The 139,180-nt window shown below is 38.0% G+C and overlaps 11 protein-coding genes and 1 pseudogene across 32 annotated transcripts; 5 read left to right on the forward strand and 7 right to left on the reverse strand.

Annotated features, from left to right (window-relative positions):
* Positions 1-12,141: 12,141 nt before the first annotated feature.
* Positions 12,142-13,236, forward strand: LOC103715017 (uncharacterized; annotated as a pseudogene).
* A 10,011-nt stretch (positions 13,237-23,247) lies between these two features.
* LOC103715016 (putative WRKY transcription factor 31) lies at positions 23,248-26,227 on the reverse strand. The gene is made up of 6 exons (XM_088704671.2): positions 25,840-26,227; positions 25,638-25,733; positions 25,319-25,480; positions 24,814-25,230; positions 24,605-24,718; positions 23,248-24,499 (listed from the first exon to the last, which is right to left on the reverse strand). Exons 1-6 carry the CDS (start codon positions 26,146-26,148, stop codon positions 23,852-23,854), a joined length of 1,746 nt encoding a protein of 581 aa, XP_088560797.1. The 5' UTR covers positions 26,149-26,227; the 3' UTR covers positions 23,248-23,851.
* Positions 26,228-28,536: 2,309 nt separating this feature from the next.
* Positions 28,537-36,912, reverse strand: LOC103714982 (aspartic proteinase oryzasin-1-like). Of its 2 annotated transcripts, none has more exons than XM_008802477.6 (14): positions 36,719-36,912; positions 35,990-36,361; positions 35,808-35,868; positions 34,816-34,910; positions 34,619-34,731; positions 32,648-32,816; positions 32,475-32,514; positions 32,325-32,389; positions 31,012-31,125; positions 30,833-30,897; positions 30,563-30,719; positions 30,360-30,479; positions 28,855-28,943; positions 28,537-28,776 (listed from the first exon to the last, which is right to left on the reverse strand). In XM_008802477.6, the coding sequence occupies exons 1-14, from the start codon at positions 36,815-36,817 to the stop codon at positions 28,692-28,694; spliced, it is 1,644 nt and encodes a 547-aa protein (XP_008800699.4). In that variant the 5' UTR covers positions 36,818-36,912; the 3' UTR covers positions 28,537-28,691. The 2 variants fall into 2 exon arrangements, with proteins under 2 accessions (XP_008800699.4, XP_008800700.3); XM_008802478.6 differs by having other exon boundaries at positions 36,618-36,748.
* Positions 36,913-45,173: 8,261 nt separating this feature from the next.
* LOC103714981 (Transcriptional coactivator/pterin dehydratase) lies at positions 45,174-53,981 on the forward strand. 2 transcript variants are annotated; one of them, XM_008802473.6, is made up of 7 exons: positions 45,174-45,357; positions 45,455-45,489; positions 47,249-47,346; positions 50,040-50,125; positions 50,204-50,327; positions 52,499-52,567; positions 53,654-53,981. In XM_008802473.6, the coding sequence occupies exons 1-7, from the start codon at positions 45,307-45,309 to the stop codon at positions 53,740-53,742; spliced, it is 552 nt and encodes a 183-aa protein (XP_008800695.3). In that variant the 5' UTR covers positions 45,174-45,306; the 3' UTR covers positions 53,743-53,981. The 2 variants fall into 2 exon arrangements, with proteins under 2 accessions (XP_008800695.3, XP_088560800.1); XM_088704674.2 differs by having other exon boundaries at positions 45,224-45,361.
* Positions 53,982-58,027: 4,046 nt separating this feature from the next.
* Positions 58,028-74,887, forward strand: LOC103714980 (uncharacterized). 2 transcript variants are annotated; one of them, XM_008802471.5, is made up of 10 exons: positions 58,028-58,638; positions 61,446-61,489; positions 61,982-62,093; positions 62,195-62,321; positions 64,518-65,221; positions 67,326-67,602; positions 67,673-67,952; positions 72,818-72,976; positions 73,733-74,212; positions 74,284-74,887. In XM_008802471.5, the coding sequence occupies exons 1-10, from the start codon at positions 58,443-58,445 to the stop codon at positions 74,560-74,562; spliced, it is 2,658 nt and encodes an 885-aa protein (XP_008800693.4). In that variant the 5' UTR covers positions 58,028-58,442; the 3' UTR covers positions 74,563-74,887. The 2 variants fall into 2 exon arrangements, with proteins under 2 accessions (XP_008800693.4, XP_038987496.2); XM_039131568.2 differs by having other exon boundaries at positions 58,297-58,638; positions 67,344-67,602.
* A 299-nt stretch (positions 74,888-75,186) lies between these two features.
* Positions 75,187-87,308, forward strand: LOC103714979 (uncharacterized). 3 transcript variants are annotated; one of them, XM_008802470.5, is made up of 9 exons: positions 75,187-75,747; positions 78,529-78,789; positions 78,877-79,241; positions 80,617-80,805; positions 80,946-81,037; positions 84,066-84,125; positions 84,253-84,322; positions 86,424-86,627; positions 86,764-87,308. In XM_008802470.5, exons 2-9 carry the CDS (start codon positions 78,540-78,542, stop codon positions 87,145-87,147), a joined length of 1,614 nt encoding a protein of 537 aa, XP_008800692.3. In that variant the 5' UTR covers positions 75,187-75,747; positions 78,529-78,539; the 3' UTR covers positions 87,148-87,308. The 3 variants fall into 3 exon arrangements, with proteins under 3 accessions (XP_008800692.3, XP_008800691.3, XP_088560798.1); XM_008802469.5 differs by having other exon boundaries at positions 75,317-75,747; positions 78,529-79,241; XM_088704672.1 differs by lacking the exons at positions 75,187-75,747; positions 78,529-78,789; positions 78,877-79,241 and adding exons at positions 77,803-77,988; positions 78,145-78,176.
* A 3,027-nt stretch (positions 87,309-90,335) lies between these two features.
* LOC120112590 (chlorophyll a-b binding protein, chloroplastic-like) lies at positions 90,336-90,623 on the reverse strand. The gene has a single exon (XM_088705244.1). It carries the CDS (start codon positions 90,621-90,623, stop codon positions 90,336-90,338), a length of 288 nt encoding a protein of 95 aa, XP_088561370.1.
* Positions 90,624-96,167: 5,544 nt separating this feature from the next.
* Positions 96,168-97,175, reverse strand: LOC103714976 (chlorophyll a-b binding protein 21, chloroplastic). Its single transcript, XM_008802467.6, has one exon. It carries the CDS (start codon positions 97,088-97,090, stop codon positions 96,296-96,298), a length of 795 nt encoding a protein of 264 aa, XP_008800689.3. The 5' UTR covers positions 97,091-97,175; the 3' UTR covers positions 96,168-96,295.
* A 5,771-nt stretch (positions 97,176-102,946) lies between these two features.
* LOC103714977 (putative receptor-like protein kinase At2g42960) lies at positions 102,947-108,578 on the reverse strand. Of its 2 annotated transcripts, none has more exons than XM_008802468.4 (8): positions 108,022-108,578; positions 106,639-107,311; positions 106,415-106,519; positions 104,545-104,667; positions 104,216-104,386; positions 103,983-104,112; positions 103,496-103,705; positions 102,947-103,392 (listed from the first exon to the last, which is right to left on the reverse strand). In XM_008802468.4, exons 2-8 carry the CDS (start codon positions 107,301-107,303, stop codon positions 103,261-103,263), a joined length of 1,536 nt encoding a protein of 511 aa, XP_008800690.1. In that variant the 5' UTR covers positions 107,304-107,311; positions 108,022-108,578; the 3' UTR covers positions 102,947-103,260. The 2 variants fall into 2 exon arrangements, with proteins under 2 accessions (XP_008800690.1, XP_088560799.1); XM_088704673.1 differs by having other exon boundaries at positions 106,639-107,505; positions 108,022-108,523.
* A 5,836-nt stretch (positions 108,579-114,414) lies between these two features.
* LOC103714975 (cold-regulated 413 inner membrane protein 1, chloroplastic-like) lies at positions 114,415-119,706 on the forward strand. 2 transcript variants are annotated; one of them, XM_088704684.2, is made up of 7 exons: positions 114,415-114,708; positions 114,813-114,929; positions 118,242-118,337; positions 118,585-118,649; positions 118,901-118,970; positions 119,081-119,161; positions 119,268-119,651. In XM_088704684.2, the coding sequence occupies exons 1-7, from the start codon at positions 114,563-114,565 to the stop codon at positions 119,431-119,433; spliced, it is 741 nt and encodes a 246-aa protein (XP_088560810.1). In that variant the 5' UTR covers positions 114,415-114,562; the 3' UTR covers positions 119,434-119,651. The 2 variants fall into 2 exon arrangements, with proteins under 2 accessions (XP_088560810.1, XP_008800688.3); XM_008802466.6 differs by lacking the exon at positions 119,081-119,161 and having other exon boundaries at positions 119,268-119,706.
* Positions 119,707-120,127: 421 nt separating this feature from the next.
* LOC120112383 (uncharacterized) lies at positions 120,128-124,209 on the reverse strand. The gene is made up of 5 exons (XM_089925513.1): positions 124,133-124,209; positions 123,865-123,989; positions 121,638-122,336; positions 120,728-120,758; positions 120,128-120,621 (listed from the first exon to the last, which is right to left on the reverse strand). Exons 2-5 carry the CDS (start codon positions 123,920-123,922, stop codon positions 120,456-120,458), a joined length of 954 nt encoding a protein of 317 aa, XP_089781639.1. The 5' UTR covers positions 123,923-123,989; positions 124,133-124,209; the 3' UTR covers positions 120,128-120,455.
* Positions 124,210-127,654: 3,445 nt separating this feature from the next.
* LOC103714973 (protein MEI2-like 2) lies at positions 127,655-134,939 on the reverse strand. Of its 15 annotated transcripts, none has more exons than XR_015968936.1 (10): positions 134,560-134,939; positions 133,262-133,303; positions 133,024-133,173; positions 132,461-132,930; positions 130,468-130,626; positions 130,263-130,379; positions 129,993-130,144; positions 129,351-129,442; positions 128,218-129,176; positions 127,655-128,120 (listed from the first exon to the last, which is right to left on the reverse strand). XR_015968936.1 is itself a non-coding variant. In XM_088704681.1 (9 exons), exons 2-9 carry the CDS (start codon positions 133,293-133,295, stop codon positions 128,305-128,307), a joined length of 2,046 nt encoding a protein of 681 aa, XP_088560807.1. In that variant the 5' UTR covers positions 133,296-133,303; positions 134,560-134,939; the 3' UTR covers positions 127,655-128,304. The 15 variants fall into 15 exon arrangements, 7 of the variants coding, with proteins under 7 accessions (XP_088560807.1, XP_088560805.1, XP_088560809.1 ...); XR_015968934.1 differs by having other exon boundaries at positions 128,218-129,179; positions 134,560-134,847; XR_015968939.1 differs by lacking the exon at positions 130,468-130,626 and having other exon boundaries at positions 134,560-134,847.
* Between the last annotated feature and the right edge of the window lie 4,241 nt (positions 134,940-139,180).

Genomic DNA, 139,180 nt, shown 5'->3' on the forward strand with positions numbered 1-139,180 from the left:
AATGTTCGATGTGGGTAGAAATGACCGTGTGTTGGGCATTCCGTTTGGTTTTCCAGTTTTACTCATATCTTCCCCATCCGTAGGCCCGGCTCAGTTACTCCTCTAGGCTCCGACATGAATCCTCCGTGTGAGTACGTCACACGTGGCACCACTAAGGTGGTCAGCAAACCAACACGCCCTTTCAAACTCTGTGTCCGAGCAGGAAGCATCCGGTTTTCGTAATTTAATCGACACCCGCGCATTTCGAACTTAGAATCACTTGGTTGAAAGTAAGGTCATGCTATCACTGAGCTACCACCTCAGTGGCAATTGAATTCACTTTGAAATGCATAAATCATTGAGGACAGGCAAGCTCAAAATTTCGATCTACCATCGGGCTATATTCACGATAGATGATAAGAATTCACTTTTCTATGGATCCATACCAGCAGTATGCTTATAAAGAAAATTATAGAAATGTTACACACCAATATTGTAATGTTTTAATTTTATATATGTTTAGCTTTTGGAGTTGCTTACTAAGAAAACAAAAATATATGAGGAATACTACGTGATACGTATTTTTTGGTTTTTGCTACACCAGATGACTCATATCAGTTTAGTATGAATACATCTAAAAGAGTTAAAATATAATAAATCACAAAGTGCTCGAGGTAGCTTCTCTTTGTCTGTTCAAAAAACTCTCCTAAAGTAATTTATAATAAAGATTGCCACTCAGTCTGTAGCTTCGTCGATCTCTCTAAAAATATAGTCTATTGATATTGAGCAGATGCTCTGAAGCTTTTTTAGGATGCGTATAGCAGCAAATATAGGGTGCACATACTTGTTTGGGGTATTGTTTACCAGCCAATTTAGGAGGAGGAGCTGGGTGTTTAGCCTCTGCTCCAGTGGAGAGAGGCATTGACCGTCGGACATATGGTGAGGCTGTTTCTTCGCGTGATTCGCACCTTCAAGAACACTCCAGCATGCACGTTTCTACAAGCATTGGGTCCCAAAGGATAGGTCCCTATGTATTAGCGGCACCAGGTTGGGGTAGCACATAGGCCGAGTCTGATTATTTACCACGGGGTCTTTCATGCTATGATTGAGTGCATGCTATGATTGATGGTATACGCAATCATGTAGTGCACGGAATGACGGAATACAGGGAATCATTTCTCGTCGTAATATTAGCAGGGCACTAAAGTTCGACTCAGACTAGACCCAAGGCAAATACGGAGCCTTAATTAACGGTACCAATTAAAGCTTGTCTCCTAAAGATTTTATCAGCATGAATCCGGAGCAAACTGGGATCAATTGTCCTGACCTATTTCATAATCCAGTATAACACACCTAGATTTACGTCCGTCATTTCGAGAAGAGCCCAAGGGGATCCCACGTGACGGAGGACCCCACAGCTTGTCGTGCCGCGCGCCAATGTACATGTACCAGAGGTGGCTGATTTCGTCCACGGGACGTGTCGCTAGCCCCAATCTGCGGAGCATTATGGACCGAACGCGTGGCAGAATCACAACGGTTGGCACGATGTACGTCTACCTAATCTGGCGGTCCCGTCAGCCTGATGGTACGGCAGGAGACACGTGCTAGCAAAACAGAATGAAGCAATCAATGCACAATATGTCGTTTTAGTAATGGCCTCGTTCAGGGAACGTCGGAGTACACACCGAAATTCTGTGGTTTAGCACGCTTCCATGGACTCAATTGGATTCACCTTAAAGGGCATAGATCATCAAGTACGACGCAAATTTCAAAGGAATGCTCAAAATTTCGGTCTATCATGGAGCCATATTCAGAATAGATGATAAGAATTCACTTTTCTATGGATCCATGCCCACATGCTGCTTGTAAAGATAATTATTGAAATGTTACACGTCAACATCATAATGTTATAATTTTGTATACGTTCAGCTTTTGTCATTACCCACCAAAAAAAAAAAAAAAACAAGGAATATCATGTGACACGCGACAATATTCCAGCACGCGCGCTCCTACAAGCATGTGGTCCTGAAGAATAGGATCCGTACGTAGCCGCATCAAGTTAGGATAGCACGTAGGTCTGATTATTTATCACATGGTCATGCATGCGGCATGCCACCAAACATAACTATTTATTTGTATGACGGTGCACCAAAATGCATATTTGATGAATGAGACCTACATAAATAAACAGCTATGATTGATGATATATATATAGCCATGTAGTGCACATAATGCAAAGAATAATTTCTCATCATAATATGATAGGGCTCCAACATTCGACTCAAACTATACCCAAGTTTAACCATATACCAATTAAACATTGTCTCCTAAAGATTTTAGCAGCATGAACACGGTGAAACTGGGATCAATATTTGTCCTGAACTATTTCATAATCTAATAATATAACACAAACAACTAATTACATATGTAAATGCATGAAAAAATAAGGTTTTTCTTGAGATGTATGTCTTTAAAAAAAAGGCAAAATCTTTCTCTCTCTTTTTCATGCGTTTCAGCATGCGATCCATGAGGCATGCTACATTGGACCATCAAGTGGTTCCTCAAGCATTGAACCCAACTCCTGCACCCTCGAGCAAGCTATTTCTTAAGGATCCACTCAAGCTTATGTTTGGTCTTGCATGCATCATTTGAGCCATAAATTAAATATACAAACTGAATTATTAAAATGCAGCCGGTGCTAGACTTTAAAACGAGAACAATTTTTCTAGCTAAGTTGATCAGCATATTGATGGACTGCTTAATTCATTTGCAAGCCTACTAAACGATATTAGAATAACTGAGCAAGATGTACTCGTGTTATCTTATCTCAGCAGGAGATCTTTTTATTTCCAATATATATGAGATCAACTTAATCTCGCAAAAGCATATTCACTTCCTTAAAAAAGCATATTCAAGACTCTTCTATCTCACGGCAATTCAGGGCAAGTGTTTTCGGAACAACTTTGACGTTGTTAGTGTAAGCTAAACTTCACTTCCTTAAATAAGCTAGTACGTACTACATCCCCATTTATTTTTCGTATAACAGATAGAAGTCAAGTGATCAACGTTCATAGTATTACTTCTTAATCCGATAAAGTTATTACGTACTGCTTAAGTAATATATTTACTTTTATCACACTGAGCCAACGTATCAGGGTGACGGAAATTATAATCAGCATCAACATTATTTATGTGTTTTTTTCGTAAGTATATTATTTTTATGTTTGAAATCTCTTCTCCCGGACAACTCCTTCCAAACTACAAGGGGATATTCAGCGAGAAACTCCAGTTAGCATATCGACTTGTTTGTTGACATCATTTTTATTCTCTTTAATTTTCATGCCAGACTTGTTCTATCTAATTGCAACAACCTTCAAAGACTTAACAGAGATGCAACCAAAAAACAAAAGGAAAAAAGACTTAAAAAAGACGTTTCGCTTGAGTAGATTAATCATTCTTGTTGCCGCTTAAATTGGCGTGAAATTAGTATTGTGAACTTAACAGTCTTGAAGATTTTCTCTGTAAAGGTTTTTAATAAGATGAAGAAAACTTAGCTATGTAAGCCCCATGTTTTGAGTAACTCGTTGAAAATATTCTCTAAAATTTCATCCAACTTCGAGATATTTCTAGCGCCATCAATACAGTCCAACTCTTGGTGCTTACGATCGAAAATCATAATGACCTAGTCCCAACGTAGATCCGGGGTGCCAATTATTGAAGCCAGCATCATTATCTTTGAAAGCTTTTTATTGCTAAAGAGTCATCCAAAACTTTCAGCCAAAAAAAAGAGTCATCCAAGACATAGCTACATACAAAGTCTCTCGGGTAAACAGCTCATCATCTCTTGGTGGGCCCAATCCAAGATGAATGCCATTGTCATTACGATGGATACGATCGACTGAACATTAGGGTGGTGTTTGATTGCAGAATAGGTTTTGGAAAGGGCATCCTATTGAAGGGACACACAGACATGGCATGATAGGCATGTCTTGATGATTGGTGGAGGAAAAAACACAGAAAATAAATGCAGAGACTAAGATGTATTTAATATACATTGAAACTCATTATCAGTTAGGTTTTATCATAAAAATCAACCTCCCCTCCCACTCTTTATTATTTATAGAGTGGATAAGGAAAAATGGTAATGGAAGGAATTAGGGAGAAGTCCATTCTGCCATATAATTTATTTCACTAAGGTCCGTTCGGTTTAAGATAAACTGGTATGAAAAAATAAATTCCATATCAAATTACCATATTTAGTATCAAAAGTGGATGAGAAAGATGATAATATAAATGATGGATCCTATATATGTCTCTTTTTTTGAGAGATAATATAAAACAAATACCACTAGGGGTAGTATTTATTTTTTCATACTAGATTACCGAGTGGAGATAATATTAAAATACCATTTCTTGATAGAGAAACCCTCACCTATATTATTTTAGTACTATATTAGTTATATAAGTTATATTAATTAATAATATTTATCAATAATAATACATTTAATATATTGATATTTTTATTAAAAAAATTAATTATTAATAAATAATTAACAAATATTTATTAATTATTAATAAATCTAGCATAGGATTTATTAATAATTAATATATTTATTCATATACCAAAACATACTAAAATTTATTTTTAATAAAAAATATATTTTCTAACATAAATATTTATAATTAACTTAAAAATATTTATTAACTCATGTAAATATTTAAAATTTAAAAATGTTATTACTTGAATTGTTTATTCAAGAGTATTGTTGGAGATGTGACGATATTTTAATGTAAGATTATCTCTAACCAAATATAGTTATCTTTTTTCGATGCTATTTTTTAGAGTAATTTTTTCACTAACCAAATATGGTAAAACTTATTTTCTACTGTAATCATTTTTTTAGATAAATCATTTCCAAGAGCCATCAGAGTATCCCGTAATCTGACATACCGCAAAACCTAACAAACCCTAGTTGCAATAAACTAATACCCTGTGGGGGCATATTCCTAAGTTGGTATATGCTCTAATTTCACGATTCATTTTGGTGTTTAGTAAGGATATCCTCCACTTGGAGGGGGTGTCCTCCACTCATTCTGCAACCAAACACCATTTAGGACAGATATAGATCCATGGTTGCGACGATAAACTAGCCACTATTGAATGGAATTCTACAAATTGTCTCCAATAAATGGATGAGTGGATCAAGAGTTGAATAGTCCTCTCTCTCTCTCTCTCTCTCTCTCTCTCTCTCTCTCTCTCTCTCTCTCTCTCTCTCTCTCTATATATATATATATATATATATATATATATATATATATATATATATATAGTTCTTCTCAATGTTGTGAATAAAGAAGCATCTAAACAACAATGTTTCCCAGGTTCATATGGTTACTGGCCATGAACTTTCATTATGTAAATTTTTCTCAAATTACTAAGCGAACCACATCGCTAGTTCCTCATTTGCCGGCTGTCTATAAAACTAATACGCTCGTCTCCGCCGTCCAGAAGCGTCCACTTGAAAGGCATGCGTCGCATTCGCGTTCCCAGCCAAAGTCTTGGTGGGGATCTAAAATTTAACAAGCCCTCATTAATTATTATTTAAGCTTGTAAAATGACTTTTTACCAAGCTCCTCGAGATTCCTTGACAGCAGTATTAATTCCAACTCTACTCCTATTCATAATAGGAAGCAAACGATCACGTATTGTGAAAACCATTAGATACAAGACCATCTTCCATCACACGTAGGCTCCACAAATGTCCTCAACTAATGAAGGTACGGTGCTCGAACGGCCATCCATCAACATCATATCTCAATGATGTGCTTGTGGAAACGAAACCTTTCCAGAAGAACGCAGGTAGACGCATCTTTTCTGAACAAAGTCTCCATCTACGACGATGATGCAAGTGGACTTTGGATTTTTTCCTCCAAGGCTAAATGAATGAGGTCGGTCCATATGCGCTACTGTTTGGGAGACAAATGCCTTCTCGTAGGCTTTCATAGCGACGTCCGTCTCTTTCAGAGTATCACCTATATTTTAAGTGCTATTTGTCTTCAGATGCAAGCATTTGAAATCTATATATTTTTGTTTTTTTTTGGCAAATAAATCTATGTTTACTCCATCCGAACTAAAGTCCGCGGTGGTATTTGAAATTTGTGAAAGACAAATCTGTTGTGCTTAAATGATATAATGGGAGATGGCCTTCAAGAAATTACTTACCGAAGACCTCGGTAAACAATAGTAATGGCGGATCAGTACCCTTAGATTATTCAAGCTCTTATTCACGGTCCACGTTTTAGTGTGAGGACTAAGCTTTGTTACGTGGTCACTTCATCTCCTCATCTTGACGAGAGGTTTGAGTCCAATCTCTACTAAAGGCAGACCAACCACCTTCCTCTCTTTTAATTAATGAAATCCGGGTGGGTATTCATACCCTCCCTTTACAACACACACACACAAAAAAAAAATGGCTATGATGGTTATTAATGTATGACAATAATTATCTACTCTTTCTGTGTGACCTCTGTCAACTTATATTCCATATATCTCCTTCAGCATCTAGAGAGCATATTTCCAATCCACCAGAACTTTATCTGTAAGGAGTTTTAAATAGAAGAATTAGAAATGTAATTTGAAGCCCTTGTTTCTCTTAAATTATGTCGTCATAGACATATATAAACGAGTTGATGATTGGCTGAGCCAACTTAACTAGATAATTTTAGAGGTGTTTCTCGGGCGTTAGATCCCAGAGAAAGAAAAGGTTCTAACTTCCAAGTTCCTGCCTTTAAGGTGAAATCAAATCCTGCCTTTAAGGTTGATGATGTTAGGAGTATCAAGAAAGTTTTTTTGGCCATTGTGTAGCCCAAAATTGTCAACAGGCCGTGTCTACTAAGAATAGTTGACAACCAATGGATTTGAGCCAACTCTGGACTTGAGTTTTGGATTATAACCTGGACTCCATTCCATGTTTCTGTTGTTGACAAGGAAACATTTCGATAGATTTTAACTTTTTTTTCTTCAATTCTGTACGAGAAGTTCTTTGATCAAATTTCGTGCAACATAAACATAATAGGAAAATTGAAAAAGAAATTAAAAGATTGGATATGTTCATATATTTCCATTCCATCATAAGGTTAAAATTTTTTGTTGATTCTATTACAATTATACGCAAAATGAAGATTTTTTTAAATGTGATGAGAAGTTCAAATCTTCATTGGATTTTAGTTATTTTCGTAAAACTGCATAAAATATTGGAATACCTTCAAAAATACTAGACTTTTTTTTTTTTTTGGTGATACCGGAATTTCGAAAAAAACATTGAAAGGATGTAATTTCAAAGCAAGTCAGAACCTAGGCCTAATAGGCCTAATATCCAATGGTTTACTCGAAGAATGGCCCACCACTTGAGCCCTGCGGTTAGCACTCCCGGATCAAGACCGTGGTGTCATCCAAGGTCTGGCCTAATGTAGCCCATTACCACATCACACCTTCACGTATGACAAATGGCTCATCCAAGATAAATTACCTCTAAATATTCAAAACTTGGGAATTCACCATCAAGATCCAAACCCAAAACATTTATACATCATCAACCAGGAGTCCTCCTCAAGTCCCAGGTTGATGCCATGTCTACTTCCTTTCTTAGACCGTAATCAGTCTTAAGGTTTCATTTATGTCAAGTGTACGCAGCCTTAGCCTACATTGCATGCTGGTTCAAAATTGACTGCAACGTAAGACATCATGCCCAAAATTTATAATATAGGATAACATTTAATTTTTAGGACAAAGTAATGACATCCAGACCTAATCAACAAGCCAAGTTTTTATACATTGTAATATCTAATATCTTAGATATATTTTAGTCTATAATATAACTATAGTATTATAATAGTATTTTATATTATTATTATATCTTGTATATTACTATATTTGAAATAGAATTACAAATATATTTTCTTATTATGCATGATATAATTTATTATCCATTATAGCATTAATATATGTTCTGTATTAACATTACATGCGTGCATACGCATATGTATGTCTGTGTGTGCATACCCATATATCACGGGAGGGTAAGAGGATAAGGGATGGGTGGGAAAGAGTTTGCAACTTGAGTTGCAATCTGTATCGTATTCATTTTGAGTGCAATACAAAGTGTAGGTCTTAATTAAATTGCTGTTGATCAAACAACTGCAAAAACTTACAACTCCAACTGCCATAATCGGATTTATGGCTTGCCCAATTGAAGGCAACTACTGAACAACCCCTTAGTGCACCATCTTTTATCATACTACTGGTAGTCACAAATATGAACTGTTGATTCCAATTTAAGAGTTGATATATCAGGCTCTTCATCATAAGCCAAAAAAAAGACCACAAAGAGTGGGCCCTCGCAAAATCCCTCCTCCTAGTTTTCTATACACACAGTATCACAGATTTGCTGGAGATCATGACTTCAAATCCCTTCATATTAATTATTTATTTAATCATCTTTATAATTATATATACTTATTTCGGTCATTATCATCGCTTCATATGCATAATCCGAGAAGGGAGCTGTCAAGCATGATATGTTATGAATCTTTTTCCTGCCAGCTTAAACTTTTAAGCTCAATAGCTTTTTATGGCCGTGATGCCTTTGCGTGTCGCAATTTCTCTTGGCGTGGGAGATGTGTCCACGAGGGGGGGTGAAAGTATGCGAAAGCCGAGGGACGAGGAGTACTCGGAGCGGGGAAGGCTGAGGAGGTGTCAACCGTCCGTGCACGTCACATGTTCTCGCGAGAGAAAAAGACCGCTTTGTAAGCTGTGGGCCCGCTCACCTTGCGTGCCGCTCCCACTCCACGAAACCCGATGCCGCCGCAGCTGCTCCAAAACACTAGGACGAGCACATAAGAAAAATCGTACACGCACAAGAAAAACTGCCCACTTGCACGCCCTTTCGTTGACAAGCCCCCCACCATGCCTCAGCGTTCGAGCTGATCATATGTCGAACCTCGAGCCCGCACTATATACTTTTTTTTTTTTATAGCATTCCTATAGATTTACAGCTCAATTGTACGAGCATAAATATTTTTTTTATAATATACGGTGCAAATACAGCCAATAAAATCACAGACATGTGGTCTTCTCATATGTAGGATCCATAATGGTGAGCCACGAAGAAAACCATACAATCAGCAGTGCTATTTGCCTCTATATAGATAGGTATGGCCCGATAGAGATCGCACTTGCCTAAAAACCTGTAGATGTCATGAAGCAGCGATCTGTAGCCAGCACTGTGTCCATGTCTCTCCTCTATCTAAACTTGCTTATAGACTTCATAGATTCAAAAGATCTTACTTTAGAATTCAATCTATATTGGGTATGATATTTGTTTTGAAAAGTAGAGTTGGCCGACCCTCTACCATTGCATGTTACTTTGAGACAATATATAATACCATGCCACTAAGTGGGTTCATGCTACTTTGATCTAAACTCTTACAAGTATAATGTTGTGTTATCTCTTCCTAGTATTAAGTAACTATAAGAGATGCAATTTATTTGAGTTTTCTATATTTTTATAAAAAATTAAGTAATATGACCGGCAAAACTTAAGAAGATATCTCAAATAAGTTGCTATCCAAGTGCTCATAACCCACCTTAATGGTGCAGTTTTTTAGTTGGGTTGGGATAGGTTCTAGCTTCAATACATGAATGGTGAAAGTAAAAGATATGGAGCTATGTTATATAAATGTGTGAGCCCGTACAATTTAATAGAGGAATGGAGAGGTGATCATGCTCCAACCGGCCTAATCTCAATTTACGAAAGATATATGTTATTTAGAATAGGATGCTTAATTAATTTCTTATAGGCTAAGGATAAAAAAAAAAAAAAGAAGATGGTTTAGCTATAAATTCTTTTTCTTAGAAAAGCTTAAGTGATAGTGCTCAAATTTATTATTATTTTTAATTTTAATAATTATTTATTAACAAAAAAAATATTTCCTTGGGTCCCACAAATGCATCACTTGCAAGACTTAATTTCTACGCGAGGAAAGCACCAAATAAAACTAATAAATATGCATCATATCTGGCAGAATTAACCATGCCAATACAAGCTGTTCCAAAGCCTTATCAGCAATTCTGCCCTTAACGAGTTTTTTTTAATCATAAATAATATTTAACAATTTTATTTGTCTTTTGAAGACATGAAGCATGACTGGAATACGAAGGATGGCAGAGCAACAAGTGTATGGTTGAATCCTACGACATCATTCCATGAGTGCTTAACTTCGCTTGAGTTGGTGACCTTGAGTTCCGAGCCACAGAACTTTAATAAACTCTGCTACTTCAGTGCTTGTACTTTGGTAGTATTTATATTTTAAAGAACTGTTAGCGGAGTAAGCTGCTTTGTCTAATGAAATCATCCTTGAAGTTTTAAAGAATGTTCTCAAAAAGAAACATCAATAATATTAGTTGGCGAGCCTTCCAGATTTTTTTTAATTACCTTAGCAGTTTCTTGCTAATAAGCCAACGATTGGAAGAGAGGCTGGAAATTAACCCTAGGTTTGATCGTACAAATCAGATGGCCAAGTTGACGATACAATGACCATATAAAAATTAGTAATATTTATTGTCCATATCACATCCATGTATTTAATATGTTCTCTTTGTTCACAAGTTTATATGAAACACTCCACATCCAAGTATGGGATACAGGTTGAGATTATATAAAGAGTATCCATACCATTTGATTTACAAATTCAATTGCCACTCCTTAGCTTATTGTATAAAATGATTGGATAATCTAAGAATTTGGATAATTGTTGGTTAATGACATTTTGGAATTCATTAGAGAGATGTAATCAAGTGAGGAAAATGAAGTTGGTAGATTTCAAAAACCAAAAGGAAAGTTAGCTATATTTTGACTCCTGGGAAGCATTTCCTAAGTATTTGACACACATAATTCCTGCTTTATTTCTGCACTCCCGCTATTGTTCTCACAAAGATGAAAGGGGGAGAGAGACAAATCAATAGAAAGATATGTGGGGAGAAAGAGAGAGGGAGAACCGAAGACAAACTAAAGCACAAGCACACCATTATCATCAACAAAATCCATAAGCGTTTCTTTGAACTAGTCAATTTGTTCTTTAGTAAGTCATACAAGTCATAATAATTGAAATAATTTTTGATCAATTTGATTACCTAGGAGTAACTTGAGAAAAATTCAGGAATGATTTAAGAATTTTTCATACGAGAGCATGGGCTTGTGACTCAACCCAACCCCGACATGATAGATTATTTATCCACGCCAACTAAAATACCTATGTTTTGACAAAGATTCCATGATTGAAATATGAAATCGAGTGGCTCATGATAAAAGCTTAGGTTATCAGAAAATTTTTAACTCATTCAGGATACTTGAAACTAGTTTTTGAAGAAAATACCCAAAATGCATAGGGAACTTCCATTTTATAGATGGCTTGCATGGCACGGACGCTACCCATTTGAGACCATCAATACCTGTATAAGTGGACCCTAGTGAAGGCATGGGAACAACGTAGTCAGTGAACCTTACAACCTCACAAGCACACCACTAGCTTCCATAGCATCGTCCTGGAGCATAAATCTTGTCCCATAAAGCAAGAGCGCCATGGTACCAGACATGCATGCTAAACTAACAAACAACCCTCACAAATAACTCCATAGATGTCCAAACAAAGTATAGCATCGTTCACTTTTGAATTGTTTCCCTCCACCAGGCCTACCGAACGAGCATATACCCCCCCATCCACATATTAGACTAAACACGATTACTCGAGACTAACCAGGCTTCGCATTAGTCGCTGTGTGCTATTAATCACAAAATGTAAAATTTGATGTGCTAGTTTCATGCCGGATCTTCTCAAATCGTTCTCGTAAACCCTAACAAGAAACCACATCAGGTTAAGCTATGTAACATTGTGTGAAATCTTTGAATTACTTAAGCCATCCTCTTTGTATGTTAATTAGGGGTTGTTGGGTGTTGTGGGGACTTGATCACTTCAGTTAGTGAATTAATAAATAAAATCAATTGGAAATAAAGAGGTAAGCTCACCAGAGGTGCCTACATCTCTGAATTTTCAGGTGAAAAAGAGTGCAACTTATTCCTATCATAAAAGGAAGAGCTACACACTCCCAAGGAGCTTACTCTTGCTTCCCGCTTCCCACGCTCTTCTCCTCTCCTCCATCTCCTGTGCGATATCTCCAGCTCCACACGGTCACCGCGGATAGCTCGACCTCGCCATACTCCCTCTTGATCTTCGCTCTACCGTCCGATCCGGTCATGGACCCCGTGAAGGCGGAGAAGGAGACCGCGATGCGGCGCTACCGCCGCCTCCGGAAGATCGCGAAGCTCTTCCGCCTCCTCGAGGCCTTCGCCGCCCTCCTCTTCCTCTCCTGGTCCTCTGCCCGCCTACCCGCCGCCGCCCGCTTCTCCGGCTACTTCCTCCGCCGCCTCGCCGCCGTCATCCTCAGCCCCCGCTTCGTCTTCCTCCTTGGCAACGCCATCGTCCTCGTCCTCTTCGCCAAGTCCCGCCAACTCTCTTCCTCCGCCGACGACAGCGATGGCGGCCTCTACGACCAGTTCCTCGAGTCCCGCCGCCGCATCGGCTTCTCCCCACCGCCGCCGAGGACGACGCCGGCTTCGCCGGAGGAGGTCGTGTTCGAGGACAAGGCGGTGTGCATGGAGACCCGCCCGTGCCGGAGGAGCGGATCGGAGAGGATCGTGCGCCGTCGGAAATCGCTGGAGCGCCGGCGGAAATCGCTGGAGCTCCGGCGTGCGGAATCGGATGTGGGGCCGAAGGGAGAGAAGCCTCCGCAGCCGCCGCCCACGGCGGCGAAGGCAGCGGTGAAGGAGGAATGGGAGACGAGCACCGACGACGCGGAGGAGTTCCGGCGCACGATAGAGGCGTTCATCGCGAAGCAGACGAGGTTTCATCGCGAGGAGTCGATGGCGATCGTCTGGGCCGAAGGACCATCTCCTCCGCAGGATCACCAGAACCTAATATTTTAAAATAGCATTGTATAAAATAATCTGAGAAAAAAAATGGAATTTTTAATTTTTTTTCTCTGTTTTCCTTTTTTTTTCCTTGATAAATCTGTACCTTAGTCTGTACAGACCGTACTGGAGTGCAGAAATGGACGAAATTGCCCTTGTTTATTTGTACCAATCTTGGTTAGTGGAAGGACATGTTCGTAAATTAATGAGCATTTTATAATTAAAAGTGATATATTAGGCTATAAAATTTTATTATTTGTATTTTTTTCTAAAATGAAAGGTACATACCATGAATACATCCAAAACAATCAACATATAACATATCTCAGAATGCATTCACTCTTTCCAACTCAAAAGGTGTACCCAAATAGTTGATGATCTGAAAGACCACCTTATCTCTGACCAAAATTTGTATTCAAATTTTTGCCATCCACCTGACCACCTCCCATGCATGAGGTTATGGCATCGAGTCTCCTCGGAAATTTTGGCTCCCACCTATGCAAGCTTGACATTTGACGGCCCTATGATCCATATCAAAGGGACTGGCGGTTTAACATGTACTTATCATAATTATTGTTATAACTAATGATTTGTGATTATTAATTATGAAATTGTTAAGAATGGGAATGACTTGTGGCACACGTATTCGGATTATTGGGTGAGCGAGTGAGTGTGAGAGAGAGAGAGAGAGCGTTTAAAGGAAGAGGAAGAAAGAGGAATAGATTCTAAAATTCCTTTCGGCTTTGTTCATATATTCTCTGCTAATCTCAGATGCCCTTTTGTTTCCCACCACTGATTCTTCTTTTGATTAACAGAGTTGATGGATATGGGAGCATGTAAGCTACGCTTGTGTCCCTCACTCCATGGGTCCATTCCTTGCCTTGTTTCCATGAGCTCTAGAACTGTCCCTTTTCTTGTCTACTTCTACAGTCCAACACCTCAATGATTCCTCTAATAGTAATAGAAGATAAATTATAGAAACTAGAACAAGGAGCTAACTGCATTTCAAGGGAGAAGAAGAAGTCATAATGTATCATTTAACAATGATAGTTCATTCAATTTTGCTCAAAAAACATGACATTAACTTAGCCCGGCTGGTCATCCTTATGAAAGATCTCAATTTTATCATTATTGTAATGATGGAATATATTATACTTTAGTACTTGCTGAAGTGTACAATTAATTGATGTCAAGTTGGCACGTTTTTTATTTTTTTTTGCTTGGTGCTTGTTCACCTTAGCCGTTTATCTATTTGGGCAATCATGATGTATTACTATGATAATTCACTAATCACTAAGATAAAAGCTACTTTTCATGTTCAAAAAAAAAAAAGAAGCCTAATTCTATTCTTTTTGCTGCACTACTTGGAATCACATTATTATCTCCACTGAGAGACAGGATAATGAGGTGTCTGAGAAAAAGCTCTCAGCCACGCATGCTATCTTCTTTACTAGCAAATTAAATTACCACCACCTTTTTTTCTCCAAAATATGATTCCTAAAAGATCACTAAAATAATCAATCCAATTTCTGGCATCAACTTGTTTGCTAACTTCCTTTCTCCCTTCCCTTCTGAATAGATATGCCCTTTGGATATTGAGGGGTCCGTGAGAAATAAAGTAAAGACCTTTGACATGTTCTATAGTGCTCTTTTAGTGATGGGTACCAACGGATAACGCCTTTGCAGAGTGGTAAGCTTCTGTGTGGGCTCCATTAGTTGTTTCTTGATGACACATGGAGGTCCATTCGAGTCATTAATTTATGCCTTGGAATATATAACTGTGACGCACTTATGCAGATTATTCTAGGGGCCAAGCTTACTTGAATGAAGGGTGTCCTTAGCTAGTGGCTGGTGGATAAAGGTAAAATCCCACCATATCCTCCTTTTAACACATCGCTTTATTGTTCCTCAATACTACAAGAAGATCAGCTTCCCAATCTCATAAAATGCACCCCCCTCTCCTCCATTGCATTGGTGTAGGTTGATCCAGATCTTGCCCATCTTTTAAGATCCATGAAGGCTCCTATCTTGTTCAAAGTCCCTTTGGTAGGAAATTGACACCAATTAATAGAGTGCAGCACAACACTGGTTGTCGAAGTGTCTTAGATTTTAGATTTAGTTAAATCGCACTTTAACGCATGCTAACCGAAACAAGGGTTGTCGGCTTAAGGTTAAAGCAATCATTTGACCAGCAGATTGTCCAAATTGGAACATTTGACTAGCTAGTACATGAAATCTAGCAACCTCTACTAATTAAAAGCACATTTGTCTCCTTGTTGTTCCACGAGAAGTCAATTTTCAGCATACTTTCTGGCATGTAGCCTAGATATCTTCCTGATTCCTAGGGCCAAATCAAAATCGCCAAGATTTGGTTATTCACTTGCTGTGTCACCAATGTCATTATTTGCCATCAACTAACAATTTTTTTCAGTACAACACTATAGAAAAACATTTTGAGCCCTGCAAGCATGAGAACATTTGGCATATCTTCCCAAAGCAATGGCACCTCTAATCTCCAAGACTTCGTCTTCACCTCCTACCTCTGTGTTGATAAGCTGCCATGGCCTCAAACGGCTCCCTTGCAACATTGAAGAAATTTTCTACTAGATCAGAATGAAGAACCTTATCCTGCATACAGTCTTGTGATTTATTATTTTGACTGCTTATCCATCTCTTGAATTAAACGATGCTGGAATATAATAAATTCATGTCGAGCTTGCTTTTAAATGTTTTCCTGAGAGATGCATGACCCTTTATCTTTATATATATATAATTCAATTAGCCTGTACGAGTGAGTCCAGACCTGATACACCAATATATTTAAATAACTGGCCAATCTTGGCACATATGTGGGTTCTTATCACAAGTACAAAGTCTATTCTCACTTTTGCTCATGCACTGAACCATGTACACTTCGAGAGGCAGTCATGGATCAATTTGTATGGTGGGTATCCAAGAATCCTTAATTTGGTTAACAAGCGGAACATGTGCTTATTAAGAAATATTAAAGCTTGATGATTTAGACAAGCCCACATTGCGATCATAAACTTTGTTTGCAAATTCAGCAGTTGTATGTCGTCACAAGGCCGTTTACATGTTTTTTTTCTAATTGGCATAAAAAGGGGAAACTAATGTCCGGAACCAAGGAATATATTGCCTTGATATCTTACTTAAAACAAACAATACTCTTACTGGAGAATCTCTTACACATTGTCTCAGACATCCAGTCATCAGTGGCATATCCCCCACTTTAATCCCATTGTTTTGACGAGTCAATCGACATCATATGTCCCGATACATCACGCAAGAATTTGTTCTTCTTCTCAGTGCAAAACAACCATCAGCATGAATCGCCTTGCTGGAGCTCACTGTGGTCCCTTTAGGTAGAATCCTTTAGTTAGATATTTTCAATAGATGGGTTCAGGTTGATCTTCTTTGGCGATGTCAGCCATTGGATCGCGTTTTGCATACCTCTCAAAGCAGTTATTGCACAGTCGTGATGTCGTGAAAAAAGATAAATCATTCTTTTGCGCAAAAGATATTGCCCGAACCTTAATAGATTCCCTATGTTGTAATTATATCCCTATGCTTCGTTATCCACTAGGAATCATACAGGTATTTTTGGTGTACTATTACTGGTATTGCCACAAAGCATTACTTCTTCCTCCTTTCCTACCATTAATAACCAAAATTTTGGGACATTGCATTAAAAGAAGACATGGTAGTAGAAGAACTTTTCTTTCTTGTAAAATAACCAAGATGCGAACATTGGTGATCTATCAACAATAAGAACAAGTGGAGGGGGAATGAAGCTATATAGATCAAAATCATAAGTTTTTGTATTATCGTTATGCTTCTCCAATTACACCTCGATGTAAATACCCCCAATGTCTCAATAGTTACACCACCTTCATGTAGATGACTTATGTTACATATTTGAAGTTATATTTTCTGTAACACTCATGGTCTTGGTTAATGAAAACTTTCCTGATAGCTTTCCTGGACTTGATTGGCCATGTGTGCAAACTTACGAGGCCACTCGCCCTTACTAAATCAAAATCCACGATCAAAACCCTCGATCTTTATCCCGATTAGGTGATTTTGGTTTTTTGAAGCTTTCTTCATGCATCACAAAGTCCAGAGTCCCCATGAAGTCACCTAGTTTATAAGAAGGTAAGAAAAGGTTACCACCCAAGCAATCAGGATCACAATTAACTGTTGATCACTCAAATACATTTATAAAATGGGTATAAAACTGGTAATTTATTTGTTCCAGATTTTTGGTATACAAAACAGCAACACATGAAGGGTTGCGTATAATAAGCATTTGTTGTAGTTGAACAAATAAGATTTAATTATAATGTAAATTCCAAACATTATCATGATATAAGAGTTAATAATGCAAGTAAAGAGATTTTAATAAAGCTTTTTTTTTTCTAGAGATGGTACTATAGAAGTATGAATACCTTTTTTCATATGAGCAATCTCAAATCATATGAATCATCTTGGATGATGCAACAACCTAAGACTTTACCCCAAATGGCTACCCAAAAAGTATGATTTGAGTTCTTTGGTTTTGAATAAGTACACAAAATCTACCAGTGCATAGCTGATGTCGGATTAAACACACGCCCATATGTAACCTCATATACTTTCTTCATTTAAGTTCTGATGTCATCATCAAGCTAAAAGTCTAAATATATTCAAATAAAATCACAAATATAATGATTGGCCCGTGGTCAGTCCCAATAGGCCCATACTGCAATGTTTCCTAGTTCACAAGAATAATAGACTAGGTCCGCTCTGATACTATTTATAATAACCTATAATTTTATCCAAAAAAGCTTGTTGGAAGGTATTATTTGAGTTTTTGGTCCTTTATAAGCATCCAAAATCTATCCATTACACAGCCGATGTGAGACTAAATGTACGCTCGCATGGTCCTCACAAAAAGCTTCATCAATTGAAATTGCACATAAGCTGCCCTACAAAACTTAAGACAATAATAGTTTGAGCTATGCTGAAGTTGGGGAATGATAGGTCGAGCTCGTCGAGCCGAGCTTGTGTCAAGCAACCCTTATCGAGGACTGATCCCAAAATTTCCTGCGGCATGACCGAACTCATGCAACACTCCTAGGGACAAGATAGCTGGAAAGAAATCACGCAAATTGCTATTTGGACCGATCGGCCAGCCAGAATTACAAAGGCATGTAAGATGGGCTGGGATGCAAATTATGGTCATCAATCTTTGTCAGAGCCCATTGTAGCACACCCTTTGCCCCACAAATAGCACTTGAAAAGCCTGAGCTGCATTCATCCAGCGACGGCAGCCAATGGCTCCAGTGATGTTCTTCAAGTAGGGATGCAAATGGGACAAGCCAAAGCCGAGAAAATTCAAAACTTTCCACAGGTCGGTCGGTCTAAATTTTATTTCCCTGACCCGCTTATTTGCAACCTAATCTTCAAGCCGATATCTTATTTATTTGATGATATAGATTTTTTTTTTCTTTCGATTGGACTAATCATGTGTGTGTATAGTATAATTACAAGTAAGTAATGATCTGAAAAACAAGAATCCTGATTTATCAGAAAAAGATGTCCTGTTGAAGTATACAAGACTATGTTTAGGATGAAGATATGTATTATCAAAGCTCTACAGACAAAACAACAGCAAATATATGCATATATAAGTGAAAGTTCTTAATATGTTGCATGGAGATAGGATGTTTGGAGATGTTCCTCTTTGCGAGAAGGAAGTCGAGGCCCTCTGAGGCAGGACAGACTGTGGTCGTAGATGCTCGTTGTACCCGTTTGAACTGAGAGGACGTTTTATAAGGACTTTTGTTGAGCTGGTAAATCATTGACAGGCCGCTGTCCTGAGGATCAAAATAGAATCTGAGCCATAGCTAGATTCATTAAATCTCTCACTAAAAGCAACAATAGGCTTGATAACCAAGAAAAATACATATTCATTAGAATATATAAATATATACATATATCCACACATATACATACATACATACATATATATATACCCACACACACACACACACAAACACACGCACACACATACACACGCACATACATACATACATACATACATACATACACATATATACACACACACACACATGCACATGCACACGTACATATATATATATACATGTATATTCACACACACACACACATCATATATATATATATATATATATATATATATATATATATATATATATATATATATATATATATATATATATATATATATATATATATATATATATATATATATATATATATATATATATATATATATAATAGAGCTAATTGATTGCCACCCACAAATTTGGGAATTCAATAGAGCTAATTGCTAAGGATCTAGACAAGGAGGTGTTGGTATTTTAGCCTGAGTTAATTATTCGCTTGGGGGGGGGGGGGGCGGTTACGTAAGGAACTCCGTCCGGGTGCAACACCCTGACCGGCATTGGTGATTTCAGCAAAAAACAAGAAAAAGAAGAAGGAAAACTACTGTCACCAAGGAAAAAGACATTTCCTTGGCATCTTCCAGGCCCGGGCGTTTAGGCTTTTGAAGATCATCATTAACCTTTATAATAAATAACAACTTAAAGGGGGACGTCCCAATCCTCCTTTTCTGTAAAAAAAAAAAGAAATCACCTAAGTCAATCTGCCATCTCTACATTCTTATCTTTTTCTGAATTTTTCTCATTTATTAGGTTTCAGTTCCCATCTCTTGATCTGTATTTTTTGACTGAGAAAGAGAGAGAGAGAGAGAGAGAGAGAGAGAGAGAGAGAGAGAGAGAGAGAGAGAGAGTCAAGCGGTTTACCAAAAAGAATTATGAGTACAAATCACGGTTTACCAAAAGAATAATAAGTATGAATCTCAACGCTAGCGAAAATAATACGTGATCATGGAAGCTACACGTCACCATTGTTAAACAGTTTTTACGTACGTAGCTCCGTTATTTTATCAAATACTTCAAAACCCTATTTTTAGTGAAAAGTATGCAGCAGCTAAAATTTATAACATATGTTACTCAGCACATTATGTCCATTACAGCTGTCATCATTGTAAATTGCCATGCCGGCCATTATTTGACATTTTTAATCATTTATTCATTATTATTAAGATGTAAGTTTTAAATTAAATATTTATATTCTCAAAATGTTAAAATTTCATTTCGGCTTTATTTGGCATTTTTAGAATATTTTACATGATCATTTTTATCTTTTTTTTAAATCACAAAAAAACCCTATCTTTTAGAATATTGCAACATTATTCTTGTGGCTCCTAAAGAGTGTTCAAATTAGTTTTTTTGCTTTTTTTCTATGACAATGTGCATTAATACTGGTCCTATATACATAAGTTTTGCATTAATTTTGATACCATACACCGTAATATTGGCTTAAAGTGTACTAGCATAAAAAAATTTGGCAAAATAATTAGATATTAGATAATTATATTGCCATAACTAGAAAGATTATGATCCTTATGCTAAAAAAACATAGCAAGGATTATACAAGGAGCCCTAAAATGATACGTGATTGTATCAAACCAAACCTAATCGGGTTCAAAGTCTTTTACCATTAGGTGCTGATAGCAAGTAATAGGACAGTTTCAAAAAACTTCTTTTATTTACTGAAAAACAACATCCTTTGAACTCATCAGCCAAATTTAATAACAATTCAATCTAATAGTGGATTCCTCCTTCCCTTACGAGTAAAAATTCTAGCATTTTGTTGGTCGATAACAATTAAGAAGCATCATAAAGCAAGCTAGAAAGAAAAATGACAACATAAGAAGGTGATCAGGGGGGTTGCATTATCTTCTTCGACGTAGGTAGATCAGCTGCACTACCGCTTTTCCCTTGTGTACTTTTGACAATTTATTGGCTGCATATCATCTACATCTCTAGTCAGAGAAATTTCATCCTATGAGGTGATAGAGAAATTTTCTACGATGTAGTCAATGTTGTTGAATTTTTGTTTGGACATGATCGATCTGCATGTCAAAAAAGAATGCAGTCTGAACTTTTATAAAGAAAAATAGCTCAAAATGGGTCAAATATGTTCATATTTATGATGGCCGAAATGCCATTTTAAATCCACTACCCCATTTACAATGGAGGCAAAAGTAGTCGCTTCCACCAAACCTTGTCATTTTTTTCTCTTACAAGGTGATAATTTGCTGCACCGTGGCAGGGGTCAAAAAGCTCAGGGTATTAGATTCTACATTCAGGTCATCCAACTCCATCTATTAAGTAACCATTCTGATCACATATTTAATAAATGTGATAGTTTGGAAATTGAGTATAAAAAGTCAGGTTGCGCCACTTTTTGCCAAGGTTGTAGATTAATTGACGAAACACGCAATCAAGAATGTACTATAATTAAAGACAAACTTACATATAAACAATGTTTTTCTAAGTTCTAACAACCCATCACATGATAGGTGTGTTAAGAAAGTCTCATATGTTATTTTACAAGAAAAGATGCAAGCATATGCTGCCATTTCCAAGTCCTTGGTTCAACCTAAACTAGGTCAACAATTTGTCCTGTTGTTGCAAAGAATACATGCAGATTCCAAAGGAATTAAAGAACATGATTCTAGATCATAGATATCTTGAAGGTGTGGTCGTCAAGAGCAAGCAGTTCAAAGAATTTAAGATTGATGCACCAAAGACATTTGGTGCAGTCATTAATGGCTTCGATTTATATGGCCCTAGGTAGGAGGTTGGATGCTCGACAGCATCTAACTCTTTCCAATTTTTTTTTTAAAAAAAAGCCCACAATATTGGGTGTCAGAATGGGATGATCTAATAATAATCATCAAGCTATCTTACAAGGAGGTAACAATTCCATGGCCCTTCGAATCTAATTAAATATCGGCAAGCAAAGTTACTAAAATCTGGAGTGAAAATCCTTAAATGTAATTACAAGATAATATCGATCCTCAACCTGACTTATATATGCTTCAAATTGTAAAATCAATGCCAACACAGTTAAGTAGCACTATGTGACAAAAGCTGCCTGATTATTAGCAAATATATTTTTAGAATCAGACTACATACAAATATTGAATAGTGAATCTAACTACTGATTTTTTAAGAATAGATCATATATTTTCAAGGAATTGTACCCATTTAGAAGTTATCAGATGATTTTGTCATTGGATCTAAATATAAGACAGAAAAATATATTTGCTAAACTCCTAAAATACATATTTTGAATATTTAGCACGTTTGTTTAGCCTACCATCTTTCTCGTACTTAGATTTTGGATAATGCAAAAAAAAATTCAATCTTTTCTTACAAATTAATAATTAAGTAATTTTTTATGCCCAACAATTTGCTATTGAATATATATATATATATATATATATATATATATATATATATATATATATATATATATATATATATATATATATATATATATATATATATATAATTCTGAACTTGTTTGTGTTTTCTATGTGGCCTTGAGTTCAACATTGGCAATGTTCATAAGCCACTGACCCTTGCTTATAAATGTCTCGCAAGTCATTAATTTAATCAATTATCAAATAGATGTGTGAAACTTAGAATTTCTAATTGTCAGCAGTCGCAAATTTAACTAATTAGCAAATAAAAGTATGAAGCTTAGAACTTTTAATTGTGAGCAGTGACAATAGGACACCAAGTTGACAAAGTCCCCGTCCCCTCACCTGCTTGCCGTGGCAATGCACGTTATGGTCAGACTCCCACCCCACGCGGCTCCTCCGCGCGGTTTACGTGCATGGGACGACTCCCCCAACTCTCTGACTCTAGCACCATGGCTTTCCAGGGTCTTCACCCTGAGATCGAGCAGTTCAATCTAAATTTTGCCACTCAAATATGTTAGCTCCACACCAGAGACACAAGAGACGTACGTCCATTTCCACGGTTCCCCCATCTTTATGTCACTGGTCCCTCGACTCTCCAAGCCTTCACCTCAGTTTGCACTTCAAACTCGGATGTTGCATCTTTTCTCTGCACAGCATACACATCATAGTACCTCAGTCCATTTACCCAGCTCTACTTGTTAAGAGATCCTAGTCCCTCAAGATGCTCTGCCTTGCAATTCTGCATGCAGCCCAAGTGCTTCAGCATTCATGAGCACTCTTCATCCTGAGTTTCTTTCCTCAGCCACAAACTGATAGACTTTCATCTTCACAAGCTCCCATCTACTTGTGCCATATCAATGAGCAACCTTAATTAGTCATTCATCACCATTTAATTAGTCATTCATCACCAAGCACATTATCTCTGCAACATGCTACTCCACTCGTAAGTTGTTAACACCCACAAAGACTCAAACATCCAGCTCCTCTGACACTGGACTTCAATATCTATGGGTCATTTTATTGCTTCGGATGTCCCGTATTTGCAACCAAATACATATAACCGGATACCAGATGTACTAGAAGATCCAGACCTCAGAAACATCTCCCTTAGGTTTTCATTTTTTTCACTCTCATCAAAAAGGAGAAGTCCTCATTTTTGTAGATTTCCACCACAAAAAAGAATGCAATTTTGTCTTTGTCCCACCTTCCAAAATAATAATCAAAATAAAACCTGTAATCGTATATTCTTTTTTCCACAATATAAAAGAATGACGAGAAAATACTTTTAAGAAAACGAAATATGGCCTTTTGCGTCAATGCATCCAGGATGACAAATTAAACCATGAGAAAACTGCTTATATACATATAATTTCACTTTCCTTTCTCCATGGAACAAAAGAATCACGCTAAAAGAAGAAACTCCCAGAAGAAAAGGAAAGGATGTCCAATTCTATATTAGTTAATTTCATATCTTGTTTTCACTACTGTTGTTATTGTTGCTGTTGCCTGTTTGGGCAGCCCTGCTACTGCCGCCACCGCCGATGATGGAGGTGATGGCAGCTGCGAGCACGGCGGTGAAGCTTGGATCTGCCGTGATGGCTGCCGTCGCAGCGCTCACCGTGTCAGCCAGAGATGAGGGCTGGACGGATTGCACCTTTGGATGTGAAAGTTGGGATCCATCGCTGCCCGGTGACATCTGAACCCCTGAGATTAATTTTGATTGGTTGAAGAACGTCTGCCCGAAGTCCAGTAGCAAAGAAGTTGGTGGTGTCGCGCCGAGAACTGGAGCAGCTCCATTTGGAAATGGGACCTGGAATTGGGTTGATGGTCTTCGGAACGGAACATTGGGAGTGTGTGCGAGGTCTAATGTCACGGTGGGGAACGGAGCTGCGGCTGATATGGCGGCCACGCTCGACGAGCACGGCAGTTCAGTTTTCGCAAGGAAACTAGAGTTCATTAGCCCATCAGTGCTTGACATGGATCCAGATAAGAGCATGTTTGCCGCCGCTGAAGTGGTCGATGCCGTTGCCATGGCCGCGGGGGGGAGTGGGTGGTTGTGCTTCCCTTCGTAGGTTGTTATCAAGACCGATCGATCCTCAGCACACCTTTGAACCTGTCAGGGCGGCAACAACATAGCTTAAACTTAATTAGTCTTGGTGCGCTTGTTTCATCGTTGTAAGATCTAAAGGAATTGGACTGAATGCTAAGTTATAGTTACTTGTTTGCGGACTGGGCAGCCGGCAGCCATGGTGCACCGGTAGTAAGCCCGGGGGCAAGGATTTCCCTTCGCCATCTTCTGCCCATACTTCCTCCATTGGCATCCATCTGTGATCTAGGAGAATACGTACAACGGTGATCAAATTAGTCTAAACTAACTAAAAACTATTTGCTCGTAAGTATATTACAAAGTTCTTTATATAGTTTTACCATGGGTGCTTCGGACCGTGCTCGGACTGACACGCGAGCCTTCCTGATGGTGGCTTCCTGGGATTGTTGGTCGGAACTCTTTGAAGGGGATGAATTGGCTGCTTTGTTGGGGATCCAGCTTTGAGACACTTTACCAGGGCTCTCCTCTCTAAACGTAACCCTAACATCCCTGCCATCCGATCTCTCGCCATCGATAGGGACTGCTTCTTTGCTGTTGTAATTCTCCTCTACGTTGTAATCCATGGACATCACTTCCACATTGTTAGGCGGGGATATGGATCGATCCTGGCTTCCGCCTTCGGTTGGAGAGTGGGAAGCCTCATCAGCCAACGGAGCCAGTCCAAGATTCAGAAACCGTCTTGGCACAATTGCATCTTCATGTTCGTTTCGCTTATCGCCCATTTTCTCATGCATGGCCTAATGAAAGATCTGGCAATTAACTTCTTGTTCTCCAATTTTTATGCTTAGTGAGGTAATATGAGTGTATTATCGTATAAAGGCCTACCTCATGCCATTGCAAGCTTCCATTTCTTTGGTTCCTCTCCTGCATCAGTGCGATGAAATGCATCTGGAGGGAGTTAAAGTTGTTGGTCGCATGGCTTAGCATGCTCTTTAGCCTCTGGTTCTCTTGGTTCATGCGCCCAAGCTCGGCTTGCACTGCTGCCAACTAATTTTTTTCCAAAAAAGGAAGAAAAAATCATTATTCTTCAAAAAAAAAAATCACATGAATTAGAACAAGCAGTTGTTCTTAAAATTTTTAAAAATTAGTACAGTTATTCATGTTAAAAAAAATAGAAGATGCATGTATAGAGAGAGATCCTAACATCATTCTTGCTCTCTTTATCCTCATTGAGTGACAACCCGTTAACCACCGTTGATTGATCGCTTCCAGTGTTGGTTGTAAGAAGGTGCAAACCCATCTATGATATTAGAAAAGAAAGAATTAGTCCAACAAATGAATACAAAATCCATTATCAAATATTGCATGGGGGAAAAAATTCAAAAAATCAGCAATGGTTCACTAACGTTAATGGTGAGATCTTCTTTCTTGATACTAATGTCAGGCACGTCGGGATCCGGGTCCGGTGGCGCCCTTTCCTTCCTGAGCTCATCTGAGAAGAAATCCATCTCACACACCACCCTCCGCTTCTCCTCACCCTCGGCCGGCTCATCGTGGCAGCGGAGACTCATCGGAAAGTGATCCTCAGACTCCCTTGATCCACTTTTCTGCTTCAAACCTCCACCACCAAGGAACGAGTCCATCGCACCACCAGTCTTGAACCCAGCCGAGTCACTAGAAGTGCCCAAGCTCAGTCCCCCACCACCTTTTTCCATTCTTTCTATGTAGAGGAACAGCGGAGAAGAAAGAGAAGAGTAGAAGGGATCGAATGGAGGTGAGGAGACTGAAGTCTTTTACTGGTGCAATGAGGATCTCGATAAAAAGAGATGAGGGGAGCCAAGGAGGAGGACTTTCGGACCTTGTAGCAGTGACGCCAGACGGTGCGTCAGGGAAACGTGGCAGGATCCGGGAGGGGTAGGACACACGGCGGAAGGATGGCAAGTTGGATGCGGGCGGTGACCCGTGAGTGCACTGACCGGCGAGCCCCACAAGGCATAACCCGTCGGTCGGTTTGACCGGTCCGACCGGTGATCGGAACCGAGAGCGGAGGACAGGAGCGGGAGGTGACTGGACCGCGCTGGCCGCTACTCTCACCGTTTTGACTTTTGACCGGTTGCGGGACCTCCGTTAACGGCTCCCCGTCGGACGGGGTTGCGGAGTTCGGAGCGCCAGGCGCGGCAGTTAGGTGGGTTTCAGAGAGCGCCACGTGTGCCTGTATTTTCGTGATTTTTTTTTGACCCTTTCCCGGGTGGTCAGCTGGGTAACGAGAACCGGGGGAGGGGAAAAGAATCTAACAGCCGGAATTATTCCCTCCCCCGTTCAGACCCTGGTCTAACTGGGCCGTTCGGAGGTCAACGATACCCATTGAATTTGGGGACCCCGGAATCTGCAGGAATTGTAGCTGCGGTGGATCTAATAAAGGTTCGGAGTTTTCAGAAAAAAAAAATAAATAAAATAAAGGTTTCAGAGTTGTGTAGGTCTCGGAGCTATCTTGACTATTAGACGAGAGATTAATTGTCAAAATAAAGCAATTTAAAAATATTATCAGCATTGAAGAAATTGGAGAAATCGTGTTATGTAACCATAACTATTAAGCCTTATAACAATTATATAGAAAAATATCATATTATCTGAGAGAGTCAATTAATGAGCTAATTTGGCTAATGCATTCTTAAAAATCATTAATTGAGCGTCTTGTTGCAATCAAGAGAATCAGCTAAACACCCGAGTTTATGCATTCATGTTCGCTTGCAACTGGTAATGCCAGAGAAAGCAGTGAAAAAATTAAAGAAAAGTCCCACAATCCTTAGAATTTATGCTTTTCTTTTTTGTTTGAGAGTGAGAATTTAAGCAAAACTTTCACACGTTTTTCAATTTTAGTTTCAATAGTAATTCAAATGCTAGACTAGTGGAGGTAATCTTACCATGTCGGGATGATCACATCCTTTCCTCATTAAATAAATGAATACAGCATCTGCAATTGCAATTTTCAGATGCAAGCAAGTCAAGCAGTCAAGCAGACACTTGCATATACAAATATAACGTTCCTAGTCGTAACTGCACTTAGAAATGCAAGCATCTAGAATGCAGGTATCCAAACAGCCGCTTCTTTAAGCAGCAGGCCTAAGAAATTTCATATATAATGGGTATACTTAGACTTGTTTCAATACCCTAGCTTAAACCTCCCATCTACAAAAGAAACATGCGGTTTTGGCCTGTGAATATCATCAGAAAGATGGTCAAGGAGTACCAATTTATCTGAGTGGAATTTCCAATTCACTAAGCATTTATGTATGAACTTTTAACAATCCTTCCAGGGCTTGTTGAATATTTTTTTATAAATTTACCTATTTCACCCATTCATACTAATTAACGGGCTAATGAATATCCTTCTTTTTGCCATTGAAAATTGATTGCATCTTATCCGTGCAATCAGAAATTTCAAGAAAAAAAAATTTGGTTCATCCAATGACTGGAACTCAAATTTTGCTTTTCTACCGTAAATTAGCAAGAATGGTCAAGAATTTTTTTCGCGGTACGGCATGCTGTCGGTAACCCTTATATTCCATCCTATCCAAAGTTCGCACCGCTAGTGATGGGACTTCGTCAAAGGTTTTAGGTGGAAGCCAATTTGGAAGGGAACGGAGTTCCTTTAGTTCTTTCCAAAACGTCCTCTCCATGCTTCAAACCATTAGTCTGTCCATGAGAGCCTATAAAAGTCAAGGAGGCACCACTTTTCCGAACACACGCACGCGCGCGAAAAAAAAACTGCGACCTCACCGAGTCTTACGTGCAGCTGAGAATTGTCGGACCGCACCAATTCGAATTCCACAGTTCCTGACTGCTGGAATCTACGAGGTGAAACATGGAGCCGTGCTGATTTATATAGTATCATCTCCAGCACACCATGAGGCCTTGATGACAAGAACCAGAACAGCTGCGGTAGCCCTGGACCTGAAGAACTCTGCGTACAAACAGAAGACAAACGCGAGAATATATAGGCCGCATTTGTTCGCTGTGGGAGAAGCGCCACTCTATGTTCCCACCTACGTGCGGGTTAAGAAACGAATCGAACTATAGTATAACGGGTGGAATAACATACATAGACAAAGGAGAAACCTTTATATAGTTGTCTTAAATCTCAGAAGTATCTTCATCCAGCTTATTCTCTACAAAGACAAACTCACTCTGCTTTCTTATATGAAATATGTAAAAACCCAAAGTTTTGAGATGCCAGCAGTGTATAGGCATCTGTTTCTTATGCTGCCTCTGCAAATCCAACTCTCAGGTTCTCGTAGTCAAACACGGTATGGTAGACTCCCATAAAGACATCTCCCAAAATCCTGGAGCAGTTCCATCAATCAAATAGACTTTCTAAGAAAACACGAGTAAAAAAGGACAAACGGCAACGGTCTACGTACCACAGAGGACCCCGAGGAGGAGGTACATCCAAGGCTGTGAATCCACTAATGCACTGTGCTGCAGCACCCTCACCAACCTTCAGAATGTACTGCAGAAATAAAAAACCAGGTTAAAAATATGGTACGTAGAAACAGTACGGAGCATCGTGAAGTTTCACAGAAGCAACGTCATAAAAAAAAAAAAGAACAAGAACAATTGAATCTCATTGAACAAAACATTTTCTATTATCTTCACAGAGGTACCACTCTTGACGCATGGAGGTACAAGCTGTGTGCTTGAATCACTTGTGGGTCCTTGGCCATTCATGTGGATTGCGCTAAGTGATCACAGCATTATCTATCAAATATTAGAAAGTTTATAGTCATAACAGCCCTTTAACAGTCTAACCTCAGACACAAGCAGCTACCCTCATTTTTTTAATATATATTTTCATGAGAGAGAGAGAGAGAGGGAGGGAGAAATCTGCCATTCAAGGTTGTCAGAGACTTGGAAAAGAGTTGAGGCGTGATTGTAGGAATCGGATTGTTGGACGAGTTGAAGGTCAGAAGCATGACTGGATTAACATGAGTTAAAAATAACCAGCAACACCTTGGAAGATAAAAAATAGAATTGGTAGATGATGCATCCAAAGTATGACTTGGCACTAATCAGCCCTAATAACTGGAGTTAAGGGCAGTTATATATGTAGTTATATATATATATATACATACCTACATATATATATATAATACTTATACATCTGATTCTTTCGAAAAGAAGGGGGGAATTGCATGATATCAAGAACTCCTAAGCCCTCAAGCATAAATCTTAAAGAGGTGGAGGAATGGCACGCACTCTAGCAAATTATATAAATGATACATGCCAATGAGAATGTGTGCTCCAAGAGAAGGTGGCAACCTGACACTAATGTCAGTCTAACATCATTGTGAATGCCTGGAGGATCTTAAATTAATGTGATGAGCATACATCGTTGAAGTTGACCTTTCTTAAGCAACTCAAAATTGGAGTTTGACCGGATTGAGGTTCTTAAAAACAATGTATACATACAAGAACAGATCTTGATTTCTATTTTCTTCTCATGGAGAAATCTACCATCTCATACATCTATTTTTAAAACATTGACTTTTCTTTCCCCTGACTTCTTTCTAAAAGTTTCATAACATGATCCAGATTTATGGTCAATCTGTTTGTCTGAATTGAGAACATTGAACCAGTTGTTGTCCCCTCTTATGTACCATGTAATCCTGTCCCCTCACGCCCAAGAAGACCCATTTTTCTTTGTTTTTCATGTTTTCATTTTTTTTCAAATAATTTTTGTTTACAGTTGACGGATAATGTATGACATTTGCGCATAAAATAGGACTGAAGACAATCCAAAAAAAAAAGAAAAGACAAAAACAATATAACTAACAGACCACAAGCAAACTGCACGTGCAACATGCATTTGTTTAATAAACAAACATTTGGTGTTTACTAAATAATCATGAAAAAAAATCCACCATACCTGCTCTGGTGTGAGCTCAAATGATTTACCACCGATAGTGAAAGAAACAGAAGGCATAGAAGCAAGGCTAGCACAGTCCACAGATGATTCTCCCATGGGACTAGGCAGTCGCTCGCATAGCTGCAAAGCAACCCAAGACATAACTATCATAGGATGCACAAATGTGGTCTTAAATAAGACCATAAAATTAAAAGTAAGTTCACCTCATTGATATAATTCAATATGAGTTCTTGAGTCTCATTCTGTTTCAGCTGATTCTGCATCCACACAACTGCCATCTCACAAGCAGTGCACATAGCATCACTCTGAAGACCAGCTGATAGATCCCCATTGTCATTCACCACACTCTCAATGCCCACGCTGCACGAAGAGATAAAAGGCAAAACGCCAATGTTTATTTGAGAAAAAGCAGTAAACAATATATTACTGAACTCGGCATATACACAACAAATGTGACAACATTTCTGTCTAACCTAACTCCATGGGTTCCATCAAAGGTGCATAGGCCAATATGAGAGCAAATTTTTGCTGGTTGTGTCTGCAAGATAAACCAGAATCAATGAATATTGTTCCATGTGCATAATAATCAGCATTGAGGTCATAAAATTGAAAAATCACCCAAGGGTACTTTGTAAAAAACTCTGGTACAAACCTCTGACAAGAGCATATCCAGAATCTCTTGCCCATATTGAGCAACAACAGCTTTGCACTCTTGGCTAACAACACCAGAAGCTCCAATCTTTTGATTAATTTCTGCAATAATGGTCTGCACAGAAGATGATGGTGACGTTAGTGATCACTCCATAGCCAACAAGCATTCAAGGAAAAGGTTTCAGGGAAAAAAAGGTATTTTCAGACCAAACAAGGTGCAAATTCGAATTAATTGGATGACTTGTTTTGTGGGGAAAAAATAGTGCTTGCTTGATAATTCCTCTTGTAGCAATGCAATCTTCCTAGCATTTGGAAAGAATAAAAGTAAGGCAAAATTCAAAATACTGTTAAACATCAGAGTTGTCTTCTTGCTACAAAATGATTATATGACTATTCCTCTATTAACTAACGTCACATGGTGCCAAGTGTCTCAGAGTGTCTCCAAGAAAACCCAACAAGGGAATAATAACTTATGCTGCATTTTTTGTTAGTGTCTAGTGAACCCGAATGTAATGGTGGAAACTATATTGCAAAATACATTAGATAGAATCAGCAGGCTTTGAAGGCTGTCCAAAATCAAAAACAAAACCAGGAATATCAACTACTTTGTCCTTAAGTAGGTCATACAACGAAAGAAGCTATTGCCATACCATGCTTGAATTCTCTAACCTTAATGAGATTGCCTGCCATGACCTCATATTCAATTGTGCAGGAACTTCAAATTTTTTGGAAAAAGAAATTCCTCAATAACAACCACCCACATAAAGAAAAAGTGAATAGGGAGGACTATCTGTATTATCCCCCCGTCAAGAGTGCCTGTGTTATTTGAAAAGGAAAAAAATCTTAAATAGCACAATTTTCAACTCAATGGGGCTTGGAATATTTATCTTGGCAGGATTCCAGTGATCCACAAGTGTACTGAAATTCACAACAAAGTAGGAGTGCAGAACCAATTGAATAATAGTCAGATTAGCTAACTTCATGAACCTAGGAAAATAAGATTCTTCAAGAAGTTTAGAAACAGGATATGAAACCATTTAATTATTATATTTAAATTGAATGGAGCACAGATGAGCCAAAAAATGCATCACTGGAACAATGAAAAAGATTCATTTCAGAGAACAGTTGAACACCAATATTAAAGGATATAGATTAGAAAAATGTGAAGACAAAACAGAACTAATTTTCTTTAAATGGCCGTCGCAGGAAAATAATGCGTTTGAAAATATGAAGATTCGGAAACAAAATGATTTCTCTATTAAAAAAAGAAATTCTATGCTGGAAGGGGTCGTAGAAGCTAATATCAACACATACTGTTGGACCAGCAATCAAAGAAGTTCCAGAATCAGCAATTGCTGCACAACCTCCAGAACAGAATCCTGATAAGCACATATATCATGCAGAGTTAGGGACCATAATCACTATACCAAACAGGAATTTCAAATTAAAGAACAGAACAATTACCAGTTGATTGGTTACCAATAAGGACATCTCCCATGTTAAACTGCAACAATAATTTTAGGAGAACATATTAAATTAATCAGTATAAGTGCTAAAAGATGACGTGTTGTGTGCAGAATAATAGAAGTATTTTGGTACCATTCAAATAAAAAAAGCAAACAGAATATGAGAGCCACCTGCCAGTAACCTTTCTGAGTCACAGGGACGTATGTGTGTTTACCCTTAAAATGATTTGGGTCAACTCCACCAAATACAATCTCACCTCCCTCCCCTTCATCTGCATGTCGATTAAACCAGAAAGAGAAAACTGGTTCCTTGATGAGACCTTGATTAACCATAGTGTACCTTTACATATATGCAGTTGCAGTAAGAAATTTGCACACCAAGAGCATAAAGTGCAAAATTAACTGTCAAACACTTGATAATGATCCAAGTAATTGCCCTCCAAAAATCTCCCACACTTTACATCCATGGGAAATTAAATATATACATGATAGAGCAAGTAGTTAACCACTCCATAGATAGAGTACATGACAGAGCCAGTATGAAGGCACTTGAAATTAGCACATCTTTGTTTATATTGTCAAGACTAAAAGTTTCCAAGCATCAAACTTTTAAAAATTTCAAGGATAAGTTAAAACTGTCCTGCAATTGTGGAGCAAAACTAACTCTAACAGGCCTCCCTCCTCACTAATCTAGGTCACTAGTAAATGCAACTTTTCCTTAGGAAGATCAACAACTCAACCAACAAACCTCTTTTTAATATATTTTGCTGCTATGCAAAACATGCTGATAAGTTGCACCAGGTGTTGATCCACAAAATTTTAACTAAAATCACAACTATTTATGGATGGCTTTACAATTGATTCTTGCATACTGCCATGTGCTCTTATTGACGATTATATCCACAACAAAAACAAACCTTGTGGCATCCCACATAAAGAAATGCCTCAAAATTAGGATATTTCAAATAAGATCTCAATTTACAGTTTGGCCATCATAGTAATATCTAAACAACTTAAAATAGTTTATTTGCAACTACTTAGGCATGTAATTCAATAAAGTCCTCCATTTTGAGTAATTATGATGATAGGTACTAATGCATTGTGTATAGATATAGTAGATAATATATTTTACTTAAAGTTCGCCAACAATACATCAGGACAAACAAGTTCTTGATAGTGATGTTTAGAAGAAACCTTGGTGGTTTTAGAATATTTTGTTTTCTCACAAATTGGATTGTCTCAAAAGACAGGCTGATTTAGGGTTTGTCCTTGTTAAGAAGCAGTGGCACAGATTATTTTGCTCAACATCGAAGGTGAAGGGGATTGTAATTGGAAAATCAGTTTTGCTAGACATTGTAGCTGAGGGTAAAAGAAGTCAGTGAGGTCATAAGGTAAAAGCATTCCAATGATTTCAAAGTTTAAACTAACTTTCTTGTGATTTAGTTCTATTAGCACCTACTGCATTTGCTGATCAACAAAGTTGCCAAGGAAGAAGTATTATAGATGTTTCGCGCCATTGATTATTGAAAATTATTAGTCAGTCATATCATTGCTACTAATAAAATGTAAAAAATATTGCTATATTAGCATCATAATATACCATTTTAGAGTATGCAAATTCACAACCAGCAGTTGTGTATTTATTTTCAACAATGAAGCAGCGCATAAAGCATCATATTTGACATAACATAAAGGGAAAAAAAAGGATAAATAATGCCCCATGACAGACAAAGAGCAATTTCACAAGCACATATAACTACTGGTTTACCTCCAAAAGGGTAAAAGAAATCACCCATCAAACCAAAGGTACATTATCACTTTTCCAGCATGTATCATCTTCTTTACTATGATAGTTTTGCAAGAAAAAAGACCTTCAATCAAAAAATGGTCATAACAAAAGTATCTAGGGAGAAAACCACCAACATTATCTTCATTAGACCAGCATCTTAATGAGCTTAATTATCAATAATAAAATCAAAGAAAAATATTTTCATAAAGCAAATAAATAAAATATTGTCGAACAAAAAGTTTAATTATCAGGAAAATAAAAATAGAGAAAGTAAGACTGTTTATATGCATAAGTTATAGTCTGTTACACCATGACCAATATCAAAAGATGGTGGTCAGCAGAGATTAGCATACCAGACAGGCTCTACATTCCCAACTGAGATTTCTTTAAACCCAAGTCCGAGTATGCCATCAAATTTTGCAACTAAGAAAGTGATGCTTGGCTCCCTAGTGGCTTCAATGAAGACCTGAGGCAACCTTCAATGTCAGTCCACACAGCCCAAGATAATATTTCCTGAATATAATGATAGAAATTTCTATAAACTACAAACCTGGTCTTGGACAACTAGGTCACCAACTGTAACATGGTCTTGGCTAAAGAAACCAGAAATTGATCCTGTTCCATAATGAATATCTGCAGGCTTTCCTGTTCAAGAGAGAGGAACCACAAGTTACAAGTTTTCCTTTCGAAAAATAATCCCTAAGGGCATGTTTGGTTGCAAGAAAAGTTGCACGGAAACTTGTTTTCCTTGGGAAAACTAATTTTCTTTTTGTTTGTTTGAAGAGAAAAAACTCAAAATATTATATTTCTGGGAATCTTCTCCATTTGATGGAAAAGTTTCAGTTTTCCTTCTTTGTCATAGATTCCCTTGCAACTAAAGCCTAAACAGATTACAGGAAATCACAAGCATTTCTAACAAAAGACAGATGATGAATAAAATTTTACAAGAGACTGTTTGTTCAGGTAGAAAGATGAAAGGGGTAGAAGAGAATCATTTGACCTATTCACAGGATGATGCACCTGAATGCATGATGTAGGAACTAATGATTTCATAATGGAAGACATCGTCAAGATGGGCAGGAGAAAAAGTGTGGGGTGTGTTTGCAGGTAGATGCACCAAGGATAACAATTAAGATAGAGAATTGACTAACTCATAAGCCATAGCATGACAGGAATGCCCAAAAAATACTGAGGAGAAATGCACCAAATTTTTCCCCTTATTTCAACAAGATAGGCAAGTTAACATTTAATGGCAATTGTTTTCAAGATGCACTAACACAACAAGCTTTTGACTTCACATCAGGAAGATACGAAGAAAGGATGACCAATTGTCTGTCTGGTACATGTTCAAGGTTAACTATCTTCTTACTAAGAGGAGTGCAATTATTTCACAGTGGCAAATTCTTCTAAATAACCCGGTAAAACAACCAAATTTGGACATAATCAGGTAACCCAGAAAAGGAACAAGGAAGACAAACCAACAGATCAATAAACAAAATATATACAAGTTATATTAGAAAACCTCGTAAAGTATATACAAACCATTCTTCCGATAGGTGCTTGACCGGGTTGACGTGTATCTCGAATGGAAAAGGCAAGCAATCTGCAAGCCAACACAAAACCGATAAGCAAACCTCCAAATCCAATTACTAGCTAGTAGCTATAAATGAACACCTGACTAATGTTTTGCTTCGAGCTATTTAACATGGAAGAAAATCACTCACCGAGAAATAGCACTTGGAAGATGGAACCCAAAGATTCGAGCTTCCGGTATCAAAAATCACGGTGAACTTCTGCGGCGGGGTCCCGATTGCAATCTCCCCGAAGTACTGCGCGTTCATGTAGTTCTTGAGCGATACGATGTCCGTCTCGTCCCCGTTCTCGGGACCGCCTCGAAGGCCATACTTGCCTGCCACCAGGGGCTTCCCCTCCTTCTCCACCAACCTCGCAGCCGGCCGGCTGTTCCGGTCCATCGGTTTCTTCTTCAGCCCGACTCTGATCAAGCCATCACCCTCCGCAGAAACCACCGTAGAAACCAAAACAATCGAAAACAAGATAACGATCGCAAGAACTCCACTCCCACTTCCCATGGCGACCTACCGATCAAACAGAAAAGAATAAAACCAATAATTTATCCTCGTGATCACCGATGGCGACAAAACCCTATCATTTCTCTATTCCGGTCATGATCGGATCATAAATAGCAAAAACAACGAGAAAACGAGATAGTTTACCAAAAACTACACCAACAAAGGTGAGAGGAGATTGAATCAAAAGATAAGCAAAAAAAAACCTACGAAAAACACCAAAAATAGCATCAAAAATCCCAAATCGAGGGAGAAACTAGCTCACCTATGGGGGGAAACGAGATCAAGAAGAGGAGACAGAAAGAGAGGAGAAAATTTAAAAACAAAAAAAAATCGCAGAAGAGGGCAAGAAGGAGCTGAACGAACCTTCTCCACGACTCCACGAGCTCGCCCTCTAGTCTCACCTTCCGGTCCTCGGGCATATATAAAAGAGTCAGAAGAATGGAGACCAGGAGTGTACTTCATTTTCCGTCGTCCGAACTTTCGTGCGAGAAATAGGGGACGTCGGATGAGGCGTCGTGCCGCACATCTTACTAGGTTTCACGATGGCCTGGGGGCTGGGGGCGTCAGGAGGTTCATAAGTTGGCAAGTTTTGTCGAGGGGACCCGAAAAAGGAAGATATCCGCTGGGACCCAGTGGTTTTGGGGTTGATGTCGTAAGGGGTGTGTACTTGGGGTACTCTGTTGCCTCTCAGTTAATGGTTTTCTTTTCGGGTTGTGATAAGGATTCGCAATGATACGAGATAAAGCAAATCGACAGCGTTGGAATGGGCCCGTCACCGGTATAGACGTTACGTCCGACGCGTCTTTCTGCATGTCGTGCAAATAAGGTGCATGACATAAATAAAGTATATCAACGGAGCTGGTTGGGAATATGGCGTGAGTTCGTTCGGTGCGGAGGAGGGTGGGTTCATTTAGGGTGACGATGGAGTCGACAACGTGTAAGCTAAGCGATGCTTTCCGCTTTCGGTGCTTCGCCACGTTACTCACGACCCTTCCGTTTCTAACTCCTTGGCTGGGCACGGCTTGCTTGCACGCCAAAATGCAGCGCCAGAGCGGTTATTTAGATTAGTGCCGCCGAGATTCCATCTTTATTATATTATTTTATTATTTTTGATTTGGCAGGTTATGCTTATATAAGAGCTATATAAATACCGTTTTTTAACAAAAAAAAAAATATATTCAAATGACCCTCGAACTTTGATTCGGATGGTAATATCCTTGCTCATGAGGGACAGGGGTAAAGGGGTGGTTCTATATACACCCCCCCTATTGCTCAGGACACCCCCCAAAAATTAAAAAAAAATTAAATACTCTCTACACCCCCCCATTTGCTAAGGACACCCCTAAAAAATTAAAAATACCTAAATTACCCCCCACCCTCCCCACCCCCTCACCTAAATTGCTCTCTACACCCCCCAAACCCCCCCCACCCCGCTCTTCCCCTCCAAAACACCCGTAACCCTTCCGCCCAAAAAACCAGCCTCAAGCACCTCGCCGGCGGCCAAACCCCCTCCGTCTCCCCCTTCTCCCTCTCGTCGCCGGTCGGTGCAGTGCACCTCGCCAACGCCCAAAACCCCCCCGTTCCCCCTTCTCCCTCTCGTCGCCGGCATTCTCCCGATCTCCGACCACCTCGCCGGCTTCTCCCGGAACCACCTCCCCGGCCATCTCCCGAGCAACGAGCACCTCGCCGGCGCCTCCACGACCACCTCGAGGTAGCTCCCCCCCCCCCCCCCCCCGCCTCCAGTGCTCCGTTCGGCACTGGATCGCCGAACAGAACCCTTCTGTTCGGCTGAACAGTGCCGAACAGAAGCCTTCTGTTCGGCAACCCTCAACCGAACAGAAGGCTTCTGTTCGGCTGCACGGTGCCGAACAGAAGCCTTCTGTTCGGCTGCACAGTGCCGAACAGAAGGGTTCTGTCCGGCACCGTGCAGCCGAATAGAAGCCTTCTGTCCGGCACCGTGCAGCCGAAGAGAAGCCTTCTGTTCGGCTCTGTGCAGCCGAACAGAAGCCTTCTGTTCGGCACTGTGCAGCCGAACAGAAGGCTTCTGGTGCCAAATCGCGTGCCGTGCTGAATTTTGTGCCGAACATTTATGTATGCAATTGAATTATTTTCTTTGATATAGCCTAACATTGAATTTCTATATTTTCAGACATGGATCCCCGTCCCGCCAGAGTTAGACCTACGGCGTCAGCTAGGAGACGTCGTGCTAGGATTGCTTCTCCCGAGCCTGCTCATATGCCATCGGACTCTCCTGAGTCAGAGCATGATGATATGCCCGCTAGGGGCGAAGACGATGAGTCCGTTGGACCATGTCCAGGAGGTCCAGAGGATGAGTCCGTCCTGATCAGTTTCAGGACGCATATAGCAGCTTCCATCTGGAGACAACAGGTATTGTTTATTTGTTATAGCATTATATTTTGTTTATTGATGTTTTATAAAGTAGTAGTAATTATACATTTATATTACAGGAACGAGCTCCACTAAAGTGCATGAACCATACTGCCAAGGTTGGTGAATGGAAGTGGTGGTCTTCAAACCAACCAAATACCAGGTTCAGAGCACTATTGAGGCAGTCGGGCCTCGTAGAGTTAGTACAGTGCTCTTATCGATTCATCGATAAGATTCTGATTTCGGGCTTCGTAGAGAGATGGCAGCCCGAGACGAACACCTTCCATATACCATTTGGCGAGATCACTATCACGTTGGATGATGTATCCGCCATTTTAGGGATTCCTGTCGCAGGTTCCTCAGTATCAGTTTCTCCTGAGAGGATGAGTGATCGGGATGCTGAGGAGATACTTGTGGAGTTGTTGGGGGTGTCAGCTGGAGACGCGCGTCAGGAGGTACTGTCATCGCGCGGTCAGTCTGTGAGGATGGAGTGGCTGAGGACTCAGTTTCACTCTGTATCTGATAGAGACAGGCAGCAGAGGATAGAGTGTGCAGCACGAGCCTATTTGTTATTTTTGTTAGGCTGCACACTCTTTGCTGATAAGAGTGGGACCAGGGTGCCTATAGCGTATCTGTGTTTACTGCGGGATCTGGATAGGGTGAGCACATATGCCTGGGGTACAGCTGCCTTAGCATATTTGTATCGGCAGTTGGGGATTGCGTCGAGGTCATCAGTGAGACAGATCAGTGGTTATATGACGCTTCTGCAGGCATGGATTTATGAGCATTTTCCAGCACTCAGTCCTCACCCGTCGCTCGAGTATACTGATGCCAGTCCCCGCGTGCACCGCTGGATGCCCGGTACTCCATCCCGTACCACGATGGACCATTTAGTGGTTCTACGTGAGTCATTGGACCTTTTGAGCATCGATGAGGTACGTATCATATTACCATTTGCTTGTGTTTGTCAGTACTTTTAATATGCGATATAGTATAAAACTGAAATGGACCTTTTGTTTTGCAGGTTATTTGGGATCCCCATCATCGGCTTCGGGGAGATCGCCCATATATACCCGTCGCATTTTTTAGTGGCTCCATCAAGTGCCTTGATATCGTAGAACCCTATCATCCAGAAAGGATTCTTAGACAGTTTGGTCGTATTCAGACCATCCCTCGAGCGCCACTAGCCCCTACGCGAGCCAACAGAGGTTCCACAGCAGGCTCGTACCGGATACATTACTCCTATATGGATCAGCTTTGGGAGCGGTGGGAGGACCACGTGCTGAGCCAGGTGAGCAGGAGCCACCCAGTTACCCGGCCATCAGACAGCGTACCGGGATACATGGAGTGGTATCTCCGTATCACGCACGTTGCAGTTCAGCCTCCTCATCTGTGCTCGAGTACTCATTCTGGAGCTAGGGGAGGTCATGATGATGCTGACATGCACCGGCGGCGTAATGCAGCTGCACTCGGTATCAGTACCGACATTGTACGGATGGGTCCCTCAGAGGCTACGTCACTAGGTGCTGGGCACCTATATGATGCTATTTCTCAGATGCATCAGGTACTTCTGGGTGATGAGCCTGGCCCGAGTACAGCACCCTCTCATTCGGATCCAGGACCCTCTCATTCGGACGTACAGCAGTACACGCGTCGACGATGGCGTCATAGGGATTGATGATGGAGCCTTTGTAATCTTTGTAAAGCCTTTGATATTAATGAAAAATATATATTTTTGGTACATTTACGTGTAATCTTTGTAAAGCCTGGCCCGTTCTATTTTACACAAATATAACAGTGCACATAACAATCAATCTAACAATGCGAAGACAGATATTTTTTGATTTATATTGATGATGGAGTTTCACAGTACATGACTCTAAGAGGCCAAAAAAATTTACAACTTTCAAAAATTGTACATATATAAACAATCAATCTAACTCTACTGTCTTGCCTCCACCTCCCCCTGGTATACCATGTGTGCGTCGAATAGCGCACCCACAATTTGAATCATCAAACCCAACTGAATTGGCTCGTTTCGATTGGGCGAGGACATGATTTAACGCACTTATAGATATGAAACCTCGCAACTCTTTGAATTCAGCTGGCTTGAAGTTGTGCTGCACTACCAATAAACTCTTCTCCAATGAGGCTTTAACGGAGCTGTGCTGCAACTCAATCAATCCATGTATTCTAGTCCAAGATGACTCGAAACTTCCTTGGCTTGATCCAAGCTGCTTTTTGAGCTTTGCATGTGCACTCTCGACCCTAGTAAACAAATGAAAGTTAGATATAAGAATTGAGGCAAATTAAAATTAAATGAGTCTTTATTTGTGATACCTATTTGTCGTCACATTTCCGTAGTGCCTGCATGTATCCGTCCACGCCGCAACAAATCTTTCCTTGTATTTGCTCAGCCAAGTATCTGACACATACTGTAGTGCATCTGGATAGGTACCGAACTCTCTCTGCAGTGCACTCCAGCGATCATTATACTCGTCTTCCGTGGAGGACAGCACTAGTACATTCCAACTCATAATAAATTTATCCCATTTCTCCTTCAATTCGAAAAATTTTTTGCACTTGGCCAAAACATTCCTACTAATATGCCATCTACATAATAAATGTCTAGCAGTAGGAAATACTCTATGAATTGCATTCATCAAAGCCAAGTCTCTATCTGTAACAATCAACTCAGGCAAAACATCATCAGCTATGACACTGCGCAATCTCTCTAATGCCCAAGTATAGCTTTCTTCCCCCTCAGAATTTAAGTATACAAAAGCAACTGAAAATGTCATGTCAGTAGATGTCACCCCCACAATCTCTAAGAGCGGAAGACGATACCTATTCGTCTTGTACGTGCAATCCATTATCAACACACGGGGAAATGCACGGAACAAATCAATGCTGCCAGGGTGTGCCCAAAATAAGTCATGCACAACATCCGTATTAGTACAATTCCTATGCCACTCAATATATTTAGCCTCTGATAATTTACCTAATAGATGTTGCATTTCAGACCTCCCGGCTTTCTCTGCAACCTTAAACCGTTGACGTACATTGTAGATAGTCTTGATAGTCGTAACATTGAGGGCATCTCTTTCCTTCAATGTGGATAATATGTCCTTTGGACGAACCAAACTCTTCGACATATCCACTAACAATTCCGTCTCCTGCTAAGATAATCTCCCTGCATATGAGTGCCCCTCCAGATTCTCTGCAGCGGGATGATTGTGCACTCCACATACGACCAGTAATATCCAATCATCCGCAGTATCCAATTTCTTTCCTCTTAATGCAAAAGGGCATCCACACTTCTTTGTCCCACAGGCAGTCTTTATTCGCTTTTCTTTTTTGGTTCGGTACGTCCCACCCCTCTCACAACCTAACGTAATTCTGGGTTTCTTAGAAATGGTACCTGCATCGGATGATTTGATTACAACAACAAAACCATTTCGCCTCCCAGCTTCACGACACCAATTACACAAGTCCTCTCTACTCTTGAAGATCTATACATTAAACAATTTATGTAAGTACACAGTTGTAAAAATAGCTCGCTAAACTAATACAAAATTGCACAATACATTATAATACCTCGTAAGTTGTAAATTCGCTTGTGTAATCCAGTACAAATTCTGATCCAATTATACTCGATTCGGTTGTAGCATAGCCCTACATATAAAATAATTTATCACCAAGAATTAATGAATCAGAGGATCTGTTCGGCACAAAATTCAGCACGGCACGCGATTTGGCACCAGAAGCCTTCTGTTCGGCTGCACAGTGCCGAACAGAAGGCTTCTGTTCGGCTGCACAGAGCCGGACAGAACCCTTCTGTTCGGCACTGTGCAGCCGAACAGAAGGCTTCTGTTCGGTTGAGGGTTGCCGAACAGAAGGCTTCTGTTCGGTACTGTTCAGCCGAACAGAAGCCTTTTGTTCGGCGATCCAGTGCCGAACGGAGCACGAACCGTGAAAAAAAAAAAAATTTCGAAACAAGGTGGAACACGTACCTTTGCGGCCGATTCTTCGTCCCAAATCACTAGTTGCTTGTCCATGCTTCGAATGGGGCTTAAATCTCCTTCAAAGATCGCCTAAACGATGTAAATGGATCGAGGGGTTTAAGGGGGGTTTGAGGGGGGTTTTTTTTTTCTTTTCAAAACGAAACGGAGGAGGAGGAAGGAGGGGTGTATGAGAAAATTTCAAGGGCAATATGGTAATTACACTAAAGGTTAGTTTGGGTATTTTTTTTTTGGTTTTTGGGGGGTGTCCTGAGCAATAGGGGGGGTGTATATAGAACTAGCCGGGGTAAAGGCATCGCTCCTAACTTTGTTCTGGACTATTGTGGGTCTTGTTCTATTTGTCTTTGAATCTGAGCTTCGATGCGGATGAAATAAAATAGGCATATGATAGAATGTGGGAAGTAGCCCCTCTAGTCTTAAAACAAAAAATAAACAAATAAAGTAGCCTTTTGTAGTGTTAAACCTTTGAGATGGTTAAAATAATATATAATTAGCATGTAACCCATGTGATGCACGATATATATTTTTTTTCTCGACTATTTTAGAAATCTAAAATGCAATATAGCAATATAACAAATTATAATAACAAAGTGCTCCAACAGCTAATTTTTTATTATAAATTAAGTGATTAGCACTATTGATGATCGAGAATATTAATAACATATTATTAATATATATTACATATTAAAAAATAAAATATAATAGTATGAGTGCATATTAATTACATTGTTATGGTCAATGTAGAACTTAATACTAGCAGCGCTTCCATTTTAGATATATAATGGATTTGGACTGAACCTCTTTTAAGTCCTATGTGATTTTAATTTACAAAGGAGAATGGAAAAATTTTGTTCATATTGTGTATTTTTCAGATTGCCAATGGTGATTTGCTGGGTTGTTTATCAGTATAAAAATATTTTGCAACTTGGAGATTGCAAAATAATATAATGTGCCCATTTCTATTTTAACAATGAATGCAATTGAACTTAAATGGAGGAAGGGGCTTATTGTGGCTCACTTGTTTGTAGATGGCAAAGCTGGCATGAGATCATGTGGAGAAGCAAATGGCACCTATCCGTAAAATCGAAAGTCTTTATGGAAGGAGAAATGTTGCATGGAATAATGGTAATGATAAATGCAAGCAACATGTGATTTGTTTATATGAGCGCCTAAAAATTAATTGGCAAGAGATGGAATTCACTTTTTTCTTGAGGCAATGAAGGAGTAAAGGCATGGCAAATTAATGCGATGAGAAAACATGGCAGTCATGTATTCTTCTCCACTTCACGCGTCCTGCAGGGTAGACTGTGTATTATAGGATTTTTTTAGGTTTAGTATATAGTATTAATTGACAATCTGAACTCACCCTAAAATGTTCACGAATAAATTCATATCACATGCAACTTTTTCTACACATCATTTTTTTTTTAAGTGTTACATGCATTATTGTTATTTTAATATATCAAAAGCTTGCTCTATCAATAATTTTATTTTATTCTATGTTTTTGCTTTAATTATGGGGATTTTTTTAGGTTTGGAACATTAATTGACAAACCGAGCTCACCATGGCTATGGGCTGTATCAACTCATGTGACTCCTTTTTAATTGTAAAATGCTTGAAATATGAAAAATCTAAAAAATAAAAAAATATTATATAATTATTTTAAAAAAATATCGATTTATTAGGTAACCATTTGGAGGAGGCGGATATGTAAATAGAAGATAGATGAAAAGTGATTTATGTATAATCAATTAATCCATCTATATATACCATAATAGTTTTTCCTATGCTCAGTAATCATTATGCTCCAATAAGATGTGATTGTTTGACATTTATGGTAAAATTAGCAAGTATTGTTTTAGAAGGATAAAAGGTTTTTTTTTGACGATCACATAGCCATATTTGATTGTTGCCAAGAAAGCTACAATCATTTTTATTTCTTGCAAGCAGTTGTTCATGAAAAAGATCAAACTTTGTTTCTCATAAAATTTGCTTTCAAGTTTAATGACTTGCTAGTTTTTTAACTCATGAATAACCAATTCTTCTTCGTCTCATCTGAAAATGAAGATCTGAAATGAATGAGATTGTTCAAGATCCAATTTTATATATTTCTTTCCGAAAGTATTGGATCATGTTCTTATAAAACTTATCTACCTCAAAGCATGTATAAACTCTTTTTCTTTTCCTTCTTTCTTTTTGTATACGGTCATGATCGTAAATCATGACGGTCAAATAACTCCTAAACACATCAAAAGGTCTAGGATTATAATAATGGCTCCATCACTAATATTTTCACGCAACACATACGCCTATAAATAAATAAAATAGTTTCCAAAGTCCAGGGCATCCAACGGGCCATGATTTCCACTCCACAGCCCACTCCGAAGCCCACGTTTGGACTCGGCCCGTTATCGTCACGGTTTCAGAAGCCCTAACGGAAGCACGGCCGCGCGCGCGCATCGCCGGGAGAGAGATCGTCCCTTCCCTCTCAGCGGTCCCAGCGCCGCCTCTCCTCAGCCAATCCGAAATCAAAGCCAAAGATGGCGATGATGAATCGAGTGCTTCACACGCGTCTCCTCTTTCTCCCCAAAGTCGGTTGGTTGCGCTTAATACCCTCTCCAATATTTCCAAGAACCCCTCTCTACCGCAGAAACACACTCTAATTCCTCTCTTTCGTTCCCTTCGCAGGCGCCCCTTGCAAGCCCGCTCCTAAGCCATGGCCGGTATGCGATGTTCTCTCTTTTCCTATTTCTTATCATTCTATTATCTATCTTCTTTATCTACTCGTATTAGTGCTTGACCCTTCTATCTTCTTTATCATTCTATTATCCATTACTAAAAACCTTCAGCTGGATCTTGATTGGATGTTAAAAGTTGCGAATAAAAGTGTTCTAATCTGTCGATTAAGTTTGTTTGGCGGTGGCGATGGTTGCTTTAACTTATGAAGATGTTAAATGCACCGTCCAAGTTAGTCTAATCTCTTCACTCATATTGGCTTGCTACCCTAGTGTTCTCTTTTTCTTCTTTTCTTTTCTTTTCTTTTCCTTTCTTTTTTGGTAGAATATCCAACCTTGATAAGGTTTTGTGGCAGAGTTACACCTCTCCGAACGCATGTAGTTTGCTCATACTTGGCTGAATAGGTCAGAGTTTATTTTTATTAATTTTAGGAGAGATTGTACATGTCGTTGTTGATTCTAACATTTTGCCTGGCAGCAATTTGAGAGATGTAATGCTCCTATTACGAGGCTTTGTAACCTCCTATTGGGATAGTTTCTAAAACTTTACTACAATATTCAATGCCAACTTCCTTTTGTACAAGTGAGATTCATTCAGCCTGCAGTTGATTGGCCATCATCTGTATTATATTAGGGTATTCTCGCCATTGGTGGTGACTAGACTCTTTGTACGTTATATTTACCTTGAGCTATAGCTTAATGAGTATTGTACATTTCCACATACTTGGCTTCTCTTGCTCCCATTACTCTTATCTATCAATCTGATCCATCCTTTTATTTTGCGTGTCTTTCCAAATATTATCCATCAACTCCACCCTAAAATTGCAACCCATATTTCTCCTAGTTAAAATTTAAATAGGTATAAAGATGTATCTGTGAAGTATACTTTGAGAATGGTGGCCGGTTGATCTTTACATTGCTTTGTTTTTACACAATATAGCAGTGCAGAATCCTTCACTATGAACTACATGTACTTCCCCCTCCCTGCATCCATTTAGCTTGTGTGCGTCATCAAAGTACAGGATACAATCCGCATCTCTCTCTTGGCTAGACCTTAGCAGCTGCATATGTTCATCATTCTCCTGTAAAGGTGACTTAGGTTGGAAGTGCCTAAATGTCTGCTTCTGCACTCCTGATCCTTGTTGGAAAGTTCATCAAAGGCCTCAAGGTTCTCCTTATTTTTCATGCACCCAAGGCTTTCAGCTCTCAAATTTTTTGGACTTATGTCTCTGTGCATATTGTTCCCCTTGGCTCCTGTCTCGTGAGGTCCACTAATTCCAGTTTTAGAACATTTAGTGTGACATTCTATGCAGAGTTTTTGCTGGTGCTTATTTGTCAGTGCAAACTGTCCAACTAGTAGATCCTCTGTTGTGTTGATTGCAGCTGAATGATGACATGGTTTGAACTTTGAACGTCTGATGAGATATGAGAATGGACACATATTGGATGACTGAAAATTGCAAAGTAGCTATCTATACTACTGGCCAAGTGGTTGCAAGCATACAGCCCTTGCGATTTTTCTTTCATCGTATTGCCATTTGCATTGTTGTTTGTGATTATCGACCAAACCATCTAGACTATCAGCAATTAAGTACAGCTATTAAGCCCCATGAGATGACAAGTTGGAATAGGATGCATGGTATCATTTCCACAGTATTTATTCCATTAGCAGTTTTTCTATATTCAGCAAACTTGCTTTTTATATTATCTTTCTGCATCATAAAGATGGTGTTTTATATTCCTGCAGTTCGGATTGCTGGATATCCAACATGTGTCAGGCTTGTGTTAGAGTACCACCACTTAGGAAATTTAGCGATGGATTTAGTTGTTCTTCTACATCACAAGGTGTGTGCTAACCCTTTCAACACCTGTAGGTTGCCACTGTATAGTGAATATAAAATCTAGCCTCATCGTATCTTAGGTACACAGACATATCCTTCTTCACATGGTGTAGATTTTTCAGAATATTGTTTGAGATTGCATTCCAAACTTCTAAAAAAACTCTAATGTTGTGGGTTAACTGATGTTTACTTTACATACCCATTTTGTGTTCACTCTCAACGTTGATACGTATTATATTTGGAGAGTCTAATCAATCGACATCTTTATGAAAATTAGTAATTGGTATCTTTGTGTGAAGTTAATATTATAAATTTTATATGATGCTGGTAAGATCTATAGTGCATGGCTGCATGATTAAAGACATAAGGTCCTAAGTGAAAGTGAGATTCTCCTTTCCTGCAGTACTGCATGAACTGGTCCACTCTCTTGTATCATTGTGGGTCACAAGTCCTTCTGTAAGTTCTTACTGGTACCATCTAATGGCTTTTATCAAAAACTAAAATTCATGGACGTCATCACATTAAATTTTATTATAACTCAAATAATTAAATCCAAAAATAGAAAATTCTTTTTAGAAGCTCATGCATGAAAATTCCTAGGTGTTTACTTGAAGGAAACTAGATGATGGTATATTTGGAGCCTTACTAACTAATTCCTGTGTTATCTTCTTTTGCAAGAACATCTTCCCCTTTTTTTTTTTTGAGAAATATGGTGGTGTTGCCGCCACCAGTATTTGAACCCTAGATCTCTCACATGGAGAGAGGAATGTTAACCAGCTGAACATAGGCTGATTGGTAGTTTTGTAAGAGCACTTTTAACAGTAGCAGATAAAAAAGTAATCTATAAGAAGAGGAAGAAATCAGCTGACACAGAATGGTAATATCAATATGTGCCTCGAGGAAAAGGAAGTCAACGTTATATAGAGGAACGAGATGCCCATCTAAGCATCTAGTTGGATGCATGGGGATTTAAAAATGTCAGAGCCCATTAGGCTTGCCCCCATATATCGACTACATGCATGTATTTTCATACATATCCGCATACTGAGATGGGTGTCAACACAAGAGATAATTTGGAGAGGGAGGGGCTCAACTGCTCCGAATTTGAGAAGTTGATACAAGTTATGATGCCATTCACCCTATGATGTATTCATAAGGGTGGAATACTAGTTTACACTTGTGAATATATTTATCTGAATTCTGAAAAATTACTAAGATAACTTTAAGGATGGTTTGATATATAATTACGGTATCGTATATTGATCAACAATCATTGAATATCCATAGATAACTGAACTACAAAATAAACGGTTCAAACTATAAGGGATATGAGGAGTTTTTGTACAATTTTTACGATCAGTGTCCAGGTGTTTGTGTGCTAGATACAAGGACTTCATGCATGTATAAGTTTTCAGGTATGGTAACACATAAATGGACAAATGCATCTATAGAATAAAGGGAATGACATCAGTGAGGGAGGGCATTTTGAATTCGAAAACAGAATATCTACTTAAAACTTTCAGATAATTAAATACAGTAAAAAGAAAAAGGAAAGAAAAGCTGCAAAATAGGTGTAAAAATTGTTGCTTCTATCAGAAATTGTATTATTATTAATTATCACTTAAGAGTTCTCTTTGTTGGTTAGGTTTTTAGAAAAGTTAATGCCACTCCTGGTTCCATGAATTTTGCTGGGTTGGTATGTGTTAGGGGATTGGAGCATTCAGTCTGACAACATTATGTGTTCATGATATATGTTCTTCTTTTATTTTAGATATCTGTTAGCAAGGTTTGCCGTCTTGGTACTAGAACCCAAACCAATACCATCTTATTACAGTGTCTTTATGTGGTACGGTATGGTAAGGTTCGGTATCATTACGGCATAGTACACTCGATACGGTATGGTACCAGCTGTTTTCTCTTTTTTAGGTGAAATACCGGCTAGAGACACAGTCTTGCCCCGCCTATTTGAACCCAACATCAAAAAAGTAAAAAGGTTATAAATTGCTAAAGCATCATTGCACATACATTATAGTAGGAAATTTGAGAAAAGAAAAAGGTATAGGAAATGTTAGTATAATGATTTGAGAATTAACTCAAAGTGCGGCAACAAAATTAGATTGAGCCTGTTTTTGAGTGGAGGACACAATTTCCTTGATTGTGAGTAACGCACAACACTAGTGGATACATCAAGGATTTAAAAGTTGGTGTACAGGTTCATAATGGCATTAGTATGGTATGTATCATGTTGTGTAGATACCAACACAAGAAGAGACCTTCACCCACCATTCAAATGAGCAGAAAAAGAGGATTTATCTGTCAATAAGGTGTATATCGAACAGCATGTGGTTGTGTCAAAATGATACTTAGCTGTGTGGTGCTGCGTGCTGATCCCCAAATGGTCTGGTATGTACCAGCCAGTTGTAGCTGGTAATCTCGGCCCGAATCATCTTCAGTAATAAATTATAGTTGTCCTTTTCTTCTTAGATGATACAAATTTATGAGTTTTTTTCTATATTTAAATACATCAAAAATCTTTTGTAGTGATAAGTAGCATCTACACAGTAAACTTATAATTTCCGACGTACTAGGTATCCCAAAATGCTAATTTTCCAGGTTTAAATTTCTATGCCAAATTGTAGGGAGATCTGGAATGGAGTTTTGTCTTGCTTTCTAAAAATCTTCTGATGCTGTTCACAGATTTGACATCCAAGAAATGCGTTCCATGTGACTCAAAGGATATTCGACCAATGTCTGAACAGTCAGCAAATGAACTACTTGCACAGGTTTGCTTACAACCTCTTGTTAGGCTCCTTTCTGCATTTGTTGAGTGAAGATGTTTCTGACTTGTATGTTGAAATTAGGTACAAGGTTGGAATTTGTTGAGTGAAGGTGGTGTTATGAAGTTGCATCGATCATGCAAAGTGAAGAGTTTCACAAAAGGGTTGGAGTTTTTTCAGCTCGTGGCAGATGTTGCTGAGGCAGAGGGTATATTTGGTTTCACATATTGCCAGTCATTGATATTTTTGAGATATAGATGTTTTCTTTATGCAGCATTTTCCCTCATTTCGAGTTTTCATTTTTTGCCCACAGGGTCTTTTAGTTTGCTAGGAAAAGGGCATCTAAAAATAGATTTTCCCTGGAATTTTTTTACCTGTTTTCTTGAAAATAGGAAAAAGCCTAGAATACGAAAATCATTTTCTATTTTTGCTGCAAAACTCGACTTTGTAATTTCAGAACAGGTTTAGGGAGGCAGAGTTTAACTTTTGCAGTGTCCAAGTGAAGCATTTTCTTTCCTCAAATCATCAAATCTTCTGGCAAACTGAACAATTCAGAAATTTAAATTTCCAAGGAAAAGCTTTTCTTTTCTAATTCCTTTTTCTTATATTCTCTTGCAACAAAAAAGACTCTGAGCTCAAACTTTTATTTCTTTTTGTATGTATTTAGTGTTATCTAGTAGGATTGTGATGCAAATGCAAAAAAAATGCTAAAACAGCAGGTGGCATCCATAATATATTCCAGGCACAATAGCGTTGCAAGCTAGACAATAGGGCTATCAGGCGTAGGGCAACAACTATGAAAGTTCTCTGTTTTTTTAGTTTCTTGCTTATTTTATCAGTCACATTTGGATGAATCTTTGCTAGGATTTTTTGATTAAGTTTTAATTTAGTTTAGGAACCCTATGTTAGTCACCATGTTGGTAAGTTTTTTTGAAAGTACTTAAATTGTTCTAGATTGCTCGACCGGCTGTAGCCACTGCTTGGAGATAAGAGCGGGTTTGTTATTAGCTTGTCCTTTATTAATTCTATGGAAGCTCCATATTAGCTTGTCCTTTATTTATTCTATGGAAGCTTCATATTAGCTTGTCCTTTATTAATTCTATGGAAAGCTTCATATCTTGTGCTATCTTGTGGACCACCAATAGCATTTCTTAGTGGAAAACTGTATGGTGTCAAACTTGAGATCAACACAGAATAATGCAGAACGATACTGTTCAAAAGAATTCACTATAAAAATGCATCAGTATAATCACCTTTTAAATTCTGTAATCACTTGTTGCATCTTTTCATCTGATTTTGTGCTGGTGAAATTTTCATACTGATTATGATGATAGTTCTATCTTGACATTTTCTGTAGCCATCCAATGATGTTGATCTACATAGTCCTTGGCTTCAGTAATCATCTACTCTTTTAAGAGTGAAGTGATACCTTACAGAATATGTGTGTATGTGTGATGATAGTTCTATCTCAACATTTTCCATAACTATCTAATGATCTTGAGTCTATATGGTCCTTGGGTTCCATAATTTTTAGTCTTTTAAAAATGCAGTGGTCAGGTATCAGCCTTATATGGAATATACGCATGCATGGATGTATGTATGTATGATGATAGTTCTATGTCAGCATTTTCCATAGCCATCCAATGATGCTGAATGTATATAGTACTTGGGTTAAATAATCATCTAGTCTTTTGAAAGTGAATTGATAGATATCAGCCTTATACGGAATATATGTATGTTTTTATGTAGCATGCAATTTCAAAAATTCTTCATACTGTATCAGTATCTCAATTTTCTTAATAGCTTTCATGATTTCACCTATTATCATGTATTTATTGTTTAACTCGTTCTTTAATCTGAGACCAAGAAAACCATGGGACTATGATGATGAAATGCCATATGTAAAAAAAAAGATTATATGGATCTTAAACAGATGGAAGTTAAACTATTTGGTATTATCATGTAATTATTGTTTAACTCGTTCTTTGATCTGACACCAAGAAAACCATGGGATTATTATTTTGAAATGCCATTATGTTAAAAGTGATTATATGGATCTTAAGCAGATGAAAACTAAGCTAGTTTTTATATGCACTTCTGATTAAATATCATCCTTGCTAATCAATTTGTGGTGTATCAAATAGTGTATTATTTTATATTGACCCTAAATTCAAGGGGCTATAAGCCAAAAAATAGTTCATATATTACATCTTTGATGGTCTTCTTTAGACATTTTGATTGAAATTTTTCAGATATGCTTGAAGTGTGCAAATAATTTTATTTGTATTGATCTATATAGGACGATGCTTTTCAAATTTAATGTTCAAATGTGGTTACCAATTTTTTAATATATGTGCTGGCAACATGTGTCCTTTTCAGGTCATCATCCTGACCTTCATCTAGTTGGTTGGAACAACGTTAAAATTGATATATGGACTCATTCAGTTGGTAAGAAGTTGTTAATTCACTTTAGTTTTGTCCTTTAAATGGATAAATTTTGTCCTTCTTGGATCAAGAATACTGAAGAGCTTATGCTTTCTCATTCTGATGAGGGTGCTTGTGGTGATTTACTTTTCATATTTATTTAAGAAAAAACCTTAAAAAGGAGTTGGCTCTATCTGAAAATATCTCTCTTCCATCACCATGTAATATTTCATTGACTCTAGTAAGTATCATAGTCAAGGTTTTGAAAACAAGTACCGGAGGCATATTGTTTTTTTGAAAAGCCGGTGTGGTACAAGATATCAACATGCGGTATAGGACTACATCCCGTGCTGCATTTGAAATGTTGTATATCATTTCAAATTGCAGGAAAATTGTTTTGGCTTACTTTATATTGGAGATATATCTACTTTCGAGTTTTTGGATGTAGGAAATGTCTGTGTACAAGCCAATCAGTTACCTTACTGGACTGGTTGAAGATTCACACCAAATTTCTTTTGCTGTGGCCTATAATGATGCAGTGATAGTTTATGCAGATATTTACCTGTAGTACAACCTTATTGTTAGAGCATTAAAGCCTGCCTATATTCGCACTAAAATGATAAATGGATGGGAAAAGTAGCCACAACAAATTCACGCATCCTGAAAATGTTGCACGTGTATATGCATTAACACATGTTCATACATCTTTAGGTCTCCAATGGTAAATTTATCAATGTCAGAACAACTCTCTATTTTGTCATTTACAGAATAGATGCCTCTTTTACCTTCTTGATATAGAAAAGCTAGAGGTTGCATTTATAACATTAGCAAATTCTTTCTTTTTCTCCTAGTATGTGAACAGGCCGGGGAACTTACTAATAGATACCAAGAAAAAGTCAGAATGTCATATAGACTATTCATTGTCTGAAATTAGTTATAGAACATTGCTCTTTCAACTTTTTTTTTAACTATATTAAATGCTGCAGGAATAGTGCCGAGCTACTTGTGTGACGCTACATGGCTTATATTCTATGCAATTACAATGAGGTTTTAATGAAAAATGTTTCTTTTTTCATCTCTTAAAACTGTTTTGCTTTTTGTTACATGCAGGAGGATTGACTGAAAATGATTTCATACTTGCTGCCAAGATCAATTCTCTCCATGTCGAGCATCTTCTAAGAAGGAAAGCTGTTGCTTAGGAATATCCATATGGAATTCTTGTGGTGACTTTGATATACTATCAAACTTGTGCTCTACTTGTGGAGGTTACTGGTTGCATTTTTAGCATAGCATATGTGGGTGATGATATCGTTGCGTAGGCCAAACTTTGTCATGCATGTCTTGCTTCTGTTTTAGGCAATGGCTATGTTATGGATCATTATATGAACCTACTACTTTAAGTCAAGAAATTCTACAATAGTTGATGGATTTGTGAATATGATGCAATTGTTTTATTTGGTGTTATGCGACGGGAGGCAACTAACAGTTTGCTTCTATGTGCTAAAGCTAAGATGGGAAGAGAACTGGTTCAAGAACATAAGAGTTTAAGCATAATAGATTTTATATCAAGGTTAAAGCATAATAGATATTATAGCAAGGTTAGATGTAGAAGTGCTTGGAGAGTCGATGGTCATATTGAAATGGCATTTGTCACAAGGAAAAGGCTAGAATATTTTTTTTGCAGAAAATAGAGAAATTCTAAAAATGATGTGGGGAAATGCTTGTTCGATTTCCTAATTAGTAAATCATAATTTTACTCAGTTCCTGGCCTGGCAAGGGAATGATCAGGCATGAGCAATAAACTAGAATAGAAAATCTGGCCATCCATCCTTGGTGTCTGTCAAATGTTATAGGATAGAATGAGAAAATTGAATTCCTGAATTTAATTGATGAAGAAAATTGAATGAAATCTAGTCATTAGTGACCTCTTTAGTGGGAAAAAAGTGTTATAGGATATAAATTATCAATTTGAGAAGAAAATAAAACGATGTAAAATTTGCTTAGACAAACAAATACATTCTTAGATTACCACAAGCATCACAAAAACATCCATTCCCAACAAAAGATTTCAAAAGCATAACATGTGATGCAATTAAAAAAAGAGAGAAGGGAGCACAATTTGATGCACTATAACCGAGTTATACTAGCGGATATCATTGCTCTAAGTTTAGGTGGTTCTGCTTCATTATGGCTATTGTTTGTCACGCTACTCGTCTTCGCAATCCAACCCCCATCCGTTTCCCTATCCTAGATTCTGCCGTGGAATGGCCGACTTCGCCCCCGCCCCCTCCGCTCTCGTCATGCACGGCCTCGTCCGTCACTCCCTCTTCTCTTTCCGCCTTCTTGCCGCCCGCGGCCGCGCCAACACCAGCCAGCCGAGCTCGCCTTTTCCCTCTTCCACCAAATAGTCCTCGCACGAGGGACGGGAGCGGCGCCCAAATCCATGACCTTTCCCTTCGTTCTCAAGGCTTGTTCTAGCCTCGAAGCAATCGAATAAGAGAGTCAGGTCCATGGGATGGTCTATAAACACGAGTTGCAAGCGGATCTATTCAAGCAGAATTCGTCGATTCAATTTAGTTATGGGGATCATTTTCTTGCTCGCCGGATGTTTGATAGAATGCCTCAGCGAGATGTTTGCCTCCGAATTCAGTAATTGAATTTGGGGCTCATAGGAGAGGCAGAGAAGATGTTTGACGAAATTCCGGAGAGAAATGCATTGTCTTCTAATTGTCTGATAGAATGGGTATGTGAAGTGTGTATATTTGGAGATAGCATGGGGGCTGTTTGATCAGGGCGTTTAAAGAAGCTTATCACGTGCAACGCCATGTTTGGCAGGTATTGTAGTTCTGGTTCAATGGAGAGAGCTCGCTTTTTGTCTGATCAGATGCCATCGGAGATGAAGGATCCCGCGATGAGATGCTCGTGACTCGCAAGAAAGATTGAACCCAACACGTTTGCTCTGGTGAGCATGCTATCAGCTTGCTCCTATCTCACGGCCTTGCAACAAGGTGAATGGATCCATAGTTATGTTAATAGGAAGGAAATTAGATTGGATGCTGAATTAGGAACGGCGCTCTTGGACGTGTATGCAAAGTGTGGAAGAATGGATAAGGCTCTTGTCGTGTTTACTAGCACAAAGGAGAGGGATATCAGTGCATGGGACTCTAATTGTAAACCTTGGCAGTCATGGTAATGGTAGAGAAGCTCTACAGCTATTTTCCGAGATGGCATAAGTGGTCAAGGACAGGCAGAGGTGCTTTCACATAATGAGCACAGTATACAATTTAGAACCAAAAGCTAAGCATGTCGCATGCATGGTTGATCTTGGATGCCAGGTGGGCAGCTAGATGAAGCTAAAGTGTTTGTTAAAGCAGTTGATGCGAAGGTTAGTGTTCGTGCTCGGGGAACTCTACTTGAAGCTTCAAGCAGGCATGGGAACATTGAATGCGTGAGAATATAGAAAATCATCTCCTTGAGCTTGGTCCCCATGACACTTGCCGCTATGTGGCTTTGTCGAACATGTACTTGAAAAGTGGGAGGTGGGATGATACAGAAGATGAGAGAGGATGAGTTGGCGAATATCCCTGGTTGTAGTTCTATTGTGGTGATATATAGTTCATCGTTTCAAGTGCAGAGTGGCTTGGATGAAATGGCTTAGGTTGTGTTGCTTGGAGTTGCTGCATGTCCCTACAATGTTGTCGGACCATGGCCAAAAACTTTCAGCTATTATATAGTCTAACACGATTAGGAGCTTCAGAAGGCCTCCGGAATTTGTATTTTGATGTATACAAGGTCTTGGCTTGTCAACTTCTTAGCTGAAAGAAGTTTCAGTTTCATACATGGAAGATTTACAGGCTTCTCAAGCTGACAACAGGTTATGTTTAAATCACAAGTTCTCTCAGCTGCTTTTGAAAGTCTATGATAAAGGCTTTTAAAAGGTTTGATGTGTAGAGTGCTTAAGTGATATTTTCCTATAGTTCCATTCAGAGCCAACTTTCAACATCATCAATTTTTTTGGTATATAATCACCACATTGCTGAATGCCTAGAGCTGCAGATACTGAGGAGTTCATTGGTGTGATCTATGACATTATGCCAGAAATCAAATGTTCTTGTTGGTATAAAGAGCTGAAACATTTTTTTTTTCTTTTTATTGTGTCTTTATTTAGTGAAACATGGATCTAATTCAAAAGGCAATGAAAAGTGGCAAGGGTGGTTATTTATAAATATTCATATGACATAATAGACTAGATGGCCTTGAAAGAGGAATGAGGGCTATTTTATAAATAGTTTTGGCCTTCTTATTGATCACAAACAAAAATGTATAGGGCTGCACTGAGTGTTAATTGCCATATGCCTTATTTGAGCTTAAACTATTTTCTGCTGGGAGAGTCCATTTTGCTTATTTTGGCAAACAAACCATGTCATTGATTGATTTATGTCCAGGTTTTTCAAATCTAGTTTAATTTTTTGAATTGAATCTCATGCCGGAACACCAAATTTAGTTGTATTTCATTGCAAGTTCTAGTTCCAAGACTATAAATAAAAGCATTATCCTGCAGAGATCCATTGAGCTATAACGTTTGATTTAAAATGAAAAATTACTGGTCTTGAAAACGAAATTATAAAAGTCCACTCAAAATATATGAATTTAAAAGTAAAATTACCCAAAGAATAGGTATAGCTGTGCTCGTTTTCTTTTAACATGTTAAGCCCATTAATTTGCCGTATAATCTTCTCTTGGCCAAAAAAAAGACAAAAAAACAAAAATGCCATAAAGGGTATGAGCAGTCACCAAGCACCTAGACGTAGAATGAAAGTATTTAGGCTTCATATTTGCATCAAACTCAGCTTGGATCTTTCTAAAATGTTGCAAATGACAATATCAAAATTCACCGCAAAGGTACCATCATTCCGTCTCTACTGTACGTGATGAATTCTGATCCTCTATGGTGCAAAAATTTACATTGTAAAGTTATGTACTATTGTAGATAGCCATTATATCATCCATTTTGAAGTATCACAACTCTCGCTTATCCAAAATAATATCCATATATTTCTGAGTGTGATACATAATGTTAAAGAAAAGCCACACAACTCCGAAATGAAAGGTATGGTAGTAAATGTGAAAACTATCTAATTTTTATAGGACTTGTTTGGTTCGCGAAAAAAGAAGAAAAAATATGGTCAACAGAAAAACAAAAAATACCTTTTATTTAGTTAGAATTTTCAAAGGAGAAAAATAAAAAAGTAGATTCACATGTAAATAAGATTTTCAACTTTTATGGAAAAGAAAAACTCATGAGATATAGAAAAGCATTTTTTATTAATGATATAGTAGATATTTTATATAATTTTTTCTAAAAAAAAATAGATGTGATATTTTAATTTTTTTAATATTCAGCTAAATATACAAAAATTATTATTTTTTAAATATTATATTTTATTATATATATATAGTTTTTTTTTTTTTCCCAACCAAATTGAGCCCTAGCTGATTTTTAGAACGTACATCCTGCTCGCGGCGAACACCTATAATGAATAACTACAAGTTCAGAGAATGGGCGGATGCGGCGCATCCTAATCGTCGCTATTTACTTGGGTGACAAATCTATGGATCACAATTTTAAGGCAATCGCACCTTGGTCCTTGGCAAAGGGAGCTCTCGCTGCTCGCCTAACCCAAAGGAAAAGATGACCACGGTATTATTATTTTAGAGTGAGGGTTATATATTGGGAGACAAAGAAGACGGGAGGGTTTTGGCCGCCTTCAGGGAGGAGAGACTTGAGAGATAACCCCCGATCTCTTCTTCTGGTGAGAAAAGGGAGAGCGCGAGAGTGAGAGAAGGGGAAAAGGGAGGGGACTTTGTCCTTTGGGGAGAGGGAGGGGAGGAAGGTAGGATGAGCGGTGGTGGTGGTGGTGCTGGAGGGGGGAGCAGGGGGAACGGGGCGGTGGCCGGCCCGATCCCGGCGATGTCGAGGAAGCTGGTGCAGTGCGTGAAGGAGATCGTGAACTGCCCGGAGTCGGAGATCTACTCCATGCTCAGGGAGTGTAACATGGACCCCAACGAGGCCGTCCACCGACTCCTCTCTCAAGGTGCCGCCTCCACCTCGTTCATTTTCTCTCATTTTTCCATTTTTTTATGTATATGTCCGTGCAACGACCGGGAATTGAGGGAATAGCGAGAAAAGTGGCATCTTGGAGGAGACGAAGCAGCCCTTTTAGGTTTTTTGGGCTGTTTTAGGTTTAGTTTGTTAGAAAAAGAGATAATGGGTAGAAAATCTTCCATGTTTGCTCTTTTCCTGCTTTGATCTAACAAAAGAAAAGAAAAAAAAATCCATTTTTGCTTTTGTAGATAGCTCTTACGAGGGTGGACTGCAATTTTTTTTTTCTTCCCTTGAGTTTTGTTGTTTCGATTTTTGTTAATACACTACGCTTTACTCTTTTCTCTGGTCTCGATTCCTTGAACATGTCTGTAGACCAATTAGTAGTACAAGAACTTCCAAGAAAGAGGGCATCTTTTTGGGGAAAAGGGCTGGTTTATTGGCCGGAATGAGATAAGGGGTGGGTGTCACTTTATGGTCGTCAATTTTGTGCTTCGATATAGTGAAAAATGCAGTTTCGTTGGTGGGTTTCAGTCCGTGGCATGTTTATTTTCTTGGAAGAGTCCTACTTGTGTGGACTGGGAGATTCTTTTTTCCTTCTTTGTTTTTTTAGTGTTTCTTTGTGGTTCCCACGACTAAGTTTAGTTAATGCCCCGCTTCTTATCTTGTTTGCTTATACTGATCAGGGAGGAAACATAAAAGAAAAGAAGATCCTTTGTTTTGTTTCAAACTTTGTAGAGTTGGGTCTTTTGTCGTATTTTTCTTTGATGGATGATTGGTTCTTATTGTTTGGCTATTTCAATAAATATGCTGGTGTTTAATTATATTTGCAGTTTATGTATAAGATTAAGTTTGGAGTTTATTGTTTTACAGAAGGTGCTTCCCTTTTTTGTCCCTGAGAAATCAGTGCTTTATTTTCCTTCCGTGCCTTCAATGTGCTACATGTAGTATGGCTTCACCTCTGCTATTCTTAATTGCATTAGTTTTCACCAAAACTAACTGCACTTAATGTTCCTGTGTGCCTGATATCATTGCCTTAGTCTATGCTGCATCTCTTTAACTGCCAAATACACTTATGTTTCTTTTGAGTCCAATCAATGTGCTTAAGCCTTTCAAGATATCATTCGAGGTTTTCTGTCTATCATTCATGACGAATTCTCAATCTTTGCGTACAAAATATAAGAAGGGATGTCATATAGACTACCAATGTTTAAAGTACAAAAAAGCTGGGAAAGCTTGTTTCTGGATACTTTGATTCATGTTTTTTTTCACTCTCTAGATCATTTTAATAAAGACTTTCATGCTTCATCAAAAATGATAATATTTCCTTTTGACTTCTAATTTAGATATTTATCCAACTCTTGCTCATCTTCATGATTTCCTCTCTTTTCTTTCCGATGACTTGCAAGAGGTGATGAAAAGTGATATTACAAAGGCCTTTTAGGAAGTAGCGTTATTAATCAGTGTTTTGCAATAACCTGAACAATACTTTCTTTCTTTTTGTTAGATTAGTTTTGCCTTGCAAGTGCTTAAATCTGAATTTTTCAAGTATCAGTGGTGTGTGAATGCCTCTGGTGATTTACTATGTTATGAGACCTTTGTGGAGGACTTAAATCATTTGTAAACGAAAGATGCATATAAGAAGGGCAGGCTAAATATAACGTCTGACATTGGTCGTGTGTTAGGTTTGTGGAAGATCTTATCTCTTGGAATGCTTTTTCTGATGTTTTTTGATTTTGGCTTAACGACACAAATTGCTTGAATGGGTCAGTTTTCTGTAAGCTAAATGAACATGTATAACAAAATTAAGATCCAAGAGTTTTTCAGTAAATATGTTTTTGTTGTTTGTCAAAAAGAACATTTATGTGAAATAAAAACTACTGGCTTATTGTCTTTTCCCCTCAAGATCTGGTTTTGACCACTTTTAACATTCAACTAATATGTAACTAGTCTGAAACTTCTATTATCTGATTTAGGTTTGACTGGCTTTAGATGTTTGGTCTGGACCAGTTTTCCCTTAGTGTCCGTTTATATTGTGAAAAAATTATGCACATATTTGAGAGTCCAAGGCTTTTTATACCGACTGTTATCCCCGGTCACACCGTACAAACCTGATAAGATACTGATACAGTATGGGGGCTCAATACATTACTGTACTGATATTGTCTTGCCTCTAGCTACGTACCATGTGTCGGTGCGGGGTGTATTGGTGTAACCTGTACCAGTAAAGTACCGGTATAGGGTCTAGCACAGAGACTGAAAACCCTACGAGACTCTATTTAAAACAAAATTCAATTTCCCATTGCTCTTTAGAACATGTAGGAAGTACTTACTGATTGTTTCATTCAATGTTTTTTTCTTCAGTTTGTGTTTATATTAGTAATGCAACTATTATTATTCAATTTTAATCATGATTTTCTTAATCACTTGCTTTCAAAGGATAATAAAATGTGCTTTTAAGTTGAAAAGGAAATGCTGATAACCACTTCATGCTTTTGGAGCTCTCGACATTTTCTTTTCTGTTAAGTTTGTTGTCTTTGGATTTAAAAATATTTAGTTGCATATGTGTTTTGTCTTTTTTCTCTGTTGGTTATTATCTAGTACAGCGCCTATTATTACGAGTTATTTGTTGATAACATAGTTCTGAAACTGATCAGATACATATATATTTTGATACATTATAAGCATCTTTGCTGCTGTTGCCAGCATTTTCTGTAGCATATAATTCAAGGCTATGTGCATACAGCTTTTCATGCTATTAGTAATTTATAATTAATTTAATGCTTGTTAATTGTGTAGATACTTTTCATGAGGTGAAGAGCAAACGTGACAAGAAAAAGGAGGTCAGTGTAACTATTATTTAATCATAGTTGCTGCAAATTATGCTCCAGTCATTAGGGATGATAGGCTATACTCTTTTATCTTTTATTTCTTTTTTTTAATTTTCAGTTCACAGTTCTGAACTTGGTTTGTAGTTTTGCATATATTATATGTTACACAACTATTCTTTGACAACAATGATTTTTTAATTTTATCAAGTTTTGTAAGTTGGCTTTGTAAATTCTATTTCACCATTTAATCTTTGTACCAGCTATATACTCCAGTATCTTTGTTATCAAATGTTGTTGCTTCAACAATTTATCCATACTAGTACAGCTATCACTATTAATTAGTTTTCTCTTGTTGTAATAGTTATTTCAGATGGCAATTGCTAACCTGATTTAAATTTTATATTCGAATGTTCTATCTATTAAAGCACAAGCGAATTTAGCATTTCTTGAATGCCTATATAATATTTTTTTTGGGTTTCCCACCTTTTGTCTTTTATTGTTTAGATCAAAGAACCTCCAGAATCCAGGTCTCGAGCAGTGAATAGTTCAGGCCGTGGAGCGAGGGGTGGTATTGACCGTATGGGACGTAATAGTTCGGCGCAATCCAGTTCAAGTGGTATGTGGATGTGTCATGTTGTTCTTCTTGTACACCAAAGACGTTATCTAACACTTGTAATTTTATATCTCTACCTTCTCTTTTTGGTTGCACTCTGTTAGATTATGGAGTTACTCGTGGCAAACCTGTAAACAAGAAAGAAAATGGAATTACTAGTCTTCCTACCTCATCAATCTTGGGATCTAGCATAGTTGCAAGTAATCCTAATCGAAGGTCAACAATTCCAAGGTCAGTATTTCCTAAACTTTATTGGATAGTATTTACTTGCTTCCAGACATCGAGAATTAAAATGTTCTACTTCTTGAACCAACTATATTTTTTGTTGGCGGACTATTGCCCTATCCTATTCAAGTTCCATGACCGTTAAACTTTTAATTGATGTCTAGTTACTTTCTAATTGCCTATTTGTGTTACTTAAACCTGCCATCTTATGGGGCATGTATACATCTTTACCTAAATGCTTTTATTTGCTATGTTTTGTGGATGCAATTTTATTTTCTTATTTGCCTATGTAAACCTCAATGCCATTCTTTTGAGCTTCTCTTAGTTTACATTTGGAGCAAATTGATAGATAAATAAAATGACATGGAATACAACTAAGATCTATCGTAACAACCCATATCAACCGTACCGTATCATATGGGTAAGGTATTAATTGCTGTATTGAGGTTTGGTTTGGTATATAAGTCGAACTGATCCCTACTAGTTCAAACCGAGCAAAATCACCTCTGTACCACCATGTACCGCCCCAAACCGGGATGTAGATTGTATTGTTCCAACCCGTACCACCCAGCTATCTCGGTATGTCGTGCATACCATACCCATCATACTGCACGGAACTGGTAATGTACTGGTGCAATACTCGATAATTAGATTGCAGACCTGGAATACAATATAATTCATCACAAAGTTCAAAAGCTTTGTTTTGATTTTGGCTAGGCATTTAAATGAATTTTAGTTTCAAAAGTTTTAGCTGTTTTGGAAGTTCATAACATCAGTCATGATAATTTTAGCTAAAAAAAGTTCCAAAGATAGCAAAATAGAGGAAATATCAGAAAATTGAATAAAAATCAACAAGATAAGAAAATAGAATTGGCATCATTTTAAGATATGCTATTTTTTTGTGAACTTCATATGTATCATTTTCAATGGTTTCATGCATGAGGTTTGAGCTTTAGGGTAACCAAATCTGTCAAAGAATTGACTTCTTTAAATTTCTTTGAACCCAATTTTTTTGCAAGACTTGCAAAGTTCATTCTTAGTTCTGACAAAATGTTTCTCAGAACTCATAGAAATGAAAAAAATGACTATAGAGCCACTGATATTGCCATGCATGAACTGGTGTCAGCTGAAACATCAAAACTGGTCAGGTTTTGGATTGGTTATGGTTGAAATCAGAACATCATGGTATTGGTTTCCGAGTTTGTTTGAAACGTTAAACCGTGATCTGTCCTACATACTCTAGCAAAAAGGTTATGCACACTTCAGACCAGACTTAAACCCAAAAATTTGTGTAAGTTTGTTGCTTTTGAACCAATGCTATTGACAATAGCATGTTTGGATGTCTATCATTTTATTTTATGTGATTTTTAAGTTACATAATGCCCCAGTGATTTAGCATGGTTTTCTATCTCTATGCAACTCTATTCTGAATTTTGACTTATGAGATATTCTATAGTTGTTAAAATCAGGTAATTTAGTGGTTGATGGTCTTATATGTTTGAGATATTCTGATGCTTGGAAACTTTAACAAAGATTCAGAGGAACACCATCTAAAAAATATGCAGTATGGTCTGAATTTGAAAGGCTATAATACTGCAATTCTAGTGTTTGAAGAATGATATTTAAACAAAAAACCTCCACATTAAGTGTTTGGTTCCATGTTAACACTGAAGTTTGTTGCCACTAATTGGAAGGGTATGTTTTGTACTACCTTAGATAAGTCAAAATGCTGAATTGTACATGCTACTTGGGTCCAACTTGGTCATCTTCATATTTGGTTACTCAAGCTGGTGAACATGGCCATTTCTGTTATCATAATAGAGAATTTAAGAGCAGATATTTCTATTCCACCACTATTTCATCGTGTCTAGGTCAGTTGAGCTTTTCTCAATTTTGCCTCAAGTGCCTTTTATGCAATTATACCTCCTCCTGCATTGCTGTAGTCTTGACTGGTAAGAAGATGAGTTTTGAACACGTGCTGTCAGGGGAGATTTCCAGCATGATGTTTACATTCAAAACTGATATATCTGATTATACATTACTCTCCATATTCAAAATCAAAATGATTTTTATTTATTTTTTTTACAGCTTTGACGGCTTATTTCTCTTGGCTTAGTAACATGTTGGTAATCAGTTCTGATGATCATTTAATGGAACTTTTACCTTTTTCTTTAATTAAATTTTCTTCCTTTTATGTTGCAGTGATTCTGCTTCAATGGAAAATACAATACAAGTAACAGGCTTATCTGAAGAAATGCCTACACCCTTGCAACCTTCATCTGGATTCCAACACAATTGGTTGGGGAAGCCAGGGCATGTTTCGATGGCTGATATTGTGAAGATGGGCAGACCTCAAGGCAAGCCTTGTAATGCACCTATTGTAGCCAGTGACAGGTCCTCCACAACACAAAATGCTGCCATGTCACACGTATCCCACCAAAGTGTTAAGCAATCCCCAACCACAGTTATGCCATCAGAGCCGGATCAGAAAGTACACTCTTCTCAGAATTTTTCACAGGTTACAGAGAATGCTCATGATATTGGCGTTGCTGATGGCCATCATACATCTCATGAGGATTGGTCTCTAGTTGATGAGCCGCCAGCAGGAAGCGGGTCAATTGTGCCAGAAACATCTGACACCTCAGCTGTTTATGCTGACCTATCAGCCTCTTCGACATTGCTTGTTGATGGAGTTCTGCATGTAAGTCCTCATCTAGATGAGATTGAAGTACTAAAGGGAAATGTTAGCAGCGGAGGTCTACCAGCAGAATCCATTAGATCGACAGCTGTCTCTGACAGGCATATACAACTGGATAATCCTGGAGAGAGTTCCCATTTGAATGATGGCTTATTGAAGAACATGAATTCCTACCAGACTCAAAGGCATGCATTTGAGCAACATGAAGGTACAATTGGATATTGAATTTCGGCTTTCTTCTTTTCCTTTTTATCATATACTATTGCTGTTATTAGTAGTGCACTGTTCGTCATATTTTCTGGGAGTGATTCTCGAATAATTGCAATTTTAATGAGGCAAAGTTACTTTCACGGGCATATGCTTTTAAATATAGTTGGTATATGCTTTTAATATAGTTCATGAAACAGATGATTGTCAATTTTGACATTTCATGGTAATAGTAGTAGGTGACATCTTTATGGACCTTAATTTGATATGAACCGAGTTTTCTTCCATGCAATCACAATTGTCAAGCAAAGTTAGTTTCATGCGGCACAAAATATTTTTGAGATTGATATGGAGGTCAAGTTCATTAAACATAAATAAATAAGATTAGTTATAAAATTATGCATATTAAATTCTAATAACTTTTTTCTCAGATAAACTTTTAAAGTATTCTAGACCAGCCTTTACATCAACCACAATCATTAACCACTCGTACGGGACCGGCTTTGTGGATCAAGATATGATTTACTGAGATTCAAATAACATCTAAAACCTTGTGCAGTAAATTTGTGCTGAATTCCTAGCCAGGGCAATATTGGACAATGACAGGCCTACCTTTCAAGCTAGATGCTTGCGGGTGTATATAAGATGCCCCATTCTGTTGGTTACACAGTTTAACCTCATGACATCGAGGAGCAATCTGCCAAGGTAACTCTAGTCTTAAATGGAGTCTAGATAGAAGGAAGAAGGAAGGTTTGGCATATCAGTTTGATGGGTGAGGCGCAAACTATAATCTGAAAAGCCAACTTGGACTATAATTCTTTATTAGGTGTAATAACGCACCAGACCAACACGTAGTAGTATACTGAAGCTCTGATCTTGAAAATTCCCCACTAATAACCTATTTTATTGGTGAAATCTTATTATTTTTTTCTTGAAGCATGGTTTATACTAGGAAAAAGGATAGCAAAGAGTTTCTTTAGTTGAGATTGCATATGTTTGAAGCAGAGGAATTCTGTAATCCATACCCCTCTGTTCCGCGACAATCTTAAAAGAACTTCTCGTCACATCTGGCAATGCAAACTTTGTTGGAAATTTGAAAGGATCTGTCCTACAAGGGTGATTTCTCAGCTATGTATTGGTTTGTAAAAATTTGCTTCTTGAATTCCACTTTGGTCCAAGCTTGTTTAATGCCTTGTGCTATTAAACTGTTGGTTGATACCTAGTGAACTATACTACAGTAACATGTTTGTAAAAGTTTGCCTCTTGAACTGCTTTTTGCCCAAGTCTGTTATATGCTTTCTGCTATTAAAGTGTTGATTGATACTGAAAAAACTGTATCACACTAGTGCAGAAGTGTCACAAAGTCTAGAAGTATCTCTTGAAGCATGGTTTATACTAGGAAAAAGTATAGCAAAGGGTTTCTTAGTTGAGATTGCATATGTTTGAAGCAGAGTAATCCATACATCCATAAATCTAACATCCCTATGATATAATTTGTTGCATATCTACCCCTCTGTTCCGCGACAATCTTAAAAGAACTTCTTGGCACATCTGGCAATGCAAAATTTGTTAGAAATTTGAAAGTATCTGTCCTACAAGGGTGATTTCTCAGCTATGTATTGGTTTGTAAAAGTTTGCTTCTTGAATTCCACTTTGGTCCAAGCTTGTTTAATGCCTTGTGCTATTAAACGGTTGGTTGATACCTAGTGAACTGTACTATAGTAACATGTTTGTAAAAGTTTGCCTCTTGAACTGCTTTTTGCCCAAGCTTGTTATATGCATTCTGCTATTAAAGTGTTGATTGATACCTTAAAAACTGTATCACACTAGTGCAGAAGTGTCACAAAGTCTAGAAGTATGTCTTCGGCAGAATTTTTTTGGAATCTTTTAGCATGTCTGAACCATTCAAAATTTTACCCTTCTCTTGGTTAGTTACATTTTGACACCATCATGAGTAGAAATATGCTTCATGTCATGTAAATATTATTTGCATTCGTGAGTGCACACAAGTTCTTCTTTGTTTTTAAAATGGGTTGGCTGGTCTATAATATTTAACCTGGTCATGGCATCTCCTTGCTGGTATCTTTCTCTTTTCCCTTTTACAGTTGAGGATGTCAGTGCAGAACTTTCATCAGCTGCTGCAGACCTACGGCAACTAGGTCTGCACACGGAGGAGCGAGGTGCAAAATCTGCTGAGGACAACCCTGCAGTAATTATTCCTGATCACCTGCAGGTTACAAATGCAGATTGCGCACATTTGAGCTTTGGTAGTTTTGGTTCTGGTGCGTTTTCTGGATCTTTTCCATCAAAGACCCTGAAAAGTAACTTGGAGGTGGCCCCAGTTGCAGAAACTGCTTCTTCAATCGATCAACCAGATGCTAGGTATTATTGGTGTTTTGTTATTTCTTGATACAAATTTTCAACGTATGACAATGCATACTTGTGATGACAGAAATGATGACTACTACAACAATGGGCAACTGATTTCTACATCAAATGAAGATGTAGCTGCTAAAACTGGCACAAACACAGGGAATCTTGATATGCCTTTAGCTTCACAACCTGAGGTCATCAGAAATGATACATTAGATGCCACACACGGGCTTCAATACAATTTTCCATCTGCCTCGGGTTATGCACTCTCAAGCACATCACAGCCAAATGAAGCAGCTTATACCTATCCACAAGGAAATACACAAATGCAGAATCTTTCCCCTTTCTCAAATCTAATGGTAAATCACTACTCCGCTCTTTGCTTTTTGGCCAAACCCAAAAAAGCTTCGATTTATTGTGTTTTACTTTTATGAAAAAATGTTAAATGTATCCAGTTTACATTATGTCTCCAACCTTGAATAGGTCATGTTGGTGTTTCTGACATGATAACTTTATTGAAACAATAATGTCGATAGAACTTCAGCAATGTAAGGTACAGGCTCGTGCCTGGTTTCTAAGTTCCTTACATGTAATTGTTTTGACTTGTTAGTTATTGTATAGTTTGTTTTATGGTCAATGTTGATGAAACTACAAAAGTTATGTTTAGAGATGCTACTTTTTTTTATCGTAAAGAAAATTATAGACAAGAATTCTAGGGTCTACTTTGCTATTGGTTCTTAACGAAGGAAAATATTTTGAAAGCTTAAGTGTCTTCACACACCTCCCTAGTATTCAAGTTTTCTGTCTTCCGTTTCCTTTTCCAGCTTGTCAACTCAAATCCAAGACCCTCTTCATATTGGAGATATCTTTGGCCAATGTTGCTTGTGTCCAATCCATCCATATACTTTTGCCTTCATCCTCTGATTCCTGGCTCCTAGAGCTGCTTTTACATTTCTGAGGCTATTCTTAATAGCTTTGCCACAAAATCACATGAACATCACCATCTTTGCTGGACTCTTCTTACAATGTTTAACCTGAAACCTCATTATCTTGTTAAACAAAATGATGTAGTATTACATGTAATGTTTTGACATCAAGAGTTGCTTTTTTGCACACCAGAGCATGAATTGTTTTCCTTATTAAGATTTCACCATGATCTAGTTCATTACCAATTCTACCAGAAAGCTGTAGTTTTGTTTTCAAGTTTGTATAAGACTTTAACGGGTTTTACATTTTGGAAAAATATATTATATGCAAAACGAGCTATTATATCTGTCCTCAAAAATCCATTAATTCACCTCTATTATATCTGTCCCTCTAGAAGATACAGAAGGAATAGCTGATTTTTAATGTTTTTGCCCAATTAAGTTCATCAATTGAGTGGGTATCATCCTTTGAGTTGCTTTGACATTGAAACAAGGGCAAGATCTCAATCATACATGTAAAGTCATCATTGTGTAGTTACAAAATATGGCATTTTCCTGTCTTGTATCAATTATTGGCATGCTCTGGCATGACAGGAAAGATATTCTAGTCCATGATAAGGTCAAAGGTACATGATGCATATGGGATTGTGTTCAATCCTAAGCCAGAGTATTTTTAAATGACCATGTTGTCATGATTTATCCATTCCAGTTTTTTTCTGAATGAATAGTATAAGCAGCCTTATGGGATTGTAGATAGAACAAAAAATAAAATTAGGTGCTTGCAATGAAATTATGACATCAATGTAGTATGTATTGAAGCAAAGCTTAAAAGAGCGTGAGAAGATAACTAAAGGCTCAAATGGAATAGCTAATTCTGATCATTATCAGACCTTATTTAAGGAAGTGACCAAAAATGCGAATTAGATTAACATCATGATTGAAAATCTTGAAGGGATTTTGGTCAACATATCTTCAGTTTATGAATCCAGTTGCTCGAGAATGTTTTTAGTTGACAACTATTTGCGTCCAAAGGTTTCTGGAGATCCTAATTTTTGCTTCCCTTTCTATGCTGTGTGGTTTGTGGCTGCTGAGTACAAGTCCTCACCTTCAACTTTCTGAGAATACAATCATTGCACATTTCGATGTAGTTGATTCAGATGTAACTTGTACAGTTGGCATGATGGTGATGCTAGATGATTAGTTGCATGTGCTGTTGTCTTTTGAATTTTCTGGTTTGGGGTTTGTCTCGAGATACCCAAATAATTTTAAGCATTCGTCCATTGGATGCTGTAATTAATGTCTGGGCATGCTTATATTTGAGCAATTTCATCGATGCTGAAAGTGTCGGTTGTTCTTTTTATGCTATAAATTCCTCCAAGAACAAGATGATAATTTCCATGCCCAAGTAAAATTGTCAAAGTCCTTCAAAATTCTATAGCATATGTTGCTGTTAAACCATAAATTGTTTATCTGTTTTTATACATAGGATCCCATGGTTTTATGCCTGTCTACATATCTTCCAGGATCATGATATCAATGCGTGCTATTTTGGGGTTTCATATTCAGGATCTTCAGGATCAGTTTCTGGGTTTACAACAGTGCATGTGAACTTGATAGTGATCTCGTGGTTCAAGGGTTGCCCCTTCAAAGTGGGAGATGGATAAATCTGTCCTGTTTGATTGGATATGTTCTTTAGTTTTCTGGTGGGATCAGTGTCTCTTTTCTGAGAGAGTATCCTCGATGGTGGAGAGATATGGTAGTCATCTTTTTGGTAGTGATAACAGAAGTTGCTCCCCACAGTTCTGAATTATGTTAATGCCTCTAGGGTCATGAGAAAATTCATTATGTATAACAATGGTCTCTCTCAGATGGAGACGTGCTTGCTGTCAAATTTGAGCAATGTGTTTGATGCTTTCTTGTCTGGAAAATTTCTCCTTGGAATTCTGCAGATCACTGGGTGACATAGTTAGGGAGGAAGAAAATTTGTTGTAGCTGGTGAGGAAGTTTGAGCATTTAAGCAAGGACGCTAAAGATATTAGGAAAGGATTAGGAGGCTTGTCACATATAACATTGGATAGTGCTATACAAAATCATCCACTGGACCTAACTACATAAAAATCTTCACTAATATTGGATGAAAAACAACAAATACCTCAAGTGATATGCTACTGGCATTTCTTAGCCAGAACTTAATAACTTGAAGCAACTGGAGGAAGTAACTTCCTCCAAATATGTTGGTGTCCATCTTTCTAAAGCAGTATGAAGATTGACAAGTAAAAATGTTTCAATTGATGTTTGTTTTTATCCCCACTTTAGTTACGCATCTCTACAATAACAGGTTGCTATCACTGACTCTTGTTGATCAAATAGGGGTTCAGATAGTTAGATATAGACAACCTGGTAGCCAGGCCTGAATGTTGATAATCATTTTTTTAATCCTAAAACTAGAACAGATTAGCTTATTTGCAAGAGTCTTGGACATGGTCATCTGATAAATGATTTGGTAATATTTTACGTGCATGAATGTATAAGTATGCATAATATACAAAGTTCATAATAAGGTTCGCCGTGCCGACGTACCGGTGGGCGCCGGTACCAGTTCGGACAGGTACCGAATCGGTACCACTGGTTTGGCTTGGTTCACGCATCGAAAAGCCCCAAAAAAATTTAGAACCGGTAAGCCGGTATGGTAGGCCGGTTTGGGCCCGTACTGACTGGTACGGGCCGATGCCGGTTTTTAACACCGAACCGGACCGATAGAGCCGGTACAGGCTGAATCGGCCGGTATATTATAATAAAGGGCCATCCATGATCATTGCTTCCTACCTGGCGCAAACTACTTAAAATCATTATGAATAGAATGCAGTTATGCACATTCTGATTTTTAATTAGTAGTTTCATCATTATTAGGATGTTGAGTGACAAAAAAGGTATTGAAGGGGAAAATACAAAAGTTTATAATCCATTGTAGTGCCTTTGAGAATCTGATTGTGGTCTGAACCGACCTGATAAGGAAAACCCAACCCAAACCAGGTTATCTTATTGAAGTTTGGTTTGTTTCTTGCTGCATCCTACGTGAATCCAACCCATTTGCATTTCTAGCAATCAATCCCATGTTTTGTATTGAATTCGTTGTCCAGCAACGGTCCAATATTTTTGCAGTTTTGGTAAGAGTAATCAGGTCATGGGAAATGCTTGTGGAAGACAACTTCAACTTATGCCCCTTCTTGGGCAAGCGGTGCTTGTGAAGGATGTTTATGGAGTAAATTACACATAATGCTGTATTAAATTTATACTTCTGCGATGGCCAATACTTGCCAATTTCATTTTGTGGACCAGTTAGATTTTAGGTTGTTGTAGTAGTTAGGCAGAGATGGGACAGTAGGACATTTTAATGGTGAATATCATAACCTTCAATATAGATTTTTCTGAAGTGTATTTTAGTAAATGTTAATAAAAAGAAATAATATTAACTTTTAATAATACTGATTACACATATCAAGTTAATATCAATTTTTTATGAAATATTCATAAATTATTGAGGAAATAAAAATTTTAATGTTCTGTTTTTTTGGTAATGCGGCACAGTTGCACTGCCCTTACATAGATACAGCCACTAGCATCAGAAAATTCATTGTCACGCAATGGGAGAGGCACCAACGACGCCGAGTCCCAAATCACCGAGCCAGAGAGCGTTCTTCAAATGCAGCAGTTTGCTGTTGCTTGACCTTGAACAGGACTTAACCTAGAATATTTATCATGCAATAGCGTAATGGGAACTCTTTATCTAGTATGATATAATGTAAAGAATACCGTTCTACATGAAATCTAACGGGTATTGCCAAGAAGTGTTGGTCCAACTGGTTGGGTTAAGTTTTAAATTTCTTTGCTATTTGACCTCTGACTGTTATGATCATCATTCTCAATATTATCTTTTTGAAAATTAAAATTTCATATACCTGAACTCTCATATAGTTGGTGACTATCAGATTTTATTTCATTGTTCTTGTGACAAGCTTCTGAATGACTCTAACAAAGAACGTATAAAGACAGTCGTATGAGAAAATAAGATCTGCGGCATGGTGAGTTGTGTTAATAAAGTATCAATGCTGAGTGGTCATGATGTATAATTTCATGCTTTGTTCATATTGAGATTGTATATTTTAAAAAATATTTTTTATTCCTTTAAATGTATTTTGTCGTTCAATGATTGCTGTTTTATAGTTGGTCTCCTTCCTTGTGCAAGATTTAGGTTTCTATGTCAGATCTAACATTTGAAATTGTATAATCCTCTGCAGCAACCTAATTCTCTACCCAGCAGTTTATTGGCAGCAACTGTTCCGCCTCTCCGAGATTTTGACCTTCCCTTCTCACCCTTACTCACCACGCAGTCAATGCCTGCAAAATATAATACAGCAGTGGCTTCTATTAGTGGGCCAACCATTTCCATGCCCGAGGTATTCATCAACATTTTGAACTAGTTAAATTTTAAGGACTTGGTAGCTGGGCTTATGACGTGCTTTGTTTTTGTTCTTGCCACTTGGTTTATTTAAAAGATGCGCATACACCTTCCAACAATGGCAGCTGATTGTCTACTGCCCCATGATGCCTTCATGTTCTTCAAATGTAATTCACTACTGGAGGCATTTAAGATTAGGTCACTAACAATCTTTGGTAAGAAGCTGACTAGCTTGGCTCAGGCTCTTAAGAGTTGTCTTCACTGAACTCAGTTCACAGTTTTATTTTCAGTTCAAGCTTCTTCACTTGCACTGGCTTGATAGTGGGCATATGCTCTTATAAATTAAGCCAACAAATGAATCTGTCATGACATTTAACCCTGCCTCAACCCCTGAGCTTAAAATCTTAAGCTTATGCACGACGCAGAAGGCAAGCACTTGAGGGAGTTGAGCTGGCTTTGCTCATGCTCATGCAATCTGGAACTGTCTTGATTATCTGGGTTTGTGTTAAAATTCTGTGGCCTTGACAAAGAGCAATGGAGGCATCAAGCCATCAATTAATTAGCCTGGACTGAGTTAGCATGATCAGATGGCTCATCATGCTGGAATTATAAATTGCACTTGCTGTCTTTTCCTCCCTTAGCATCAGAGCCGTTAGTCCCCAGTTCCAAAATCAGTAGCTTCATTAATGATTAAGCTATCCCATGATAATTTTAGTTACGTTTCATTGTCCTGACTTCTGCTTACCTTGTGCAGGCTGGGAAGCAGGGCATTTTCTCCAACCCCCAGACATCTCCAGAAAGCACCACCATTTCTACGGGTCCTGCTCTCCCTCAACATCTACCTGTCCACCATTACACTCAACCAGCTCTTCCTTCAAGCCACTTTGCCAACATGATCAGCTTCCCTTTTCTGCCTCAGAGCTATACTTACTTGCCTTCTGCTGCCTTCCAACAACCGTACACAGGCAATGGTCCCTTCCATCAATCTCCAGCTACAATACCGAGTGCAGGCATTAAGTATACGCTACCGCAATACAAAAGCAGCGTTTCTGTAACCAGTCTACCCCAGTCTGCTGCTGTAGCCTCTGCTTATGGAGGCTTTGGAAGCTCAGCTAACATTCCTGGAAGCTTCACCCTTAATCCTACCACTGTCTCTGCCAGCACAACCATCGGCCTCGAGGAAGCTTTAAGCTCGCAGTACAAAGAAGCAAATCATTACATGCCTCTTCAGCAGGTAATAATATTAGCCGTGAATTTTAAAGCATTCAGTAGCGAAGCCTTCTTTTGACTGTTAGTTCTTGGCAGGCTGATAACACTGCCATGTGGGTTCATGGAGCTGGTTCGAGAACAATGTCAGCTCTTCCAGCCAGCACTTTCTACAGCTTTCAGGGGCAGAATCAGCATAGCGGCTTTCGACAGGGTCAGCAGCCTTCGCAATTTGGACCTCCGGGATACCCAAATTTCTATCCTTCGCAGGCAGGAGTCCCCCAAGAACTTCAGCAAAATCCGAGCGAAGGAAATCTGAACGTCTCCCAGGCCGCACCATCGCAGGCATCGCACCAGATGTGGCAGCACAGTTACTGAGCGATTGCTCATGTCTCTCAGTCTTTCGGTGTGTGGAAGAGATACCTTGATGGGGCCTGTATACAGTTTGATCACATGTAATTCATGTCGAGCATTTGGGTCTGATCAACTGCACGTAGCAGCAGCCAAGAATCACCCAATTGGCTGCTGTCTGAGGCCTTGAGAGGTCCAATGTAATTTAGGGGTTGAGTGTGTTTTTATCTTATAGCCACGTGAGACTTATTTGAGCTGTGTTCTTTTCATTTATTCTGATAAAGAGCATTATCTGCAGACTTCTTTCATGTAACAGTGAACTCGATTTATCTAACAGGAGAGACTTCTCTAATTCGCTGGGAATCTAAGGACCCTTTTAGTTTTATTTCTTATTTTTTATTTTTAGAAACAAGATGGGAAATAATTGTTAAAAAAATATATTAGGTATCATTATTTTATTTTTTACTATTAAAAATTATCTTATTATTTTAAAAATTGAAACTAAGAAGTAAGTCTCTCATCATTTTTTGATTTTTTTTTTTTTTTACCATCGTCACACGGTATTTTTACTAGAGCTGATCATGGGCAGAACTAGGGATTGAAAATTTTAGGTTTAGCTTATTTAAAATTGTATATTTTTTTCTCAAGTCTGATCAACTTTATTCATCATTGCTGCTAACCGTTGCCACCGACAAATGAGAGTGATGGTGGGGGAGGACGGAGTCGGAATTCGGAACGAAGAGGAGAGAGAATACGGTGGGATATTGCTTGGCGTACCTTTGGCGAGCGCGAAAGCAGGTAAATGGTTCGCTTTGTGGGTCCATTTTACGGCTAACGCCTAGAACGCCGTGGAAGCGCCGCCTGTGTGTCAAAAGGCTAGAAGCCCAACTGCCCTCTTAATTTCATTTTTTCGCACTACCTTCCCTCCACGGCTCCGCATTTGCTTCGCTATGCCGTCTAGCGTAAATTTCAGGCAACCCACCTTTGATTCTCTTATTGCTAATCCACCTTGTGCTTCTTCCGCGTCTGAGTCTCTCAGCTGATCCACTGTCGGCTTCTCGAGAGTGATCGGATTCAGAGCTCCGCCTTCTCCTATACAAATTCTTTCTTTATATATTCTCTTATTCAAATCCGAAGCCAGAAAAGTACAACAATAAAGAGAAGAGGAGAAGCAGGGAGTCCAGAAAGATTTCGCCGCCTCCCCAATCCTCGGTAGTTATTTTTTGTCTCAATCTCTTCTTTTATTATCAATTCTTTTTCTTTATTTTCTATAGTAAATTATTTTTTCTTTTTAATCTCTCAGCCCTCCACCGCCCCCAGCAAAAAAAAAGGTGTTAGATGTTGCTCTGTTTTGTTGAGGACTTATTTCTTTTGTTAGATATTGGAGTTGATAGTTGGCTTCACAAGCTAGTCGATTGATTTACAATTGATTGTTTCTCAATAGACTAGACACTTCGACTTGTGTATTTATTTCTTTTAAGATTTTGAATTATTTGTTTAAAATTTTGATGCAAGAACTTTCAAATCTAACAGTTGAAAGAAAAGCAAACAATTGATTACAGAATTTTTAATGGCCAAGGTGTTTGCTGGACCATAGTCTGCGAATTTTTTGTATAAGGAAGGGATTTATATGTTTCCTTGGAAGGCATCGCATGGCATAATGTTGTTTATGAAGGTGGAATGTCTTTTTTTTCCTTTTTTTTCCCTTCTTTTGGGAAAAGTATTGGGCAAAAGCCCAATCTATGAATGTGGTATATCATGAACATAAACATTGTTGCTGGGAAATTAAAATTCTAGCAAACAATTAGTTTATGAAGTAAGCTGATGCATAGAATCATTAATCGAAGGCTTGCATCATGGTTTCTGTGGACCCATGTCTCTGAGAGGGGCACATATCCAATTTTTTAACTATAAATGAGGGTTAAAAGTTGCATAGACTTTGGGATTAAAATGTTCTATTTTTTCTTGGCTGGATAACAACAACGTTTTATCTTGCATTGGTATCGATATTACTAATTTATTGCCCAAGAGAATGGAGAATGCTTCTGAGGTGTTATTTGACCAATGCATAGTTGCTGACTTCATGAAATATTCTGTTTGATAATAATGATAAGGGATCAAATATTGTATTATTAAGAATGCATGTCTACTAGGAAGGATATGATGAAAAGGGGCATAAAGTATGCATAAATCGAGTGTAGAGCAATTTACAGTTTGTTAAGGTGTTATGGGCTTAACAGAGATTTGATCAAGGCCTGAACATATGCTTATATGTGTGTCATAGGAAAGAGGTGACGAGGACCTAGCCATTGTCAATTAAATTTGTGTAAATGTGGGAAAGGACGTTGAGATGCCCGACATAAGAGGTATTCCTTGTTAATTGGGATGGACTTGATGGTTATGATTATGTTATATTTGGATGGGGAGAAGGGTGCTAAATGAGATAAGAGCTCTTTTGGAAGGTAAGATATTTTCCCAAGGAGATAATGTACCCATTCCTAATCAAGCCTGAACATCCACATTGAGAATATGAGAGCATGGATAAATGTTCTAAAAATTTCTTTATACCAATGGTGAGTGTTGGTGTTCGTGAGTTTGAGGGTGAGCTGGCAGCAAAATTTTAGGCTTTGAACAGTTAAAGCCACATACAAGGTGGCATCATGGATCAAGGAGAGTTCCAATGCCCATAAGCAATCATTAGAGTCATGTTCTTGGTCAAAACAACTGGAACATGACTGGCTTTAAGCATGTAAAAGAAAGATATCTAGATAATATTTCTCAGAGACAAAGGGAAACAATTCTTGTGAGGTACAGATGAATGTGAGTAAAGATGGAGAGCAAAAGGTTTGAGCATGTTGATGAAGACAGTGATTCATTTTCAGAAAGAAACTGACGGTACCGTGCCTAGTACAGATCTCATGATGAATAATGTAAGAAGAGAAGAAAATAGACGAAGAGCATTATGGTCATGCTGCTCTTAGCGGCCACATCTGTATGTCCTAGAGAAGATTGTATGCACAAAATCATTTTCCTTACAATTCCTTGTCATTAGATAGTGACCCAACTCTCTGCCACTAATTAAATTCCAGTTGACCTTTAAGTGGGTTGATTCGCCATTAAAAAATAAATAAATTATTCAAGATAGCAGTATCTACTAATGATCTTATGAATCCAATATCCCATCATAACCAAATTATTTATGCAAATATTCCCCTAAATAATGGATTTTAACCCTCCTAACAAAAGCTTGAAAGCAAGGAGAACTCAATGTGCAGTCCTCTTGCAGCATTCTTTTTATCACCCTCTGGCAATTCTAAGTTACTCTTTATGTTAATAATAGTCCAATCATTATACAGACTGATTTCTGGACCTTCATGAGAAGGCAATCTATTCAAATTATCCATCTGGCCAATGTCTGCAACCCCATATGCAGCTTTACCCTCCTCTTGAAAGGTATTCAGTTTGTATATCTGTTATATGTTTGCCATGGATGGAGGCATTCATCTTATGTTTGAAGAACAATCCTTTTTTCTTAATTTATGCTTCAACAGACTTACCTGAATTTTTGTACTTTGTTGGCATATAATAAAAACCACATTTGAAAATCAGTGGCGTTTGATGTCTGTTGCCTGCCTTTTCAGGTATACGATTATTACTAGTTCACTTTTTCTTTTACAATTCATGATGCTTGACTTAGGGTTGTCAAAGGAGTATTTCACTGTATGTTAGCTTATAGTTAAAAGAACTTGCTTCCTGATATCCTGCATGTCCTCAGGTAAATATATGATTATCGTGCTTTTTTATTTCCTTCCCACCCTTGAAAGCATGTTGTAGGTAACTTTAAACTTTCATTCTAAGCCTGCAAGTTTCAGCCAATGGAAGGCTCTCAAGAATGCAAGATCATTATCTGGCACTGCTCATATTCCATAGTTTCCTGTTCTATCTAAATATCTTCACAAATAATGAACTGAAAATTTTTAATTGCTTCTCTAGATGAAATTAAAATGAGCGATTATGATGAACAAAGTCCAGCTTGCATGGGCAGTAAGAGTAAGAAGCAAGAGGTCAGTAAATTCCATGCAAGTAGAGAAGGTGCACCACGGAATGAACTATGGACAGATGGGCTCATCTGTGCTTTTGAATTTGTCCGAGGCCATAGGTCGGCAAGTCCAGATAAATCTGGTCCAAGGACCCTTTCATTGCAGCGAAAGGGCAGTCTGAATCCAAAGAAGCAAATTACTAGATCTGGACTTGGTAATGCTTCTTCGCAATATTTGAATAAGAACAGCTTACCGGAATCCACGCCTCTCATAGATCTAAACAACACTGTCTCCATCTTAGGTGTCAAGGAAGTTCCTCAACTTGATGACTATAAAGAAAAGCCAAAGTTTATGAGGGTATTTTCAGACAGCCATTGGATTCCTATTGGTTGGGCTAGGATTTCGGAACTCGTCCAGATGGTCCAAGCTGATGCTCGCTGGGCTTCACTAGATCTTACTGATGATGAGGATGATTTTACTGTTGCTGTTGCAGCTCCTTACTGGGAGCGTCCAGCAGGGCCTAGATGGTGGTGTCATGTAACTGCAGGTCATCCTTATGTTGATTCGTGGCTAAGTAATTCTCCATGGTTGCATCCTGCCATCAGTATTGCCTTGAGAGATGAGAGTTGGCTTATTAGTGAACGGATGAAGCACCTTTTATACGAGGTGACTTGTTACTGATTCTTCTAGTAGCTGCTCCATCTCCATTCATGAACACTTTGTATTTTTAAGTTTGTAATTTCTTTAGGTGTCATGAATGCATGATACTTACCTACCTACCTATCTATGTATAGAAAAAACACTGTTTGCATGTGTTTAGACATATCTCATGTATATGTCAATAAAATTCCTTTGTTTCCTGAAAAAAATTATACAGTTCTTTAACCTTCTTTTCCAAATGTTTGTTATTGCAATTTCTCCTAGATTTTTAGCATAGACCTACTATTTGATACAAAATAACCAATCAACTTGAAGAATGCCTATAACGTTCATAGGAGAATCTTAGATCCGTTGACTACAAAATTCATTCAAATTGACGGGTCAACCCTTGATATTTAAATTTGTACAGATAATCTTCTGTAACAAGGAATTCATTACTTCTTAAGTTTCATGGTATGAAATAAGTTTTGGCACCAGCTAACTAGCTTATTTATTCTTGAGCATGTATATATGTCAGGAAAGTCATTAGCCTCAACTTAAACCTACCAGCTTCATCCCATGCATACAAGATAGACCCTGCCCACCTACATGAACAGAGAAATAACGAGTCGAGATGACAACTGGATTAACTAAATAGATAATTAAATTAGAGGGGATCTGAATTCATGACCTCCAGCAATCTTAACTCTGATACCATGTTGGCTAATCGCTTGAGCCCAAAGGCTTAAGCTGTTAGGAGACTGGTCCACGTGTACATCAGGCTCAACAGACTAAAAGTTCAGCATATTGTCTGGGAAAACATGCAGACAGAATATGATCACTTGATGAGTAGACATCAGCTTCTTCCATGTGGCGATAAAATCCTTTCCTTAGTATATAAAGGAGATCCAACTTTAGAATGATATATCATGAACTAATCATTCCGTGGTACACCATCCTGGTATAACAAGAATGATCAAATAAAAAGGGTTGGTAATAGACATTATCAAATTCCACAGTATGAAATGGGAAATTTAAAAGCTGTCATTTGACAAATAAAGAACTACTATAAAGAATTTGCTTAAAAAATAAGAGGATCTTTTTTTCTTTTTCTTTCTTTTTTTTTTCTTACAATGGTAGCCATCAAAGTAATCGTATTGAGTTTGCACAGATGACTGGATTCTGTATATTAATGTAGTCTTGATATATAGGATACCAATTAAAACTTGAATCCATAAAATTATATTTAAAAAAAAAATGAAAACATATCCGTTGCTATGCATTTATGTTTGTCTAATATAATCTTGAGGCAGTCAAATATCAACTTTCCTTTTAGTTTGTTATACACTTATTTCATGTTGTCATTCCTCTTAAATTAATATGGCTGATGTTAGCTTTTCAGGTCCCAGTTAGGGTTGCAGGTGGACTATTATTTGAACTTTTAGGTCAGTCAGTCGGTGATCCCTTTTGTGATGAAGATGACATACCTATTGTGCTTCGGTCATGGCAAGCTCAAAACTTTTTAATAACTGCATTGCATATCAAAGGTTCTGCTTCAAACATAAATGTGTTGGGTATAACTGAAGTTCAGGTACTTAAAAGAGATTAACCATGTCGTTATACTATTTTGTTGATTGATTTACTAAGCTCCTTGTTCTGTTGAGTATGATTTTTTTCCCCTATATCTAAGGTCTGTCCAATACTGAGGATAAATGATCAAATTCTTCTCAGGAGCTTCTTCTTGCTGGTGGGAGTGTTGCTCCTAAATCAGTTCATGAAGTTATAGCACATTTAATTTGTCGCCTTTCTCGATGGGATGATAGGTGATGTCGATATAGTTGTTGTTTCCAGTTGTTGATTATTTAAATTTGCTGAAGTTTTGGTATATCCGATGCTCTTGAGTTCTTGCCTATAGATTATAAATGATAATTCCATGAAAATCTATCTATATTATAGTCCTTTACCCGTGTTCCATGTGCTTATTGTAAGAAGGTATACTTTCACTTTTGCTCTTTGTCCTATCTATACATGAAAAGAAAATGCTTTCTAGTCAACTAGACTAAACTGTTGCTATCTGCTACTGCAAATGGTAGTCATTTTCTATCTCAAAACTTTAGAATCTTGTCCATTTATGAAGGAGAAGGCAGATAACTATCCATCTTTAGTATATATGCACCATTTTCTTTCATTTCAGCTGAATATGCTATTACGTGCATTTTTTTGTATCGTGATATACTGTTACCATTCCAGACCATGCTACTCGCGTGACATTTGCATATTTGGGCATTGCTGCTATCCTGAATATTATCATATGCATTTTCTGCTTTCACTGTTAAGCTTTTCAGTTGCATGTCCAAAATGTGCTGATAGGGGCCATTGCTTGGTGCAATGATAAAGGCTTGGGCTTATGAGGGCCATGGCATCAGTTCAAGTCTTGGGACAGCCACTATGTATAAAAAAAGGCCAAAATTTAGGTCTCTACCCAGTTCGCCCCTCCCAGGACCCCAAGTTGTCGGGAAAATAAGTAGGTAATGACCTTTATCCAAATTGTGCGCATGCCATTTGAAATTATTTCATCAAAGTATTGGCACAGTCAGGCAAGATGAGCACTGTATCACGAAGAACTTTTACTAGACATTGGAGAAACCATAGACTTTCAAGTTTTCTTTGAATTTTGTGGTGTACTTAGATTTCCTGTACTAAGTCAAAAGACCCTTTTATTGCAGGTAACTGAGGATGCTTTTTGTCAGTTATATTAACTCAAAATAGCATCTGCTTGATCATTTGAAACTTGCTCAATTCTGCAGTGATTTGTCCTAAATCTAGATTTTTGCTAATCACTCTAAGTTGGTTCAACAAGCCTCCATTTTCATATCAATTTATCAGCTGCTGATTTTGTTCTCTTCTCTCTCCCTCCCCTTCCCCCCAGCTCCCCCAAACCAAAAACCCTACCTGCCCACCCCCAAAAGAAAGGGAAAAAAAAAAGAAACTTAAAGTACTTGGGGTCTAATCTTTGCTTAATATCATTTGTAATCATTTGTTCAAAAGAGTATCACCTTCATTAAATCTTACTTGTGCCTTCTAGGACATTGTTTAAGGGTTGTTTGCACTCCTCTCATTCCACTAGAGACCCCTTTTTGGCATATCAAGTTTGTGATGTTTTGTTCTGTGAAGACCCAAGGATTTAAATACTGGGCTATAGTTTGTGAGCTATACTGGCGCGCCCCCTCTGTACTGTAATGTACAGTACCAGCACATTGTATATCATTTTTGTTGTGCTTGCACCAAAAGGCATACTGTCTAGGTATGGTACGCTATCTTACTAGTAATCTACTAGTATATGAACCCTTGATTGAAGCCTTATTGGATTCACTTGAGAGTTGAGAGCTTTAAGCATATGAGTTGCTGATAATATGACAAAAATTCTTAGGTGCTTGTAAGTTTTTTCATGACCTACCTTCTTTGAGCATCTCTCCTAGCTATGCTGTTCTCTTTGCCTTCATTGTTAATTTTACTTGAATTTATTGTTTTCCCTTTTGGTTGACCAATCATTTCCTCCAAATTGTACTAGTGGTTATTGGCAGTCTCTACTTTAGTACCTTCGCTTTTCCCAGGTATGCCATTGCTCAGTTTCATGCTATGACATTGCGTTAGTCTCTCCATGGATGTTCATTAGCAGCTCCTGGCCTTTTTATTGATTCTCAAACAAAAATCTGTGTCTCCTCCATGAAAACATATCTACCCTATCGATGATCCTATTTACAAAAGAAGACTTAATAGCTGCTTCTGCAGACTTGTAAGATGTAATCCCCAAGCTTTGAATTCTTTTTTGCTACCATTACTTCCTATCAAGAGATGTAGATGTATTTACATGTGTGGTAGCACTCTTTAAACTTATACGGTGTGTTTATAGGGGAACAAAAAGAGTAAAAAATCTTTCCAACACATGTAGGCTTTGAATCTTGTCCGAATCATAGCCAACAATACCATTATTTTGTATAAGTATCTAATAGTCCTTTCAAGAAAAAGTAATTTAACAGATGAACACTAACTTAAATTGTATGTCCAAGTACCACAAAGCTAGGTTGGAGATTTGCAACTTTGTTCTGGAACATAATATATTGAGGAGATTTCTGCTTAGCTCATGAAGCTGAGCATAGTTATTATTTTAGTTGCAATTTTAGAGAAGCATAAACATGTTTTTTCACAGACGTGTTCATAAGATGTAATGCCTCTTTCATTCACTATGTTCATAATTTTGTATTCTTAAAAGTCCAGTGAAATTATAGTTTGTATTTATTGATCTTTTACCTTAATTAGTAGCTTGGCTAGTGGCTCCACCTTCTGGGAGAGCCACCCACTTTAAGAAGGGAGAGAGACCACCTCTAGAAGAAGCGGAAGGAGAAAACAGAAAGAACAGATTTTGGCCCGGTGAACTGAACATACAGCATGACATAGTGTTGACCTTCCCTGCTCTAGTTCAAATTTGAATGTGTGCAATCAGGTTTTGATGTAGTTGGACCTGACTTGAACTGATAACCTCATTGGTCTTAGACTTGTACACATGATCTGATCCAACAGAGAATTTGTAAATGTGATTGACCGGACTTGAATGAGCTCCCAAGTTTTATTTCAGGCCCTATCTGGTTCAAGCAAATCACTGAATCAACAAGAATATCTTAGAAGTACTCTCAGCTGCATAATTTCTATATGATCAACACATCTATTGGAATCTTTGGCCAGTTACTTGGTGTACTTCTTTATCATGTTACTATCATGGCACAAATTTATTGTTACTCCTATGATAATATAAACCATATATCTAACATGTGCCCTTTGGACATTGTTCAGATTGTTTCGCAAGCATGTTTTTGGGGCAGCTGATGAAATCGAGTTGAAGTTTGTAAATAGGTAACCTTTCTATTATAAGATCATATTATCTGGATAGAAATATCTATTTTAGTATTTACTGCTTCATATAGATCTGGCTTATGCTTGTGCTATACAGAGATTGGTAACATATTGCTATCTTCACCAGGAGAAATCGTGAAGATCTAAATTTACTCACTATAATCTTAAACCAAGAGATTAGAAGATTGGCAACACAGGTATTCACACTGGACTTCCTAGTCAATCCTTTTTCTTTGTTCAAGGTTTCTCTCATTATTGTATAATAATCACTTTTTTAATGAACAATTTGCACAGCCTCTATTAGAAATGTTAGATTATGGTTACTGACTAATTAAATTATTAAAAGTGATGAAGATATTGAACATCTGGACTGCATGTGGCATGGTAATTTAACATATATGGAAGTAAAGGGTTTGATAGGCCTGCAGTTGAGTATTGTCACAAAGTGCATGAGAAAGAATAATCATAGTCTTTGCACTTACATTGGAGGGGTCTTGGAGAAATCCAGGTTTATGTTGCTATAGAGTGGATGGAATTCTGCAACTGGTTCTCTTATAAAACCAGATAATTGGTTTAGAAAGCTAATACCAGGATGATTAGGTAGGTCCCTAACAATGGTCCACCAAGAAGGCTACCATTCTCTTTATCCTTCTTCATTGACACAGTGGCCCCAAGAAGTTGGAAATTGCTATGCAGGGAAAATTCCTGCAGGTTTGAAAAGGAAAAAATGAAGCAGAGCATTGTTAAAGGTAATAGGGTAATCTGCATGCTGGTCCTCTGTTAAAAGAGCAGCAAACCATACCATTAGCTGCCTATGACCGGATGTCACTTCACATCCACCATCCTATAAAAGTAAGATCCACAAGCATGGTAGACTTATAGAGAAATGCTGGTTGTAAAGTTCCTAAGCTTCAGTTCGGTGGTGGCTGAAAATTTTGCACTCTTAACATGCTTAAATTTTTTCCTACTTGTTGTAAAGTTTCCATCTGATATGGTCATACAGCCTAAAAGAAGAAACATTTACATATGTGAGAAAAGCAACCATCATTAACTGATGGAAAATTTGGTTTCAGTGCAAAACGTAATCTGTTTAATTTTGAACCTTTCTTAAGCTCAAAGTGAAAATTTTGAGCGCAACTTAAAATAAGAAAAAAGGTATCATTGTACAAGGGACCCATTGATTTTCCAGCTGACAATCTAAAGATGATTTTGTTGGGTAAACTCACTCATATTCGTTAATCTTTAATAGCTATCATTGGTCATTAGTAAGTACAACTAATTCTTACCATCAATACTAAGCAATGTCCCAACTTTTATGTTCTCATCGTTCACCAAGCTTTACCATTTAGGGTTGCTTCTAATGTTATTTCAGATCAAGGTTTGTCGTACCACCTGGTACAGGTCGTACCGTACCATATCGAAAGAAAATCAATATGAAACACATCTTCAAGTTGGTAGTACCGAGGCGTACCGCCCCGTACCGAGATATACCACACCGTACCGAGGTGTGTACCGGTCTGTATTGAGATGAAAATAGAAAAAAATGGTTAGAGAGCTATTTTGGCATAGAGGTGTACCATACCATATCGTGCCGAACTGATAAGGTACCGATATGCTATCCGGTACCGAGCTTGCGGACTTTGTTTTAAATACTGATTAGAATTAATTCATTAAAGTAAAGCATGGCTCGAAGAAGAAATATAGACTAGCATTTTGTCCTGATTGTGTATTGCCTATTGGCTTGTATTGGGATCTAGAGAGTACTTCTGTATGTGAGGACCTATGTAGGCGTGTGTTTAGTCTCACATCGGTTTTTCGCTAGGTAAATTTTGGGTACTTATATATGATCAAGAAATCCAAATAATACCTTTCGGCTAGCCATTTTTGGATGAGGTTCTGGGTTGTTACAAATGGTATCAGAGTGGATCTAGTCCATAACCTATGTAGACTAGGAGACATTGTAGCACAGATTTATTTGGGCTGACCACGGGCCGATCGTGGTACTTGTGATTAAATTTGAATGGATTTGAACTCTTAGCCTGATGAGGACGTCAGGGCTTAAACGAGTAAAGTATGTGAGGACCCATGCGAGCGTGTGTTTAGTTCCACATCGGTTATTCGCTGCGTTGATCTTGGATACTTATACAGGATCAAGGAACCCAAATAATCCCTTCCGGCTAGTCATTTTGTGTGAGGTTCTAGGATGTTACACTATAACACTACGAAAGTTTTATCCTGTGTTTTTTTATTGTGCTGTTTTTCAAAGATGACTAGTCTTTGTAAAATTTTCTGTGGCAGGTTATTAGAGTTAAATGGTCATTGCATGCAAGGGAGGAAATCGTATTTGAGCTTCTGCAGCACTTGAGAGGAAATGCTGCAAGAACTATGCTAGAGGGAATCAAAAAGAATACAAGGGAAATGTTGGAGGAGCAAGAAGCTGTCCGTGGACGGTTGTTTACAATTCAGGATGTTATGCAGAGCACAGTTCGTGCATGGTTGCAGGTACCTAGCTAATAGACATCTTTCTCTGTTTTTTTTTTCAATAAATAGAATAACACATTGACGCAAGTGCTTCTTTAAATGAAGGTTCTTTGAAAAGTTTTGATCTCTGAGTTGTTTTAACGATTTATGAATTCAGGATAGAAGCCTCCGTGTAAACCATAATTTGACCATTTTTGGTGGTTGTGGCCTTCTTCTTTCCATAATTACCAGTCTCTTTGGGATCAATGTGGATGGCATACCAGGGGCCAAGAATACTCCATACGCATTTAGCTTGTGTACGGGAGTTCTCTTCTTTGTAGGAACTGTCCTGTTTGGTCTTGGGTTGCTGTATCTTGGGTTGCAAACTCCTATTACTGAAGAGCAGGTTCAGGTGAGGAAGTTAGAACTCCAACAGCTGGTGTCGATGTTTCAGCATGATGCTGAAACTCATGCAAAGGTTAGAGAGCATGTCTCAAGGCATAATTTGCCTCCAACAGCTGCAGATATGATACCTGAGACAGGGTATGTTCTTATTGGCTAAAAGTGTCTCTTTTTTCAACATATATACCCTTCAAAATATAGTTTATTGCATATTTTTCCACGATTTGTATATATACCCTAAATCATCTTGTTTTGCAACAATGCCCCTGCAATTGGATTTTTGACTGATGGCCGTAATAAAGAATCATTTTAAATATAAAATGACTTATTACTCTTGTAATTTGCATGAATACTCTTGAAATATCTATGCAAAAATGTAGTTATTTATGATGTAAATTAAATGTTATAAATTTTCGTGGGTGTTATTGCAAAAGGGTAAAGTGTCCTTTAATACTTAAAACAGTTATCAACACCGTCAATCAAAGATCTAATGAGATGGATATTATTGCCAAAACAAGAGAATTTGATGGGTATTGGTGCAAATAATAATTTTCAGGGGGTCATAAGCAGTAGGCCATATTTGCAGAGGTGTGTTATGTCCTGAAAATAGCACCAGAGGCAGTAAACTCAGGCTACTTGAGAGACCAAACAGGGTGCTCCATTTAATCATTTGTTTGTTGTTCTACTTGTACATCTTCAATGGAGATTTATTTATTCTTTTTCATGAAATTGCAATTTTAACTCCTGCTTTGCATTGAATTTAACATGTCTATTCTTATTAAATCACCGAAGGGAGGTAGTTGTCGCTTTGAATTGCAGTGTCCTTGCTTCTAGCAATCGTACTCAAATTTTTGCACACGAGGCTAGTTCTTTAAAATACGTTTAATTACATGAAAATCTATGGAAAATAAAAAGAAAAACTAAGTCTTTTTCATGGAAAAAAGAAAGTTTTCAGAAAACTAGTTATGACCTTTCAAAATGTTTTAGTTTTCTAAGAAATAAACATACGTACAATTGATTTTTTTTCTTTAAAAAAAAAAAGCTTTTAAAGCAGTGTTCCTTGCATCCAAACTATCTGAGTAAAACCATAAATATATTAATATACTATATTATATATTATAATGTATATAATATATTATATATTTTGAATCGTGCTGGGTTAGAAATGCCAAGCTTGAACCTATCTTTTACTTTGTCGGGCTTAAAACATTGATGCAAGGAGCTGAAATTCCAGCCTGAGACCGGCAAAAATCGGCCAGATCGTTTGGTCAGGTCTAATCGAGACATGTCCTCACAGAATGTGCAGTGAGAAACACCTGGACTTAGTTCTGGGGTGATTTCTGGGCCATTATAGGATTTCTGGGGTGTCCTCACAGAATTCGGCGTAGAAGGTCGATGTCACTTAAATAGGATTAAGATATTTGAATATGAGTCATTATATTATTCCAAAAGATAGCTATTGCTACCAACTTAGGGGATCAAAGAAAGATTTTACTATGAGTATATGCTCTGTTTCTTATGTTCGGTTTTAGGTTTCTAAGGCCTTCGGCTCTGTAAACTTGGTGCGGTGGACGGTAAGATGAGCTGAGATATTGATAGAGAGGAGAAATTTTAGATTGAGCACAACTGGCACATCGGAAACATTGGCCGCCATATTATCTACTGTTTTATGCAAGGATCTTAATATTCGCTAATTAAAACTCGTAATTATAAAATGAATTTAAAGTTGCAGTGTTAGCATCATATTGGCTGATGGTTTGATCCTTCCGTCACCCCATAACGAAAGAGGCGATTTTGCAGTCCTTGATTTGTGAAGATGCGTTGTTAAATGCTCCATTTTTTTTTGTTAAGGCCAAATCTAAACTTGTACTCAAAAGGATGGTTGTCCATTCATTAATAAGGAATGTATGGAATCTTGAGAAGGCAGGAGCAATGGTGGTCGCCTCGGATCTTTCGAATGCCACGAGTGAATACAAAGTTAGATCTACATTGGATCTTACTGCATGCTTGTTGAAAAATAAGCAAATCAGGTTGGCCATGTGTTCCGGAAGACGAACGAAACTGCTGACTAAGTCGCCTTCTTTACTGCTCATCACTTTGGAGAGATTTTATGGACTCACTATGTACTTGTTCCTCCACCGCTGTGGAGTATTTTGGCTTGTGACTCTGTTGGCAATGTTCACGCGAGATTAGTGTGAGCGGTCGGTTTACCAAGAAAAAAAAAAGAAAAGAAAGGAAAAAAAAAAAAAAAGGCAGCAAACAACTCATAGGCGGGGGCTTGATAAGGGAATCTACCGGAGCCATCGCAGAAGTCAGTCTTCGTAGGGGTGATTGTCACGCCTCGGTCACCAGCTAATATTAGGACTCATCTTTTCCCAATACAGCAAGAGTGAGCAACTGATATGCATGCATCCTGAGCATTGCTCCTAAGATACACCAAGAATACTAATATCAACCATATGGTACCAGAAAATATTCAATAAAAACATTAATTCAAGATAAAATCTTCAGTTGTCCATCTCGGATTCGAGCAAAAAGTTTGGACCATAATCAAAATTTCCATCAGTTGCCTAACCAGAAAAAGAAGAAAGCAAACACAAACAAAATCACATTCTTCTGTTTAATCTACCAATCAAACTGAAGACTGCCGTTCGAATCGCTTAAAAAGGCAAGATGGATGAAGCTCCTCGGTCGACTAAGCTAAAGACCATATCCTGCCATCACAAAATTAAATAAAACATTAACTTTCAGAACAAAAATCAATTTGCCATCGCAAAATTTAACAAAAAAGTTGACTTTCAGAAAAACGCATGATTTATTTTTTTTATTTTTTTCTGAAATATATGCCTGTAATTATTATTTTCAGCGACTGGTATCTTGGTGCTGTCTCTCTCAGCTATGAATCAGTAGCTCCTGTTTTGATCAGATCCACCTTTCCTTTCCATGTTTCTGCCAGTCGCCTCATTAGCTGCTAAGTTCGGAAGGGCAAAATAAAGGTCGGAAACTTAATCTACTGTTATTGTAATGAGGTGTGAAGAAGTCTTGGTTCTTTCCTCTAGACTGAGATATTGTAATTTAATCATTGCTTCGCTCTATGTTGCTGGATGATCAATATATCATGTATGCTTTTGCATGAAGAGGCATGAGGTTTGGATCATACTCCAAGCCTCTCCCACTGTCTGCAACCAAGATGTTACTATGGGGAGAATAGGAGCTTGAAGAATAAAAGAACATTATTGAATATACACTATTGGTACACGATTCACCATCTTACATCGCCAAGAGCAATTACAAGTCGGACCAATGCAATCCATCAAGATCACTCCTTGGTGATGATCCCTCCATTGCTCACTTGCCAGGGACAAAGTTGGCGGCGCAGGCCCAAGCATTGTTGTTGACAGGATCAGCGAGGCGGTCGGCCAAGTTCTCCAAGCATCGCCCACCTGCAGTGGGGAGCTCACGGTTCTTGGCAAAGGTCTCAGGGTCTGCAGAGAGGCCAGCAGTGTCCCACCCGTAGTCACCGGGGAATACAACAGTCATGTAGGATGGTGGCTCGCCGGAGAAGGGGCCGAGGTACTTGACACGGTCGGGGCTGTACCATGGGCTGCCAGAGGAGAAAGGCTTCGTCTTGCGCATGGTGACCCTGCCCTCGTCTTCCCGGCGAGGGAGGGAGAGGAGAGAGCCAAGGTGGCAGCCATTGAATGAGGGCTGGGAGTGAAGGCTGGTACAAGAGAGAAGCATGTGCCACCGGTCTATCTAGAGATGGATGTGGTGGACCAAATTTTGACGCAAAAAAATAGTACAAAAGAATTCTCAGACGAAAGCTTCCCGGTAACTCTCCCGTTTTCTCCCGGCAATAAGTAAGGTGGTGATCAGTGGTGATCGACATAGAAATCCGACTGAAAAAAATTGTTGTTTCTACACTACGTAACTGTTACTGCATTTTGCCATTGACTTCACCTGTCTGACATGATGAAAGAAACGCATCACTATTCCTATTTTATTTTAGTATTTTACTGTTTTTCGTTCCTCCTCTAATTATTAACAACTTGCTTGATGCAAATTATCAGCAAGATAATAAATAGTACAGCTAAACATCAGTTATGCAATCCTTTTTTTTGGTAACAAGATTCGTCTGACTGTGAAGTAGAATGAAGCTCCCATTTGCACAATTGTACAAAAGTACCAAGATCAGCGACATCAACTTTCTTCCTGCTTGTTGGTGGTTGGGTTTAGTGAAATATTCCTTTCCCTGTTCTTTAAAACTTCGAATTGGATTCAATCTGAACTTGCATACAAGTCAACTATGATATAGTCCAAGTCCAACTAATTATCCAATGATTGAAGGTTTCACGTATATATAATATATCATATAACACAGCTTCCGTGCATTGACCTATTTGATCAACGAAAAATATAAGATCGAGCATGAATTAATTAATTTTACAAACAATAAAATGGAATTATAACACATCTCTGGAAGAAGAAGAAGAAGAAGAAGTCTACATAAAATGGTTCTCATCTTCAGCTGCAGATACCACTTAACTCTTCCCTCTCCACCTCCCAAGCTGGCTGGTTTATCCATTTCGAAGATCAAACCCGAAAACCAAAGCGCAGGAAGAAGAAGCAAAGTGAGGCAACAATGGTGACGGCCTCGACTACCCACATCAAGTAATAGTGTGCGTCGTCGAGGAGGACTAGCAGGTGGGGATGTGGCTGCCAGGGCTGCCTCCACCTTCTCCACATCGACGACAAAACACGAACTCTATGTGCCCATCGCCGATCCTTAGCCGTCATAACCTTCATCTTTCTTCGCAACCATTCTCGTTTCCTCCCAGCCATCTCCTCCCCACCCAAACTATAGCTAATAAGATTTAGTTACCGATAAAAAGGCTAGCTCCTCCTCGTTAGCAAGAGCGAAAGTGGGCAAGGAGAGTCTCCTCCTTTCTATGTACTTCACACCTCGAAACGCATGTTTATATATACCGTGGATTAGAAAAATGAGCCTTCCACACGGTTTCGTTTTCTGTGCAAACATGGAGGAGGAAAACGCCATGAAGTTTCAGAGAGAGACAAGGGTGATGGACTTAGGCGAGTCATACCCGACGGCTATAAGCATTAGAGGGCAAGTGCGCTCTGAAATTTCTCGTGCACGGGAATTTACATCAGCTTTCATCTTGAGTCAACCGTTGCCCCCGTTTAAGTCGCACTAATTCTTGGATCAACTGCGGGAAAAGTATTTATTACTTCCGCTTTCGGCAGGATTTGGCAAGAAAAGTTTATTTTGTTTTCTTTCTTTTGAAAATGACTGTCTAATTTCGGATCTCATTAGACCATTATACCATATTTTCATGATTCCTACTGCAACATTCTTGTATATGAATCGACGTGTATTTTGTTGTGGAACGCCAAGGTGAGACAGAACACAGCCATTTCCATCTTAAAAAGAAAAACACGTCAATTAAAGCATGGCTAAATAAACCACTTTGGAGCACAAATCACCCCCTAAACAGGGATATTGGGATGATGGTGAGAGATGGTGTAGCCTTGGAAGCCAAGCATGTATTCAGAGAAGCCAATGAGGCAGCTGACTGGATGGCTGCTTATGCGGCTCATCACTCAGGATACGTCCTATGGTCAGAAGAGAGAGAGCTGTCAGTGGCACTCCATAAGTTTGTGTTTTTTTATTTTTTTATATATTTATACAGAACCTATCAAAATAAAAAATAAAAAAATAAACCACTTTGTGGAACCCGCGTGTTTGTGAGTCTGTGTCATCGGTCTTGGGTTTTGGGATGGCAATCAGCCTATCAGGTGTGAACTGTGGCCGACGCGTTGGAAAGACGCGTGCTTTCACGGGAAGTACGCGATCGTTCGAGTCAACGTTGCCTTGGCGTTGAGGAAGGATTGTGGGTTAGGTAATGGCTCACGAACAAATTCAAATGGGGGCGGGCACCATATAATAAAATATAATTTTTTCTTTTTTGACACGTTGCTGTTGTTGCTGTTTTTTTTTTTTTTTTGACATGTTATTGTTATTGTTGGTGTTGTTTTGAGAGAGAGCGAGAAACTATTGATCGATTCATTTTTTGACCGAACTCTAATTTTTATGAGACATGATGCCCGATCGGCCGAGTTTCACATTTAGCATATGATTCTAATGGTCAAGATAATTAATGTTTAGAATATGATGCGAGTTTAGGGGACTTTCACTATGGACCAGCCAGTAATTTAAGTTGGTTTGTAATGATGGCGGCTGGTCATCGCATTATCTCAAAAGTATTTCTATGATTGATTCTTTTTCTTAATAACATGATGATTATTTGACATCATTGAATATCGACACCTATCCTTCTTCTATAAAATTGGGTACCAATGAGCTCAGCTAACAGTTGTTGGCATAACTGTGTCATATTGGTGCAGCAAACCTAAGTTGCACCTAAATCATATGCACGTATATAGCATCTATAAAGGCTTGATTCAGTAGTCCCATCACTTTGGTTAGCAACTAGAAGTTTCGGATTCAATTCTTGAATGCAGGATATGCCTCTTTGCCGCTCTCAAATACGGGAGTTGTGTCTCATGTGATAAGGATGACGATTGAGCCTGGATGATTCAAAATATTCCATGGCCACCAAGCGATGAAGATAGCATCAAGGTTCCCAATAAAAATATTCCCATCATATCATGAAATGAATTTCTAAAAACATATTGTTCATATGTAATTTAAAAGCCACGTCAGGAGATATAGCTCAAGTCATCTTGTTTGATATAGAAATGTTGTAAATAATCATATACTAATATGTCACTTAATGCCATATCATAATATGCCAAGCCTAGGCTAGCCCATGGCAAAGTACTCTTGGCCCAGTCTGACCTTAGAGATATATAATTTGTTCGAGGCCCATGAATGCTGAGGCATAGCCCACATGGCAGTTATGGGCCATGCATGAGCTCCCGTGCCCATCACGGATCGGTGCTTGAATGGGCCGGACTCTCCAATGGATGACCCACCCGACCCGCAAGCAATTCTCTTCTCTTCCTCCGCTCCAAAGACGTAGGCCCTGTTTGGGGAGCTTTTCTGGCCCTCCAAAAGTACTTTTAGATGAAAAACTATGTTTGGTAAATTTTTCAAAAAGCTGTTTCAGCTTTTGCAGGAAGCTAAAAACAGCTTTTGGGAGGAAGCTCCAATTTGGAGCTTTTGGGAGGAAGCTGTTTCAGCTTTTTTGGAAAGCTATATTTTTGACAAAAATGCCCATATTAAAATAACATAATTACATAGTTTATCCCTGTATAAACCTAAAAATCTGCTGGAGCCAAAAACCCAAGCCGTCAGACTCCCTTCCGTAAGAAAAGGTATTTTTCTTTTCAATTTTTGTATGCATCTCTTGAACCACATTTTAGAAGAAAAAAATTTTAATCCTTTTCTATACCTTCCAAAATCAATCTATTGTTTTTTTTTTATCATCAACCTCGCGGCCCACGCTGAGGTCCTCCTCGAGCGTGGACCATGAAGAAGAGCCCCTGGACCGCGGAAAATTATTTTATGAAAAATTATGGAAAATTATTATGGAAAATTATTTTATACTAATAATTATAATATTTTATATCTTTATTTTTGTATTATACTATAAATATAATATCATATTATATTATATCATAATACATTAATATGTTATGTTAAATAATTTAATATTATATTATATTATGGAAAATTAATTTATACTAATAATTATAATATTTTATACATTTATTTTTGTATTATACTATAAATATAATATCATATTATATTATATCATAATACATTAATATGTTATGTTAAATAATTTAATATTATGTTATATTATGGAAAATTAATTTATACTAATAATTATAATATTTTATACCTTTATTATTGTATTATACTATAAATATTGTATTATATTACATTACATTATAATACATTAATATGTTATTTTAAATAATTTAATATTATGGTATATTATGGAAAATTAATTTATAATATTAATTATAATATTTTATACCTTTATTTTTGTATTAAACTATAAATATAATATCATATTATATTATATCATAATACATTAATATGTTATGTTAAATAATTTAATATTATGTTATATTATGAAAAATTAATTTATACTAATAATTATAATATTTTATACCTTTATTTTTGTATTATACTATAAATATAATATCATATTATATTATATCATAATACATTAATATGGTATGTTAAATAATTTAATATTATGTTATATTATGGAAAATTAATTTATACTAATAATTATAATATTTTATACCTTTATTATTGTATTATACTATAAATATTGTATTATATTACATTACATTATAATACATTAATATGTTATTTTAAATAATTTAATATTATGTTATATTATGGAAAATTAATTTATAATATTAATTATAATATTTTATACCTTTATTATTGTATTATACTATAAATATTGTATTATATTACATTACATTATAATACATTAATATGTTATTTTAAATAATTTAATATTATGTTATATTATGAGAAATTAATTTATACTAATAATTATAATATTTTATGCTTTTATTATTGTATTATATTATAAATATAATATATATTACATTATATCATAATACATTAATATGTTATGTTAAATAATTTAATATTATGTTATATTATCAAATATTAATTTACTCTAATAATTATATTACTATTATGCTATATTAACATAATATTATTTTATATTACAATAATATTATACTATATCGTATATTTATGTATTAATTTATGTTATGTTTTATTATGTTGTGTTGTATAATACTATGCAATGTCCTTTATGGTAATTTTGTCATATAAAAGTACTTTATCAGTTTGTTTACCAAATACAAAACAAAGTACCACAGCACTTTACGAATGTAGTTACTAAACAGCAAACAGCTTTTTATAACAGCTCTACTTCAGACAACTCTACTTCCAACAGCTCTACTTCCAACAGCTCTACTTCCAACAGCTCTACTGTCAACAGCTCCCGTAGTAATCAATTCCAGCATTCACAAAACTTCACTCTCTGCAGATCTTTACGTAGGTAATTAAGTTTTGATTTACGTAGATCCGGAAGGAATTGGATTTGGGGCACTGAATAGCTGCCAATCTTTATCCCAAAAAAAAAAAAATACTAGAAGGAGTGACAAAAGAAAAGACGAACAGAAGATTCATTACATGGTGATGAAGAACGAGAACTAATATTGCACAGGAATGATGTACATCACACCAGCAATCTCAATCTCCAAACAAAATCCTAAAGGATACTCCCTCACTTTCCGGGCACGAAGTTGGTGGCGTAGGCCCAAGCATTGTTGTTGACAGGATCCGCAAGGTGGTCGGCCAGGTTCTCCAACGGACCCTTGCCGGTCACAATAGCCTGAACAAAGAAACCGAACATGGAGAACATGGCCAGCCTGCCGTTCTTGATCTCCTTCACTTTGAGTTCGGCGAAAGCCTCCGGGTCATCGGCCAGGCCCAAGGGATCGAAGCTCCCGCCGGGGTATAGCGGGTCGGTGACCTCGCCGAGCGGGCCACCGGCAACGCGGTAGCCCTCGACGGCGCCCATCAATACAACTTGGCAGGCCCAGATGGCGAGGATGCTCTGGGCGTGGACCAAGCTTGGATTGCCCAAGTAGTCCAAACCACCCTCGCTGAAGATCTGAGCTCCGGCCTTGAACCACACAGCCTCGCCGAACTTGACCCCGTTGCGGGCTAGCAGCTCGGGGAAGACGCAGCCGAGGGCACCAAGCATGGCCCACCTGCAGTGGATCACCTCAAGCTCGCGGTTCTTGGCGAATGTCTCGGGGTCGGCCGAGAGGCCGGCGGTGTCCCACCCGTAGTCGCCGGGGAATTCGCCGGTCAGGTAGGATGGGGGCTCGCCGGAGAAGGGGCCCAGGTACTTCACGCGGTCCGGGCCGTACCATGGGCTGCCGGAGGGGACGGGCTTGCCGATGGTCTTCCGCATGGTGACCCTGCCCTCGCCAAGGATGGTGGAGGTCGAGGGGGCGAGCTTGACCGCCTTCCCGGCGAAGGAGGGGGAGGAGAGGGCCATGGTGGCAGCCATTGAGAAGGACTAGATAAAGATTTAACGCCCCCAGAGATAGGAGAAAGAACGATAATGGAAATGGTTGGAAGGTGCTCTGAGTGAACGCTTGGGTCCGAGGAGTACTTAATAAGAGGAGGGAAATGGGAGGGGAGGAGGTCGATTCCTTATCCAAGGAAATCTAAACCTTTCGTTCGATTGGTTGATGGGCTTCGAGGTGAGGGTTATGGTCGAACACTTGGCACGCTATCAGCCACTACGGCTTGAGATACTTCGGGCGTGGGTTTTTGGCTAGGAATCTCCTTCACGAGCTGTGATTGGGTTATCCCAGATTTTCTTCCCTCGAGGATTTATGTTACAGGGCCTAATTAGGTCGTCTTTGGATTGAGCGGATCATTCTCTAATTCAACTACAAGAAGAGGTAGAAGAGAGAGATGTGTGAAATTCTTATATTATATTCCGTGAGATTTATGTTACAGTGGCCCGATAGCACTCCAATAGAGCCTGATCGCTAGTATCCAATCAGCAGCATCCAACTTTAGCTGGACCTAGCCCAGGTTCTATATTTGGTTGGCTGGGTCCGATTTTAAAATAAACTTAGTTTTAAGACCCAATTAGGCCTAGTCTTAGTAATCTAAACATTAAGTGCAATTGAGAAGATGGCCGAGGAGGGGTTAGTCACTGCACTTCTAACAACCATTAAAAGAACCATCTCTGTTAGCTAGCGAAGATGCCTCTGGTTAGAATTAGGCCGTTGTTTGCTCTTAACTTGGATTTCCTATGTGCAGACATGGTCATAATAGAGACAACCTACTCCGTGTGCCACACTAACTCCACTGTTGCTGCATTGCATGCAATTATGCCATTAAACACTTAAACCAGTTGTTCACTTCCTTGGCCCATAGGCCCAGAAAACTGTGCCAAAGTGTGCCAAATTATGTACACGCTACTCCGTATTTACCCATATAAGAAAGCGACAAATGTCTTCACATTAAAATTCATAGCTCAGAGCTCGTACAAAGAGTTGGCTATGTTCTGATAGGTGGAACTAATTGGCATAGAAGCTGTTACTTCTCAACTTCTGAAGCTATTAAGGAAGTTCATTCATTTTTCCATTGGTCCAGATTGAAAAATTCGACATGAAGAAATTTCTTAGTTATTTGAGAAAAAGAATATTAGACAAATGCTTGGCAATGCAAATCTTTTTCTAGAGTTAAAATTGGAGTGCAACCACTCTTAAGTAGTTAAATCTTTTCATTCAATCAACTGGGGATTCTATGTTCCTGGTTTCCTCAAGCAGTGGTAGGTACAGCCGTACAAAAGCACAGAACTCAGGATTCTATGAAACACCCAAGAAATGGATGCACACCCGAAATTTTGGTGAGAATCTAAAATCAATGCAACATGTTAGGTAGAAGAGTTCAACGGCACAAGATTCAACAAAAACTTTATCCTTTCCAAAAATTGTATCGTGGAACAATAAAGAAAGCAATCGGTATACTGAAAAAGGAGAAGGGTGAATAGCAGAAGATGTCATGATTAAAAAAAAAAAAAGGAACAGTAAATTAAAGTCCTTCAATTGTCCGCACTATAATTCTTGTCCACTTCGATCAGGATTCAACACTCGTTCCAAATTTCAAGCTTTCTTTAATTCTCGATTCGTAGCAGCTATTCATATTATTCTCTAATAATACACAGCTACACATAACTGTGTATATGCATATATAAATGTGCACAGAAACAATATAACTTTGTACAGGGATAATATAAGTGTATATAAGAACTAGTATAAGAGCCGTTTCGGTAGATCATTTCTTATTCATTTTTCTCCACAGCTTCTCTGACTCTCTCTCACTCTATTCTGCAACACAACAATGATGCCCTCAGCAGGCCAAAAAGTGCGAGCCAGGGTGGAAAGGTTGTCTGCTCAGAGCGTAAAGCTAAGGCGATTTCAGCTCAAAAACAAAAGGAAAGATGGCGACAGACATGGGCGATGGTGGGAGCTCGCTTTTTCAAGCCGAGGGGACTTGGAGGAACGCGCTGGCAGAAGACTCCGCAGGCATCGAGATTGCCGTCGTGACGACGCCAAGCTTTTGGTCTCACGTGGGATGATACAGTGTGCAGTATTCGTTTGCTGCCACCCACTTTTCAGCAGGTAGCTCGACTTGCTTCTCTCGGTACAGGGCAAGGTCTTTTGAGCGAGCGTATCATTCTCCTCTTTCTTTTTATCCCATCTGTAGTTATGTTAGAAAAGGCTGCATTTGGTTTTTTTGCTTGGATGCTGAGAAAAGGTATCCATACTACTATTCTTCTTCTTCTTCTTCTTTTATTTTTTTTTATTTTTTTGCTAGACCGACTGATTTATATAATATATATACGGACGCATCTAAAAAGATCGAAAAGCAGAATATCACAGAATTCTCGAGGCAGCTCCTCATTCTTCGCCCACAGAATGCTATCGGCATGGTTAGCTACATAGATGGCCATCCAATCCGCAACCCCGTTGGCTTCTCTAAAAATATGCTTCATCTGAATAATTCCTCCGTCTCTCATCATCCAAATATCGCGAAGCAAAGAATGGTCACCAACAGCGACCCTCGGATCCTCCGAGATCCAGCTGATGACAGTAGCTGAGTCACCCTCCAGGATGACTGAGCTAGCTAAGAACACATGCTGAGCATATCGAAGACTTGCTCAAGCAGCACTCAGCTCCGCATCAGGAACCGTGTAGTTAAATAACTGACAACCTTCCGCTAGCATGATCCTGGAGTTCGGATCCTAATAACGAAACCCGCTCCACCTTTTGTGCCTCCATCCAGCACCGACCTATCAAAATTGACCTTGAGGAAATGTTAGGAGGTGGGGCTCCCAGGTGAAAAACGCCAAGGTATCCATCTATTTATTTTCACATTCGTTGCACTATCTTTTACAATGCCTTTTCAGCAATCCAAGATACGTAGTTGCGATTGCTCAAAGATGAGTTTCTTTTAAAAAAAAAATTAGTAGAATTGTTTAGACTGTATTTGAAAATAAAATCAATTGATCTGAAATGTGTAAATTAATTTCTACTCTTTTCTATTACAAAAAAAAAAAATGTTCTGTCTTATATGAAGTATTTATTTATGAATAAAGTGGAATAAATGGATCTGGAAAGCAAAGAGTTGTGTACCAACTTTTTTAAAAATAACTATTTTATTTTTAAAAAAAAACTAATTTAAATACTTCGACAAATATTTGGCTGAAAAGAGTGAAAATTGCTGGGCTCGTGATTTCTGCTCCCTCTTAATTCGCTTCCAAACATATTCTTAAAACGTGAGTTATCACTGCTTATGCACTAGGCCATGAAAGAATTATTTTTAATCAACAAAGAACAAAGAGAAAAGATTACTAGCTTAATTAGTCATGCAGAGAGTTAACATTGCTTATTTGGATTGTTATTTCGAGTGGCATACCAGTACATCCTTGATGACCGGGGAGGTGCACTGTTACATCTCACTTTATACCTTATCCCCCAAGCCCCCAAAAGAAAAACATTGGAAAAAGGTTTAGCAAGATAATCAACCAGCTTTCTAGATTAAAAAGAAAAAAAAGAAAAAAAAGAGATCGAGCTCCTGATTGTTACCATGTCACCACTCATTCATCATGCTTAGGAAAAGATGATCGAGCTTTTATTGCCTTAAGATTTTTCTTTGTAATGTCAAAAAAGCGACTTATTAGTTATTTGTAACATTAATGTATAGTACTAAATCATGCATCATGAGGTCTCTTAAAGGTTAAGAAAAAGAAAACCATACTTCCGTGCCATAATATGATTATAGAGGAGGAATACTTACTTAATAATTATAAAATAATGTATTATTAATTTGAAGCATCTAAGACTCCTTTCATGTTGAAAACAGGTTAAGTGCAACAATCAAGCAACTAACTTAATTGGACCAGGGACATTTGCTTGTACCCTTATCGGTTATTACCTAATCTACTTTCAAACACCTTTATACACCTTTTTTGTTGCAAAGAAAGAAGAATTCTAACACCAACAGGGAATGGTAGAAGCAACTATCTCTCGCAATGATGGTAGTGAACCAACCACAGCACCAGAGAAGAGTCCCACCATGAACTGATAAGAGTTGGAAGAAGTTCTGTCACACCTAGTGCTGATAATGGATTATATATGAATAGGATATTGGTATATTCATATTTATATTTATATTTTTCAACAAATATGAATGCAAATTAGTATGCATACTTATTCTAAATGGATAGCACAACCATATTTTTCTATCCGAAGATAGAAATTAATCTAATTTAGGAGTTCCAAGAGTAAGGTCGGTCTCTAAAACCTTGCACGTAAGAACACTTTTATCTTATTTTAATATTTTTTAATGATCTTCCCATTTCATTTATTAATATCCAATTATAATCAAACAAATATTTAAGTATAATTGAAACCAAGGAGGCCTTTATCGTCTTCTGATTATTTATTTTTAAACTTAATGTAAATTAAAAATAAAATTTTCATGTTACATGATATTTTTTGAAGTAAAAGAATTATAAAATCGACATTCAAGGTTAATGTGGCAATGTGTCTAAGATATCCATATAAAATCGAGCAAACAACATACCAAAATAGATCTCATTAAATGGATTATATCGTGTTAAGTTTATTAAAATGTTATGGGAAGAAAAATTGGGGAATAAAAATTATTTCCATTTCAAGAATTCTTTCATCCCATTTAGTTCAAGAAAGTACATCTTTATTGAAATTTGTGAGAGAGGTGCTAGATGCATGTTGGAACTCCAAACAACTAACAATGAATAAATAAATATGAGTAAATTAAAAAACTATTTTGAGATTAAGAGTAAATTATATTTACATCAATTAGTATGAAAAATCTACACTTAGTCTTCTGAGGTTTAATTTATCCAATACTTCCACCCATAAATTAACGAAATATTAGTTAAACCGTTAATTTTTAATAGGACCCAAATGCCACGTCTGAAAAAAATTTGAAAATATAATTTACCCTTAATCTCAGAATAGTTTTTTAATTTACTCATTTATTTATTCATTGTTAGTTGTTTGGAGTTCCAACATGCATCTAGCACCTAATATTAGTTAAACCTTAGAATTTTTTTATAATTTACTTATCATGTAGGGGCAATTTTGGGTTTCCATATGAGGTAAACAGATTTACTCAATAAATAATGAATAAATGATCAAAAGAATGCTTTTTTAAATATTGGGTCAACCTTAATTCGAAAATATTTTCACCTACAATCAAGCTTTGGCAAAATGACTTTAAAAGATGTTTGGAGGTTTAAGATTGAAAATCTAACTTCTACAAAATAAAAGGAAGTAGTACTCGAGATAATCTGGTTCAGGATTGGCAAGCTTGCAAGTAGCACTTGGCTGCAAAGACTCAAGACTAGCCAGCCCTTCAGGGATAGAGTACCTAATGTCAGATTAATCTGACATCAAATAGTCTGGAATTTAATTAGAACCTACCTAATGTCAGATTAATCTGTCATCAAATTGTCAGGAATTTAATTAGAACATTCAGGAAAGGTTGATTGGTTTATGGAATTAGCTAACAGTTGATGCCTAACCATGTCGTCTTCCTCTCCCCAATAATTGATCAGTTTGTAAATATAGGCCTCATTGATATAAAAAGTCAAAAAAGAAAGAAAACAGAAGAAAAGAAACCTTGGCAATTAAAACATGGACAAAGACGGATTAAAAGAGAGAGATGCCACGCAGCAAGGCATCATTCCATCCCAATAAAAAACCTCGTGGCTGCAAAGAAAGGCAAAGTGGGGAAATAATAAATGATCATTCTTCTACCAGACATCAAGGACACAAGCAGAGGGGAGAGGGTATAAAAATAACAGATAAATTGTATATAAAAGAAGTGAGAAGTCTCAATTGAAGACAGGTATCTGTACAACAAAAGCTGGAATCACCGGTTGCTTCAGAAACTCCCACAGGATGAGTTTGCTCTTCCTGTCTCTCTTGATGTTGCTAGCAGAAACAGCATTATGACTAGAGAAACTCCAAACTACAAATCCTCATTCTACCTCCACATATCACCTTGCAGCCAGTGGCATCTGGATAGCAGTCAATGAAAGCTTTTCAATCTCGTTAGCAAAGAGAGAATGCTGATGTCTGATCTCCTGCAACATGTCAGTCAACCTTATGCTTGAGACCTTCCTGCTATCTGACCCTCCGATGTTCCACCACCGTTTTCCATATCAGAAGAATTTGCATTCTCCTTTAGAGGTTCAATCTCCATGCTACCAATGTGACTCCTCCGGTGTCTCCGATCCTTTTGTGAAAAATAAATCAAGTCTCAATACAGATCCTATCAAAGTATAAATCATTCAAGTGACAGTGGAAGGAGAAGGGGTTTATAACAGGGAGTACACAACCTCGCGGTGTGGGACTTCGTCTGCTTCGAGCATTCGAACAACCTGGCCCATCTTTGGTCTTTTATCCGCATTGGGATCAACACATCTCAGTGCAACTAGAAGAGCTCGTTTAAGAGCCCGTGTGGATGGTTTCACCTCCAGGGTGGGATCCACTACTTCCTCAGCTCTCCTATCTCCTACCATCATTTTAAGCCACTCCACAAGATTGATCTGGTCGGAGAGATGCTATTGTTACTACTTAAAACAGCTAAAACGCATCTAAATAAACTTAGCTATAGCAAAACCATAACCAAGCAATCCCTAATATGAGTCATCTCTACAAGTCAGACATCATTTTACCAGCAGATTTACAGCTGATTGCTGAATATCATAAAAAAATTGAAGTTTAAAATTTTATTTGTAAACAAAGAAGTAGATGTGAAATGGAACAGAAAGATTTCATTCAGAATGCTAGTCATGAGTCGTATATTGAATTAGCAAACTGTACCTCATTTGCAGACCGACCATAATCCACAGGATCCCTGCCCGTCACAACTTCCAACAGAAGCACTCCAAAACTGTAAACATCGCTCTTCTCATTTAGTAATCCAGTATTTGCATACTCAGGTGCCACGTACCTGAAAAATGAAAATGAAAATAACAGCCATATCCTCGGTTAAATTCTCTCAGATTCTATTAACAGAACATGAAAAATAGCACAGATAAAAAATGTAGGCATACCCAAAAGTTCCCATTACTCTAGTTGTGACATGGCTCTTGCCTGAACCCAAGAGCTTGGCCAATCCAAAATCAGAAACCTTGCCATTGTATTCATCATCAATTAAAATATTGCTTGATTTTATGTCTCGATGCACAACTTTCGGTTCAATTGCTTCATGCAGATATGCAAGTCTGAAAGCCATTTAGCTATTCAATTTAGTAAACTATCAATCACAAACTACTAATACGCAAAAAAAAAAAGAGAGTTGAATTTTAAGTTCATCATAATGAATCAGAAAACCATCATTAAAGGTAAAATGTATGAATTGGATTGGGGTGTCAAAACTTACGCCTTTGTAGTTCCTAGGATAACCTTCATGCGATTCTCCCAACTAAGAACACCATGTTGACGCATAGCTCCATGAAGCCACTGCTCTAAGTTTCCATTGTTTACATACTCATAAACAAGCATCCTAAAGTACATTATTCAATTTGCAAAAAGAGCACTGTGAGATAGTGCTAAAAATCAGTTCAGAAAAATACTAGCATTCAACCTTCTCCTGATTGTCAACAACTGGAGACAGGCCATTAATCACACAACTGAAGATTCAGTAAGTAGAAATTGAATGGAACAACTTAATTTTGATAGAGCAAAAGGCACAATTAATTTACCAAAGAATTTGAATAAAGGCGGTTGAATAACTGCTTGTACATGAGAGTGACCATATAGCTAACCTTTCTAGTAGCATTCTAAGGATTAAACTATAATATCAGAAGGGGTTGGCGAATTCCATTAAGGTTTTCATTTACTGCTTCCCTAGTATATTAAGTGCTACGTGCAAATGAAATAATGTACCAGTTAAAGTTTTGCAGAGGAATTCACGATCATATGATGGTATCGAGTAATGCCACTATTATATACATCAATTACTTCCAAATTAAAGGCTCTCCTACTATCTTGGTGTCTAGCTGTTTGTAATGCCACATACCTCATCTTCTTTTTTCTATTACAAAGAACTGCTTAGGGGTGAATATACTTTCAAAAAGATTGGGTTTGAAAAACTGTTATATCAGAGGGGTTCCTGATTTGAGCTATAATATGAGAATACGTAATAGTGCTACAGTTTTGGTTAATGGCTTCAAACTTTTACAAGCAACCATTCATTTGATTTTTCTTAATGGCTTTCATGCTTCAAAATTTAGAAAAACATCAGTTCGTTGAACTTTCAGGATACCCTTTCACTACATTGAAAGGTTTCTATTGTCCTTTGGATCTCAGAGGTGCAATCCAAACAACATATTGATGTTCTTGCGATGAAGCTTTTGCTTAATTCTTTTATATCTTCTTGTTTTTTCCAGCAATGGGACCTGCTTTCAGTAGAAAAGGGGACAATTTGCAAGCTGTCTGAATTTTCACTAACTAAAATTTGGCACCAGCGATGCATGTGCTGTGGAGACAGACGAATGCTGGAGCAGAGGGTCGCTTACCGCTCAGGAGTTTCCATTAATACTAGAATAGATATGATATCTTCCATGTAAATCATCTTAGTGTACCATAGCTGAAGAAGAATGTGAATCTAGTTCCTCTTAGTTTTTATTTTTCTTCTTTAGGTAGTAGGCATATTTACTAAAATCTTCCCACCTTGTCTAGAGGATTAGAGGAGCACAGTGTTGAGATTAGTTCTACTATACTATGACACCGAAGCATCTTTTGCTGAAGTAAGAAACTTAATGGCACTAAGTACAGATGATTTCATCACAAGGATTCTCTTGGCAGATGATTTTGGTCACATTCATAATATGTACATGATCCATAAAATTGAGTCTCTATGTGCACAAATGGTCAGAGTTCATTGCTGTGGGAGTTAAAACCAGTACCATCACCAGTCCCCTTTTGTGTTGTACTAGAAGTTAGGTTTATTTTATTGTATCAGCTAATTTTATCCGAAGGATTTACTGATTGTGGTATCACAGCATTACGGTCACAGGTGCCGTTTGTTGACAGAATTTCTACCGATAGCACCGAATTATTGGTCAGAGATTTTTCTGAATTTACATTGTTAGAATATGGGGTGATGGTAGCCTTCTTGCTTGGTTCTTTGGCATCTTATATTATGTGAGAATTCCCCACAAACTAGGATCTAAAATGCTGCTCTGATGAACTGAAAAAGCAAATCTGAACAAAACAAAACAAATGAATTAATCAAAACAAGTCTTCACCTATGGGTTCCTTCAACACAATATCCCAAAAGTCGCACCAGGTTCTTATGTCGAACATGGCCAATAGCTTCCACTTCCACTCTAAATTCCCTCTCTGCTTGCCCCCTGCAAGACCCATACAGAAATTTTATCATTAAATGATGACTACCAAAAAAATATCATTACCTCAGTTGTGACGCCGAATGGGTTAGAATTTTGTAAGCACTAGTTAGAACAATACTTACAGATTGTTGAGAAGCTTCTTGACTGCAACCTGAGTCCCATTTATCAGGCGGCCCCTATAAACAACTCCATATCCGCCCTCCCCAATGACATTCTCCTTTGAAAACCGATTTGTTGCATACTCAAGATCCCTTAGAGTGAACCAGTGACCCCATCCCAGATGAGAGAATTCAGGCAGGCCAACTAAAGGAGATGCTGATACGAGCCCATATGAAGAGTATTGTTTCATTTTGGGTCCTGAGCTGCCTTCATCCCCAGAATATGAACTCCCAGCCCTGTCATTATAGTAAACTGAGCTGCACTGGCTCATGTTATCAGCATCGCTTGATTTACTCATAGAACGTGCCAATATCTTCCCTGAATCTTTATCACTAAACTTGTCATATAAGGAATATATAGGTCCTTCGCGTTCATGGAAACTCTGGGCAAGACTGTGACCACCAACTCTGTCCACTGTGATTTCCTTGGAGACATTAGGAATTTGTGAGAGAGGGAACTTATCAAAGGTCCTCCGCGTCTTCCTCTGAGATGTCATCCATATGGATAGGATAAGGAGAATCAGCACTATCAATAAGCCTACGCCAAGGCCTATCAGGACCCACACTCTCAAGCCAAAAACTGGGGTCTTCTTCAACAAATCAGTATTCAGAGAATCACTGGTCGACATTTTCTCCTCTGGGATTCAAAAGGAGAACAGTATGAGGCATTGGATTCTAAAAATCAGATTTGCACATAGCCTGGCAAGCTGTTGACATCAATGGGTTGACAAAACAGCTAGATTGTGATATGAATGTTATGTAATTTAGATAGGCTTCATTAGTGCCCCAACCCGAAAGCTTATTCTGTCAAAGTAGTAAATCGACGCTTCTCTGAACGAAAAAAAAACTAAAAATTTAATGCATTTTGCAAACCGAAACATATGTTGCCATGGATTTCAATGCATCCTGAACTTAACAATTTGCACTTTGAAAATAACAGAAATACTGTATTTCTCGTATTTTTTTTTTTAGCTTCACAACGACAATTCTCCAAAAACAGGAAACACGCAAAGTTTGCTTGACATCTTTAATGTGCAAAAGGAAGGCACTGATTACCATATATTTCACTGATAACAAAACATTTAATAACATCTCCGGCATTACATGCATTAATTTCTAAAAATCCCAACTCGATGAGAACATACTAAAAACATCCACAGGAGAGAGAGAGAGAGATGCAAATCTCCCCATGCTATCTCTCTCCCATTTTTCATCATTGCCAGAGGATGGAAAAAAAATGATGCATTTCATAACATCAGTTGAAATAAAACATGAAAAAAAAACATATTATTTTGAAACATTAACATCGCAATAAGGGAAAAGAAAAAACCTTGCAAGGAAATATACCTCTTTTGGTGATTTAATCCTGATGATCTTTCCTCTACCAAGCAAAGGTTTCCTTCCCACGGACAGAGCCTTAAAGCAAGGAGCCTCAAATAAAACAACCCCGACAAAACACAGGACCCCAACCAAGGAAACCCAGTTAGAGTGGTTTCAAAGCAGAGAAATGCCCTGATGCGGCCGTGTGGGTCTCCAAGGAAACTAATCGATGAAACATCAAAGAAAACAATGGAAGGGAAAACCCAAAGGAAAGAGAGACAAGAAAGCAGTAGTTCAGCACCAAGATGGACAGATGGAAGGAAAAAAAAACACTTTTTCTTTCAATAAATGAGAGTTCGGACGGAGAGAAAGGGATGGTTTGGTGAAATGGTTGGTGATTCCTTTCCCCTTCGAGTTGATGGGTGAAGGAGAGAATCCATGAAACCAGAGAAGGGCTGGGGGAGGGGGACCTGGGAGAGCAGTAAAGGGAAAGCAACAGAGCGAGAGGGATGATGGGAGTGAGAGGAATGAGGTCAACCCAGGAGACAAAACTCCAAATCTAGCTTGCTGGCTCGCACATGTCCATTTACTATTGTATCCTTCTGCTACTGGCCTAAATCTTCCAGATGTTGCACTGTACCAATTTTGTTGAAAAGACAGACCTGCCCTTGCAACGGCCATTTCAGCAACTCAAATTTATTAGGTCAGTGGTGGCAATGCAAGAAATTATATCCGAACTTATGGGTGATCTGAGAGTTAAAAAAATAATACACATTGGGGTTGGAATAATAGAAACCACAGCCATCCATCCCTAGTTGCCCAAATACATTGTATTATCTGCAAATCAATGTTATTATTTAATCAAAATACTCAAAGTGAGTACCTCAAACGCATTAATAAATCATATGCAATATGCTTCTATTTGTAACTAATATGCTCTATTTTATGGCTCATATGTCTCGGTATGCAGCTATGCCAGGTGTGATTGGGATAGCAATAATCACAATTATGTACTAATAGCAAATAACACATGTAGTTGGTTAGCATATCATGCTAATGACAGTGGTTGCGCCATAAAATTAAATTTATGTATGTCAGTGATCTGCCCAACCACGTGTAAGATATTGCGCATTTGAAAAAGCATTATGATGCCACTGTACCTAAGCCATTCTTATAATTAACTAAAATCCATCCATAAGAGACAATGAACAATGTTTCATCCAAATCAAGTCATATGACTACATATTACGTGCATGTATTTTATCAAAGCTACGACGATTTGCTTCATCTTAAAATAATACATGATCTTTAGTTTCACGCTATTGGCATGATTCTTTTTGGAGAGATGAGAGGTCACATGTTTAATTACAGCTGTGCCTCTTGTATTATTTCAATATGTTTTTTCTTTTAATTAAAATAAAATCTATCTGTCCGAAAACTAGATATTTAATTAGGGCAAAGCTTAATTGAAAGTGCGCGCGCAATTACTGTAGATCATCCACCGGGTGGGCGATATTGTCAAATTGCCATTTTAGAAATTTACGCACTCTATGAGAGGAGAAAAGGGAGAATCTCGCGTTGAAAAAGATAGAGAGAGTTTCGATTAGAAGTACACTTTTCAATTAATTTAACACTACGCACGCAACCTTTCTGTTAATCTCAGCTTAAATATTATACCAAGTTGGTATTAAAGAATATTTCAGACAAACGGACCCTACCATACTGTTATGCTGCCGTTAAGTGCTGTGAGGAAGCGTACTCTCCGGATTCATTTGTTGGCTTCTCTCTGTCCTTAGATGCCCCCAGCTCCCTTCTCCTCTCACTTCCTTTTCTCCTTCTGTGAAGGATGAATGGTGAAGTGATGCCTTGCAGGAGACGAGAGGAAAACTCCCCACTTTTCCCCTCTCCTATCTTTCCTACTGATTTCTTTAATCAAATTCTCCTCACCTCCCCTCCCCAAGAATTGTTTTATAAGAGAGATGGTTATTATAATTTTCTAATGAAGTTTTGTGGTAATGTAATTACTTTGAATTGGCCCACAATCTCCATGAAAGGAAAGAGAGGGGATCGCGGTCACATGCCACCCACGTCCGTAGCACTTGAGCCGAAATTCTCGTGACAGCTCGGGCTTAGCTCATGGACCGAGCTCGAGCCGTACGAAGCCATGGCGGAATACAGTGGAGGAGAAAAGAATGCCCCCTGGAAAGACCTGTGGGATCATATGATTTGTGTGAGCCGCACGGCAAACTACAACCTTTGTGGGCTGACAAGAGTTTTGTTTGCTGGTGGGAAAGCCATACGCTTGAGATCACCTTTTGGTTTGTCTTCACCGCCTTGGATTCATTGATTACAGCTATGTTGAGGCTGTCTCTGAGGTTGATTACTTAGCCATCAGATGGTTTCCAGGGACCTTTTGATGGGTGAACCTTGATGGTTGTAGAAGATAAATCTGGAAGTGCTTGCAATTAATATATGCTTAAATTGTCCCTCACCTATCATGTCCTGCTATAAGTTCTGATTTTCTATCATACGCCGTATAATTTTGTACCATCATGGATAGCTATCGAAAGATATCTATATATTTTCCAATGTTAGAGAGTATACATCTTCGAAATAGTTAATGTGGCAGCTATTCATAACGATACTATATACTGTGGTGCAAAATCGCACTATAGAAGATCCGAGCTCGCCTTCTGCTATTGCCTATTTTTTGGTGCCTTGTGGATACCACTTACCCAAATAGTTCACCACCTAGGATATATCCACTTCGATGGATTCCACCAAACTGACGGTAATTATCCCCTGAGAGCGCTGATGTGTGTGCGAGTACATGATCAATTTGATGGTGCACCTTAGTGGTGGTCCTCAACCTAGATTTAAGTGGACCTAGCCCTATTTAATTTTAGCCATTTGCCAGAAGGACCAAGTGAAGCATTGTTTCCGTGACCAAAGCCTTCCAGCCCGTGGCTCTGATCTCGCCGTTTTTCTGAGGATCACGAGATCTCACCTTGGTCAACAGATATTGAAGGACACCAAAACATTGCAGTATAGTCTTTCTTCTGGTTTTCCGCCGCATTACGACAGTTGTAGGTCACAGATTCCTCCAGTTGGTTTGCTTTTCAGAAATGCTGGGGCCCAACCATGATGCCCAAAAATAAAAAGAAAAAAAAGGTTGGCATGCCATGTGACACGATTACCGTCCATGAGCTTGATGGGATGATATACGGTGAGACTGTGGCACGAAGGACCAATCATCCGTGCTGATAGATTATTTTTTTTTTTTGGTTTAATTTGGATGCGAAGGATAGACCTTGAAGACTTTCTTTACCTCTTTTTTTCCCGTTAGAGGAATTCAAATTTAAATTAGCTCACATCAGTCTTGGCACGCGCGTTTCCCTCAACATCAAAAGAAATAAGATAACATGAAGATAAGAGGGCAAAATCAATCTTAGTTTATAAAATCTCTTCTAAATGATGAGCAGCAAAAGAGATGACCTAGTGTGCGGCCATGTTCGTCTTCTGATTTTTTTACCATCTATATGAATGGAGTATTTTTTTAAAAATTTAGCTATCGTTTCAAATATTAAAGTAATATCTTATTTGGATCTTTTCATTTTGGTTATCTCACATAATAAGCGTATTAATATTTTATATGGTGACTAAAATAAATATTATCGTTAATATTTTTGTTCTTCCTTCGTAATGATAAGTCATAATTATTTTATTTTTAAATACTATCAATCTAGATATAGTATTTACATTTCGAGACATATAACAAAAAATTATAATAAAAAGGAATTTGAGCATATCCAATGAGTGCCCCAAAAATGATATACATTTGAAATTTATTAGAAGCAACTAAATTACCTCAAGATCTCAATAGATGTTACTAAACAAGGATTTCCAAATATCCAAGAGTTTATTTAACTCGAAGTTAGTTACTATTTCAAAATAATAATTTTAGTTTTAATTTTTAAAATAATATTATATTAAAATGCGACGTTAGAAAATATTATTTATTTATTTTGTTATGCAACATCAACTCTTTTAATGTGTTCGTGTGTGGGGCATGTTTGACCGACAAAGTTTCTCCATCCTATTTTTCTTCTTGACTCTTTCCATTCTGTATTATTTTCACTGTCCCTATATAATAGTTAACCACAAAATTAATAATTCAGCTTATTTTCTTAGTACTTTTTATTTGTTTATATAGGTTTTATTTTTATTAAAAAAATAAAATTATTTGTGCATCCCACCACCGAAATTTTAGTCAAGATACGACGCCAAGTAAGCCAATAGGTATGTATTGATTTATATTACCATAATATCGGTGGGAATGGGATATCATAATAGCAATATAGTCCATGTAAAATATTTATATCATTATGAAAGTTCTAAAAAATACTAATTTTACGGAAATTATTTGATGGTGGAGCAAAGGTGGTTAGAGCCAAGCTGGAGTAAAATTATAGAGGCCCAAAACGGGTATGGGAATTGGCAAGTCGCATGCGACTTGAAATGTGAGGGCTCAAATATGTCCGGAAAAAAAGTGTGGTGGAAAATCGAAAAAAGGCTTTCGCATTGAAAAGAAGAAGCATTGCATTTGAAAAGGCCCTGCCATTAAAGCGTGTGCCGGCGAATGATCTTGGGGAAGCGGGAGGCTTGGGTTCCTTAGATCGGGCTCCGTCCTTCTTATTGGTGGATCACAGGATGGGACTCGTGCTCTTAAAACTGGATTATGTCATCAAAGCCGGTTGTACTTAGAAACCCGAAAACGAATAGCTTTTGACCGTTGGAGCTCGAGACGGAAGCAATATTAAAATTTGTCAAAGATTCACCTGAGTACGGATTGTATCTTTCACGTAAAAAATTATTTTTTTTCTTCACAATAAGAACCGTTGGATTTAGAAAAAAAAAAATTAAATTGCTTTAGATCTGTAGAGTATACCATCAAATGGTTGACATTTGCAAGAAAGATCAATTATTTGTTGGCACGAAAAAGACAGCCCAAACTCTAACTCGAAGGAGTCCGAAATATTTTACCATAGGTTGATTTATTTTCATGTAATTATCTGTATTTTTTAAAAAATAAATATTTATAGAAATAAAATTTTATAGAAAAAATTTTATATAAATAAAATATTTTTATAAATTTTATTTTTAATATTTTATGATTTGTTAATTTTGGTATGGTAGATTTCTCTATAAATCTATTTTATTAAAATTTATCAAAGAAATAGACAGTGTCAAGATATTTACATATCAACTAACATCGATAAAAAAATATAGTCGCTATCTTAGAACTTGATTTAGATAGTTATATATTGTTATAAATACACACTAGCATCTTGGTGGAGATAAAAATCTTACTCTACAGTGGAATTTAGATGCATCTTTTTAAGATTAAAGCTAAACATGAGGCATTTAGCTATCTTACTCCACAAACTATAGGGCTGTGAGATTTAGATGTAATTGTGGAGATAACGTCGAGCTGCTAACTTCTTGAATCTGTCTTTATTTGAAAGCAAGAAAGTTTGGATGACGAGGTGGAGCTCATGTACTCTAAATTATAGAGCACCAACAGTTGGTCTCTACTCTAGATTTTAAGGGACATGCTTATCAATGGCATGCTCAAATGCATATCCATTTAGCAACCAACTATGCAAGGATGACAAGGATTTATGCAATGACACAAATAATCAAGAAGATCCAAGATATCTGCTTAATAAATTAAACTGGTGTTTCTATATGTTCAAAGTAGTAAAAACTTCAAAAAAGAGGGACAACAAAAAAAAGAAAAGGAAAAAAAATTTCATGTTCAATGGTTGATAATGTAGCTGACAGAAAGAGCGACTCATCACCTACGTGCCAATATAGGTACACTTCGTGTGGATGTTCACTGATGAGTGTCTTCCTTATATATTCGAAAATGCCTAATAAAAATGGCCATTTATTCTAATTTATCGGATATCTAATTCGATCGGATCTTAATAGGATAGGCTTTATGTAACCGTCAACGAATTTAGAGTGGATACGGTAATAGTAAAATCTATTTCAAATCTGATATATAACTCTACATATTTTTTTAAAAATAAAAAAAATTATATAAAAAATAATTTTAATAATTTTATTTAATTTGATCCACCCAACCTATCCGACCTAATTTTATCTATTTTGTTTCGTCTAGAAACTCCATCCATCCCCATCTACCCGATGGGTTCGGGTAATGTTCTATTCGATCGATGTCTACTCCGTTGCCCATCCCTTCTGCCTACCAGAACCAATCCGCTTCCCACCCGTTCATAATGAGGACACGTGCCGTGATCCGATCCAGGGTGCAACTGGGTGTTTGAAGACACCGGTATCATTAGTTTTTCTTTTTTATTTCTGATAACTCGCACAAGGGGGACGAGGTTGCACGTGTCTTTTCGTGTGTCCGGGGCTCGTTCACTTTGAGCTCCGTTTCTCTTCCTTCCCTTCCCCCTTTCACGCCTCGACCGCCTTCGATTCTTGATTCTTGATTCTTTAAATCGATGCTTGGTTGTTCCCACAAGAGAGGAATCCCACGATGTCCCTCCTCCAATTCGCCTTCCCCTCAGCCTCCTTCGCCGCTCCCATCCCCCATCCCAAGCGCAAACCCAATACTACTAGCCCCACCTTCTCTCTCCTCAACGGCATCACCGCCCGTTCCGGGAGACCCGATCCCTTATTAAGGTAATCTTTTGCAGTTCTGTTACCGTTTAAAGTTCAATTAGATTAGTGTGGAGTTTGAGGAGTCAGGCCTTGTCTCTAATGGATGGGTGCTTTTAAGCTTGTAGAGTGGTCTTTCCGTCGTGGTCTTCGAGGAGGCAGCGGAGGCAATGCCGCGGGGTCGTCTGCTACAGCGCGCCGGTCAGCCCCCAGACGCTGCAGTGGGTTTCGGCCGTCTCCGCCGCGTGAGTCCCCGCCACTAGTTCCCTTTTCTTGTTAACACTCTTCCATTTTTGTCGCATGCCAGACGGTCTGTCTTTTTTTTTGTAGAAAGTTCAAGGAAGAGATACAGAAAGTGTGTCAGAAAAAAGAAGGGTCTTTGCGATCATCACTTCTCTGATTAGAATTTGCGTGGGAGTTGGTGTTTCTGATTTTGTTCTTTCTTTCTTTTTTTCTTCTTTCGTGCTTTACTTTAATTTTGTTTGTGCGTATTTGGTAGATCAGGAAGGATAGAATGAGGAATGAGCATGCTGGAAACAGCATATGTTGATTGAGCATATGCTGGAATGATCATGCCCCCATCAAATATGTGGTTGGCTATGGAGCAGGGCTCTATGTTGAGAAGACTTCATAAGGATTCAGCAAATTTTATAACCAGTTGTGAAGTTTGTCAACTTGACATGAACCCTTTGGAAATTGGCATTAAATTCTTGGTCAGCTTGCCGTAAGATAAGTAATCTTTGATTTAGGTAGTTGTGTTAATCCATTAAGTTACAAATACGTGAAAAGAGTACAATCTAAGGATTGGTTGATCAATGTCATTATGTGTTTTAAGCACTGTATCCTACTGGGTGGAATGGGGCATACCGACTGATTTGATAGGGTATCAATACAATCACAGGGACTAGCTATGTCCCTGCACCATGTGCAGACTCCAACAATACATCATGTGTTGATGTAGAGGCATACTGTATAGGTACAGTATTAGCACAGAGCCTGTTTATCGAGACTTAAATTATATTATTGGATGAGGTTGGTTTTGTATTGCTTGATGAAGGCAGGTCAGATCGGCCAACTAAGGTAGGTCAGATAAATTTTACCTATATGATAGTTTAATTAGGTTGGGCTCGGCACAACCTTTAATAGCTCAACTGGACCTATGTAGAATTTTGGTTATGTGGATTTTGGACTTCAATCTGGGCCTTTTGGACTTCAATCCTGGCTTTTTGTGTCTTTATAGCCGACTCTAAAAGACGGGATAAGTCATGCTTGTGATTAATTAGTTTCATTCGTCTTATGGAGATTCATGATTTAGTATGCTCATGATTAAGAATTACTTGGTAGCTTTCACCTTACAAATAAGGCTTAAAAAATATCTGGCTGCTAATTTGTAATGGCTCAATTGGAAATTATGGTTAGATCAATATGACCATTGCATAGGCTAGATCACCTTGAAGAATCACGTAAATGCGACCATATAATGGCAAGAAGACTGGTAGCTTTTTTATGTTACATATGGGTATCTGGATGCCTTAGCACGCTATGCAAGCATAAAGCATAGAAATGCAGTGGCATCGATTAAGTGGCCTTTGTAATCCAAGGACTCTAGAATAACTCTCTCACCAAATTTTGCCATTCTTCCTGCATCGATTAAGTGGCTTTTGTAATCCAAGGACACTAGATTGATGTGACCACCTCTTCCCTTTTCCTTTCAAAGTCACAAGAGGCGTGGAGTTTGAGTGATAGAGTCATTAGCTAGTTAGTTTTTTTCTGATATGAATGAACATTTGAAAATTTTGTAATTGAATAAGCTTGATTATTTGGTCATGGTGGATTTATTTAGGTAGATTATTTAGCTATCATTGGTTATTTTATATCTTTGGAGTTATTGGAAATTTGTTCATCTTAGGCCTTGCATGATCTTTAAGGCACCGCTCTAGGGTTTATGCGGCTGTGTTACGAGACTGACCTAGGTAATGGGTTTGGGGCGTGACAAGCCTCCTTTAAGGTTAATTGTTGATATAGACCGTCGACTGTAGAACTTCCATTTAACCTATGAAGGGTACAATCTTAGACATGGATTTGTGATTCTTCACCTTTTGTACTGGGGTAAGTGTTGCACTTTAAGGCGTATAATGTTCTAAACCATCTACTGGTATTAAAATGAACAGAGTGATTGAAGAAGATACATGAGTATAATGACTTCCTTTAAGAAAAGTTGTGAACAAGCATTGAGACATACACTACGTTATCCTTCAAAGGTGAAGATGTACATCATTATATCTTTGCTGCCATGCGAAATGGTTTGAAGAATTGAGAAGTGGGATGCTCAACTGGCCATTAATTAAAAGTTTATATTTAGCATCAAGAGTAGTGTTTTGAAATAGTTTTCCCTGGTCAAAGTTTTGAAATATGACCAGCCAGGATTATGGGAATGATTCAGATAAAATGGCATTCACAAATCAAACTTGGAGAAGGAGAAAACTTACCCTTATTATTAACCATAAGCACTATTGGTTGAATGATGGGTTTGATGTTTTGCAAGGATGATCATGAAGAATTCGAATGAATGCAAAAGCATGCCTTTACATAGGTTTACATGTAGGCCAACACCTTCAACAGAATATATGAATTTTGAAGAGGCCACGGAGAGTGCTGAGTATATTATATTAGATGGAATCATGGAAGGAATGTGGTAAGGGAGAAAAATAGAGAGAGAGAGAAGAAATGAGAAAGTAGCAGGAACTGCGAGTCACTGGGGTCTGGTTAAAGGAAATATACGATGTAGAAATCGCTCAAACTTTCAGGAAGCATCCACAGGATGTGTGAAAACAATGCCTGACAGGACACAACCAGCCCATAGAACTCTAGTACCATCTAAACTGTAGTGCTCTGTTATGATTTTCCTTCATTTGGTGATTGATGTACTTGTAGGATACATCCCAAGTTTCATGGTTTGTCAACCTTTATCATAGGGATGTTACTGTTGGGTGCCAGAGAAAGAAGGGGCAAAATGCAACTGGAACAAGTTTTTTTATAAGAAGAGAACTTTTGATTGAGTGCTAACAGCTTGGTAGTGCATGGTAGGGAAGTACAAGAGGATAATTACAATAGACTCTTGATGCCTTCTCATAATTAGGTTCTAGTCCCTTGTATTTATAGATACAAGAGAGGATTCTAGATCCCTTCCATCGGCTTACACTTCACCCCTAGTGTAGATATTTCACATAAAAATCTGATATAAAATTGTCTCCAAGTCTTCTTAATATGACTCTTAGACTTCCAATATGACTCTTTGACTGCCCAACAACATTTCACTAAATGCTGCTTGTACTCATCTAGAATTACAAATTAACGTCTAACAGTTACAACCCATCTACTATGAATTGCATACAACTTACAGCAGGTCATATCTCTATCAAGATGAGCTTACATGTTCTATCTGATCGGACTCTACAAACGTCTCCTCATTTGAATGTTTAGACATGAAATATACTTTATGTTTCCATATATTTTTGAGTCTTCTCTAACAGATATTTCCTGGCCCCTTCTCACAGGGTATTAATGCTGGTTAAAGGCACTACTATCCAAAAATCATTTCTTGTTCCTCTGTTTGCACTGCAAGCACCTGCAAGTGTCATCTCATGGATTAAGTGAGTTTGTATAACTGATTACAATCATGCTATCTTAAAAAATATTCATTTATTGCTATGGTCAATAATCTGCGATTGGACCAATGGAAACCTACCATTTCCTTTTTTTCCCCTCTATATATTTGATACTTATCTGTTATCAGGTCAAAAGGAAACTATCATGTCTCTTATTATCATTTTGCTGGGCATTGAATATGCTACTATACAAACCTTTGTCTAATGTCTTAACATCAACACTGATTGGCAGAGGCGAATATGGAACATGGACTGTTTTTTTGGCGTTGCTGCTCCGTTTATTCTACTTCATTCCAGGTATGCTTCCTTTTCTTTTTGTTTGGTTACTTGTCTTTTTTAAAGTGCTGGCTTCTGCAAAAGAGTGCTTGAATTTGAATCTGGATTCGAGTCGTACTCCAAATAAACATTCTTCTCATGTAAATTTTTTGTGGTGATCATATTTAGTTTTTTATTTATCCCTGAATTTCCAGCTTACTTCATCATCGTTAGCTATTTTTCAACAAAGAATATGGAGACTAAAACTATTAAAACACCTTTTTGTTCTGTAGGAGAACTGGTTTTGCCCTTCTTGACAATGCTGCTTGTGATAGTTGCTCCTTATCAAACTATGAACCTTAGGTAAGTTGGTTTCTCTGCATGAAGACATACCCTGCAACAAGAGGAATATATGCTGCAATTTGTTCTGTAGAGGCCTTTGTGCAGTCATGTTCTTGATCAAGACATTTTAGGTTGGCTCCACATGAAATCTGTGTTAATGGATTTAAGGAGGGATGCCAACACAAAAGTTTGATACTTGAACAGGATCTGATGTAATTCTACTCTAACCTTCTATAAAGAAATCTTCTAAACTTTGATGTTTTGAGAAAATAGTCTTATATTCCGTTTACCATATTCCTGCTTTTTTCCGATGAACAGAGGAACTCAAGCTGGTACAATTATGTCCTTGGCAATTGCCGGGTTTTCGGCTTACCAACATTTCTCAAGGATTGGAAGCTTGAGAAGGGCATTTGATCAAGGATCAATTGTTGCAACCTTGGCTGTCATCTTCACTTCTATTGTTCCATGCTTGTTTTTGTTATGACCCTATTTGCATGAAGAAGCCCCCAAGTGGATGTGAAAATGAAAAGTCTGTTGAAGAAGACTTGACCTCTTCTAGCTTTCTGATTAAAGGTTCCGGAAGTAAGATTTTTGATGATATATGTTGGGACAAGTGCAACATTACTTGTAAGTTCGTAAATCTTTAAGAGTTACAAAACTAGTGGTAGAATCTGTATATACAATGATATATGTTGGAACAAAGACACCATTACAAACATTTTCATAAAAATTTCAAGATAGTGTCTTGAATTTATTATATGATCTCCATTTATTCTTGTTGGAATTTATGCATTTAGTTGCTGCATAGAATTTAGTTGCTGCATAGAACTTAACCAACCCATATGAATGACTGTGATGACTGTATGAGCTTGTTTTTGCTTCATTCTTTCTTTTGATTTTTTTTCCCCAGTTACAGTATATGTGATGATTTTTTGCATTCAAATAAATAGAGGCAAACAGGAAATAGAGGACACCACCCCCCCATCCTCCCCCCCCCCCCCCCCCCCCCCCCACAAAAACGTCCAAACGCCCATTCCATGTCATCTCTTGAGACATCCATCTTGTTGCTGAGTCCATCATGGGTAGTGAAGCTTATTTTTTTCCATCACCTGTTTTCCTTGTCATTTCTTATGCTTGGTAAAGCATGTGTCTATTGTCTGTAGGAAGAGCAGGTGGGATTACGCTAAATGGAATCCTTTTACTACCAGAACTTATTAGTTACAAATAAAACAATAACGTACATAAACTGGAGATCTATGGAAAAAAGGGGAAAGTCTTATTCTTCCTGGAGTATTACTACGGTAGAGATCCTATAACTTTTCTGCTACGGAACCTGCAGGAGGTAGTTCTGTTTGGCTGATGGCTCTGTTTAGAAACATGTCCTGATCAGCACCAATGGCTCAACAGTGAAAATGAGATGCCTACAGGGATCCCTTTGTTCTCTTCGTCAGCCTGCGCGCTCCTACCTCCTTTCATAGGAACTCATGGGAGAAGTGGCTGCGATGTCTATTTATATACATTTAAAGTGATTGGTAATATTATTAGGCATGTCAGGGTGAAGAGAAGTGTCGTGCCCGTCGACATGGAGGTAGTGCCACTGGGAGATGGAGGAACAGATCCATAGACATCCGATCCAGTTGGGGTGGTTGTGTTGAGGACAGATGAACTTGTGCTGTTGATTCAGAGATCTCAAACTTATTAGTCATTCTGACAGGTTAATGTTTTACTTTTACTGGATGGTGCTTACAGAAATCATGATTTAGATGGGGGAAGGTTACCTTGTTGATGCATAGTGACATGTTGAAGTACCTGCAATAAAGAGCATGAAAAATATGCCCAGTGATTAGATCCAATGTTAGCATATATCCAAAGTAACATGCTAATCATATTATATGCATTGTTATGCATTTAATAATATGATTTTATGTTGCGACTTGATTTGGTTAAACTATTGTATGATTAGGTTTGTACTGAACCATCATTAAAGCAAGAATGTGACTTTCTAAGCATGCTAGGCAAAGAAGTGTTTCATATATATGTACTACAAAAAGGCAAAATGAGTTTAATGAAGATACTTATTTTTACTTTTAGTGTTGTCTCCTTATTTCTGTAAAGCAATGTGTTTATGCCTCTGAAATAAAATTGGCTCTTGCAGAAAAATTGCTTGGAAGTTTATATTTAGGTTAACTTGAACCTCATTTTAAAATAAGAAAATGGAATATTTTGATACCTTTCATACGGTTCTCCAATTACTCTTACTATTAGAATTTAGATCTATAATGCCTATCAATCAAGCCCTAAAGTTTAGTGGTCGCAAACAAATGATGGGGGGGGGGGGGGGGGGGGGGTGTGGACTAGAATCCGGCCAACTAGATTTCAAGTCAGATAGATCCGATCAATCTTAACCGGATGATGATGCAGGCCTTGTACCGATGATCTGAATTATTGAATATAATTGAATGATTTTGATATGCAAACAGGTTTCCATAGTTTGGTCAGGACAAAGTAGATCTGACCTGAAATCTGATGGACCAGATTCTAATCCATCTCATATATAGTATATATGTATTTATGTATGTATAAAATATGCCTAAATTACACATAGCTAACACAACAATGAGATTTACTTTCAACAAAGCGACAATTCCAAGACCAGCAAAAGAAGAATGGAATGTGAATCAAACTTACTGGGATCAGTGTTGGTGATGATAGCAGTCCCTCCAAAATCGCAGCTAGTCGAGGTCGGGTTCTTCTGGTAGTAGTCATTGAAAGCATAGGATGCGTGATCACGAACGGTATTAGGATTGTAACAGCTTCCACCTGACTGAATCTGCGAACAATCTGCCCCTCCGTAACCACAAGCATAGTCCAAAGCAACCTGCAATGCAGTCTCTGAAGCAGTTTGGCTTGCAACGCACCAGCTCTGACCCGACGACGATGGCGACGATGTCGTCGGAGTTGAGTACGGATTTGTAACAGGTGTCGTCGTCGGAGTTGAGTATGGATTTGTCACAGGTGTCGTCGTCGGAGTTGAGTATGGATTTGTCACAGGTGTCGTCGTCGGAGTTGAGTATGGATTTGTAACAGGTGTCGTCGTCGGAGTAGTCGAACCAGGTGCTGTCGGGACAGGATTATATGTAGGAGTTGTCGTGCTCGGGTTTGATGGATTGATCACCGGAACTGTTGTTATTGGAGTTACGACATCCATCTGAGGCATCGTGGCCGAGGATTCTAACTTGGTGTCCGCAAGCAGCAGTTTTCTGGATTTCTTTTCGATCTTGGGAACTACAGGTTTCTGCAACAGGGGTGCACCTTCTGTTTTAATTGTCTGACGGAGCGATGCTGGAGATGAAGATAGGCCGTCCTCTGATTCTTTAGCAAGCGTTCCTGTTGAATTGGTAAGGTAAAATGGAAATTTTAAGCATTATCCTGTAATAGTTATCATGTAAATGTTTGCAGTAAATCCATGTGTTGAACTATTTAGGGAAGAAGAGAAAAATAAGAAAAAAAAGAGAGAAAAAAAATGATTTTATTTCTATGTGTTTCTTCATGACATTCGGTACATATCGGAAGTTATATATATTCCATACATGAAAAATAATATAGGCTGATATAGGATCTCCTAACAATGGATCTTTAAAATCAGTCTAACAAGATTATGCTAACAAAAAAAATTAAAATATATTGGCACAGAATCATGCTGGTAAAGAAAAATATTATAAGTGATGCAGGTTGTGATATGATCCCTAAAATTATTTTAACACCATGATTTGGTATAAGGTGGGACTGAAAGTCTAGCATGATTAGTTATGTGTTGTTCATGTTAAAATAACGAGGAAATAGATTTGTTGCCTTAATTCATCAATTGATGATTCTAAGATCTGGACCTTGTAACAAGTTAATGGCCTTGATGTAAATGAAACAATAAAATCAATCAATATGTTCTCCAAGACCTCCGAAAAAACAAAAAAGACTGGTGTTATCAAGAATAGCATGCTTAATGTATCCCCCATGTAACCACAACAGGCTATATAGCATGTGGGTTTTGCGTGAAAATACGTGAAGGAAAGGGGGCATAAAAAAAAAAAAAGGAAGAAAAGAAAAAACAAGAAAAGAATAGTAAGATAACAGATGAAAAGAATTTCTTTTTTTTTTACCGAATTTTTTTCCTTTTTAATTTTTAAAAAACTTTGCTCTCTCCATGCGTCCGTGTTTTCTTTGGGGGGAATAACGACTAGTTTACATAAACTGAACCTGAATCTAGAACAACTAGGAGAAAAGCTATGTCCCACAATTGTCACTAAACCCAAGTTTTTTTTCCTAATAATACGGACAAAACCAAGCCTAATATGGTTGGCAGGAACGGTAAAAATTTTTCTTTTCTCACCGGATGGTATCTGCGTTGTTGTGGTAATGTTTTTTATTTTTGGTACAACAGCGGTTCACACCCTACGCGTGTGGACATGACCAAGAAAATCAGAAAACAACAAGGCAGAAAAAGAAACCGGCAATTTGTCACCCCCTAACCACACAAAACCACCAGAGATAATTTAGCAGGACTCGGTTTCCACCTTCCACCCTCCTCATGTGGTAATGTTAGGTATACTCTTAATGATTTTATCCAACAAAGATAATTTAGTAGGACTCGGTTTCCACCTTCCACCCTCCTTCCCTGCCCCTCACTCTAAAATAAGACCCTCCATCGGAACCACCCTCAGTCCAATCCATGAATTGGCTGTGGCCCATACAAAAATCTAGCGTTTGGAGTTTTCCGACTTCCTCTTGCTGATTAGGAGCTCCAAGCCCCATAGCGGATGGTTGCCAAGTAGGGTAGCACTAGAGCTCTTACCAGAGGTGAACTCATCACTTCCCAAGATCGCTAAAACTATATGAAACAAAAGGTGGCGGCACTCACCAGAGCAGGAGAGAAGGCCCAGAAGGAAGATGAGACCCTGGATGGCCCTCACACCCATCTCTCCAACGCTTCCTGGTTCCTCTCACCTACTCCTTTGTTTGCAGACTCCTGTGGAGTTTGTCTTCCTGGAAAGAAAGAAGCCTATGAGCACTGAAAAGGGGAGAGTTTCTCTTATTTGTTGATTATTTGACAGGGGAGAATCAGAGTAACTTCTTTAGAAGAAGAAAGAGATATAGAGGGAGAGGGAGCGAGGGGAATAAGAGGAAACTTGGGAGGGGAGGATTGGAGTTCTGGAGGAGCACGCAAGAGGAGGTGGTGAAAAGAAGAGAAGGGTGGTGTGGAGGAAAGAAGTAGGGGGAGCAACAGGCGAAAGGTGATGGTTTGGAAGTGAAGATTTCTCCTGTGGGCCGGATACTCATCATGATGGGTATAATGATGATGGATCTGGTGATGGACGGGTGGTGGTGGAGGTGGGAACCTCTCTTTTGAGCTCCTCTCTTTTAATGTTTTATGGGACTAAATCAAATGGGAAAGGCCGCGAGCGGGGCTGCCCCGCTTGCTTTAAGTGTTCTGATTCTTTTCTTTTCAAAATTCTTCGGCAGCGGCCGATAAATATTGCCGATAAAGTCTGACTCTGTTCCCCCCCCCGCAGGCCTAGGATCAAGCTAGTTCCCACTAGGCTGCTAATTGTGTTCTTTAAAGGTCGAGATGCTTGACTCCACTATTCTTCCAATGGATCGAGTCAACTTAGGATCTGCTTCAATTTTTCTACAAAATTGGGCTGAGTTAGGTTAGTACATCTAGCAAGATCGCACGCTCTATAGGCCAGGCTGGGTAAAACATCCAGAAATAGCTTAGGTAAATGCTACTTGTAAATATTTTGAATTCAAGCAATGCAAAGGATAGAAGAGCACAAGGAATAAGTTTTTTTTTTTTTTTTGGTAAGCCAGCCTCTCACTACACTCAGCTGTTAGATGGCCCAGAATAGTCACAGTACAACAGCACGACACGATCTAATGCTAGCAGTACATGATCAAAAATACTCTAAAAAAACATTTTCAGAATGGTGGGCTGCAAGGGAGGCGACCTAATCCACTGCACTGTTCGCTTTCCGAAAGATATGTGAAGCTCGAAATGACTCTAACTCCTCCACGAGTTTCCAAATATCCCAGAGTAGTAGGTGCAGCTCAGATCTGGCCCACCGGTTCCGGATCCAGCCGATCACTGTGGTCAAGTCACCATGCAATGTTTGACTAGAAGGTTTTCTTTTTTTTTTCTTTTTCTTGTTCATTCATTAGCGGCTTCTGGATTCATGTAGAGCCACTTTCTCAGGATGTCAGTTGATGTTTGCGTTGCTTTTAAGTGTCACCAATAACATGTCGAGTTCTTGTGCAATTCTTCTCCTTCATTAGCGCTATTCAATCTTTCCAGCTAGAATTGCCTACCTGCAGTATGGAAATTACTCCAGCAGAAATTGATTACTCTGTGATGATCCTTTTTTTGATGGAAAGTGGAGGGAGCAAATAACTTCCCCCAATTTATTAATAGAAACAGCTACTTACAAGAGAGATGGGATTATTATGTGAAACTCTAAACCTTTTTTTTTTTTTTTTTTTACTTTTGGTGGAAGATGGACGTTATCGTTAACAATTCGAGAAGTTACCTCTTCTCAAAAGTTGTATTTAGTCCTTTCTAGACGAACCAAGTTGACCCCTGAAACCGAAGAAAGGGACAAGGATGCTTCACTACCGCCACCACCAAAAGGAGAGAAGGACAGAGAATGAGGAACCAAAGCAGGAGATATTTATCACGCAACTGAGGTTCACAGCAGACACTGATCCGTTAAGAGGTAAATGATATAAGAATAGGGATTTATGATCTGATCCACACACAAACAATCCGTTTTAAACAAATTTGGATCGTAAATGAGCCAACCTGTCTAAACCTGTTTGTTCAATAGGTTGGATTCAGGTTTAAACTTTTGATCTGTTTAATAATTGAGCCGAATTATGACCTAAGTCGTTTAACCTGTTTAACCTATTAGAAACCTGCTTAATTTATTTCTGACCAATTTAACCAAACTCACTTAATCTGGTTAACATATTTAAATCCATTTAACCTATTAAAAATCTGTCTAACCCATTTAACCTATTTAATAAATAAGTTATGTAGGTCGGATCGGGTTAAACCTATTTAATAAATAAGTTATGTGGGTCGGATCGGATTACTTGTTTAATAAAAAAATCTGATTCAGATTTGAAATTTTGACTTATTTAATAAATAGATTGGATTTGGGTTGATGAAAATTTGACATGACCTGCATCCAACTCAACTCATATCTGATCCGATCCGACTCAACTGCCACCTCTAATCAAATGGCTAATCATTAGATTAGATCTTTCTCTCTCTCTCTCTCTCATTTGAGCAAATTTGCTAACTCTCCCTCTTGCTTGCTTGCGCTGCTCATCTCACTCAATTTTGTTTTCGCCCATTCACCTGCTGCATTTTTGTTTTTTTTTTTGCTGTTGCAGAATATCTTGCTAGTTTCTAACATTTAAGGATAGAATTGCTAAAATCTTCTATTTGTCCAACTGTCACTATATGTCTCCTCTGTTTTTTTCAGAAATCTTCTACTTAATACTTGACCCTATCAATTGATTGACATTTACAGCGCATAATTAGATAGTGTATTTTTGGCATTCAGTTTTTTTTTTTTAAGAAAATTTTAGTTTTCAGTTTTAATCGCAGGTTTTAGTTGTCCCCCAGCTTTTTTTTTTTTTTAGCGCAATGCTGGTCATTGTCAAAAATAACTACCATCTTATTCGTTCTTTGATCTTGATCCAAACTGGTAACACTACCATGGCTTCAACCAATCAGAATTCCTAGTTGTGAAACTCACACTCTAGCTGTCCTGGAGTGGAAGGAAGATTGATTCATCCCTTAACAATATAAACTTCACAAAAATGAAGATGAAAAATCCGCTGGATCTTACTTCAGATGATTTAAAAGTTGAATATAGAACTAAGAACTTCATATTTTCTTTTAGGGCTCGTTTGGTTCACGGGAAAAGAAGGAAAAAAAGTGTGGTCAACGGAAAAGTAATGAGATGCATTTTGCTTGGTTGAAGTTTTCAAAGCAGAGAGATGGAAAAGTTGTATTCCCATAGAAATATAATTTCCATATTTTATGGAAAAATCTTTCCCATGAGAAATATGAAAAAGTTACTTTCCCATGAGGTGGGAATCACTTCATTTTTATTTTTCTCAAAAAGACCCTTCAACATTAAAGAAACATTAAAGACCTAATTTTTATTAAGAATATAATAAAAATTATGCATAACTCTTCCAAGAAAGTGGATGGTCAACCAAACATAAGCACTTTGAAAATCTGTCACTTTTTCATGTTTAACCAAACATGCCATAAGTACATTTCCAGGCATTCTCTTTCTAGAAATCTTCTTTCCATGAATCATATTCCTAGGAAGGAAATGCTTTCCGCAGACTAAACGAGCCCTTAGATAATTCTGCCAACAACCAGCGTAGCAACCGTGTTCACCTGAAGCATGCCTAAAGTACGAAGTGGGCATAGACACAAATCAAGAACTCAACAGAGCTATTTAATTATCAGCTGCCACAATTCAAATGACTGGATCAATGATGATTTCTATTACTTAGCAATATAAACATTCATCCACAAGTTTCTTTTCCAGGCCTAAAAAATCAAGTTGCAGGTTGCAGAATACTACGCAAACGTCCAACACCACCAAATGGAAAAACTTCCAGCAAGAAAATGATCAAATATCTACATAACATTAAATCTTTTGTTTTATCTTACAAGAACAGGAAAAGACCCCAAGGATTCCCCAATACACATTTGGGGTGCTCCGCTGAGCTAGACAACGGAAAGCAGGATACGTTCCTTCTGTACAATTCGACACGCTTCCCACTTTTCTGACCTCATTTATAAAACACCATATTTCTCATAATATATACAAACAGTATATATCAAAAATAAATAGATGACTTACAGATGGTGAGTAATGAACTTGCCCAGAAGAAAACCTTAAAACTGTACACTTTGTTCCTATGTGCTTGCAGCTTCCTTTCTCTGCAGACAATACAGAACGCTTAATATCATCTACATTCCAGTTTTGATATGTGCTTCGGTGCATCCATCGCCTGATAAAGTGGATGTGCACCCTTAGTACAACTGCACCTGCTGCTTTTCCTTCTCATATATTTTTTACACTTGAATACCTACAGCAATTGGCATTCGGAGGTACCTTATCACCCTTAGTCTATAATACTTTAACAAATAAATTTAGTAAAGTAAATTGGACAGTAAGGAATATACTTATTTGGGATGTTTTTTATCATCAGTGTCGTCCTTGTATCTTCCCCACTAATAATTTCATCCAAGTCAAGCTGGTACTGTTTCTTGCTAATCTAACTGACTCCCATTATTAATTCGTCGATTCCGCCCACCTTCAAATAATCCCTTCATACCACTAGCTCCATGTCCAATATATGGATCACTACCGAGAACCATAGGCCCAAAACTCTGTGATGACATTATACTGAAACCAGGTGCGCTGTTCTCAGAAATGTTTCCAGGCAGAGCAAATCCAGGGTTCACTAGACCTCGAACGCGCATGTCCATCATCAAATTCCCCTCATTGCTACCAATGCCCAGGCTTCCAAAAGAAACTGGGCTCTTGACTGATGACTCTGGTGACTCTGGGAAATAGCCAAAATGCCTCTCAAGAGGAATACCAGATGGAGCAGATCCAACATGATGTGATGAAGCCTGGAAATAGCTATGACAAACTGAATAAGGGAAGCACTGCTCCTTCCTGTTGAATGGGAATGAATATCCCATAGATGATTCTGGCCAGGGAGATTCAGTTTGCTCAGTATAAAGAGTTGGGCTACGCCAAAGGAATTGTGGCCCAGTCAATGTACCCATCCTAGAAGCACTGGAAGTCAGGGAACCAAAAGAAGATAAAGTTCCTGAACTTGCGATCATATTTGGAATCACAGCACTATTATGCTCCACAAAAGAATGAGAATGCTGAAGTGGAACTCCATGTGTTGAATTTCTGGGTGAGAAAACCAGGTCAGCATTGTTAGCCCTGTTTTGGTTGTTACCAATTGGTGCAATCTTCACAGAGTTTGACATCATGGGAGTTAGTATGGAAGCTAATCCAGGCAAATGATTACTCCTGACTGGATTAACTGCTCCTAAAGTTGGGGACTGCTTAAGGGCTTGTAATGTACTATTATCATTTGGATTACTGAACTGTGCCCAAGTACCTGCTATTGATGCATCTAACTCAGTTTCTTTAACATTAATAAAAACATATAAATATGAATTCAAAAAATGTAAAGAAGACATTTACAGAAAGAAACATCTCCATTATCTCTGATCAGCATAATATCTGACAAATTTCCAACACCATGCAAAACTACAATAAGAATCCAACATACCTGGAGGAGAATCGGTAATAGGTGAACCCACTTCAGGTCTGTGACATCTGGTTTGATCATGTTCCAGTTCTTGGCTCAACTGCGGCATCAAGCTGAATTCAAGATGTATAACCATTTAGAACTCTAAGAACTAATCAGTATTTGACAAAGGAAAAAAAAAAGGATAGATAGGTGAAGTCCTTTATTGCTGATACTGTAAACAACAAACTACAGCCTAGACCTATTCGGCATGTGGATGAAGGAATATTGTGGGTTATTCTATTCCATGATTTTTCCCCGCTTTTGAAGCTCATTAGTAGCAGAGATAGTAACATAAGCCCCGCATTTGGGGCAACATTGATTCATCAAAGGTGGAATTCTTTACTTTGGTAGCAAAAATCAGTAAAACATATCCGCCACACACTTGCATACAATTGAAGGAGACATTCTTGAGCGTAGCCATTATTATAACATGAACGAAAAATGAGAATATGGTGATTATATCATAACTGGTGATTATATCATAAGTCAATTTTTCAACGTACAATGGAATATCATAAAATGCAAGAAAGCAAAGGTAGAAGGGAAAACAGCATGGTTCGAGGAAATAATTTTATTGATCTGTAATTGAAGAATAAAGAAAAGGCAGGAGCATATACACACTTCCGACGAGCTCCACCAGGGCGGCTAGGTTCCAGTTTTATGCGCTTGCCAGCTATGTCACTCCTGTTCAATGACCGAAGAGCTGCTTCTGCTGCTCTAACATCATAAAACTCAATAAATTTATGCTGCCGTTTGTGTGGTGTCTCCCTTATCTGCACCATGTGATGAGAAAATGCCACAACTTTTCAAAACAATACACTGAAATGGATCTTTCAATTAAGACTTAAGAGCCTGAGATAAAGCCAAAAATAGAAAAAAAACCCTTCCCACCTCCTTGACTTCCCCATAAGCCCCAAATATTCGGCGGAGGTCATCATTTGAAACTGATGGATCCAAATTAAAGATAACAAGAGTTCCTTGGTTTAAATCTTTGTCTGATGGGTTGACCTGAAGAAAAGGCAGGGGAAAGAGAGATTGGACCAAAAAGCAGTATTGATCAAAGCAGGGGTAATAATTTGACATAATTATATCAGACCTTTGGGATTGAAAAATGAATATCAAGTTTTCTTCGTCGTAAGGGCTTGTTTTGTAATGCATGCATAGCAGTTCGAGCTACCCGGATATCATAGTAAGATATCATCACAAACCCTCTGTGTTTGCATGCAGTGTAAAGAGACCGAATGTCCCCATATTGCTAAAACAGAGAGCAAAAGGTAACAGTAAATCGACTTGATCATTGTGCTTGGATCAGAAAAAAATTAAGAAAAGCATCAGAAGGAACAAAAACAATACAGAAAACATGTTTTACAAGATCCAGAACTAATGCCTATATTGATTGGAAGGGGGGAATATAGAAAGTATGTTGAACTGCTAGAAAAAGACTTTCAACCAGACAACTAGAGAAAACTACTTTTGGTGGAAACCAGTTAAAAGCAACTGCAACAGCATTTATCTTTCTATTCATTCTTTATTTTGAAAATGTAAAAATATTTTCATTTTTACAAATGTTTGGTGGTTACATTATTCTCATTTCTTACTTATTTTACATTTAAGTAATACTCCCTTAAAAAAATTTGATGGAGTAAAAGTGATGCCTCCCGTGGCCAATGCGAACAAAGGAGGTCCCTTTATTTCTCCCTCTCTTAAATGCAATAGATGCATGCCTTCCTCATCAACATCATCAATGATAAAAATGTTTCTCTTTCTTTTAGCCATGGATCCTTTTGCTTCCACCTTTGCTACCTCTTGAAGGCAGAAATCATACTAGATATTTCAAATGTAGTCAATGGCTCTACCTATACACCTTTAACTACTCCTAGATTATAAAGGATTTGGCCTACAGTCAAAGAACAAAACAGCTTTGGAATAGGATCATGAATTTACAACGTCCTCAGGAGTCCAGGATCATGTATCTACATAGAGGGGAAAAAGAGAGAGAGAGAGAGAGAGAGAGCATTACTTGACTCATGCTTCTATCTGCCACAATGAATCAGATACTTATATGCAACCTAAGAAATGCCAATGGACTAAAAAACAACTTTTCTGCCATTAAGACCATTCCAAAAGCTTCCATTTCAACTCCTCTCAATACCAAAGAAGCCATGAAGAAGAAGTATCAGAGAACAAGTGCTTGTTACTCTAAAATTGGATTGCTTAAAGTACATCTAAGAAACCCAGAGACAACAAATAATTAAAAGGACATACCAATATTGTAAAATGACCCTAGAAAATCGAGCTTATAATTCTCTTCTCCTCGATAAAATACAAAGTAGAGTAACAATAATTATAACTAAAACAGTCATATCTCAACACTTAACAGATAGCATTTGACTGGTATATAAAAGATTGGTTGCTTGCAATACCTGCAATACTCCATTCTAGGCAAAATTTCCTCAGACTAGAAAAAGGTTTCCTTACTATTGTCTATGCTAACTAGACATTATGCGTTAATAAATTTTCAAGTATGTTGAAGTCAACTGTTCTAGTGAGAATACAGAATACATGCATAAGTATAAAAGACATTCATATGCTTCGGCTCACAACCCTAAATACTTCCATGGGAAGGTAGTTGCCTACTTAATGAGTAACTGTATTCTCTATCTATCCATTTGCATCAAGCTAGAATGCATTATCCTACAAGTCCTTTGGTAATGACACCAATCCTAGCTTGCTGATATGAACAAAAAGGTGAAATTTAAAATAAGAAAGTATATTTTCTCTCTCAAATGTTTCAATATTTTTCAAGGGCCATCTGTTCAGCTTTTGACATTGAGATGAACATTATTTGTCAAAAGAAGCCTCTTTTTGTTTCCTACCTCGGATGCTTCTAATTCACGTCTTCTTTATGCCCCTTGACACTAATATTTTTTAAGATATAAAAGTCTCACAAAAAGAAGGGGGAAAATCCACGGGCATTACACAAATAAGAAGAAAAATTATGAGATGGTGAAGTCACAGGAAAACAGCATGATGTGACGGAAGTATTGCATCAACTGATATAAGAGGACAACTACAAGGCAAATACTTACCTCAAAAAGAGATCGCAGTTCTGAGTTTTCCACATTACTACTAATATTACGCACGAATAATGTTCTAGAAGGATGCTCTCCCAGTGGATGTTCTCCAGCAACAGTTCCAACACCATTTGGAAGGTTATACTGAACAGTCCCATTCCCCACATAATTATCACTAATATGTGTCTTTGCCATACCTGTGATGAGGCTCTCTGCAGGATCAGAGTCCAATTCGATACCCCCACTGCTGCCAAAAAGATCACACTCTTCCAATTCCTCCACTTGACTAGGCAACCCACTTAGGTCAAAATCATCCATTATGCCTGCAAGGAGCTCATCTTCATCATCAGGTAACAAAGTCCCAATCATTTGTTGAGCAAATTCTTCAAAAGAATCCTCACGCTCCATGTCATCACTGAGTTTATTTAGCTTACATGAAGCATCATCTGTAGACTGTATCCCATATTCTGAATCTGTAAAAATTACTGAATGGAAAGAGAAAACAGTAAAAAAAGCATAAAAGCGATTCAAGATAAATTATTTGATAAGTGATGATGGCGTAAGAAATGATGACTTACATTTCTCATGTGGAAGAACTGGCAATGAGCTTGAAAAGTGGCTCACATCATGATATCCATGATAAGTACTGGAACCAGATGGAATCTCCTCTGCACTGTTTCTGACCCTCCAAGTGATATTTGCTGACGGGGAAGGGGTATGTAAGTGACCTGTATGACAAATCAATACAATAAAATAAAGATGCATGAATTTCTTTAAAACTAGGCGAGAGGAAGATGATCATTTATTCTAATTTACCTGCGACAGAAAAATGATTTGAAGTTTGCTCCATTTCATTGCCTGTGCAAAGTTGCAATTATAGGCAGGATGAGAGAGTATGTTTGGAAGATATTCATTGAAATTGCTCAAAGTTCACATCCAAAGAACTAACCACCTAATTATTATTCCTACTCTTTGATTCAGTGCTCATGTGACTTTAGAGGTCCAATGTACAAAGGGTGTTCCATGTACCATGCTTCCAGGAATTATAAGCAACCCATATTTTGAAAGAAGAAAATCAGATAGCTACTTAGAAAAAATTGAAAATTTCTCGACATTTTCTAATAGAGTAGCAGATATCACATATTATGATATCAAATCTTATGCTTCCTTTTTTCACTTAATCCAGACTAGAGTGTTTGACATACATGCACAAGTAAAAAATCGTGTATCACACAGCCTCCAGTTACAGTGCAGAGCCCAAAATAGATGTCAGGCGGGGCTTGCACAGAAGAGGAGAAATATATGTGCTGCCTTGCAAGGTGATTTCTACTCACATATACATGTAGAACCAGCACAAAAATCATATGATACAACAAGAAATTGTAATATAGGTTAACTTTAGAAGGACTGTCAACATGGACCAACTACTAAAATCAAAATCTGAAAGATCAATGAGGACAATAACAACATGCAGACTAACATGGAAATTAGACCTTTTTTTGGTTTTTATGTATATTTGTTGACGTATAAAATAGGGCTATCCAAAACCAGAAGTGAAGTGGGATACCATGTCATGTTTGTTTCTCTATGTCAAAGAAGTGCAAGAATACCAGTTTAACTCAAGCATTTACCAGCCACACCTCCTCCATGCAGTCCCATGCAGCAAAGATCTTAGAAATCGGGGCTTGGATTTGTGTTGAAAGATAGGATATAAGGAGGCCAGACAAAACTAACATGCATGAAAATTGTCATGAAGGATTAAAAAAAAACTAATATTGATAGAATGGTGAAATGTGAAGCTCACGACGGATAATAGGGAATGGTTATCGCAAAAGATCAAATTTTATGTGGCTAAAAAGTAATCGAACAAAAGAAAACGAAATTTTGTATTCGAACATTTAAAAGAAATCAGCCATAGATTAACCAAAATATGCTGATCAGTCAAAGAATTCCGACGTGGGCAACAGTAAATGGAGATCAAAATTCCACCACTTAAAACTCACATAGGACTACATAGATTCGCAAAGATCGCACCTTTTTAGCAAACGCACAAATCGCTAAACCAAAACCAATAATCCGGCAGAACGTAGTAGGTGGAAGGCAGAGCCGCTTACCAAGTCGAAGAACACTGCATTCGGAGGAAGAAAAACCACCCTAAAGCCCCATTTACAAAACCGTAGAGTAGGTTTCTAAACCCATGCCTTAGATAATGGAGTGAAGCCAATGATGCTGGAAAAATCCAGTTGTTTCGACTTTGATCCTCAAAGTTTCTTCATTTTCCAAGCAAGCAGAGAGACAGGGGAGAGAGGAGTCCCTCTTTTTCTCTCTTTCTTCCCACTCGATCGGGACCGCTCTCTTAGCGCCCGAGAGGGTAATGAGAAGGAGAGACGTTAGGAAGAAGCGAGCTACGAAAGGAAAGAGATGGAGAGAAAGAGAGAGGAGATTCCGCAGCATTTGAATCGGATTTGGCGTCCGTTGACGCCAGCGCTTCCCCGCCGCCGCTCCTGCTAAATGCCGGATTTATGTCGGATAAAGGATTAATTGTTTTGCATATCTAGTGATATTTTAAGTTTTAATCAATAAATTATATAGACATTTTTATGACCGGAGATTTCTGTGGAATTGCAAGTTTGCCATGTGGTTTTGGAGCATCATGGGACCTAGAGCATTAAGCTCCCAATTCGTATTTGAATCAATTAGAACCAAAATACTTGATCTAATATACTGCATCCCAAAACATCATTTAATATACAAAAATTAATATAGTTAGTCATTATTCTGTAATGTTGATTTTGTATTTATCAGTCAAATCTTTTGCATACTAGTTTGCTGATAATGTTTACAATTATTATTATTTTATCAAGTCATTAATTTATATATGCCTACTATACTTTGTATTTGAATTATTTTTTACCCAATTTGATTCCAAAAACTATAAGTTGATAAAATAAAGTTCAAACCCAATTTGGTCAATCTAACTAAAAATGGTTTAATTGTTGGATTCATTATTTTTGACTTGATTCAAATATGAAATGAACCCTAAATGTGCCAATTCTCGACCAAATTTAACAAGCTGGCACCCATGCACCATATGATCGGAACCGCTAGAACAAAGAAAAAAAAATTATTACTCCCAAAAAATAGGGATGCAGAAAGCTTAAAAAATAAAAGAAATTGATAATTTTTCTTTTTTCTCTATTTTCTTTGAGAGCAAAGAAGAAGAGGAGGAAGAAAGAAGCAAGAACATCCCTTGATGGCCAAGTTTTCTCAAGCCCAACTGCTATTTAATGGTAGAGAAAGATATGTGATAAAATAGTTCAGAGCTTTCGGGCAAATAGGTTTTTGATAGATACTGAATAATAACAAAATTTCGAAGATACTCTGAACTTAGGAGTATTGATAGGCTTTAATTGATAATTACAGGCGACAAGCCTTGTCCGCTAGCCCACTCGTTTGTCATCCAACTTAGTGGAAACCCAAAGCCCACCAACCTACCCAGAAAGCCATCCCCAGATATTTATGTACAAAACCAATATTTCTGGATATAATTTAGTGCCATCCATCCTTCGTACATATTGTAGCTTTGATGCTTCTCTCTCTCTCTCTCTCTCTCTCTTCAAAATCACATAGGTTTAAGGCACGAGAGAGAGTGTCAAAGTAGTTTATCAAATGTAAAAGAAATAAAATTATTGCCGCTCGGAACTAATTGGCTTTAGGCACCAAGGCAAAAAATGTGAAAATATTGGAGAACTTAGTGGTAAGTTGCTTTAGTCGGGGTTGGAAAAGATGAGTAGCGCTCAATCGCCACAACAGAGATCCTTATTGGATGGTAGCACTCCGACCTAAAACAACACAAAGTAAATAAGTTTTCTGGCTTAAATGTATCCGGAGGGCGATCCTTCGATGCCTAAATTGGTGTAGTTATCAGAGAACAAAATAAGTGTTCTTTTTACTTACTTACCTCCTATATCCTTCTTCCAATTTTGCGTCTAGCCGGCAGATAAGCTTACCTACCACTAGAGAATTAGGGTATGTGGGTCGACCAGAAGTTCTATTAATCACATCGGTGAAATCTCGGTGATTATTAGGCTCTTCGTTAGGAAACGGCCAACTGTGGAATGTTTCTAATATGTAAGCTCGGCGGTATGGTGCTAGGCCCGTTCAGCGGCCGTTTTCGATCAGCCACGTGTTAGCATTGTGGCATGTTTTAATTAGTTGGACCTTGTAGTGAGCTATAGCTGGTTTGGATGGGTACGAAGAATAATATATAGATGGCGATGATATTGGATGCAAGCTAAAATTGATATATGGATGAGATTTTGGTAGGCTGATTGGAAAAGAAAGTCGTGGTGGGAAGTAACGCATCTGTCATTTTCGCTTAAAAGCAGGAGGTAGGGCTCGGCCGCACGCTTTGTATTTTTCTGGAAATCGACTTCCGAGTTTTGGAACTTTTGTCCGCCTCTTGGAGCCAAGCCGAAGCCAGCTGCTGTAATTTAACTAGAGGGGTTGACAATTAAATGAACTTTAATTCTGGTTCTATTTTGATTTCTGAAATGACTCAACTGCCTCCGAGGCCCTGAGATTTCTTCTCAAGCCAATTACAATCAGGAGAATCTTATGAGAAAAGGCAAAATAGATGTTGCGAGCTTATGTGGTTGCCACGAGGGATGGTTATAATTTTGAAAAATTTTATTGGACTAGGATTATCTTGGGCTTTTGCCTTTTGATGATCAAACACAGGTGTTACGAGTTAATGAAGTGTTTAATGTTGTTTCTGCTTTTCATTCCATTTCTAATTGATACTGCTTTAAATGATATTGCATTTTCCCTTATCCAAAGCATGATACTAGCTAAGATGGTCGCAGGTTTCTTTTTTCCTTGACATTTCTGTGTTACCATAGCACAAAGCTCATCATTTGGCACCTAAATTAGATTTTGGCAGTTGGAACCTACTGCACCAAGGCTCAGTGTTTTTAGAAGCCTATAGGATGTCCACTTGAAGGCCAAACTAGCTGCTAACCTCCACAGCCCTTTATCTCTGCTACCATAACACAAATGATTGGTCCTATATTTGTGGTCATGAATCTTTCTTGGCGACCAAATAGACGTTTCAAAAAAAAAAAAAAAAATATTCCAAAATTGCGACAAACTCAATTTTAATTTATAACGGCGAGATTCTGTTATTTCCATACTGTGGTTTCTGACCATGCATAGATAAAATAAGGTTTGTTGGTTATGGATAGTTTCTTATGATTTGCATCTAGAAATGATGGTTGCAATACAGGTAAGAATTCAGTCTGTCAATAAATAGTAAGGTGATATTGAGTGGTATGATTCTTACATAGCAATCCTACTTAAATCAATTGATCCAACTTCATGTTACAGAATTATAATCTTAATACAAAATGTGCTAAGTCCATTTACTTCTATAGTTGCACTATTGTAGGACTGGGATATGGTTTCCTTTATCAGAACTTTGAGAGCAATGATACCGCGGTCTTCTAATGCAGTTGTGATATTTTTTTCCTGCTTGGCTTCTTTCCTCTTCCTTCTACAAGAGATGGCAACACTTGGCAGATACATTGCTCTTTGTTGGAGTGAATCCAGCCATGTTGAAGTGCTTATTTTCAGTTCTGTATTGGTCTTCCAGCCTCTCAACTTAAGTTGGTATTAATTCTTTGTGATGTGCACTGCATTGCAGATGAAGATCAGGATTTGGCAATTCTCCTTACTGGCTATCAACGCATGGTTGGCCTTCTGCGTGTGCATGATAAGGTGGCTTAGAAAAATACTCAGGCTAGGGCAAAGTTGTTTATATATATATATATATATATATATATATATATATATATATTTTTTTTTTTTTTTGGTACATCGGCTACTCATACTAATTTTATGTGAGTATAGCCAGCATTATAAAGAAAAAATAGACTATCCAATGCTGAAGAAATATCCTACTTCCGAGTCCAAAAAAACCCATCCGTATTCTGGGTGGCGTAAGAGGCGATCCAGTCAACCGCCATTTTTATCTCTTGGTACACATGCACAGCCTGTAATATCCACTTTTTTTAGTTTATATAGAATTTTTATATGTACGGCTGGGAACGTGGTGATGCATGAGATGCTCTGATTTTGAGTTGGACTTTTATCATTAGATGACAAAATTGTTATGAAGGAGTTTGTGATCAGGCATTTTTCCAAGAAATAAACATCCACTAGGGCGGACTCAAAATTTTTAAAATTCTCGCATAACGAACGCCTGGCCCACCACCCGACTCGACATAAGCTCGGTTCAAGCTGGACCGGGTTCGTGTGCCGGTCTGTCCGACCCGCCATTCCCGGCCCCAGGCCGGGACTCAAAATATTAATCTTAGAACCAGGGCAGCTATTGGCCCTCTTCCTTCTACAAGAGATGGCAACACTTGGCAGATACATTGCTCTTTGTTGGAGTGAATCCAGCCATGTTGAAGTGCTTATTTTCAGTTCTGTATTGGTCTTCCAGCCTCTCAACTTAAGTTGGTATTAATTCTTTGTGATGTGCACTGCATTGCAGATGAAGATCAGGATTTGGCAATTCTCCTTACTGGCTATCAACGCATGGTTGGCCTTCTGCGTGTGCATGATAAGGTGGCTTAGAAAAATACTCAGGCTAGGGCAAAGTTGTTTATATATATATATATATATATATATATATATATATATATATATATATATATATATATATATATATATATT

This window comes from Phoenix dactylifera, chromosome 9, assembly GCF_051530095.1.
Source record: "Phoenix dactylifera cultivar Ajwa chromosome 9, Ajwa_hap1_PhDact_Kaust_v1.1, whole genome shotgun sequence".
NCBI lineage: Eukaryota > Viridiplantae > Streptophyta > Magnoliopsida > Arecales > Arecaceae > Phoenix > Phoenix dactylifera.

Coding starts and splice junctions, on each gene's coding strand:
- LOC103715016 (XM_088704671.2), bottom strand. CDS start 26,148: ATGGAAAAAGGTGGTGGGGGACTGAGCTTGGGCACTTCTAGTGACTCG. Junction 25,481..25,637: donor ATAAAGAGAGCAAGAATGAT/GTTAGGATCTCT, acceptor GAAAAAAATTAG/TTGGCAGCAGTGCAAGCCGA. Junction 24,500..24,604: donor GCTGCCCAGTCCGCAAACAA/GTAACTATAACT, acceptor CCGCCCTGACAG/GTTCAAAGGTGTGCTGAGGA.
- LOC103714982 (XM_008802477.6), bottom strand. CDS start 36,817: ATGAAGTACACTCCTGGTCTCCATTCTTCTGACTCTTTTATATATGCC. Junction 30,898..31,011: donor TGGATATGCTCTTGTCAGAG/GTTTGTACCAGA, acceptor TTTATCTTGCAG/ACACAACCAGCAAAAATTTG. Junction 28,944..30,359: donor TTGAGCTCACACCAGAGCAG/GTATGGTGGATT, acceptor TTATTTCTGCAG/TACATTCTGAAGGTTGGTGA.
- LOC103714981 (XM_008802473.6), top strand. CDS start 45,307: ATGGCGATGATGAATCGAGTGCTTCACACGCGTCTCCTCTTTCTCCCC. Junction 47,347..50,039: donor TTGTTCTTCTACATCACAAG/GTGTGTGCTAAC, acceptor TGCTGTTCACAG/ATTTGACATCCAAGAAATGC. Junction 50,126..50,203: donor CAAATGAACTACTTGCACAG/GTTTGCTTACAA, acceptor TGTTGAAATTAG/GTACAAGGTTGGAATTTGTT.
- LOC103714980 (XM_008802471.5), top strand. CDS start 58,443: ATGAGCGGTGGTGGTGGTGGTGCTGGAGGGGGGAGCAGGGGGAACGGG. Junction 58,639..61,445: donor CCACCGACTCCTCTCTCAAG/GTGCCGCCTCCA, acceptor TTAATTGTGTAG/ATACTTTTCATGAGGTGAAG. Junction 72,977..73,732: donor CAACCATTTCCATGCCCGAG/GTATTCATCAAC, acceptor TACCTTGTGCAG/GCTGGGAAGCAGGGCATTTT.
- LOC103714979 (XM_008802469.5), top strand. CDS start 78,540: ATGAGCGATTATGATGAACAAAGTCCAGCTTGCATGGGCAGTAAGAGT. Junction 81,038..84,065: donor CTTTCTCGATGGGATGATAG/GTGATGTCGATA, acceptor GACATTGTTCAG/ATTGTTTCGCAAGCATGTTT. Junction 84,126..84,252: donor GAGTTGAAGTTTGTAAATAG/GTAACCTTTCTA, acceptor TATCTTCACCAG/GAGAAATCGTGAAGATCTAA.
- LOC120112590 (XM_088705244.1), bottom strand. CDS start 90,623: ATGCGCAAGACGAAGCCTTTCTCCTCTGGCAGCCCATGGTACAGCCCC.
- LOC103714976 (XM_008802467.6), bottom strand. CDS start 97,090: ATGGCTGCCACCATGGCCCTCTCCTCCCCCTCCTTCGCCGGGAAGGCG.
- LOC103714977 (XM_008802468.4), bottom strand. CDS start 107,303: ATGTCGACCAGTGATTCTCTGAATACTGATTTGTTGAAGAAGACCCCA. Junction 104,668..106,414: donor TGTGTTGAAGGAACCCATAG/GTGAAGACTTGT, acceptor AATGTACTTTAG/GATGCTTGTTTATGAGTATG. Junction 104,387..104,544: donor ATCCTAGGAACTACAAAGGC/GTAAGTTTTGAC, acceptor AATGGCTTTCAG/ACTTGCATATCTGCATGAAG.
- LOC103714975 (XM_088704684.2), top strand. CDS start 114,563: ATGTCCCTCCTCCAATTCGCCTTCCCCTCAGCCTCCTTCGCCGCTCCC. Junction 118,971..119,080: donor TATCAAACTATGAACCTTAG/GTAAGTTGGTTT, acceptor AAGACATTTTAG/GTTGGCTCCACATGAAATCT. Junction 119,162..119,267: donor ATACTTGAACAGGATCTGAT/GTAATTCTACTC, acceptor TCCGATGAACAG/AGGAACTCAAGCTGGTACAA.
- LOC120112383 (XM_089925513.1), bottom strand. CDS start 123,922: ATGGGTGTGAGGGCCATCCAGGGTCTCATCTTCCTTCTGGGCCTTCTC. Junction 122,337..123,864: donor GGGCCTTCTCTCCTGCTCTG/GTGAGTGCCGCC, acceptor CCAATTCAACAG/GAACGCTTGCTAAAGAATCA. Junction 120,759..121,637: donor CATCACCAACACTGATCCCA/GTAAGTTTGATT, acceptor TCTTTATTGCAG/GTACTTCAACATGTCACTAT.
- LOC103714973 (XM_088704677.1), bottom strand. CDS start 133,210: ATGCATCTTTATTTTATTGTATTGATTTGTCATACAGGTCACTTACAT. Junction 130,145..130,262: donor CTTATGGGGAAGTCAAGGAG/GTGGGAAGGGTT, acceptor CACATGGTGCAG/ATAAGGGAGACACCACACAA. Junction 129,443..129,992: donor CCTGGTGGAGCTCGTCGGAA/GTGTGTATATGC, acceptor TCTTGAATTCAG/CTTGATGCCGCAGTTGAGCC.